The following is a 121,896-nucleotide window of genomic DNA, read 5'->3' on the forward strand; positions in this document are numbered from 1 at the left end:
CTCACTCCAGAAAAACAGCTTTGTCCCAGATTCTGTCTGTGACTCATATTGATAGAGAGATAAGGCAAAATAACCTGCAGCACCAGGAGTATGTCAGCAGGCATGAATTAGAAAGTGAAAAAACACATTGTTAAAGCTGAACCTGTTCTGTGCAAACCACTGTCTCTAATAAGTTCTTCTCAAATTAATATGAATTACTGTAAAGTGCCTCTGATGCTGAATTACGGACTTGTAACCATACGTACCCCCTAGAGGCAAGCAGTCCCTCTGTCTTTTAAAGGAAATCAAGTCAAGGAATCACAGCTGAGACACATAAGTGGATCCTATCTCCTCCTAATGTCTTGTTGTTGTCAGCCAAGCCAGCGGCCTGGCTCTATGGATGACACTGTCAACCCGTTTGGTCCAATCGGAAATATCTCTAACTATTGGATGGTTTGCCAAGAAATTTGGCCCGGACGTTTATGCTCCTCACATCATGAATAGTAATAGCTTTTTTTCATGCACCATCATGAAGTCAAAACATTCATTTGTCCAATGGTTTACGACTACATCCCTGCAAAACTGATGGATTTCTCGCGAGCAAGATTGAGGATTGTCTTTATTATCACTGAGCATAGCATGTCAATGAAATTTGTATTGCAACCCCCATGTTAGAAACAATAGGAAATATAAGAAAGTAATAATAAAATCAGATAAAGATACTAGAATAAACTATAGATTTTTAGTCGTGTGATGAAATTGCAAATTTTTGATGCTTAAACAGTCAGAGGAAGCAACAGTTTCTGTCAAAAATGTTATGATCAGCTCTGAAAGCTGGTAAAAATTAAATGTAGTCATCCAAAATTAAAAACTGACTTGAAAAGGTTAACTACTTTACAACAATAAGACTGTTGAGAAATCCCATGGAAAGCCCAAAGAATGTGAATTAACTTTCTATACTTTCTGACCAGTGACGCTGACAGGCCAGTTGCTCCTATGAGACTCCTTTAAAAAAAGTCACAAACAACATAGTTTTCGTTAAAAAAAAAAAAGCTCAAGAATACCCTAAAACAGCTGTACACTGTAGTTTTTAGCAAACATTATTCTTACAGGAAGAAATGGTGTGTTTGCTGGGGACTATTTTCAGCCATGCATTAATACACATTTGCTGCTCTAGTGAGCATTTTCAGTAGCAGGATGGTGTATGTGGGGCTGAGTCAGAATAAACTACAGCGCCATTGTTAATGATAATGAAGGAACATGCCACCCACTGTGGCTAATTCATGTGTTTTTAATATTCTTTGACAACAATGTATCCCTATGGCACAGAGGAATAAGCTACCTCGCTGTATATCAGGCTCTGGCTACACAGATAGCGTTGTAGCATCATTTTATTGTTGGTGTTGGTCTTTGCACTTGATGTGTTGATATCAGAAACTTTTCAAATATCACAAGCCTTACTCTCTCTTTTTTGAAAATGGATTGCAGACTCACCACGTAACTCAGAGATTTGTGCCCAATAAGGAATTCAGCTGGTGTCTACATTAACTTTTCCCAATCAATGCTGCAGTGCTTCTGCAGAAGCAATGCTCCCACAAACAGTTTCAGTGAACGCTGCTATTTATTCTCAGCACGGTTCAGCATAATTGGCACTGACATCCACTGATTACCAATTGTTCACAAAAGCCATATTCAGCTTTAATTAATCTGGCCAACAAATAAATTGCAGAAATTCGAGTTCACAACACATGTAAATTTGTTGCCAGAGGTGCATTCATCCTCTGTGACCTGAGAGCAATGTGATATGCGCTAAGTTGTTGTTCTTCTTTCTTTGTAATGAGGAAACTAGAACGGCAACAGAAAATATAGGCAGCAGCCTGATCACATGCTACTGCTGTTCTTTGTGATCGCTGCAGTGCCACTCATTAAACATTTCAAATGTGCTGCTCTTATGTAAATTACCTCATGTGTTCTGCTATTTCACCACTTCATACACACAACAATCAAACATGACATCTGCCAGAGATCAGCTTTGCTGCTATTAACTTTTATATGTGTTGTTTTTGCAGATATGGCACTGTTCATTGTCATGCAGATGATGACAAATCCCAGCGATGCACTCAAGGCCCGCAGCTCCCCCATGGGCTAAGTAAACTCTGCCAAGGCAGACATCCTGCTCCCACTGAGCCCAAAACGTAAAAACACATCTCGTATGACACGTCATTTGATGCAGTCGGCAGTGTTGTCCTTTATGATGTCGCTAAACGCCTGCGCCTCACTCTGGATCCACAACTGTCAACAGTGAGAAAAACATTTCCAGTATTTTCTGAGGTTTTATGGAGCAGGAAATCTCAGGAGCTCGACATCGTTTATCCTGCCTGGGGAAAACCCCTCAAGGCTTTTATCCAATCTAAACAGCAGGGTCACGCTGTAATTTTTAGGACCAATTCGGCCTTCATGTCTGGATTTCAAGATTTGTCAAGTGCAGCTGGGGCAGTTTGGTTTTCATGACTCAGATATGAACAAATCAGCCAACCTGTATAATCTGCAACAGGAACTGACACTGATGACTGAAGAAGAAGAAGAAGAAGAAGAAGAAGAAGAAGGAATGAACACTGAAATCAAACTATGGTCTTATGACAAAGGATAGTGTGGGCAGTGATGACGTTAGAATGGCCACAACAAACACACCATGACTGTGACTCCCTCAGTGTGGTCGTGACTGTATTTCTACACAATCACAAAGACAGTTTAGTCTTTGCACAGACAGCGCTGGTATTAGGCAGCACTGGAATCAGAGCCAAATTCTATGATCATACTGCCATCTTTAACTACAATTAATTTAACCTAATAATCTCACCCCTTTAACTTTTGTGCAACTGTGCTGTGATGTGGGAATTTTTGATCCGGCATACAGATCAGGTGGATTGTTTTCTGACCCCCCCCCCCACCTCTCGCTCTGTTGTTGTTAAAATGTTCACGAAACTGAAAATGGTTTTTAATCACTGTCTGTCTGCACTTTAGAGATGTATTAAGGAACAAGGTTCGCTTCTAATAATTGCAGCTGTGTTCAGTTTAACATCTCACTTGCAAATGAAGTACATCACAATTTTCCAATTATTGCAGAATATCTCTTGTACAGGAGGCATCCAGAGATGTCCATCAAGTGAAGCATACGGCAAGCTGCTTTAATAACAACAGAGCAAGGGAGCAGAGAGTGAAACGTCACTCCACAGGGTCATAAGCTGTGAGATAAAAGAGATGGCGTAGTGTGTACGAGCAGGTCTGTAACTGTTGACAACCAACGATCAAGCCAATCAGAACTGAGTTTTCAGCGCCTGGTTTCAGTCCTTCATTACAAGACTGCTGGTCGGGAAATCAACACAAAACAAATTGGTACAAAACAGCGTGCTGAACCAAAACTAAATGAGATAATTGCACAATAAATGTCAGCCATGCACCTAATTGGGATCACTATAAATATAGCTTTTATGTTTTAATCCTTCATCCAGTGATATTTGACATTTCAAAGACCTTTGCCTACTGTGCCTTTTAAACTTGAGAGTGGAAAAGCGGCAGCAGTGTCCCACCACTGCCACTCCTGTCACATGCGGACTCCATTTCTGTGCTGTACCACACTGCACTCGTGCTGTCATGTACCATGTATGAACTACAGCAGCCATGCCTGTGGACACTGCAGCTCTGTCTGCCTGAATAAAAGTCTCAGGTGACAAGAACCTGTTTACTATCCATCAAATATCTCTTCTCACATTTCAGCCTCAAGTGTTGAAGTGATAATGTATGCTTTTAGCCCTAACACAAACCACCCTCTTGAAACATCAGTACATCTTCCTCTCGCACTGTTTATTACATTAGGCACTATGCATAGAAACATCAGCTAAACACCCAAGAATGAAAACATATAGAAGAAATCTGCAGGCTCAGTTATTCAGAGCATCAGTAACAGAGACAGTCTCAACATTTAAATCCAGGCTAAACAGGCACTTGTTAAGTGCTGCCTGCCCCTCCTAATCCTCTGTTTGTTCTTTCCCTCTTACATTTGCATCCATTTGAATCACTCAGACTTATATTTCCCTGTGACATGCCCCAACACCTAATGGAGGAAGCTGGCTTAGCTGTCTGCTGGGACTCGATGCAGTTATGTGTGCTTACTCCATGAATTTTCAGCCGCATAATGAAATTGCCACGAGCAGCATTTATTAGCGCGTCCGTAAAACATCCAAAGCGTGCGGTTTAATCTTGGCACAAAGTGGTCACAGGCAAACCCATATGGAAAACTGTGTGCTTTATGCAACAGGACGCTTGTTGCTGTTAACAGGCAGTTTATATTTCATGCTTAATTTAAGTTAAGCAGTTGCTTAGAGAAACACATCTCACCGCTGCTCATATCAAACGGCGACAGGGTGAACCTGTGATCTGACAGTATTTTGGGTTTGGACCTTTTCCACTCTTACAGCTTTTACATGTGATTTAAGCTGATGAACTAAATACAGTTAGAACATCATATGCATGGCCTCACACACATTTTGCACCTGCCATTATAACACCTTTTAGAATTGGTGTCTCCTCAGTTCAATCCTTTTTTCCATCGCTGCCACCCATCTGCTCTGTCCTGGTTCTGTGTTTCCAGTCCACATCCTGCATGAACTAATGAGCCTGAGAGGCAGACTCCATCATCTGTTCCAATTTTCTTCACCTGTGCGCTCGAGGAAGAAGAAAAAAACCTATGCCACTGTAGACCCAAGAGGAACAATGCAACTTCCTGAGAATGGCGCTGCTAATGTCAGAGTTTCAAGTCTGTTGTGGAACACAGAGAAGTCATTTTGTGAGACCTCTCTCTGCACAATGCAGAGGTGGAGCGGTGTGAGGCATCACCCCCAAACTTGATGGACACACAAACAGCACTTTTTTACCAATCAAAATTGAAATTGAACCCAAACAGTCTCTGTTTCTCATCCTTTCAAATTCAGTGTGTGTGTGCAATTTCCAGAGATAGCAAAAGAGTGGCCCGGAGTTTAGATCTGTTTCCTCTGACCACGTAGTGCTATCAAGACACTGCACTCCCACCAAATCCCAGCCCCGCAACAAAAAGCATCTCAGCGCAAAAACAAACAATGCCTCTCGGCTGATAGCAGCGTGAAAGCAAAATTGAAGAGAAGAGAAAGACGGGAGTGAAAGAGGTCGAGAGAAAGACTGAGCGGCGTGTGTTGTTGTGTTGGTTAAGAGTCGCATTGATTTACAGTAAATCCCCGACTAGTTTGAGGAGACGGTGCTTCAGTGCTGATGGCTGTTTTTTAAAGCCTTATCTCTGTGGTCTCGAGTGTCATGAACAGGAAGTATCAGTCTGGCCTGCAGCTTGAACGTCTGTGAGGAGTGTGTGTGAGTGTGTGTGTGTGTGTGTAGACAGGCCAGGGAATCTGATGAACCGAAGGAACTCTCACACTGGAGGCAGCAAATTTGAGTGAGACCCGGCAGTTTCAGATGAGACCTTGGCCCACCCAACACCTGTGTTTATGTCTCCTGACAGGGGTAAATGAGCCAGATGCTCCCGTCTCCCTTCACTGTCAGTCTGTTCAGGCAGGACAGGTGAGGGGCGGCAGGTGTCTCTGTCGCACAGCTGAAATATTTGCAGGAGAATTTAGTTCTGCCCCTCCAAATGTCCTTTTCCTTCCTGGTTTGCTTTGCAAAAGAAAGGCAAGGGGAGCTTTCAGTGTGGTAAATTACTCTCGTCCTTTCCTCACTCCTTCATCCTGCATCCTGCATCCCCCGCAGGAAAGATTCAGAGACGCTCTTCCAGCATCTTTTATTTTTCTTCTCTTATATTCATGTGCAACATGGCTCATGCGGGAAAATGGAGCTATCAGAGTGTTTGTCCTCCACAGCAGTGGAGGGCTGTTATTAGTCCTCTAATATGTAACCCATCAAGCACATAGACGGACTCAAACACTGGAGACACAACAGGGGCACCATTTATTGTGAACTGAAGCTGGAAATAACATTCTCCCACTCAAGACTGAGGGTGAGATGGGGACTTTGAGAAAGATTCAACATTATACAAATGCCTCCCCAGCATATGAGGCTGCCAACCAATTTGCTCAGGAAACTGATGCACAGAGTTGTTTTCTACTCCACTTCACTATGTAAAGGAACCTCAAACAAAATGGGGAGAAAAAAAGGTGATCGTCACGGTCGACAGGTTTCCAGGTCTCTCTGATAGAATTTAACAAGCAGCTAGGACTAGGATAAAAGGCAACGGGAGAAAAAAAACTGCTAAATCGGAGCTGAGTATTTGAATTACACGCTCAATGCTAAACACACCTGCAAGCTTCAGGCTTAAAAGCAAGGGAAAGCCTGCCAGTTTGAATCCATATGTGAGAGAGGGGCTTTGATGTACCTGTCCTTTGCACGCCTATATATAGATTTTTAGAGCATTTATATTCTCGCGTCCCTTATCTGTTCTGTACTCTCAGTAATAACATTCAAAATTTAAACTCTGTGTACGTCCCTGCATGCAACTCATTTGGATCAATTTGTATTAACGTAACATGGAGCCAGGGATTCATGTTGCACCAAAGACTGAGTTAGCTGCACACTGTAGCTGAATGTAACTGATGAAAACAAAGTATACTATGGTTTTCCTCAAAGACAAAGTATAAACTCATACAAAAATAATCCCTCTCAGTCATCATTTATGAGCCACCTGAAGTGTGTGGCAGTGTATTTTGGATTTTCTGAGTTTACTCTTATTTTGCTGTGGTCAGGATGTTTATGTGCTGCAACCTTTGGGCGCTAGGTGTGCAGCCCCCAGCCACTAACAGCGCGCAGGAAACATCGGGACTTTATTGAAAGGCAGAGACCAGGCCGTCAGTGTAATCTGTGTCGTCTGTGTCTGAAGCTCTGCCGAATTCTCCTGTCCAGACACAAAAACAATGAACTAATGTTGCTGTGGGCCTGTTGACATTTGTCTTTAGACTGAAGCTGACTAAACTTCCTGAATAATTAGAGCCAGTAATCCAACTATTAGCATGCCTGTTCATTCACATACTCAAACAACGCGGTAACCACACATTATTTGTACAAATATTTGCAAGACGCCTCATCAGTCATTTTCCCACAGGTTGTCAGTTACACCGCTCTTGCTGCTGATGCTGCAGGGGGTGCACTGGGTTCTATGTGTTCTGGCCACAGCTGTCTGGAGCAGTGGCTGTGTGCTTCATGGTGCTTCTGGGGCCCCGTTTTGACCTCATCATTTTCACAGATTTTTGTAAATATCTGCTTATTCTCAATTTGATGCAGCAAGGTGTTTCTAACAAATTGTGACAGGAGCAGCTAAAGACTGGGAAAGTTGTGGAACGCTCCAAAAACACCTGTTTGGATCATTCCACAGGTAAACAGGTTGATTGGTAACAGGTGATAGCATCATGATTGGGTATGAAAGGAGCATCCTGGAAAGATTCAGTCGTTCACAAGCGAGGATGGAGGGAGGTTCAACACTTTGTGAACACAGGATTGGATAAAGGAGATTACTACATGGGCTCAGGAACACTTTGTTAAACTGTTGTCTATGAACACAGTTCATCTGTTCACAGTTCATTCTGTTGTTATTGACGTCTTACGCAGCATCACAGTTTCTCTGGAATCAGAGTTGCACAAACAGTAACAATTCCTGCGTAGTATAACAACTGGGAATTTTACATTGTATATTTTTTCTCTAAACAACTTGCTGGAACAGAACCAGATGAGTGTTACTAAATGTCTACACTTGATACAACATTTTCAACATATTCTGGATTTGAAGAAAAAGTCCAGTCTATTGCCGTTGGGAGGAGATGAAAAAAACGTGAGTGAGTTCACTGAAATGGCCCCATAAGAAAAGAAAGAAAACTCATTAAATTGTGACGTTCTGTCTTCACTTTCTCACTTTCTTCTTTAAATGGACTGAATTATTATCCATCACTTCCCCTGACATCAGTACAGTATGCAGAGCTGTTTATTAATCAGCTGTAAAATCGCCAGCTTAAATCTGATGAATGCTCCGCGACCCAGAAACTGGCATCTGTGATTGACACCAGGCTAATGGGGTGAAGTCAACACCAGTGCTGGTGATGGTTTGGGGAGGCAGCTGAAGCGATTCCTATCCGAGAGTACAACATGTGTGCACGCTTGAACATTTGCCTCTCGCTGTGTGTTGGCATGGTGTATACATTCAAATGTTTGTGTTATATCTCACTGCCAAAAAAACAAAGCCACTGTAGCTCAGCTCATTGATTGTCTAGTTACCAGAGGGGTAATAAGGGGGCAAATCATCTTCCCTAATAGTCCAGTATTAGGCAGCTATTTCCCTGTTTGAGCCCTTCAGTGACAGCAATGAGGCCATTGGAGCTATAATCAGTCCATAATATAGTGTGGAGCCCTGGCACATAGAGCAACAGTGGAAAAAGATGGAGGCAGAAGAGAAGGAAAAGGCAGCTGAGAATTCTCCGTTGAGGCCAGATGCCAACATAGGCTTTAGGAGGAAATGAATTCATTCCCTCAGGATGTATCACGTAACATCGGCGTGTATACACACTGCTGCTCAACCACTGATAGCTCAGTGGGAATGATCCCCGACGCTGCCACAGCCACACAATACGCAGCGGATTGCAAGCTTACCACCTGCAGTCCCCCAAGGCGTAAGAGTGATGCCATAATGCTGAGCTGTCCCAGACAATTAAAAGACATTGTAACAGGACAGCGAGCTTGAGCCTGGGCTGAGTCTTTACGGGATTAAGGCAGGAGGCATGGCAAATCGATCAGGTCTTTCACTATACGGAGCTATGAATGGATCACCACGTTTTACATGTAATCCACGAGGCTGGATGGATTAAAATGCCTGCATGTACAGTAAACTTGATCCTCGGCTCTAAGTGCAGGAATCCAACAAAACAATCTGTGAGGCCTCCACGTGCGCATGGGTGTGTGATGAAAATCAAACACAAAGAGGCCAGTGGACTAACGCGACTGTCTGGACGTGAGACACAATATTCCGATAGTGTGTCCAGTGTTCAGATGTTCCATGGTATCTTATTCCAGGAGAGTCTGCTCCAGTTTGGAAGCGTGGGAAAGCAAAGCTCCCGTCTGAATCAGGCCAGGCCAGCCAAAGGGCCTGTGAGCTTTGTTTGTGTGTGTGTGTGTGTGTGTGTATGTGATTGTGTGTGTGTGTGTGTTGCAGCTGCAGCATCACAGTCAGTCCAGCGCATCCAATGATGTAGGCACAAGAGCTGTGTGCATCTGGTGTGTATTATTTGTGTGTGTGTGTGTGTGTGTGTGTGTGTGTGCTCATTACAGAGAGCTCTGTAGATGAGATCATTGTTACACTGTCAGCACAGACTTTTAAAGTCTTAGCGCCTACCGACTGAAGCCTCTCTGTGAGAACAGCTCTCTGATTCCCGCGCCCTGCCTCTCATAAAGCATCAACACTTCATAAGCCAGACGATCCTCTGCCGAGGAAGAGACGAAAACACGACACCTGCTTGATTGCGCTGCAGTATTCATGTTGCGTGTTGTTTTCATCGTCCCGGTGTTCACATGTATACAGCGTAAAACAAGATCTGACCTTTTGCGGGCTACACTTATGAGCTTGTTTGCGAGAACATTGACACCACTCTCACTTCTGTGTGTTGAGCACACGGCTAACGCCAGCAGCCAGCCATCTTTGCTTAGCATAAAGGGGGAAACAGCTAGCCTGGCTTAAAATTTGTCTATAAAAACAAAAATAGAACAGTATTCTTATTATTCATCAAACTTGTTATATTGACCAACTTTTTGATCAGTTGTTTGTTGTTTATTGTAAAAAAAAATAGCAGTAAAGAATGAAAAATGGCCCCCAACAGTTTCCCAATGTCCTGTTTTGTCTGATCAAAGATCCAAAAGGCAAAGATATTCAGTCAAATATATATAAAACTGAGGAAAAGAGCGAATCCTTCCATTACAAACTGGAATGACGATGATGATCTAAAATGTCATTTCACCATAGTTGCCTAATTGTTTTAGCCACAAGTTCGACTAATCTCCCGCAATGAGAGAACAAAGAATATCACTGAGACATTTTTAGGTCAACATTTAACTTTTCGTAAGTCTTATATATTAATAATCTTCATCAGAGCCCCCTGCACCCCTGAGACTGATGCTGACTGTGAATAGGTGACTGGTTCTGCCTCATCTGATCCCCTGCAGGCAACCATTATGACTACAATATCTTTGTGGACTGTGTATGAGAGATTTGCTTGCGCAAACACAAACACACAACTGGGTTTGTTTTGTGCCTGCAGGGACACCCCAGCAGTCTGAGAGGTGAGACCTGGCATGACACACACACTCACACACACACACACACACACACACACACACACACACACACACTCTTTTTCTCTACATCTCTGAGTCAAGAGCATGGATCATTGCATACAAATGAGAGAAAATGATTACGATAGAGACAGCTTCATTTGGTGTGTGAGTTACTCTGTGTGTGTGTGTGTGTGTGTCGGGAGGGGGTGGGGGGGTGGTTAAAACCATGTGCATCCGGCTGTCAGTCACCTGTCGGGCGTAGGCCCTGATAAGATACAATCAATCCACCTGCACTGCGTCGGCCTGGTTAGCTGTTATCTCCCTCTCCTCTCCATCTTTCTGTTTCTTCCCTCATTTCATCGTTTCTCTCGTCTCTGTTTGCCCTTTTATCTCTTTACACGCTCCTTTCCCTTCTGCCTTTCCCCATCACTGCCATCTCTTCCTCATAAAACAGGAGCAGTGGAGTTCAATCAGGAGACCTGGCAGGTGTGAATATCCATGATGAAGGAAAAACTGACAAGAGTGAGGCTTTACTGTATGTTAGAGCATTTGAGTTTTGGAACGTGCATGTCTGCTGCAAATCCATGTCATTAGTGCATGATGTTTCAAGTTTTGAAAAAGATGGAACCTATTTTTGTACATATCTGTAGGAATGCTTTCAACATCTGTCAACAAAAAAAGGGAAAAAAAAAGGAAAGGATTTATTGGACTGTTAAGGCACCTGTTAAGGATACTCTTTGCTTTTATTGGCAAAACTGTAGTTCCAAGGCAGGGTTCAAGGAAAAAAGAAGTCTTAACACTGCTGGTTTGGTCATGCTGTGGCCCTCAGGAGCAGGAAGCATGAGAAAATGCTTCTCTTGTACTACCAGTTGCACTAAAATACATTGCCAGCTGCAATGTTGGTTGTTTGTATTTATCAATATTTGCAAATATTAAAAGTAATAGGAAATATGCTTATTGACTTTGCCACTCTGTCTATACGCTACGTAGCTGGAGCCAGGAGACGGTTAGCCAAAGGTAACAAAATTCACCATATCAGCACCTCTACGCTAATTTGATTAAATTAAATAAAGCGCAAAACCACAATATGTGCTGGAGGTTGTCTCCACACCAGAAGCACTCACTTCCCACCAGCCGCAGCTGCCAGACAACCAGCGAGATGCTGTGACCCAGCCGGAGATTCTGCTCCTTCAGTCTGCCACTGTTTGGAGTACAGATGCACAGAAAAGTTTTATATCCAGGTTCAGACATTTGGAGCGTCTCACATGTTTCAGTGGGCAAAACACGGTGGCTGATCGCCATGTTGGCTTCACCAGGTGGCCCTACAGAGCCAAACCTTTCTGTTTACACAGAAAATGATAGAAGACAGATGTGGCGTGATCACATCACTTTTCAAGGGGTGTGTTATTCTCTTAAGACTAGACACTCAGGCGAAGAGGAGGTTTTCGGTCCATCATTCAGTGGATAATGAATACAGTCCCTTGTGACTGAACATGTCATTATTGAGTCCTTTGGGTCAAAGTCTTCTACTGTGTCCAGACTGTTGGGCCACACCTAACTGTTCAGCAACGAGGAAGAGGATTTAAGCATCAGGGAAGAGGAGAGATGAGCACAGTGGGAGTCACAGTGCTGCTACTTTCTGGCAGAAAGTCTGCATTCAAGGATTTTGTGGCACGACCGTCACTGAACGCATCGTTTCAAGTTTGATCTCGGAGCATTCGCATTCAGCTTTTATTGTTCTTCTCAGAGCAATTAATAAACCAGCCTTCACTAAGATAAAAGCCAGACATCAAACCACGGCGGAGGCTTATCTCTCAGAGAAGCCTTCGTCTCAGAGGACAAACACACACAAGCCGAAAAAAACACATTTCACATTTACTGCCATAAATTTCAACAGTTGTCTTGTCCCAACCGCATGATGTGCCCTGTATTGACATTTATCCCTGTCATATTCAGTCATTATTCTCTGTCTACAAACTGTTTGCTCGTTTAGACCAGCCACAGGGTTTTTTTTCTGAAGACTGGTTCTTGTGCCAGACTTCTTTCCTAATCATTGATCGACGACAATATACGAGTGATTATCAGGTCTGACAAAGGGAAGCAATTTAGTGAATATGAGAGAGAGAGAATGGCTCGTATCAAAGCAGAGACAATCCTGAGATGACAAATGAAAAACCCCTGAGCGCTGTCGGCTCTGCTTTGGCAGTCTTTGATGATGACAAATTGATTCATAAATCGAACCTGGTTTTCAACAATGTCTTCAACGGTCAATCTAACAGAAGCATTTTCATTTGCAGCACAGCTTCAGCATATCTCAGCGGTACGTGTCATTCAGCACAGGTGGATATTATTCATCAAACGGGAGGAAAGATAACGATTTTTTTGTGGCAGGAAAAAAGTCATCATGCAATGCAGTCTGGGCCATGATGTGGAAATAGATAGATCTACTGATAGATCTATAGATCTATCCATCTATCTATGCCAGGCATTTACAGCAATCATGGTTCAAGGCTATAAATGGCTTTGGTAAATAGAGAGCAGGAGCTGTATTGTTTAAGACTGAATTTAACCCTGAACTGACCACTTGCTAAAACACCCACATGTGTGTTGTTTGATGGTTGGTGCCCTTTTTTAGCCATTCTGAAACAAAACATGTAAGGAATGTATTAAAATGTGTGTTCATCTGCTGTAATGTGCTGCAAAGCTGCAAACATTAGCATGTCTGGCTAACTAGTCTACAACCTATTAACCAATCCCAGTGTTACTACCAAGGTCGAGGAGAACTTCATGCTATATTATAAAGGTTGGCCAATAATGGACTTTTAAAGGCAGGTGTAACGATAGTTTGAAGCAGGAAAAAAGCAGTGGCGGTTAATTAGCCAACCTCTGCGATATTATTTCCTGTGGTAACATACAGAATCCACTGTGTGGTGTTTCCACACTGTATTGAGGCCACATCTCGATGCTACCTGAGTTTAAGGCTAACGTTAGAGCTCTGTCTTCCTCTTTATTGGATTTTGGGAAGTTACAGTACACTTCAGTCATTCATTATGTGACATAAAGTTAGCCACATTCGTCAAATACATGTTTCTACTCATCCTAACAGCCTGTTCTCTTGTAATGTTAAATATGAAACACACTACTTAATCTGTGTTGCTTGTCTAAGTCTGTAAGTTAAACATCCAAACAGGTTATGTTAGAATGAGATTTAAATAGCTGACGGTCATCACTTTAACAAGCAAATCGTCGGGCACTTGTTAGAACTTGTCCCGTTTCATCTGTCACAGTTTTTTCTCTGACACATGAAAAGCTGTTCAGGACTGTGCCCGTAAAGCATCTCTTTTGAATCGCTACTAAAAACAGCAGCAGGCATGGCTGCTGCTCTCAACAGTTAAAACCAGTTGAAAGTACAATGAAATGAACTACAATAGCATTTGATGCAAAAATCTCAAACCCACAACGCCTGCAAGAAGCAATGTTAGATGGCAAAGTGTTACTTATCTTTACTGCCTGCAGCACTAAATTGCTTTTCAAGTTTCGGTGTTGCATTCTTACGATTAGTTAGCACTTGGTGGGACTGCACCGCGTTTGACCTTTTGTACCCTACATGGTGGTTTGTTCAAAGGTTCTTCAAACATTCTGGTTTCATCCAGATAAGCACCACACTTATGTCATATTGGCAGAACAGAATACAAGAGCAGCAAACACATTTAAAGGACTATTTGGCACCAGAGCATTACAATAAGATGCGATGACCTAGGTGTTGGGGGAGACTGCGATGCAGTTATATGAGCAGTTCAGTCTGACCGATGGATCATGTGGCTCTCATTAATTATAGGCTAAATGTGTTGCTGATTTAGCTCAGTGGTTTCCAAAGACCCATTGCCCATAATTTAATCAGCCAATGTAATCATAGTTTATGGAACAATGACTCCCCAATGGAGGAATGACCTTCTTCCAGCTTAATCATTACCTCACAGGCAGCCAGTCCCTTTGTGCCATTGTGAACTGAAAACACGTCTCTTTAAGAAAAGCTTCACATCCCATTGCCCATTACTGTCTTATGACCTTAAAATCACATCCGACTCCCCCTCATGCATCCTCTGATTCAAACTATTGAATGTTTCCGCCTGCCAGGTCGCACTCATTGAAATGCTCTTTATCATTTATAATACATGGATTTCATCTGTTGTTAGGACAAGGACATGCCACATTCTCTTGTTAGAAAGCACTGCATAACATGCAGACATGTTTTTATCCTGTGTGTCCAATCTTGTCTCTAACCCTACAAATAGACTCCAATATATGCTATATATTATTATCCATCCATTTTGCACCTTATGCAGGTCTAGGTTGCAGTGACAGTAGACTAAGCAAGGAAGCTCATACCTGGCAACACCTGCATGCACCTCCTGTGAAGAGATTTTAGAGATTCCCAGCACACCAAAGGCCACTCCCTAGCCTGCTGCCTGATTGGCAGTGCACCCACACCTCTAGGCCTGACCTCATGGGTGGTGGGCCCACACCATAGCAGATACATGTTGCTTCTTTTGGCTGAGCACAGCCCCGAGCTATAGATATGGTCTGACCGTATGGTCTGGTGGCTGTAGTCCTGTTGATGTTACTCCAGCCCAAACATTTAGATTTTTAGCATTGCTTTGAACCATTTGTAGTCTGGCCCCCCATCCATGGGACCAGTTTGCATTTGCTTTTGATGCTATTTGAAATTCTGTGGATCAAGGAGAATTAAAAACAAATAATCATCTGATAAATCAGTCATGAAAATTGCTTGGTCCAGCCCTAATTTAATGTGAAATTCAGTTGCAGAGAGACAACAGAGGCTCATTGAGAAGAGGGAGGATAGCAGGACAGAGGAGTGACAGCTTCTCAAGCTCTCATTCGTTGGTTGTTGCTACTTCAACAGTGAGAAGTCGTTTCAGAGGCTAAATGGCTGAGGTTTTTGCAAGTGATGGAATTCCCTGTGGTGCCTCTCATCTCCTGTCATTCCTCTCCCACTTACCTCCCACCCGTCCACAAAACTTCCTCCCTCCCTCCTCCTCTCCCCCGTTCCTCCTCCCTTCCTCTCCTCTCCTGTAATTTCTTCCCATTTTCTATCCACATCCTCCTCTTTCTGCTCTCATCACGTGGAAGGGGTTTCCAAATGTGCTCAATTTGGCCGACTGCGTGGAGAAAGAGCTCTTCGGCAGAGGAGCAGAGATGCAGGAGAGCAGAGACGGCGAATTGTAGTTGTAGATGGACGGATAGAGAGTGAATAATTAAAAGGAAGAGAGGCTGATGGGACTGCTTTTGGGCAATCACACGGCTCTCCTAATATTCATGGTCAATTATAGAAAATGTGGTTCAGAGATTCAGGGCGGTATGATGATATGCAAGTGTGTGCGTGTATATATGGACGTGTGCATTCGTATGTGCACTCAAACATCCACATCTAATGATTGTCCAGGCGCGAGCAGGCAGACAGACTCTGTTTGTTTTGCCCCCTGCCTCCCCGGAGCTAAATCTGATGGACACACAGACAGAACCGCCTGCTTGCTTGATGTATTCAAATGGCTTTGGTGAATAGGATGAATAATAGATGGTGATTGTATGTGTTTTCTGTGCCTTCAGTGTGATAGAGAGCAGTGGCAGGGAATGGGGCTGTCTAAAGCAATAACATCAAAGCCCTCTTTGACTGCACAGTCGTTGTGCAAACAAACAGCAGAAGAGTCGTAACCGTCTGTCAACCCGCTCGCCTGTATGTGTCTCTGACTTACCCGCTGTGTCTGTTTGCCTGTCTGTCTCCACACTTCTTCTGTCTCTAAAAGAATCTGAAGGAAGCAAACTGGTTAAATAGCAGCTATAATGTCCTTTGAAGTGACATCTAAGACTTACGAGACAAGAAGTCAGGATTTTAATGAAAGCTAAAAAGAATTGCATTTCTAAAGGAGTATGCAGATTTGGACAGAGCTGAAGACACGTAGACACGAATAGTGTTCACAGGCTATACTGCAGCTTTAAGGGGTCACACCACAAAGTTCACACAGGTTACTCGAAGTACATATCATTGACTCTTGTCTCATAACTGTCTGCAAACCATTGCTCTGCCGTCTGTCCTCGGTCGGAGGACATGAAATAAATATGGATATATTGTTTAACACAGCTTATAAGCTACGGTAGCTTTGTATATACAGACATACACATACAGACGCTTGGTCAGGACCCCCTGGTGTCACTTTTCAAGGCACTGGGTAACCCTTTAGCATCACTGTTCAATGTGCAGGGCTCTGTGGTCAAATTAGCAACAATAAATATATAACTTCTGATTAGCCACGTCTGGTTACACCTTCAGAATAATGCCTGCTGACGGCAACAATAAACACACGGTTAACATTGTGAAATGGTTCAGAAAAAGATTAGAGTTTGGCTTATATTAAGTATATTAGTTATGTCACTCAAAAAAAAATCAAACTTCTCTTTTGGTTAAAGTCCTGTGCTTGATCTGTCCAACCGAACGGGTTGTCTTATCAGAGTCTATCAGACTGCCCTGAGGCTAAAGGGGCACCCAGTGCTTTAAAAAGTGGCACCAAGGGGTCCTGACCTGAAGTGTCCATATGTAAAAAGTTGGGAGAGAACAGGTTGTTGACACAGATTCATTTCTCCTCCTCAGTGGATCCAGTGATTGCAGCGAGGAGTGGAAGCGTAATAGAAAGAAAATCATTCACAATATTAGGTGTGTCCATAATCCATACTATATACTCCTGCTATGAAGTTCTAACACAAACTAATCTTTAAAGTGTTTCTGCAGATGATATACAAGAAATAAATTGACTTTTCATACCCCGTTTTGTACTAAATCAATGTGTAACTTTGGAAAACTGCTGCTGATTCAAGTTTGGAAAGATGGAAAATAGAAAGTGAAATGTTTGTCCAAAGATTTAATATTTAATGCTTTTGGTGTCCAAGTTATCCCTGGAGCTGTTTCACCTCTGCCCACAAGTAATTTTAAATTATTTCCAGCTGTGAAGGTGCTCCAATTTTGTTTTGGATTCTACTGTGGAACAAAAGCGACCATCAACAGCAAGTCAAGCAAATTTAGTATCCATACTTTCTTATTGCTAGTGTAATTTTGTCACTTTTGCAGGGTAAAATAATGGATTGGCTCATTCCTTTTTAGTTTTTTTAATTTTTTCTATTGAATTATCAATTACTAATTAATTTTACCTCTAAAATTTACTGAAATAAAACAAGGGGTAAAACATGACTCTTTGGTTAGATTGGTCATAAATGGTGGACATGCAACTGCTGATGATTAAACCTCCTAAACACAGAACAGAATAGCATACAACATGAAATAACAATACAGCACATGATGCCACAATTACAGTGAGTGTAGCAATAAAAAAACTTATCTGAAGTGAGGAAGGATCATTGAATGAGATATGACTTCCACTGCAGCCGCTGTAATATACTGTATATACCTGTAATGTATATGGATATATCAGGAAATAATAGGTGATCTGCCAGAGTGAAAGCTCTGTCTCAACCCCAGCTTGTGCAGCGCTTATGCAGCAGGCAGGATAAGTGTCTTGCTAAAGGACACTTGAGATGATGGTTCTTAAGGACTCCAGCCAGAGCACACCTAACCACTAGACTCGCCAACTGTGACATGGAGACACTACAAAGAGCGAGACACAAAGAGAAAAGGTGTGTTCTATGCTCCTGTAAACATCCCAAAGTGGAGACATTGAAGATCTGTGCAGTAATTCAAACAGGACATGGGTGGCACGCCCCACAGTCTGCTAGAAAACAGCTTTTTTCTCCAGTACTGTAAAATGTCCCTGTGAATTACAGAGAAAACAACAGCTTCTTCCCAGCAGGACCTTTACTGAGGTCAGACGTGCAACTTGTACTTTCAACTTGGCCGGGAAAAGTCATCAGGAACTTGCTGCTACTGTGATTTGTGTTTGTGAATGTGAACATGTGTGTGTGTGTGTGTGTGTGTGTGTGTGTGTGTGTGTGTGTGTGTGTGTGTGTTTTGCTCCACCAGATAGAGCAGTGATGATGATAGCGTAATTAGGTTGCCGATGTGGCTGCCTGCTCACAGAATAGGTCAGAGACATCAATCACAGAAGCCTCCACAGCAAAGGCCTGCTGGAAGACTGTCAGCGCTGTGTGTTTATATGTGTGTGAGGCTAAGAGAGCTGAAGGGAGATGTTATGGTGTACACTTCTTCATTTACTCATCCGTGTGTGGGCTCACACTCTGTATATGATTACAGAAACTCGTGTTTGTCCACTCTCAGGACACTTCTTTTCTTTTCCTTTTCTTTCGACATTTTCCTCATCTCATATCATTGTACAAGCCAAACCAAAATATTAGCATCACATCTTTCTACATTTGACTTCAGCATAAAACAAATTTGAATCTACTACCGAATAAAAATGGCTGCTGCACAAAGCTAGCATGTGTTAGCACATCATTTTGCTTCATTTTCACATTTGAATCAATTTTGTTGCCAAATTCTGCATATAGGACTTTTAAGTATTTTTGTGTCCGTGTTCTCTTTTTGTTTTCCTTTTGAAAGCCGTGAACAGCCATTTGGACGTGTTATGCAAACCACCAAAATAGATGCACTGACTTGTTAAGTCTCCAGAGGTGCTCTTGTTTATTGTACACGAGTTGATGCTCTCGCATGTTGACATGGCGCTCTGTAGTCAGCCATTGGCATGACTCATGTTGTGTAGCAAGGGACTGATGAAGAGTCACAGTGCTGTCAGCGGTGAAGACAGAGACGTCAGAATCTCATACATTTATCACACCAGAGACGAAAACAGACCATAGCTGCAAGCAGCAGCTGTACAGGACGAGCAGGGCATGTCCAAAAGCATAGCGTGCAATGTACAGCACATCTCAGATAGCAAGCAAGCAATTTTTGCCTGATGATCAGACAAAGTGTTGTGGATATATCAGTTATTATATATCATTATAATCAATATGTTTCTGAGCCTTTTCTGCCACTTCCGTGTATAATTTAGCTGCTGCTAAAAACCCTGTGAAGGATGAACACTAAAGGAACTAATTAACCACACTTTAGTTGCCATATGCAATTGCAAGTAATTTTACATTCACATTCAAACATCATTCCACTATCAATGATTGTGACATAGAGTACACAGTAGAAATACACAATTCAAAATACAAAGCCATCTAACAGAAAGCTGTTGTCTGTTTTAATGCAGCCGTAATATCGCAGCTTGTACTTCATTGGTGAAGTGGGATTTTAATTGGCTGAAACTGACCAGACTGTTCTTGTGTGTTCTTACCTTCAGCCAAGGAACTGAGGGGAAAGTTTGTTGATGGGATAAGCAACTGAGCCAAATCAACTTTGGTCTGATCAAGAAATGACGAAAAAGTGCACAGTGCTGTACTGTGGAACTGTGTATCCTCTGAGTCATTTCGGACATGATGAAAGAGCTACCCATGAGTATGAATCACTTCCTGCTTTTGTGTCCCTTATCAAGTGATTCAGCAAGCAGCCCAATTTGACAAGTATTTTTTCATTGTTGATCATGCTTTTACATTTACTCTATAAGATGTCCTGAAGTAGACCAAAATAAATGCCTCTCACAAGCTCCCAGAGTCCAGAGTAACGTCTTTAACAAGTGTTTTTTGTCTGAACACCTGAAGGTATTTAGAGTACACGTCTAAATGCATTTGTCTGATATTAGATTCTCTTTGCGCAGTTTCTGATCATCAACTTTTAAAAGTCAGATGGTGAGCTGAGCTCTTCCCTCCACCCTGCAGCTTACCCACCTGCCAAGCTGAGCATGGCCTGTCGATGATGGATCTCCAACACTGAGGACCTCTGTCCTCTCGGACTGGGTCACGCATGACTTTTGCTGAGCTCTGCCTCATATCTTCCAGCTTATTTCAAAGGTTCAGTGCAAGACAAGCTCAAAGGGCCTGCATGCTAAATGAATGCTTATACATCTAGTCACACTGAGGCCAACAGGGAATAAGCAGCCTGTGGTGTCTGCATTTGATTTCCCTCTCATGGCACGTTGCATTTGCAAGCATAACGTAATAATTACTTTATGGTTATTGCACCTCATAAGAAACAGGATGAGCATAGTTTGTCAGTTATACTGGAGCCAAAGCCAGCAGCATTATGCTGAGCTATGCTGTTTGAATCTGTTTTTTCATGGGAATATGGAGGGGTTTCCCTTTCTTCTGAAGTCTCAGAGGGACCACATGTGTTTTTCCTGACCAACAAAAGGGAAATGAGCAGTACATCATGGATTTAATTTTCCTCCCTGTGGGTGATCTGAACAGTTGGGAATTATGACTTAACAGGCATTGTGTGTACTCGGAAGCAAAGGTCTGCAGTACCTACACTATGTGTGGGCAAATAGAAATACAGAAAGGGTTTCATAGACAAACAATATAGTCAGTTATTTAACTACACAACATACGTTTTCCCCATACTCCCTGCGCTGTATTAAGACATTTCACTCTCACTACCACCAGCCTTGATCCACTGACATTCCAGGCTTCCAGGCTTTTAGCTGCTGCCATCTTTAGTTTTCCTGACCCGTGACCTGACGATAATTAAATGTGCTCCTCTCTGAGCGTTACAGGCATCACAAGTCTCACGATACCATAGAATTGTTGCCATTGAAAGTAGGTTTCATTTGGTGTTGCAGTGGCTGTAGGCACAAACAGAGGCTGCTGTAACCACCCCTGGAAGGATAATTAGTGAAGTAAGACCTCCTACAATCATCTGGAGACTTCTTAACATGTCGCTGATATTTCACACTTACTGTAGGCAAAGCAAACCTCTGTGCAGTCTTTTGGTGTCTGATAAACTTTCAATCTATTTCCACTTTCACTTTTCACACCCCACTTCACTTCCTGGATCATATTTAATTGTCTGCCCCTTGCATTATTTATCGCATGCCTGTTTAAGGTCTGAATGCCCACTGCTACATGAGATAATGGTGCTTTGAGCTAAATTCTTCTTGCTAAAAAAGTTATTTTTTAATCCACTGGTGGATTTACATTATCAGTGATTCCTTTTGATTTTTGGATGTTCTTAAGACAAGACAAAGCTGGTGACCTTCTCTAGACCTATATTTGTTTTGGAAAATATTTCACTGTGAGTACTCAGCTACACAGCTCAGAGGATAAATACAGCCTGAAAATAGCAAAACTATGCATTTCTTAAAACCTCAAGGTCAGGCCATGAGGAGTGCTTGGTCTTCATCCTGCTTTCACAGTAAACAAACATCTCTAATTAATTCATGCTTCAACTGCTATTTTCATACAACACTTGGTGACAGTAATCATAAATTTTCCAGTGATAATAATAATTGCCCCTTCTAATCCTTCCATAAATTCATAATTAACTGGTGGATAAGTTTATCTTGGTGAGTTCAGGGATGTCTTGAATTATTCTTGGGGCATAAAAAAACAACATTTTCTGCAGTGTCAAGGATTTGTAGCTCCTTGATGCACGCACGTAGGCACGCATGCATGCACGCACACACACAGCAAGAAGCTGAGCAGTCAGAAAAGAGACAATTGTATAAGCAGGAGGGCAGATTAATTTGTGGGATGCAGTGTGTGTGTGTGTGTGTGCGCGCGTGTGTGTGTAGGTGAGAGAGAGTGTGATGGAGATACAGACAGAATGGAGGTGGCCTGTGCCTGAGGGGGTCATCTATGTGCTGCAGTGGTGTGGTGCTGAGTGGAGAGCTGCACCTCCTCTGCTGGTGCCGTCCTCCAGAGAGTTTGTCACACAAGAAAAACATTGTTGTAAGGCGACAGAGACAAGACAAGAAAGAGAGATGATCGAAACTTCTGCACCAACAGATGCTGACACAGGCCATCCACTTTCTTGTTGTCATTTCTCTTCATTTTGCGCTCCCGTTCTTTGACAGTCTGTTTCAGCCCCTTTGCTGTTCCTGCTTATCAGCTTTCTTCCTCTCTTTCTCAACTTCTCCTCTTTGGCTTGCATTTATATTCCTAACCAAATCACCATTTCTACTAATTTTTTGGGTTATAAAAGAGACTTTGAAACTCATTGCTCCCATAGCAGCACAAGGGCAGACCCACCCACCGCTGAGACTGAGTAGTACTGGAAGGGCAAATGGGCTGCTTGATCTAAAAGGAGGTGACAGCAACCTCCCGAAACAAGAACCAGCCACCCGAAGGCAGACATCCAATGATGAATCTCAGGCATGAAGAGCTGGACAGCACCAGGACTGGACATGATCCACTCCTCATGGCTGAAGAAGCTAACAGCGCACCAAGTTCGTCTGGAACCACGAATGAGTGAGCTGCTAACAACAGCTCACCAGCACCCTGAGACTCTATGAGCAACAGAAAGAGGGTGGGCAAGGATTAGTGAGTGTCAGGACCACAATCCAGGATAGAAAAAGGAGAATCCATGAATACAACAGGAATATGGCTCCCTGGTAAGAACTGACAAGTGAGTGCCTCAGGCAGCAAAAGACAAAGGGTGATGAGGAGGAAGAGAAGATATCATGGAAGACCAAGCCCCACCATGGGATGTGAGGAAGTGGCTAACATCAAGAAATCCTAACACTGGCTGGAAAAGCCCAGCCTGAAGGACGGCAGAGAGGCTCTGATCATGGCAACACAGGAACAGGCCCTAAGCACCTGATCCATAGAGGCTGCTGCTGGCTAACCAACAAGACATTGTGGTGGTTGACAAGGAGCAGTTGTGATAGATGTGGCAATCACATCTTACAGGAACATCAGAAAGAAAGAGCACGAGAAGATCAAGACATACCAGGTGCTGAAGGAACAACTGGAACAGAAGTGGAAGGTGAAGTCCAAAGTGGTCCCAGTCATAATATGCCAGATAGAAATGAGCAGGGCTAATGCAAAATTGAGAAAATTGAGTAAATACCTTTTCAATATAAGGATAGGTTGTTCAACTAATGTAACTCCAATCTGTAACTGCACACTGTGCCACTGATGGCCTCGTTGGAAAGCAGCCTGCACTGCCCTTTCACAAGCCAGCAGAAATACTTTCAGTTAACATTAATGGGGTATATAGTCTATGCAGAACAATTGTAGGCTATGCAATGTACAAACACCTAAGTCAGATGATCACAGGATACATTGAAATATATCAACAGAGTCCACTCTTTGTGCCGAGCATGGCTTTCTTTTCATGGAAATCAGTCCATTTCTTTATAGAAATAGAAACTCCCTGGTGAAACTCATCTTGGCTTTCACTCAACAGGCTACCAGTTCTTATTTATTTGGGAAACAATCATGTTTGAGAAGCATAGGAAGAGAGCAAATACAGCGGGATAAAATAGGCCTGTTGGGCTTTACGCATTGTGCACAGGTCTCCCTCTGTTTATAGGCTTACCCCAGATCATTCAGTAATGGGCTGCTCCCGTGTTATTGCCTCAATGATTCTTTACATTTAGATTATGTTCATAAATGCTTTAGGAATAATCCTATTGTACTGTGCTATTGGAGAAGATGAATCATATGCAGCACCCTTCATTATCAAAGCAAGTGATTTAGTTTGCTACATGTCCATATCAAGATAACAACAGATACAGGCAACAAAAGGTCAGGCAGCTAACAAGTTTGATATTTTAAAGTGATCTTACCTTCATGTAGATAAAAAATAGTAAGTAGAATAATTGTATTAAACAGGAATAGCTAAATTAGAGATAATCAACATGCAAAGCAAAGTGCTTTCCTGAGAAATAACCATAGCGCACAGTGGCTGTTTCAAACCTGATACACAGAGAAAGTGACATTTATTATTCCAAAAAGAGACTTGAGACTTGACTCAGACGCTTGACCAAAGACTTAAGACTTGACTTGGACTACCTTGCAAAGATCTCTGGCCTGCAAACGCTAAGCAATATTAAAACACAAAGTAAGTTATACTTTCAGTAGTTTACTGACCAAGTACTTTTATATTCCTTTGTTTTAATCTTAGTAGTAAATTGTGCAAAGATTTTTAGTACTCTGCCCACCACTGTTTGTAACATAGATCACAATTTTTATGTTGACTAGTTGTTTATATCAACTTTGCATAATTGAGAATATCACTATGGCAGGGAATGACTTTATTTGGAATATGTGATAAATTACACATTTCTTAGAACAAACCTGACACTCATAATGTAGATCACTGTTTGAAACGTTTTGCTTTACTTGACACTTGGTGAATGCGATGCAGAACACACGGACAGAATCGCAGAATTTGATCATAAAAACAAATCAACCATGTTATGTGGAGTACTTGAAGTTGCCAAAATGTGGATAGAAGTAGCGCTTTGTACATCCGGAAATTTCAGTTGACGTCTGTGTCTGCGAAGCCATTAACATCATGACCTCACCACCTCTGGCTCCGACTCCACATCCACACGCACCTCCACACAAAGTAAAGGCCACTGCTCCAGAAAAAGCCATTATTAAAGATTTTGGCTCTCTTTCTCCTCATCCTTCTTATCATCTGCTCACGAATTTGCTGTTTTGTCTGTCCCCACCTGCTGACGCTAACTAGCCAGCTGTCTTCAGATATCGGCCTAATTTCTTGTTTAGAACCAAAATCAGCAGGAGCAGATGATTTAAGCCCGACTAAGGGTGTGCATCCGCTGTCCACATATAAATCAGCAGCTGTCTGTGTATGATCAGGACTTTAGTGTGCAAACTTTCTGTGCTAAAACTGCTTGTTCAAGCTGATTTTTTTTGGTTGTCTCACAGTGTCATGAGAGACAGGAAAGGCTGGGGGGAGAGAGGGGATGACATGCAGCAAAGGGCCTCCGGCTGGAGTTGAACCCTGGCCACTGCTGTGAGGACTCAGCCCTGATACATGCTATGTAATGTACCAGGTGACTTACAGCAGTTTAACAGAAACATTATTTTTCATTTTTATTTTTTTCCCAAAATGCAATATTTTTGAACACGGAATAAATTCAAAAATATGATATGAATGGTTCCAGAAAGGTAAAAATAATTGATCTTTTTCAGTATGAACTGATTACTGTAACACTGGCCAACAATCACTCAATAACACAGGCTTCCTGATATGTTGAACTGCAGCATACTACAGTATATATACATAAAGAGCAGAAATAAAGTGTAGATAGTAACTTACCAGTTCTCATACCTGAATGTACAGATGATAGATGTATAGTGGCCCAGCTTGGGTCCGACTCCCCGCCCAGCCTGCCTCATACCCAATCCATTGTTGAGCACATGGTCAGTCATTGAGGCCCTGATCCCATCAGCTGACCTCCATTTTCCTTCAAAAGAAGAGCTGAGGTCTTTTTACAGTGTTGCATATTTGATGATCAATTAATCAACTGGTGTCGAGGAGTGAGGAGTAACATATGTTACGTGGTTGCTGTGACTTTTCAAAGGAACACAAGAGATTTCAGCGTGAATGTTTTGCTAATGCTGAGAACTGTGTGTAGTGATGAGTGTGAAGCAGAAATTGCGGTTGCAATTTTGCAAACTCGGTTTAGGGATCTGGTACATGACTTTCAAGTTCCAATTTTAGTGTGTAAACAATTGTGAAAAACTGTAATAGTAAAAATCATTTTTAAAGTGCAGATCATATATAAACATACACAGAACATAATAGTGTTAGACCAGGGTGCAGTTACAGGTACCAGGCGATGGTTTTTGGTACTCACCCCATACTTAGCGTGGTCTTATTAAACTCTTCCTCGCTGTCCTCCTCCGTGTCTCCCTCACCGTCCTCCACCTAACCTTCCTGTATGGTGGATGATGAAGATGCTCCTCTCAGGCCCTGGGTGAGCCACAGATTAGCTGTCTTCATCCACAGGTCAACAGCTGGCCTTGGGTCACATGTCTCTGCGGCCATCTTTGACAGGTGAATGTGCATCAGGGCTGAGGGGCTTTTATTATTTTGAGTGTGAGAATCCCCTCTCACATGCTGCACTGCCTAAAGCCAGTGTAAGAGACAATTTAACCACCCTGTTGATGTTGGAGTAACAATCTGCATTGCTTGTAATTACTATTTCCATCGAGTCATACACAGAGTACACTGCCAAGCATTTTCCCGCTTGCATTTCCTGAGGCCAAATTGAGGAATCAAAAATGTAAAAATGATCACATGATGCATAACAAGCTCTTTAAATAAAACGCCCTGAATAAATTTGTCTTGCCCCAGTCTGCATCAGCATCAGAAACAGTGTGTGTCCTGTGGTCCTCACCATCACGCTCAAGAGTGAACTGTCCACTGGCTACCATGAGTTCATCTTTACATTCTTCAGTGGTCGACTTTGCCTTCTGAAACCTAGTTGATATTATCTTCAACACATTGTCAAGCATGTCGGCTAGAAAACACTGAAAACACTATGCAGGTAGCTTGCACGACAGTGTTAATACATTGTCACGTAGTGTATTGACACTACCTTTAATAAAATGCAGTTGTACATACCAATGTTGAGCAGCCTCGTCTGTGCACATGGTGACCAACTTGTCCTCCAGTCATCCAAGCATGCATCATGGAAGAGCTTCAGGATTTCATCCGTTATGGCCAGCACGGTTTGGTCAGCAGCCCAAAGAAGTCTGAGATAAACTCTCCATTGTTCGACATAGACAGAAAACAAACATGCTCACACATGCACGGTATGCAAATACACATTTTGAAACAACTAACGTTGCACATTTCTGATTTTTGTCTTGCAGGCGTGCCAGTTATGTGCATCCCTGCTAATAAATACCACAGGCAGAGCAGAAGCTGACCCACGGGGAGTTTTCTCACTTTTAGTCATGTAAAATGCCTGCTGTCTTTCATACACAATGTTATGACCCGGTGCCCAAAAACTAGTCACATTTCTTAGGTTGACTGGCTAATATTAGCACAGTCTGCTAGGGCCAGAGGCAGACAAGGACCGCCTTGTGGTTAATCAAAATAAAACAGCAATTGAAGAAAGGGCCACTGTCTTTGATAGCATGGTTCATGTTGCCCCCTAAAAAAGACGATAATGACAGTAATAGATGTTGATGGTGTTTTTACCATGAATAACACATTAGACTGAACTGCATCAGTGGGACTTTTGTTCAGTGGCTTTCAATGCACAAACTGAAGCCTCTTTCTCTCCAAAGCTGATTAGATACATAATAAAAGATAAAAGCAAACACAAGTAAAGCTCTGCCTGGTTGTCATGAAAGTTGGCAGAATCAGAACTGTTGGAACACGTCTCAGCAGACTACTGAGATACAAAAGCTTGCTGTATAACTGAGGATAATCTGGCTCTCTCGAGTTATAGCTGTGTGTTGGTGGCCTTTTACTGTTGGAAAAGATTACAGCCCTCCGTCATCAATCTGTCATCATTAATAATCACAGTGATGCTGATTCCACCTCCACACATCCTGCTCCTCCAGCATCATCACGTCAAAGGTTTTCACAACTAACACTCCGGGCGTCGAGGTGTTGGATCAGATTAGTTTCAGGTCCGACAATGTCCAGTCTTTGCTCACAGGGTGTCAGTATCAGAAAGAAACTTGCTGCTAGTGACCTGACAAGAGACAGAGTCCATTCCGTTAGCCTCACAGGGATCAGTAATCTCCGTTATCACGCAGCCTTTCTCGGGACCATGCAACACTATCTTACAGGCCACCGAATACCTTCCTTTTCCCACTGTCTCCAGTGGATGTGGCAGCAGAAAATTGCCACTAAAGCAGAGTCGGCCAGTGACATAAATCATAGGGATGGAGAACCATTGACAAGAGCCATCTGGCTGAAAGTTAAGGAGCAAAAAGCCACACTGACTAGACAATGGGTAAAGTAGGGTTAGGGCTGAAGAAAGGTGATGAACTTAAGTGGGATCTGGAGACTTTGATTACTTCTGTGATGGCCTCAATCGTGCTTTTTTTCTTCTTGCCATTGCTGTACTTTTCTTCAGAAAGAGCTTGAAAGGGTCAGAGGTCATTCCTGAGGAAAAAGGCAGGCCGGTTCAGCTTCAATTTCAGCAGCAGTAGGGAATTGCAGAGGGAGCTGTTGCCTGGTTGTGTCTTTGGGGAATTGTGGGGCAATGAGATTCGTACTAAAATCATTTAGAGCTTTATCAGCAGTAGCCAATCACTGTGGCCACTGTGGAGCACAGAGGACCATCCATCACGGCAGAGAGGGCAGGGCCCGGGACGCCTCTGTCACTCGATAATGCATTGTGAGGAGGAAAGGGGGGGGGGAAATCTCAAGAGGAGGCTGAATGTCCTCCACTGTCCTGAAAGGACCCGTCTTATTTCAGTCTGGTGTAGTCTTTTACTGTGGGTGTGACTTTTATGGTGCTGCCAACACAGACGTGAAGCGAAAAACAGTCCATAACAAACACCAAAAATACAGAACTTACCCAGGAACTTCAAACCCTTCCCACACTCTTAACTACCATGTTTTTCTAGAAGCCTCAGCCAAACGCCAGCAGCACCAGCAAGGCCTGAGCTCTGAGAGCCAGAGGGCTCAGTGTCCACCATCATCACCCGGTCCCAGGCAAAACCCAACACCCAGCCACTGGAATACTGGTCTGACTAATGCCCCGACTCGTCCAGCTCTTAACAAGTGAGGGAAACAGAGAGGCTGAGGATGAAAACAACCTGCGCAAAGAAGAAATAAACGAGCAAAGAATGGGTGTTTAGAAGAACTCTTTTCTCAGGGGGCTTTCCCTCGGTAGCAGCAGCAGCTGTCTTTAGGCTGGAAGAGAGACCTGGCAGCGGGATGCGAGGTTATGTCCCACCTCTGCCAGAAAGAATAGAGTCTCGACAAAAAGAAATCCAACGCAGAGATTACAGTGATAATATTTCATCTGAAATGAAGCTCTGCAGCAGCCAACCTGAGATGAGATAGTTCAGATCTTTTATATTACCTAACAGCCAGAGTGTATTTTTGTATTATTGGCAATAACATTTGCCCCATACAGTATGATGAAAGAAAAAAAAAAGCCCTCTTTAATAAAAGTGGCTATCAGATAGCTGTTCACTCTAATGTGTTTGCAAAGAAACCACGAAGATCAGTGCTTGACACCAGACCCTCTGACACCAACACTCACTGATCTAAATAACACAACAGACATCAGTATCAGTACTTCTATGCATAAAATGAGAGCATTCAAGCTGCATATTCAAACCCACACACTGCCAAGACGAAAGTTAAACATGAAACAGCAAATATGCTTTTTCTGCATCGTGAAACAATAGAGGTGTTCCTATAATATGTGAAATTTTCTCACTCCATGTTGAAAACTTAGTAGAGCTATTGATAAAAAGCATGTTTTATTCTGTACTTGTATGCGACTGCAGCCTGGAATTACTTTGGTACGAGCAGCTTCAGTTTTCTCGTTTCTCATTTAGGGAGATCTGCACATGTTGGCCTGCTGCAAGCGCCTGTGTCCAACTTGGACGATGAAAGTTGGATGTTGCCTTAGTCCACCCTTGAATATTCTTTCAAAGTGATATATCAATCTCAAAAGCATATTGTGCTGTGACTTAGTTTAGATAATGGAAATGGTCTGGTGAAATTTCCCAGCCAAGAAAAATAGGTGGCCAGAACGTGATGCCGCTGTGTGCTGTGCTGCTTTTTCAGATTCCAAAACATGAAGGAAAGGTTTCTTTTCTGTTTGACGCTACAGACCAAAGACCCAAGGAGATGCCATTACACTAAGGTGTATTAAGCTGAGTGTTGGCGGAGATGTTGGTATCGTGATAACTGTCTCTCTGGGGGGTAGGACGGATTTCTCTCTGGCTGTCTTGGCAGATCTTCAGCTCTCAGTCTCAGTGTGTGTGTGCTGGTTTAGCTGCTCTGCACTGACTTTCAGAATTGATGTTGAAGTCCTCCTCCTTGTATACAAAGCCCTTCAAGAGCTAGAAGCAAGCTACATTGTCAAATCCCTTGCTCACTATTTGCCTTGAAGAACACTGCGATCATCTGCTGCTGGTTTGTTGAAGGTTTCCAGCAACAGCTGAAACAAAATCAGGGATGCAGCCTTTGTCAATGACGGCCCAAAGCTCTGGAACAGCACCTATAGATGTCAGGGAAGGGTTAGGGTTATGGGCTAGGAGGCTTAAGGTCAGTTTTAGTGCACTGCTGCTGCACTTCTTTTAAAATGTTTTATTTTAATGATTTCATGCATTTTAACAGTATTTCTATAATTATTATTATTCAATTGCTTTTATTTTCCATCTTTTTTATGCATTCTCTTTCTTCTATTTTAATCTTTATTTTTATCTTCGTTTTTACTGTTAAAGGATTTATGACTCTTGTCTGTTAGGAGTAAAGGCGGAGTCATGACCGGATGGATGGATCAACAACATGTCACGCTTTGACAATGGCAAAGGTGTTCATTCTGAAGTGACCATGACCACCACTGTTTCCTAACCTTAACCAAGTAATTATTTTTACCCCAAACCATAATCCTTCCCTAATCCTAACCGAGTCATTTTTGTGTCTAAACCTAAACAAACCTTAACCATACCGGTGTCAGCCTAGCTGGAACGTCACCCTGCTGATAAGAGGCCGGATCAGAAAATGCTCATGTATGTAAGAAACACATTTGTTGACAACTGGATCACCTGAGACAAAGTACACTGAATTCATATCTATTTGTGGTGTGTGTGTGTGTGTGTGGAGTGAAAACAGTCATTTTCCATTGTCTTGTACCAATAATGTGTCTTTCTACTGATAAAAGCAGCTCTGCTCAGGACTGATGAGAATTTGTCTTCGCACTGGCCAAAGCTGTCTCTCTGAAAAGGACTGTTGTTTCCCAGCATCCACAGTCAGACATCACATTCTACCAGTACGTTACTATGAGTCCACTACTGCAGACAAGCACAGCCCAGGTTTTACGTTTTTAGATCTAACATCGCCCGATTTTACAGTGGTGCAAGACAGTTCAGGCAACGTGAGCTCGCTTTTCATCGCAGTGATTGACATGTTTCCAATGGAAAGCGAAGAAAGTTGGATTCATGATTATTATATATGATTTATTTATTCTACCGTAGCACAGCTTGGTTAATACGTACATCCAACATCGTGCCGGTTTTCTTCTACAAAATCCGACTGTCCAAGTCTAGGTGTAGCTTACAGGTAGGAAAAATAGCCCCTGCCACCCCCTGGTGGTTGGGAGTGTTAATAACTCCTATCACTACAGCGATCATTGGTACAATAATAGATCAAATGTGACAGTTGTCATGTCCCACACTCCCACAGCAACACTAAAATAATGTGTGCACTAATACGAGAGTTGGAGAAGATGTTTAAAAGTACTTTTGAGAGAACAGGTAACTGTAACTAATTTTCAGTAACATGCACAACACTGTGTACTATCATGGGATTCTGGTGACCATGTTGTCACATTTACATTTGGATTTCCCCAACTCCGGGTCTAATTTCACTCGTCCTGAAAGTTCTATTTCTTCCTCTATTTCTCTCTTTCGTTAGGTGACTAAGCTGAGCTGTACTCTGTAATTTTCTATGCCCCAGGCAACTCTCAGCCTCTCTCGTGTTTCACCACCAGACTGGAGGCACTCCATAGGCAATTGTAGGGTGAGGAGTTCATGCACTCGTAATGAACACCGCCGCCACCTCCTTTGGCCTTTTACTCAGCCCTGAAATGACTGCCTAGCTTAGAAAACTGGAATAAAACACAGTATTTCTTGCCTGACAGTAAGCTGTGTAGGATTTCCATGCACCTGACTAGTCCTGAAAGACGCTCTACCTCGGTTGACCCTCAGAGCAGGATGGGAAAGGAAAAGTCATTTAGCATTGTGGCACTCCACAGGATGACTCACTCCTCCTCTGCCAGAACCAGATGAGAGGGAAACTTCCCTTCTTTCCTCCTTCAGCGACTCCCGTCTCCCCACTCCTTTCTCAGTGTTGACGTTTCCACAGCATGATGAGAGCCTGGGTGATATTTATGTCCTGCTTCTTTTTTCCCTCCTAGCACAGTGTCAGACACATTTAAATAAAAAAAGAGAGATGGGAGTAAAATGAAGTAAGGGTGAAAATGATGGGGGGAAAGTAATCTGCAGGGACATTGTATTTCCTGTACTGTACGGCTACAGGAGGGTTTTTATCGCTGGACGGGCCTCGGTGCTACAAAGCTGCTTCCAAGCACCTGTCTCATCTTGGAGAGTGACGCTCTGCCTCTCAGCGTTGTTCGCTCCATCATTCCTGTGGCAGGCAAAGAGCTGGCGCAGACTTTACAGCTATCTGTTCCATCTCCTGGGCCTGCACTGCACCTACACACATCTTCTCCTGCACTAAAACCGTTTTTCTGCTGCTCATAAACCCAGCAAAGACAGCTGCAGATTTGAGTCCCATACAGTTTGCAAGAGCATCATCTACTTATCAGACTAGCTGTGCTGTATATCACTGTCTGAATACATGCTGCAGCCTGTTGGTTTGATTCATTTAGCACACAGCACACATTAGCAGGGCTGAGGCTGAGCAGAGAAAGGGATGGTTAAGGCATTTGCTCCTGAGTAAAGAAACAGTCCCTTCAGAGCCCTGGTATCACTTCTTTGGATGTTTGTATCCTTTATACAATATTTCAGCATACTGCAGCCCCAGTCCCATAGGTGTGTGATTTGTAGGAAAACTAGAGAAGGTCAGAGCTTAGAGGCAAAACAGAGAAGCAGGAAAGATGCATGCATGTAAGGCTCTCAATAAAAGGGCTGTTTCAGTTTCGGCTTTCAGAACAAATAATGCAAATAATCATGTTTAATCTATCTGCCCCACAGAATGATCACCCACCCCAGCTGCCTCTACAGTGTTTTAACTCTGGGTTAGTTTGCATCCTGTGCAGAAGCAGCCTAACTCTCACAACTGCCTTTTCATGGACATTTTTGGCTGTTTTTGGACCATCTGCAGAGAAGTAATATGATCTATTATTTTCTGCGCCATTGTTTTGCCAATTAATGGCCACTGCTGCTTGCTCTTGTGCAGCAGCCCCCTCACACTTTTGGATGTTTGGATGTTGGAATGAAGCAGTCACATCAAGATACTTAATACTATTGTATGCACTTGAAGCAAACTGTCTGTTTTGCGTACTGTTTGTATTTACTGTGATCCCTGCCCTCCGTCCTTCTTGTTAAACATTTGCACACGCTGTTTTCTGTTTTTGGCTTTTTCTTGTTGCTCAGACAAATACGACAACGGAGCTTTGTATCATATTTAACTACGATTAAAGCTTTAGGTAGAACATTTTATGTATGTTAATCCAGCAAATTCACCATTTTCCACACTTTAACCATAAAGTTGCGACAGATTATTTTAAAGGCAAAGTGTCTTTTCCACAGTGTTTCACTCTGGTAAGCTGTAGCCCCCCTCAGCCCACCTGCCCCTCATCCTTCCTAGTGGATCTGGCAAACTCAGCAACTTTGCTTAAAGGTAAAGTGAGTCACTCTGGAAAAAGGTTGTTGATTTTGCCATCTCTCCTTCTTCACAATGCAACTGCAGATTTACCGTCCCTCTCACTCCCCCTCCCTTCGTCCTGTGCACGAGCATGAACGCCACCTCTCGCTAATTGGCTGGAATGGTGTTGTGTGGCTCTGTCCGAGCCACTTTGTTTGTTTCCCATTTACAGAACCAGCGCTGTGCACAAAAAACTGGATTTTTCCCAGCGTGCACACACAGAACAGACAGCTAGCGGACCGTGAGGAGATATTCACTGAATGTCAAATTCCACAAATATCAGCAATCTTTCTCCAGATCGACTCACCCACCTTTAAAGAAAGTCAGACAAGACAAGAAACACAACTGTCAGACAAACAAACTGGTTTTAAACAGTCCCCCAGTTTCACCAAAATAACTAGGAAGAGGAAAGGATGATGGCCCAGTGGGTCTGTTGCAAACATCCATCAGAGTTTACAGGACAACTTTATGGTTTAGTATTGACCTGCCGCTTGTAGTTGTGCATGCATGTGGTTTTCCTGAGCAATGACATTAGGGTGCACCAACTTTGGCTTTTAACCCTCACATAAAGTGCTTCAATACGGCTGAACTGTCAGCTTGTTTACAACTTGTATGATTATCTGACCACGTGTGTCTCTTAAAAGGAAGACCCAAGTTGTATTAGACCAGAATTATTCTTTAAATGCATTACATTACATACCTAAGTGGGGACCGAAGCTCTTGACTCTTTATACAGTGCAGCAACCAGGTTACGCAGGCACATCAATGACCTTAGCTTTTAGACCATATGTCTGATGCCTCAGGTCTTGCCTCATATTGATCACAGCCTCTGGTTCAGAGAACAAACACAGACACAGAGCCAGAGCAGGCTGGCTATCACATTTCCATATCCACTCTAACATGATGGTGCCTATTGATTGCGTTCTTCCCAAAGGCTGCTAATAAATACCTTGTTGCTTCAGCCGCTGCAGTTTTTCCCTGAGCTTGCATCTCTCCAATATGGATCCTCTGTGTTGTTCCAAGTAGGACCACCTGCCATTACTTTCTAATAACCATTAAATATATAATATATAAAGATTTAAGATCTTGGATAATGGTGTCGTCGCAAATAGATGGATAATGGTAATAGATGGCTTTCAGAAGAGCAGAGCCATCAGCTAATGAAGGGAGAAAATCAGGAAATGAATAGCTGCAGTAATTGTGTTTTCTGCGTGTGTTTGTGTAGCATACTTGTCTTTCCAGGCACTGTTTGCAGTGTACAACACAGGGACTGTAAGGCAGGCTTCCATTTGTTGAATTATTTTTTCTTTTCTTACCCACCTGGCAGGTCTTCACTCATTCAGATGGTTGTGACATTTTGTAGCAGCAGCATCCAGACAGCAGAGTGAATGACATTATACTGAGCTGCTCGCCTCTCTGTCCTCTCCGGTAGCCTCTGTGCAGTTCCTTTGCTTAGGCTGCTTATTGTGGGTCACCTCAGGCGTTTAATCACGGTTCTGCTTTATTCACTACTCCACATACTGTGGAGAGTAAAAACAAAAACGAGTTGACAGTCAATGATACGTAATATTCTCCTTTTGCTATGATTGCCTGTTTGATGGACTGCCATGAAACTTTGCAAAGACATTCATGGTCCCTAGATGCTGACTTTGCTGGTCCCCCTGACTTCCCAGGTCACATGATGACACCTGAGCCAGCACCATTCTATGGTGACGACAGCGAGATGTGGTTGACAGCTCAGTAACAACTTTAAATTGAGACCATTTGAGATTATTTTGTCACATATTTTCACAGTATTCTCTTGCTGCAGGATTTTTGTAAACTACAATGATGGGTGTCCTGTTCTCGGGGGCAGCATGGGGCCATAAAATCATGTTTTTGTGGTGGGAAATGGTTTTGGTCAGAAACGATGAGCATAGACAAGACAGTGCCTTGAGTAGGAAAAGTAGGGAAGGGAAACAGGCATTTCTCTCTCTGTATGCACCTACTGGAACAATGCTAGAGTGGTTGGAAAGAGGAAATGGAGCTGGAAAAAGGAGACTGAGGGGGATGGCTGTTTCATAGAGAAACATAAATAGATGAAATCAGAAAGTAAAACAGTGTGAAAGTGCAGACAATGCAGGTTCTTTGCTGGATTCCCGTCTTCCTTCAGAAAACAAGCCATGAGTTCCACTGAGCTCACACATCAAGGGCTCCTGTTCCACTGGCCATTACCCATGAGCACCGGGGCTGGACACCCGTCCCATCCTGTCCCAGAGAGACGCATCGTCCGACCTGGTCAGGGTGGAGGGGCAGGTGCTGCGTCCCTGCAGGATGACAGTGGGGGGCGGGGGGGCAATGTCTGCAATTCCTGTCTGGCACACAGTCAGGCTCTCACGGGAACAAGGCACAGGAAATGTGTGTGTGTGTGTGTGTGTGTGTGTGTGTGTGTGTGTGTGTGTGTGTGTGTGTGTACATGTTACTACTGGGACTCTGCCCCCCACCTCTCTGTAAGTGAAAATCTGGTGAGGCAGCAGGCATAGGTGGAAAAAAACGCAATGCACTTGGAAGTGATATAAGGTCAGCAGTAAATGCATGCACACACACAAACACACACACACACACACACCATAAATGCATTTCAGCAGGTCCGTTGTAAAAGTCAAGCGACCCTTTTGAGCCACATTATACACGAGCAATACCTCTGCCTGCATGAAACAGATTCATCCAAATTCCCACAGACTCACTTATTTGGAGTCAAAACATTCATTAAAAATCAACCCGTCCAGCAGTCAGAGGCATGAGCGTGTACAGTTCCAGCAGGTTGAATTCCAAGAGGTTACCCAGCTGTAAAGCTTACAAAATCTCTGCTGCTGAATGTGTGAAGTCACATATGAAAGCTGCAAAAGGCAGCTCCACGTGGTGGTGAGACCAGCGGGATAGAGATGACAGGATGTCTTCTATATGCCTCGCACCTGATGTGTGCTGGGACAGGCACCAGCTCAAGGACATCTGTGCACCAGGGAGAATGAGGGCAGAAAATTGACTAATGAATGTATATAGTGCGCACATATTGTATGTTGTCTGAAACAAGATAAGAAGACACCACCATTATTTCTGTAATCTCTAATCAGTTTCATATTTAGTACCTTGTACTTTAAAGTGTGTTCAACCAGTCTTAAATTTAGCTGATACAGTCATAGTGCTGCGTTACATTTAACTCTGTTGGAAACTATGCACCACAGTCTTCCACAAAGACACAGCTCTCTGCAGCCCTGCAGGTGCACAGCTCAAACTTTTGGTTACACCACAGTCTCAGTGAATTCCCAGTCTAAACAAATGAGTGGCAGCGTAGCCAAGACAGATTTAGAAATGATCCTCTGCGGCGCTGCGGGCTAAGTGGAAGCCAAAGCGTAGGTGCAGGGTGGAGGAACTGTGCAGCAGTGGGTGAAAGTACAGGTGGAATCAGTGCTGACTGTGAGAGCAGGAGGAGGCTCGGTTAAAGCTCCTGGAGGCGTTGTGGGCCTCATACAATAAGACAGACCCACTTTCTTTACCCCAAAGGATTTAAAATGCATGTTAAAATGTGTGCTTAATTGTTGCTCTGCCAGCTCCACCATCCCAACACAGCAAAGGCTTTTCATAATTCCCAAAATGTCTGTAACCGTTCGGTGAAAAAGGGTCTTTAATTCACAGGGTGGGATGTGTTTATGTCTCTTGTTTGCTTTGGAATAAACAGAAGAAGAACTCTACTGTTGGTTGCCATGAGATTATAGCCACCGAACAGGCAAAAGATAAACCACAACCTACAGAAATGGCAACTGCATCTTAAGAAATTCCCCGAAAAGTCACCAACTACATTGTGATCTCCTGGAATTGTGTTATATAAATGACCAAAAATGAATATAACGAGAGAAGGAACTCACACATGACCACTTTCAAAGGGCAGTGCCAGTGTTTTCCGTCTCTGTTTCCTTTTCTGGTTCGCTGCTGGTGTCTGCACACAGTCGAACAGGTTAAAGAGGTTATAGTAGATCGACTGGGTAAAATATTCTTTTGAACATCTAGTGTTTGGCATCATTAAAATCAAAGGAAATAGAAGCACTGGAGTTTTTGTTCAAATGCACGCACACCTGCTGTCCACAAGCCTCAGAAGTTGCACCGGGACACCTCTATCATAAGCAAAACAGCATTTTATCACTTTGAAAACACCAATAGGAAGCAGAATATGTATCCTTAAGCTGAGGTCAACTTCCCTTTGTTATTGCTACATGGCCGCTTTATCTGGAAGAGATCATTTTCACATAAAAGGCAGCGCTGGTTTCTGTACTTCATGCACACGCTGTCTTACAATAAAAGCCTGTCCTATATTCCTCACAAATATAATACACACACACACAGACCAGACAGATTGTAGTTGGCATCCGTAGCCGAGATATGAAGATAGCTGGTGGTGCAGCTCTTATCCAGAGGAAGTGGAGCTCGACAGGGGAGGCAGCCGGGGGCCAGAATGCAGCCAGGGCTCGGAGAGGAGAGGAAAAGGGAGGGTATTATCAGCGTCTCCATCTGTGGAGGGTGGCGCAAGACAAGATGAGAGACACACCTTTCATTAACCTTCACCTTCCTCCTCTTGTTCTCACGTGTGTTTGTGTTTATGTGGTCAGATGGCAGGAGAAGGCTGGCAGAGCAGTTGTGTGGAAAGTTACTGAGAGTGAGACGGGTGTAAAAGCTGCTGTTCGTCTTAGAGACAGAGTTTTCCAGTTGTTGCTTATGTTCCATCGATGTTTTGTATGTATTCTGATGAAAATCTCATGAAAACTGCATTTAAAAAGATCACTTAAAGACCACTTTGTGCTACAGGCACACTGAAATTCAATCACATGACCTTTGTAGCTTGTAGCCTTGTGATGTAGTGACTATTTTCCATGAATGTACAGGAGAGAAGAGAGTCCTTCAAGTGTCCTCGGGTGTCCATGTTTTTCTGCTTGCATATAACATATGCATCGGCCCTCTGAGCTGGAAGGCTTCCTGCAGGGTGAATATTTATTGGGCCTCACGGATCAAATCAGAGTGTGAAGCTCAGAAAAAATGCATTTACAGGCCATTTCTTTTATGATGATTGTGTGTATGGGGGGAAAGTCTTACTGGACCTGCAATTCCAGCTGTGGCCACTTGGCTAAAACAGCAACCACAGTCCAGCACCCAGCACTGTGAGAGGTTACTACCAGACCTTTTTCACAGCAGACTCTCTGACTTGTCATAGAGGAAAAAGAACAAGCTTCCACCAAGTGTCCCAGTAAACCATGGCAGCGCATGCAATACCACAACGCTGGAACGAGCTGAACTTAATAAAACACAGTCATCTCTAATGTGCTTTTCCTGCTCTGACACGCCAAAACGTCTGCTGTGAAAAAGGTCTGTTTTGTGCATTGGCTACCGTTGGTTGTGGCTAGCTTTTGTTGATGACTAAATGGATTTGAGGAGGAAAGTTGTACTGCGTTGCTTCTCTTGGGTGAAATGGATGGTGTGACACAGCTCATTCAGTGTAGACAGATAATATTTAAATTATCTCTCTCTCTCTCAACATATATATATATATACACACACACACAGAGAGAGAGAGATCATTAAAGTTTCATCTCATCATATGTGCCTCAGTCAGTGTAACTAATTCAGGAAGTGCTGACCCAGGGAGTAATATTTTTCAGCAACAGTTGACCTTTGTCAGAATGAAAGTGTTATGATGAGGAGACCTGTGGCTTAACGCTGGCTGACAGCCTTGTCATGTAAGATTTGATTGGTGCCAAGGGGTGTGTCAGACACTGACATAAAAAAGAGAAAAAAGAAATTGGGCTGTTAACATTCATGAGAAATGATCACCATGTCAAAGGGAGAGCGTCCACTTGTCATTCTCAGACAGCACTGATCTATTTGACTGGCCATCTTTCTTCTATTCAGCCCTGCGATGTGTGGATCTGTCGTATCTGTTCTCTTTCTTTCTTTCTTTCTTTCTTTCTTTCTTTCATCTCTCCATCTCTCCTTTCCTACCTCTTTCCTTCTTTCACCCCCACTTTTCCTTCCTTCCTTCACTCCCTTCATTCCTTTCTCCACTACACCCCTCTTCTTTCTTTCCTTGCTTTCTTCCTTCCTTGAGCCATTCTGTTTCTTTTCCCATTTTCATTTCTTCTCTTCCTGTTCCTTCTCCTTTATTTACTCTCTCTTTCTCTTTCCCTTCCCTTCCATTCCTTTGTTCCTTCACTCCCTCCCTTCCTTCCTTCACTACGTCCCTCTCTCATAACTCTCCTTCCTTCTTATCTTCCCCACTCACTCCCTCCCTTCCTCACTTCACTCCCTCACTTCCTTCCACCCTAAATCTATTCCATTTCCTTTGCTGTTCCTCTCCTTGTCTTCCTTCCATTATTCCTCCCTCCCTCCCTGCCTCACATCCTTCCTTCTTGCCTCACTTCCTTCCTTCTCATCCTTCCTTCCACCTTCACTGCCTTTACTTTCTTTGCCTTCCCTTCCCTTCTCTCATTCCTTCCTTCCTACTTTCCTTCCTTCCTTTCTTTTTCCACTCTGAGCCTTCACTAACTTTTATCAGCCAGTCTGCAGTGTGAGCTGAATCAGGCCACAATGCACATATGAGCAATATAAATAGACAAAGAGGAAAGAATAGTGCAGACATACTGTAGATCTGAATGACTGCAGCCACAAGAGATGTTTAGCATCACGAAGCAGATCTCGAGGCCTGACGTAAAATGCTAAATGTGAGCATATCGCTGCTTATCAGCCACCTGTCCATCCAGCCCCCTGTGCTCAGTGGGCGGCCCAAAGCACCTGAGCTGCCGGCCGATCCTTCCCCACTGTTGTGACTGTGGGAAACATGTGACTGTGAGCTTTAATGGGCAGTCTAAATCACAGGCCTGTCACTTTGTGCCTTCATTCAGATTAATGTGCACACCGACCGGCCAGGCATTAAGCCCCACAGGCCCTCTCAATGACACACCTCAGTGCTCTGTGGCTTTCCGCTGCGCACCTGCCACACAGAAGTACACACTGAAAACCGACACAGAGGCTTGTCAGGCTCACGAAGAAGCACATGGACTCGAAACACAAACACACACACACACATCTTCACCAGGAAAAGCCAATAAACCAGCACTCTGTGACCTTGGGAAGAGATGAAATGGAAAGAGTGAAACAATGGGAATGTCAGGGAATCAGATGTATGTGGAGTTCTCCAACAAAAACACAACTGCAGCCTCCGTTCTTACCTCATCTGACCCTCCTTCAGCCCTCAGTTAGCAGCTGAAACACACCTCAAGAGAGGGGACCAATTCTTCATGATTTGTAGGTTCCAGGGATTTTCAAGTGATTTTTTGACATGAGGCAAAAATATGATGTGAATTTGGTGTTCTGATGACAAGAGAGAGAAGCTGTCCAAGAAAACAAAGAAAGGCATTCACTAATTAGTAGTCAGCATCGAAGAAAACATCTAATTAAAGATAAAAAGATTAAAACCAAGTGTTTTTAATGTTCAGGAATGATTAAGATGGAAATTTTCCTGAAAAGTGTCTCTTCTGTTTAGCTCCTGCACTTACATCATCATTCACTAAAAAATACTTTTTCAAAACCAAGCTTTGACACCCAGAGTATCAACAGTCAGTCACTGCCCCCAAAAGGCCTCCGAATCAGATGTTAAGTATTAATTCTCTTGGATCTCATGATGAATTAGTGAGTCTTTTTATTTTCTTGGGACAAGTTCTGTAGTGGCACCAGATGTTGCTGTCTTTAAAATGCTCATAAGTCACACTGGTGTCTACTCTTTTTCGCTTTCTTGGAGCTCGGAGTAATTTCCAGCAGCATCTGGCTAATTCTAATGAATATCCTTTCAGCATGTGTTGGAGGGGAGAAGAGGGGAGAGATGCGAGAGGATGCTCTGCCCTCATCTGGTCGCACACAGAAATGCAGCCCTCAGCATTCAGGATTGAGAAGGATATGACACCAACACTCAGCCCTTTATATTGTATTCCCTTTCAAGATAGATTTAGCACTACAACACTAAACACTGACGTATCGTGATCTAGATTTGTGTGATCAAACACTTTGCACGTGGGCAGATTATACAGTAAAGGACGCAGAGGATTTCTCCAATAGCCCACTACCATAGAAGAAGAAATGTATGTGCAACTTCTTTTTTAAATATGAGGGCCTAAAACACCACCTCACAAACTTTTTGGTGGACAAGCATGCATTTTTAACTGAGGGTTATGTGGTAAACAGCAGTATATAAAGTAATAGCGGAGAACTATTTAGCATGAGCAGTTTAACGCTTACGCCCATAGATGTCAGACTTTCTCATCATCATCATCTTGCAGCTGCAACCGAAATACACTTCAGCATGCCGTGCCTGGAGTCTTTGTTCATCATGAACACTGGTAGGTTTCATGGTTTGTGTCTCTGCCAATAGCGTCATATATTAGAGTAGTAAGTACAGAAGTCTCCAAAATATAACATCCGATACGACCTGGTGTTCAGCACGATATCAGTGGCCCTTACAGCTGGGTGCAATATCTCTGCAAATCAGTTCTTTGGTTTTGTGCTTGCACCATGAGATGTTCTGCACCCTCATGTGACGCCTGGTGTGTGTACCGTCAAGGCGAACTTGCAGCCTTTTCTTCGTGGTCCAGGTTTTGGCTCCATATGGAACAACACTCTGTACACAAACTCGGAAGGAGGCCAGCTTTGCTGACTTTGAGCTACTTTTTTGCCAGACATTGTTAAGCTTGTTACAGGCACTCCAGGCTTGTCCTTTGCGTGTCAAACTTTCTCAACAGAAATGTACACAAACAGCAAAAATACTACAAAATACCAGAATGCTTAGCAACAACATTGCCAAAACAGCTCCCCAAACACCCCCCACAGGGATTTCAGGGATTATTACTTTAATCCTTGTGGACCTGCTTGGAGGTTTATGATTTAATACTTGTCCAGCACCAGTGGAATAGGTGAATATAATGCATTGTTGATGTTTAATAACTTACAACTCAGCTACATCCCGATTCCAAATATATTCTAACACCCAGAAGGCCAAACTAATTAACGAGCAGTGAAGGTTCACAACTTAGTGTGGACTTGGATCACACAATTGGCGAGCCTTTTTCTTTTGTCCTTCACTGGTGTCTTGAAATGAGGTCATTCTATCGCACAGATTTATTACTTTCATTTGAAGACCTAGAAGTTGCCTGAAATCTAGAGTGATTTTCCTTTTTGTATATTTACATTTTCAGTTTAAAGCTGCTCTAATCAGTGTTTTAATGTATAATGAAAGAGTTTACTGTTAGTGACAAACCCACAGAGAAATATCACCTGACTGTGTGTGTGGGTGTGGGTGTGGGTGTGGGTGTGTGTGCGTGCGTGCGTGTGTATACATTTTAAATAACCATTTCTGCTGAAACATGCCACATGGTTCACAGTAATCTGATTATTGAGTTCCCCACATCCAAAATCACTCAGAGCCAAAACTTGGTTTGAAGGGCTTGTTACACAGTACTTGATAGAAACCAATAACTGACAATTTCTGTCATTATGTGAGGCTGCATACTCAATCATAACCCATTTAACCCTTCAGACGAACCAAAACTAAATGTTTCAGTCAGCTAGCATCAAAGAAACTATACATTCAAGCTCACAGCTGAAAACTGCCTTTCCTCATATATTCTGGACCTTTTCTATATACAACCATGTACTTTAGGTCCATTGATTTCCAATAGTGTTTCCTTTTTGGTGAACAGAAATAGTCCCTTCAATGGCCTTTTTCCTGGAACAGATCACTGCCATTTTTCCTCCTACTTCTCTCTGCTGAAGGGAGACCCCTCACATAGTAACTGAACAGTGCTTGTTTTTTATGGCATTGTTAAAGTGGTAATCATTGTGGCATTTGCCACTATGATTACTGGATGAATTGGCCTCCCTTGGTCAGGCCTTCTTATAATTTCCAGACCCCTGGTTGAGAGCAGCACTGTATTACACCAATTAGAGCGGTGAGTCATATGCCACCGGCCGCCGGAGAATACAGCCTCCTCCACTTTGTGCTATAAATTTACCTCTAGCTGCTCCACGGTCAAGGTCTGTTGTCAGCCTGCTGACCGACAGGTGAAGCTGATATGTTGTCGACATGCTGGGGTCAGCGCAGTGCGGTGGATTGTGTGTGAGGAGGTGAAAGATCAGGGTTCAGTCGAGTATTATATTGCAATTGCAGTCATTTATCTCCTTTTGATGATTTTTTTAGTTTTCATGAGTCATCTCTGGATGATTGACTGAAAATTCTACAACAAAGCACACTGAAGGATGTTCTGCACTCTTCCCTGAGTGCACACGCAGTGAGTAAAACAACGAAAAAGACGAGCTCTTTGCTCTCTTTAATATGTATCAAGCTCTTCCACAGCAACGTCAGGGGCTATAGGCCCAACCCCCAAGGCTTAATTACATTAATGGAGGAGATGGAGAGGATGTAATGACCTACGTCCCTGCATCACTGGACAGCAGAAAGATGGAGAGTCTTAACACTCGCCTCCTTCCTCATGCACTCATCCCCTCCTCTGGCCCAGACAAGTCAATGGTCCTTGAGAATGAAGCCCACGGCTGAGTCAAGCCCCGTCTGGGTCTCTGTGGCATTTCGTTGGTCGTTCCCCACCGTGACGAGAGGAATGGAACAGCCAAAAATGGGCTGAGTGGGTGGGCGATAGTGGGGTAATTTTATTCTTAACGACAGGCGAGCGTATGAGTGTCTCCCTGAGATAAGGGCTAAATAAAACACGGAATATGCACAGATAATGAGCACGACAAAGGAGAGAGATTCAAGAGCAGAAATAGCTGTTCTTGTAGTTTCCCTCTATGTGTATGATGCTGATTATAAAGTCAGCTTAATGTGTTCAACGTTGATCAGTATGGGAAAAATCAAGCACAGAAAAGAAAATAAACATGCATATTTTCTGACCTGCCAGGATCTGACCATTGCTAGTTACTAAGTAAAACACATGTCAGGGAGCCCTGTGATTGGTGGTCCCTCTCTAATTTCGTACAAGGCCTGACGAATAAGTCCAAACCATATCTTGTTAATTATATTGTGCCTCTGAGACTGATGAAATGACACCTCTGCCAAGTAGAAGGCCTATGGTGGCTAACAAGAACAGTGTTATTCCATTGATTGACATCTGGTCGAGTGACGCACTGACATGAATGTGCAGCTAAAAGTTAACCATTAAATAATTGTTAGTTAAGTTTTATTCATATTCAGTTTCAAACAGGCCAGCAGGACTGATCCTGTTCTCATACGCTGCCATTTCTCTTGCAATTACAACTTCAACCCTTCACTGTATGTTGCATCACTGCATGTCAATTATCGTCTCATAATTGCGTGATCAGTGGCACTTCACTGTACCTTCATGCTGATCGTAGCAAAGCTAACCCTTTCAGCCTGACGCCCGAGGGCAGAGGTGAAAAGATGGTAAAGCTGGTCATTCAGCAGCTACCACAGCTGGATGTTGAAGCCAAGGCTGCAGTTCCTCTGAGGCTGGATCCAAGAAAACTCCAACTGCACTGACGGACGGAGGTTGTGGTGGTGGCATTTTTGAAAGTTGCTACTTGCTCCAGCTTTAAGCTCCACCTTCATGCCATGACTGCTATGATAAACACACACACAAACAGAGACACACACAGTACACAGCATTAGCAGACATAAAGCATTTGGCCTTTACTCATATGGCCTTTACTTTGTAAAACGTAGAATCGGCCACAGAAAGTATATTATAGTAAGTATAAGTATATTATACTGTATTTAAGTTTGAGGTACTTGTACTTATTATCTCCATTTTCTGCCACTTTACCTTTTTAACGATGTATTTCTACAATGTGGTATTTCTAACTTTTACTCAACTAAAATATTTAAGTTCTTCTTCAGCCTCAGTTTAAAGTCTTTACACTAGTGGGATTCACTTTGATCTCAAACTTTACTCCTTATTTTTCCTCTGCACAGCATGCATGTCTCCCTAAAGGCACAGGGAAATTGTGTCCATATAACTTGTTAACATAAAAGTGTCTTGTGCGTGGACACACTTACTGCATGCTGTGCAACAAGATGTGGGCCAAATGATTAGTAACTGTATTTCATTGACTATCAGTGCAAAGCAGTCTGTATGGACTGCACACATGTATCCTGCATAGGCAGCCCTCCTGTGTCTCAGGTCTGCTTTAGTGGTAGCCTACACTGTAAGCCTATTGGGATCTTATATGAGAGGGTGATGGGCTTAGATGTGACTGGTGATGGTGGAGGTATTAGTGGTGCTAAAAGCAGTAATACCAGGGGGATCTTTCAGCTCCTTAGGAATCAGTACACTCTGTCATAGTCACTTGGAGACAGCAAAGCAGATGCACCTTTAGGTTTGTAGACATGTTTGCCAAGTTGAAGGGCCTCTTGAGTGGCCCCCAGGTGCCAGCAGCTTCAGGAACCACCGGAGCGGCCCCTGGCCCAGCTCCGGCTCTAGCTCCAGCTCCGGCTCCAGCTCCAGCTCCAGCTCCGGCTCCGGCTCCAGCTCCAGCCGAGGTAAGACTTGTTTGGAGGTAGAAAACAGTGTTTTGTATATTCAGTGAGTAAACAAAAACTGTAAGATACTGTTAATCACATCCAGTGTGTCTGGATTGTTCTGTGATGCTCTTACAAGCGTTCATATTGTTCAGCATGTGCCAGTAACAGCAGCAGCAGCCAAGACTGAAATCAAGCATGACCATAAAAATAAAACAAGCATTGCATCCAGCCTGTTTGGTTACATTTGTTTCTCCTAAGATCACAGCAGTGGCTTCTTATCTGCTCCTCCATCCATTCAGTTTGCTCAGTTCTCTTGCCAACAAAGAATCAAATGAAATTGTTTCATTACACGGACCTCATTGAAAATCACTCATTACCCAAAGGGCACTTTTGAATTCTACTGATCTCAAACACAGCCTGTTTTTAGAAGAGTCTATCAGGCAGGGGAGTCATTTGTCAATTGGCGATTAGCTATTCTTAAAAAAAAATGCTCTTTAAATTAAAACGTCTCTCTAATGACTGTGTTTTGACTAATGAAGCCGAGCGTCTGACTTTGTGTAAAATGTTGATTTGTGGTGTAGGAGGAGAAGCCAACCGATAAGGAGAATGAGGCCAAGAAAGTGGACAAACCACAGGGTAAGTCATCATTCATTTGGGAGGCTGAAATGGCACATTTAGAAACCAAATTACATCCCTGTTTGTTTTGCATTGTGTCAGTGGGCTTTATTTATGATGGCTGTCTTTTACCTCTCAGGCACCAAAGCCTTTAAATATCAGCAGTACTATTCGAGATTATTGAGACACTTTATAGCCATGTGAACTACACAGTATAATTTAGTGGATACTGGTTTCAAGGAACTTTTAATCTCTTAGAAACTAAACTCTGAAGAAACTGCAAGATGCTCCAATTAACCATCTTTTAACAATAATAACTATTTTTAAAGCACTTTTCAAAAGCGAATCATGAATCACAAAAACTATAACAAAATAAATAAGTAAATGAAAAGCAAGACATGAAAGATGAAAAAAAAATAAGACAAAATGATCAAATGCTTTAAGGCTTTAAAAATGAGCAGTAAAATGTAATTAGGATTGTTCCCCTTTCCCAGACTCAGCTCCAGCCCCAGCTCCAGCTCCAGCCCCAGCTCCAGCTCCAGCTCCAACACCAGCCCCGGCCCCCACAGCGGCTCCAGCTAACCCCGATCAAGCTGGACCTGAGGGGTAAGACCCACATTGTTGGTAGTTTCTGCACTCTCCTAATGTTTTAGCAACAAGGCATCAACACGCCCTCACCATCATCACATGTTTTTTCAAGCAAAGTTTTTTGAATTGCAGGCGAGCTCCACTGAGAGTATAACAGGCAGTTAAAGGGAGTAGATACAGTGTATTTATCCCCAGAGTATCTGTCCTGCCTCCAAATTCCACTTTAGCTGAGTAAAACACACGCCTGCCAAGACAGTTACACCACAAACCAGTATCAAATTAATCACCCAATGGACACTAATTAATCAGATTCCCTGGCAAGGAGGCAGAGAGACACAGAGAAAGCCCTCCGAGATGAAAGCAGCATGTGAGATCTTTATCCTCGGGTGCAACATGCATATTAACAGGGGGATGACCTGAAAGTGGATTAAAAGCTTTTCAGCTTTTTGGCTCTAAGAAGCTCACCAAGGCTGCTTCTGGCCCAGCAATCAAAACCGTGAAGGCGACAGGTAAAGACAGATTCTGCAGATCCTCACAGTTGTAAACACACTCTGCTCATGAGGAGACGTGTTGTAACGTTTCATCGCCGGTTAATGAAGGAGTGGTGGTGAGGGCTATATTAGGGGCTCTATGTGGAGCAGTTAGAGGAGTCAGTCATCAGCTTGAGTGGCATGTGGAATAAATAGCTTGTGAGCTCAGAGGTGACGCTCTTCAGCGGGGCTAGACCACTATGGGCTGATCACTGGCATGTAAAAAGAGCTCATTCAGCTCAGACGAACATAGAGAAGTGTCTGACTATACTGACAAATTAAAATTATTTTAAAAAGATAATGTTTTAATGCTGAAAATTTTGCCATTTTTGCTTCAAAAGCAGGTAATAATGCAGTCAGTTGGTGTTTTGCTTTCGGGCATATTCCCTGGAATGTTATCCAGCTGCATAAATGGCTGGTTAAGATGTTAGCATGTACTACAAGCAGCTCTCTGCTTCAGCAGCCATCATGGAGTGATTTGTTTACACATGCTGTAACACTGGGTGTCCACCTGAGGGCATGATAGACGGTGAATCAGACCTTCCTAATGAAAAGATTTGTATTCTCTTGGATTGTAAAACAAACACCTCATACATGTATACATTTATGTTTCTGATGAACATAAAAAATGTGAACATTTGGATGCCTAACTGATGCAGTCTAATGCAACAGTCCTGTAATGAAGGTTATAATGTTCAGCTTTTATTGAAGGAGGCTCCGGTTTGTGTTGCAGTCGAAATTGCATTGCATTATACAGAGAGGTTTTTCTGTTGTTTAGCCTCATTGATACAAACAGGATAGACAAAATAATAGAAACATCACAACGCAAAACAGTTCAGCAGTGCCACAGCCTCCGCAGTGATCATACATGGATTCAATACCTCTATAAGAATGAAAAGTAATGAACAGCCTGTGTGTCTGTCTTGCATTTGGCAAGATAAAGATATGGCTGCTGTCAGGTTAGATTAACTGTCGAGGCTTCCTACTAGTTGTGTGACTCGTCGGCTCCAGAGGGAAGCCTCAGATGCAGTTTTGGCCAAAGGAGCAAGGCATCCCACTGAGCAGTAACAGCTGACCCTCTTAGACTCCACACTGGTGTGGAGCACTAAATTGAGGACACTTCATTATAGTGCATCCCTAACATAACTGTGAGGACCAAATCTTACACTTTGTCAGTGAAAAGGAAGCAGTGCCCCCTGTTTAAGTTGTTGTGCCTTCCTCCTTGGCTTTACATAAACTTTTATAAGAATATTTTACTGCCGTTGATCTGATGAAAGTGCTGACATAAACATATGCAATATAGATTTTTAAGTGGCAGTTATGGTGCAGTGTTGGTTTGTTTGTGATGACTGGACACAAATACGTCCTTCCTCGCTCCTCCTGTCGGTCAGATGTCTTACTGGACTTTGTCCACCAGGAGGCGACATTTGACGACAGATGAGCTGTTCCTCTGTCTGTGCTGTATGTTTGCCAGCTTGACCTTTCCACTGAAAAGTGTCATTTCACAGTTAAAATTCCTACTTGGCATCACAAATCATAATTAGTACGTTAAGTAATGTGTTAAACCAGTTCCCGGAGGCTGTAGATTTAAATAATTCTTTTGTTTAAAGTGTACATTAATCAAACAAGCCACGGTTGTTTGGTTGGTTGCTTGGTGTGAAAAAGCACAGCCCCTCTCACTTCTCCAGCTTTGTATTTATACTTAAATGTAGGTTTTCCTTTTTTTTCTTGTATTTTAATTTAAAGTGCACATAACTGACCTGTTACCATATAGTTAGCTATTTACAAACCCAGCTGATACATTAGCATTGGTCTCTGCAAACCCCTTAGAGAAATTTCCGTTGTTTTATCTGCTAAATGCTCCACCGTTCACCAGCTAATGGCAACAGCTGCCTGTTCTGGCCAAAAACACTATGAGAGAACGTTCCAAAACAATGAGCTAAAAGATCCCAAATCTCAATAGACGTGGCAGGAGCTGTGGGTTCACAGATCATGCGACACATACAAATTTTGATCATAGGCGCTAAGTAAGACATGTTGCACTTTGGCGCATCACCTCAGACTAGTTTTACTACTACTACTACTACTACTACTACTATATACTTGAAGAGTATCAGAGGAATTTTTCCAGGATATCTTCAGCAAATACAAACGTTGTAGGAAACTGTCTTGATGTTTGCAAATGATTGTGTGGCTAATTTCCATCTTCAGACAAGAGGCAGCCCCTCCTCCACCTCCACCCATCGTCATCAACAAGTACTCAGACGAGCAACTCAGATCCATCATCAAACGGATGAGAGAGAGACTGCAGCTCTACGAGGAGAAAGTGGCTGATAAGTATGCTTCATCCCCAGAGATCAGCCCTCCTGTCAGTGAGTATTTACAGACGCAGAATTATTCATCTGTGGGCACATTAGAGCATCACTCTTGGTGACTGGCTGTTATTGGTGCTTTACGGGGAAATTATGTCCTTTCAGCACCTCTGCTACGCAAAGACCACTACACAAAAGTCATAGAGGAGAGGAAAAGGCAAGCAGAGGAGGAGCGGATAAAGAAAGAGGAGGCTGAGAAGAAGAAGAAAGAGGAGCAGGAGAAGAAAAAGAAGGAGGACGAGCAGAAGAAGAAAGAGGAGGAGGAGAAGAAGAAGGCAGAGAATAAAGATGAGAAAAAGGAGGACAAGAAGGACATTAAGGCCCAGCTTATAGAAGCCGCTTGGATTTCAGTGGACATGGTCCTGAAGCCAATCGAGGACCAGATGGATCATGTGCTGGGGAAGACCATCGACCCTTTTACAGACCGTCGCTACATTGCCTGGCTGAGCTTGGTGACTCTGGCCTTCAACTACAACACCTGGTTCATCACCGCCCGCCTTTGTTTCCCGTACCACACTGACAACGCCATCCCTTATTGGTTCGCTCTGGACTTGCTGGCCGACCTAATCTACATCACAGACTTCATCATCTTCCAGCCCCGCAAACAGTTCGTCAAAGGAGGAGACATCATAGTAAGTCTTAGATCTGGGGTGGGGAACCTTTTTTGTATCATATCACACTAAACTCTGGAATGGTTGGAGCTGCTTCTCTTTGGCCAGGAGTCTGTTGTCAGGTGGTAGTGAGGATGATGATGATGATGCTTGCAGCTGGTTTTCCAAATCTGGGTCAGCTCTGAGAGGAGGTAATTGGTACGTTCTCCATGAAGGCCAAATCACACAGCCACCTGCTATCACTGAGTTCTATTAAAGGTTTTCCTTCATCTCCATGAATTACTCCAGACAAACACACACTTTGGAACAGTTTTACTTAGTCTGGTGCTAGCAGCTCAGCAACAGCAACAAGGCTCTCCTTCAGAAAGTCTCCTTCTGAGGTTTCAGCTTCTTAGCTATCAGCTCGCTCACCACAAAACTTGCCTGCACAACACTGTCTCTGTCAGAATGTGGTCTTGTGAAAGCTGCTTGTTGGACTCCCACACTCCACCGAAAGTGTGAACTTTTTACAGGTGCATTTGTCCTCGCAGCCCATCCAGTTTAACATGTTTCAAGCTGAAAGGACTCTTGAGATTGGTCGTTTTCATCACTGCGAGCTCGTCCCCACAAACTAACTTAGACACACTGGGTTGCCTTTAATTTCAAAAACAACTGTTTGTCAATTTCTCTTGGAAAGTGCAAGACCCTGCATCTACTTTTCTTTTCTTGACAGTCGCCATGATGCATTGACATGACATCAGGACTTGTTAGTCTACTATTTTTTTGTTGTTGTTTTTTATCGCATAAAAAATATGCTGCGTAGAGAAGTTCTGGTATTTCTGAGTTGCTGAGCTTTTGTATTCATGCATTGCCCTACAGTCCAGATCAAACCATCCAGATCATTGCTGGCCACATACAGCCCAGAAGCCAGGCGTTCCACACCCCTGTCTTTGTCCTGGCTAATGGTGCCTGTTACTGAGATTGACATGGACTTATGTGTGGACTTACGTAGCAAGATGATGATTATTATTTTCTTCCTTTCAGAAAGACAGAGTGATGACAAAGAAGAACTACAGAGAATCAGAGAGATTCATGGTAGCGTAACTTGAATTCTTTGAACCTGGAACATTAAGACAAACTCATACCAGTGACCTCACACATCTGTCTCTCCTCACCAGATGGACATGTTGTCCTTCATGCCGTTCGACTTGCTGTACTTCCAGTTCGGATTCAAATCCATTTTCAGAGCCAATCGTCTGCTGAAGGTGAATTTACTCATGTGTAATGTAGACCAAGTGATGATCAAAACATACCAAAGTTAGTTTACCAGAGTGACGTTTTCATGCTTATTCTCAAGGCAGAAACATTTTTCGAGTTCAGCGATCGCCTGGAGAGCATCATGGCCAAGGCTTACATCTGGAGGTAAGTCACATGAAATGAATTACCCTGACCCTGCCTTGCCCTATGACATTTGATTAGCTTAAGGCAAAGACACCTTTTACTACATTAAGGCACATAATCAAGACATAGACAGACAGAGGAAGGGAAGCTTACTCACGTCTTTACTTTTCTGTTAGAGTAATTCGAACCATCGGCTATCTTCTCTTCATGCTCCACATCAACGCCTGCTTTTACTATGTGGCGTCGGACTACCAGGGCATTGGGAAAACGAAATGGGTCTACTCCGGTATTGGCAGCCCGTAAGTACAGGACCTTTAATTTCTTGCATGTGCTTAAATGTATGGCATTCTGGGGTAATGTTTTATCCATATTGAACACTTCTGAAGTTAATCTATCGCTAATTGTTACCACTACTAATAGGTTACCATATTCCAACTATCAAAGCTTATTTTATCTATTAAGTTACAAAAAGCAAAGACTGAAGTTTTCAACTGCAATGCTTGCTGCACTGACCTAGAGCTGCAGTTTTCTCCATGCTTGAGAAACCCAAAGACAATCCCACGTTGAAAATGTATTGTATGTTCCATCTGTGCCGCCGCCGCTGCAGCTACCTCAGCTGCTTCTTCTATGCGGAGAAGTCCCTGCTGATGATCGCTGAGTTGCCGTTTCCAGACACCATGTACGCACAGATCTTTCAGATGACAAACTACCTTTTTGGGGCTTTCTTTATGTCCGTCATTCTTGGCCAGGTAGTTTATTTGAAATATTTTTTCATCTTTTTTTTTTTTTTTTGCTTTAATATTTTGCTTTGTTATAATTTTTCTTTTTTTCCGATTTAAATGATGATTTAGTGAGCCTGTGTTTGGATGGTTTTTATGGCATTTCTGTCTTTCAATTTGCAACTGGAGCTTCTTTTTTTTTAAGTTGCAGACATCAAGGGAATCAAACTTGGAAAAGGAAACAACAATGACTCAAAGATCGCCACACTCTATCTTAAACATATGCACACACACACTTACTCTAACCAAACTATTCAAGTCTATCTGTCCAAAAATGAAGCCTTTGAGATTCAGTGCAGTTTGTGGCAGCCACTCTGACGCCCCCACCCTCTCCACAGGTACCTGCGTTGTTACTACTTTGCTGTCCGCAGTCTGATCAACATCGGGGGTCTTAACGAACCCCATACCGTCTTTGAGATTACCTTTCAGATGACTAACTTTTTCACGGGCGTCTTTGTGTTCTCCAGTTTGATTGGACAGGTAACACAGAGACTCATTCTGCCCGTAGCATCGTCTGGAAACCTGATAGAAATTAGCATTTCCAGATTAGCATGTCATCACCTGTTTTTCCACTTGTCTCATTGTAGTAATGTAGCGATAGATGAATGAAACCTGTCGTATTAGAAATGATACTGGCAATCATCAGTCATCTTAGCGTACTAGCTTCACTAAAACCTCATCATCCATCACTCCAGCTCTCACTGGTTCCCTGTGGAGTCATTACTGTCAAAAAACTTGTTAAATGTGATAAATGTAGCATTATTTACAACAACGAGTCATTAAATCCACTGTAAGGTTTCCTCATTCATGTATTTGTACTCACCGTCATCTTGCCTCAGATGAGGGATGTCATTGGTGCAGCCACAGCAGGACAAACCTACTTTCGATCCTCCATGGACAACACCGTGGCCTACATGGTGACCAACCGCATCCCCTCTATGGTGCAGAACCGAGTCCGCACCTGGTACACCTACACTTGGGATGCTCAGGGCATGCTGGGTTAGTAATAGTGCACATTTCAGTTTGTACGGTTCAGTTTGTACACATATATGATAATATAATATAATTTATTCATCAATTCATAATGATCTTTATAGATGAGTCAGAGCTGCTGGATAAGATGCCTCTGGTGATGAGAACTGCCATCGCTGTTGACATCAACCTGGCAACCTTTCAGAAGATTGATCTTTTCAAGGTGCCTTTTCAAGACCCCTGAACACACAGTGAATGAGGTCAAATGCAGCCTGGACATGAAGTCAAGGAGAAATCTTTCTTTTTGTTCCACAGGGCTGTGACCAGCAGATGTTGGTGGACATGTTACTAAGGCTCAAGTCTATCATCTATCTACCTGGAGACTTTGTCGTGAAGAAAGTGAGTTAAGATTCAAGATTCAAGATTACCTTTATTGTCATTGAGCATGGACAAAATTTGCTTTGCATTATCATCATATCATCATATTGTCATTATCCTGGATTTCAAATGTAAACTTTTATATTTGAATCTGTGTCATCACCCAGAACCCTGTAAGTAAAACCTCCCTGTAAATATCTGCTGTCTATTATTCTGTGTGTAGCAATCTAGAGAGCAGGGCTGCCCAAAGTGGGGCAAATGAGCCAAAGATGGCCCGCCATAAGGTATAATTTGGCCTACTCATTGTTTCCAGTGGAAAAAAAAATTCTAATAATTTTGAACCTCAGATCTATAAATGGCTGTTTCTGCTGTTTTATCTTTTGTGAGGTAAAAATGCTTTTTAAATATGAAAGTTATCCAGTTTCCACACTTTGTGCAGGAGCTCTTAAGGGAACGAGGTGTTTCAGTTTTTGTCCTCTAAAGAAAAAAGTTTGAGCAACCCTGCTTCAGTGCATTTGTTATTTTTCTGCATGAATGACTTTGCCCTCCCTGCAGGGCGACATCGGTAAAGAGATGTACATCATTAAAAGCGGAGCGGTGCAGGTGGTGGGAGGCCCTGACAACAGCATTGTGTTTGTCACACTGAAGGCTGGCTGCGTGTTCGGAGAAATCAGGTAAGATGAAGTTAATGCTTCGTCTTTGTTAGACCCAATACACAGTCTGAGGAAAAAATCTGAAAGAGCTTTAAATTCCAATTTTCACACAGTGATAAACATCAGCACAGATGCTAAACGTGCACAACAATGTAATGTTTCTAATCAGAAAAGGAATTTGCAGTCATTGAACTTGAATTTTTTTCTAAGTCTCTTGCAGTCATCCAAAGATGGAGGGAACAGGCGGACGGCTAATGTCAAGGCTTACGGCTTCGCTAACCTCTTTGTCCTGGAGAAGAAGGACCTGTTCGACATCCTGGTGCACTACCCGGAGTCTCAGAAAGTGTTGGCCAGGAAGGGCAGGTGAGTCAGACACACAAAGACAAACAGCATTTACTCTTTCTAACTGATAAATGAGCTATGTCAGTCCAGAACGATCATCAGCTCATACATGCAGTGCCCATTGACAGTTGTTAACTACATGCATTCAACTCCATTGTTCCATCTTTCTGCAGCTTATGTTTGGAAAAACACCTTTTTGGACCAGTTTTAAAACTTAAAATGGCTTTTGATTAACTAAGGTTTCGTTTTTATGATGCTCTTATTCACTTTTTACTCATCGTCTTTTATCTTTGCTTTTATTTCTTGCCTGCATTGAACATGTAATTGCATTGTACATTTTCCAGTTTTATGCACTTTTTAAACTTGTTTTTGAAAATTTCAATATAAATTGAGTTAATTGTTTTATTGTTATTATGTTTTTTGTCTCAGCTAGAATTCTACTATTTGGGCCTCACAGGCTGCTTAAATATTTCTAACAGTTGCTTTTTTGAGAGAATTCTTGACTCGCAGCCAACCGCTCTCAGAATCAACACATCGTCGTTTCTTCATGGTGTTTAAGCAGCCTCTCTGTTTCTGTGTGTGCAGGAAGCTCATGAAGGCGAAGGGTCCAGCAGCAGCTAAAGCAGAAGAGGAGAAGAAGAAGGGGCTGGCGCTGTTCGGACCCAAACCGCCCACACCCAAAATGCTGCGCGCTCTTGGCGGAACCATCAACAGAACAATTATTGATAAAATGAAGGTAACGGCACTTACATTTCTCTCTGCATGTGCTCATGTCAAAGCCACTGTTACGCTGACTGCTGAATAAACCCTATTTTATATTTCTCTCCCCAGGCTAATGCTGGAGGCCAGTGAGGATCGTGCTGAGCTTATTTTTTATGACTCCTTTTTGGGAGTGACTGTACAGTTTTATTTTCGACCTCTTCCTACTCTTTTGTACCGAGTGTGTATGTCCTGTCGTTTTGAGATGCTGTTCCAAGTGGATGCTACTGTTACTCCCCAGACGATTGGATTGACGAGCGTGGGGGAGAAGACGAGCATGTTAAGACATTTCTGCAAAGCTAGATGTAACCATGTAAAGTCTCATGTGACAAACTCCAGCTAGCTTAAATCAAAATGGAGATAAAGACTGATTTCCACACCATTTTGATGAGATGTGCAATATTTGACTCTGTCTATAAAGCGCCCAGTGGACACTACTTGTTGTATATTACACATGCAGACTGAGTATAACTGCCTATTCACCTTTTTTTGTTGTTTGTCTGCTTATAATGGCTATATCATCCAGTAGTTGTGAAAGCCGACAGAGATTATCTACCATATCAATTTGCAACAGTTATTCTCACCATCTAATATTTGATTGATTTGATCTCTGTGGATGTCTGCTTAAATAAATATTCCCTGACTAAACCACAGTTTACTCCCAGCCCCATCCTGTGCTGTTTGCTGTGCTTGTTGTGTATCTGTCTGTCAGCTTTGCGTTTGTACAGCAGGAGTTACTGCTCAGAGAAAGAGGCCTAACTAATCCTGTTAGCCAGACAGGGACAATTAACTTACGTGAACTCTCTGTTTGTGAAGCCAGAGGGGACTGAAATAGCCCCACCAGTCTAATTTTACAGCAGCCACTTTCATCCCATACTGACACGAGGTGTCACCATGTAATTCATATCTTCTCCCATGATTAAAATATATGGAAATATACACCCAGTTCTGTGTGAAACTTTCATTTGATTAATAAACATAATTGATAATCAAGAAGACACACTTACATTCATTATTATGATGCTTATTCACCAACAGATGATAAAGTATTGAGGCCCAGTAAGTGGTCCTTGTTCTGGACTGGAGTCAGCACTTCCTGGAAGTGCTTGGCAGCTGTGACGGCTGATCTGGTGTTGACTCCAGCAGAGAGGGGAGTTGCCCCAAGGGAATTAATGGCTCTAAGAAATTTAATTGCCCCAGCCTGTTGTTTGGATGTGACTCGAGGACTGCAGAGGATCCCGAGACTCTTTTAAGATCTGAGAGCCACGCAGGAAAGGCTCTTCAGGAAGAGACGTGGATGGGCAGGCCTGTTCGCTGTAGCCCGTAGCAAGCCCCACCATGTTCAGCAGGTTCAAGAAGTTGATGGGGGCACCTGAGCCTCCCCCTGCCCAAGCTGCTACCCCACCTCCACCCGCTAAGGTAAGGCTTGGCCTCCTTCTAATACCTTAAATATAAAAGATTTGAACCACAAAGGTATTCTGACAACATTTCTTTACCTTTTTGCTTTATGGAATCAGAGCATTTCACTTGCTCAGCTTCGTATGCAATTGTGACAATTTTTGTTGGCTGTTCCCTGAACAGCAATCCAACAGTTTTAATATGTGCATCTAAACTAAACTTTAAGTTAATTTATTAATGATAATGGTTTTGTGGTTGCTTGGTAAGCTAAGCACATATGAGTTGTTTTAAGGTAAACTACGGCAGGTGACTGAGATCAGGGAAAGCCTCTGAAGCAGCTTAGCACTGAAGAAGAGCAGTGACTGCGGCTTCAGCAGGGAGGGTGGATTTACTGTGACTGCACCTGCAGTACCTGTCCTAAAACTGAGGAAGGGCAAGGATGAATGACAAGGGTGGAGGGGTGCACTTTTAATCCTCCCTGAGCACTTGTTGGATCCTCAGTATTCCACGTGCACAACACAATAGTTTTTGTCTCAAGAGGCTGTTTGCCCACTTTTGTCTGCAAGCTGGAAGAGTCCTGTGTGCTTACAGGAAGAGAAGCCCCCGGAAAAGAAGGATGAAAAAGAGCAGCCAAAGAAAGAGGAGGAAAAGAAAGAAGAGGAAAAGAAAGAGGAAATAAAACAGGAGGAAAAGAAGGAGGACAAAAAAGATGAGGAAAAGAAAGAAGAAGTGAAGAAAGAAGAAGAGCCCAAGAAGGAAGAGCCAGCACCAGGTGAGACGTCATTTGGTCTGAACTCCATATTCAGATCACAAATTCAGAGATGCAGAGATAAAAGGAATTATGTTATCTGGCACAGGGAGGACAGGAGACTGTGACGATCGGCCATGTTAAGACTAGCAAACGCAGAATATCTATGTCCATGCAGATCTTGATTTGATTTTAGAAACAAAAAGACTTCTACTATTCACATCACCATCACTGTCCTCACCAACTGTCATTGACAGGTGACATTTCCAGTTGCAGTGGTTTAAAATAAGAACTGCAGGGTGAGCTTCCAGGTGTTTTTGGCCAGTTTCCTCATTCACCTCTAGAAATCCTTGCAAAATCACTGCACTTTTCTCTGATTGAATTTTACACTTTAATGTGAATCTGATTTTATTTTGACAGATTAAAATCTGCATGAAGGAGGGTCTGTTGCAGCTACACAGACAATTAAGTGGAAATTTTTGTCGTGTTCCTCCTTTTTGTCCAGGGCACGATCGCCCTTTGATATCAGTGTTGTAACAGTATTTGTGTTCAGGTGTTAGAAAGTGACTAATAAACGGTCTTCCAGCTCCAGCTCCTGCTCCAGCTCCTGCCCCGGCTGCTCCTGCTGCTGCTGCTCCTGCCAATGAAGAGGGGGCTGATGGGTAAGAATGCATCATATACTGCACTCACGGCTCACGCAGTGCGAGGCAGGATATTCTCCAGTTCCCTGCAACCCTTGTGGTTATTACAGGACTTAAATTAACTTAAATTAGTAATGGGGTGCCCTGTTGGTCTCTGGGTTTAAGCGCTGACCATAAACTGCGCCATCTCTGGTCGGAGTCAATGCATTTTGGAAATTAATGTCATTAAATGATGCAGTGTTCATCTTCAGGACTGGCTGTTGTGGAGACAAGGTGGCAGATGGTCAGCTGGTAAACTGATCGAGGGTCAGATCAGACGTCTGAGGGGACAGCTCAGTTGCTGTACATGTAGCAGGAGCACATGTGGTGGATAAATCCAACGTGGTGAACAAAACGCCTTCACATGCAGAAATGTGAGCACAGATGTTGCACACTAAGTTGCGATACCCACTGCAGCAAATGAAACACTGGGTGTGATGGTCTTTGAGCTCTATTGTGTCATCTGAGGCCTGAGAAAAAATCAGATTAAATTCACTTTTAACTGTGTTCGTGTTGAGAGAATATTCAAAAGATCCATCAAGCGATTACTTTTTTTAATTATTAATTTACTACAGTAACTAGTGAGGTTAGTTGAGACTCAAACAGTGATTAGCGGCGATATAAATAAACTTGACTAAGAGTACTTGGGCTTGAGCTCCGTCTCTTTCAGGAATTCCTCTGGTCTCCAGGTATCAGTGCATCATCAGGCGCAGCACAGCACCGTAAACAGCAAGAGCTGCCGCAGTTTAATGGTTCATTTGACTTTGTATCATGCATCAATTAAATAAGTATAGAACTCAAGACATAGCTGCACCTAATATCTAAACCTAGAACTAAACTTGTTATGTTTCCTCTCCAAACTCTGCATTTACCCCTTAACTGATTGGACAGATGGACTCTTCCCCCTCAGCTCTGTTTGTTCCACCTTTCCCTACAGTACTCACAGTGTCTGGACATGTTGTGTGTTAGCTGCAGTAACGGCAGCCGCGACCACACTGTGACTCGCAGCCTTCGACTCCTAAAGCAGGAGAGGAGATTAGGAGATTAGTGGTATTTGTGACTGAGGACAATCACAAATAACATGATAAGAGGGAAGTCACTTTTTCTTTTGATTTTACTCTTTGCAGATGATTTATACACACCCTCCTTTCTTTTTCGCTTTTCAGTGAAGAAGCCCCTCCTCCACCTGTCGTCTACTTCCGCAACACAGATGACATGCTCAGAAGTTTGGCCAAGAAGCTACGAGAGCGGACGCAGGAGCTCAAAGAGAAATCCATAGACCCTTACGCCACTTCCCCAGAGATCACCCCACCCGTCAGTAAGTGTGCACACATGCAACCAACACGCCTGCAGAAAGCAAACACACAAACACAATCAAAGAGGTATCAAACTCACCGCCACCCCGCCGCTCTCTCTGCCTGCTCAGCACCTGTCTTCAAGAAGGAGGACTACATCAGGCTGAAGGAAGAGGAGCGGATAGCCAAGGAGGAGGCGGATAAAAAGAAGGCGGAGGAGGCAGCCAAAAAGGCAGAGGAGAAGAAGAAAAAGGACGAGGAGAAGAGGCTGGAGGCCGAGAAGAAGGCAGAGGAGGAGAGGCTGGCAGAGGAGGCCCGGAAGAAAGCCAAGATCCTCCCAGACATCAGCTGCTCCTGCTTCGATGTCCTATTTCACCCAATTGAGAAAATGATGGACGGCTACCTGGGAAAAACCATCGATCCTTTAGGTGAGGTGCTCACTGGGAACACGTCAGCTGAGGTTAAATGAACGTCAAAACACTTGAATTACTTTAAACCTGTATGTCTCTCTCTCTCCAGATCATCGGTATATTGCCTGGATGGCCGTGGTAGCATTGATATACAACTACAATGTTTGGTTTTGCACTGCCCGGATGTCCTTCCCTTACCACAATGAAAATGTCAACATCTACTGGATCGTTTGTGACGTTCTGGCTGACATAGTGAACGTTATCGACATCATAATCTGGCAGCCTCGGCTTCAGTTTATCAAAGCGGGAGACATTATCGTAAGTCACGAAGCATTATGAAGCATCAGAATGAATGACCTCAGCGGCTTTAGATGCTTTTAAACCCACCTGAACTGTGATACTGTGTGTAACTCACAAAAACCATCTATGTCCTGCAGAAAGACGGAGCTCTGACTAAAGTACACTATCGGAAATCCCAACGATTTAAGGTGAGTATGTAATAATATGTCCCATAGTGGAAAGTAAACTGTACTTAAAAGCAGTTTTGAGGAATTTGTATGTCCACTGTTTGCCTCTCTATCCTCCTGTTCCACTACATTTTGCAGGGTAATTTTGGACTTTTCGCTCCACTCCTTTTATCTAACAGCTGCAGTTACCAAAGATTTTACATAAATAAACATATGATAACAGCAAAAGACTAAAGCGGCCAGTTGCCAGCTTCTGAAGACGTTTTATTCCTCTCATTTTAGACTGATATATTTAGCATCCTCCCCTTTGACCTTCTCTGCCTGTACTTTGAATTCTCCTCCGTCTTCCGGATCAACCGCTTCATCAGGGTAGGCAGCCGGCTGATGATTACTTACTTACTTACTGCTGATGTCAATGTGGAAAAACAGAAATACATTTTGGTTTAAACAGACCTCACATGTCCTGTTTGTTCCCGTGCGTGTTCCAGATTGAGTCCTTCTTCGAGTTCAGCGACAGACTGGAGAATGTCATGTCCAAGGCCTACATCTGGAGGTAAATGCTCCTGGAACGATGACAAGAGCAGATGAACGCTGTGTTTTATCCAGTGTTTAGTACGTAATTGTTTGTCATTGAGACTTGGTATCATATTGTTTGTATGAGCCTTACTCCACACACAGATCAGCTCCCTTACATCTGATCCTTCTCTTCCTAACGCAGAGTGGCTCGGACCACAGGTTACCTGCTCTTCATGCTCCATCTCAACGCCTGCGCCTATTTCGTTGCCTCAGTGCACCAGGGGCTTGCATCGACCACGTGGGTGTATGACGGACAGGGCACAGCGTACGTAACTCTGTGCTGTGTCTTGCTGTTTGAGGGTGTGGGCGAGCTCTCCGTCAGGCTGAAACACTGAAAGCCAGTCCCTGTTTGTGTCTCTGTCCACAGTGCTGAACATTTCATGCACAGTGTCTGTGGTAAATCACTCCCTATTTATTTCATAATCTGCTGTGTTTATTTTGGTATGTCTGAGGGAAAATTGTATGCTCTATGTTGGGCCTTCAAGAACGACATACACTAAGGGTGGGCGATGCATCCCTAACATAGTATCAGGATAGTTCAGGGTGTTTCTGTCATAATGATATTCCTGACAAAATACTGAGCACATCTGGTCAAAGATTTGGTAGCTGTTTGAGCTCTCTTTGTGGGAATTTTGGCTTTCCTCGTACCTGACTGGTTGCCTCTGCTCGAGGTGGTATAAGCTCCCCTTTTGTTCTTCCAGTCTTCTTGCACTTCTCACATATGACCATGTTTTATTTTACATCTGATCCCACTTCCACACAACTGAAGTCATTCCCCGTTTTGGTACTAACTCCTCCAGCTTAACCACCCGAAACCTCCCAAAAGCATCCAGCAACACCCGAAGACCCATGTAGCAAGCTCCAAGCAACACCATACCAACTGTTTAGCAACAGCCCAGCAAAAAATCTGATCAGGCCTAGTTTGGTTAAAAAAGGAGACGGAGAGAGTCTTCAGAAAATGTAGCCTAAAGCGAGTGTGTGACAGGATGTCATTTTGGGTCTATGAATGCATTGAGACACTCCCCAGTCAGCAGGGTGTGTCAGCACTGTGCAGCATAAAGGCATTATGGAACGTTTTTATGATCTGCCCTGTTCTTCTGCAGGTACCTGCGCTGTTACTATTTTGCGGTCCGCAGTCTGATCAACATCGGGGGTCTTCCAGAGCCTGTAACCACCTTTGAGATCACCTTTCAGATGCTGAACTTTTTCATTGGCGTCTTTGTGTTCTCCAGTCTGATTGGACAGGTAGGTCACATTCTGCAGTGTTTTCCATCTCTGTTCATGTTGCACCTATCCCTAAAAGCTTTTCTTCACAACGTTTTATACTTGAATCCCCTTCTTTCAGATGAGAGACGTCATAGGTGCAGCAACAGCAGGTCAGGCTTATTTTCAAGCATCAATGGACGGCTGTGTTTCCTACATGAACACCTATATGATCCCCAAGTATGTCCAGAACAGAGTGCGGACCTGGTACAACTATACCTGGGCCGCTCAGGGCATGCTGGGTGAGTCTCAGGAAACTTAATGCCAGAGATGCCAGAGACACTGAAACTCTCTAGTTAAAACCAAAACAATAAAACTTTTTACATGAGTCAGGATACATGAGCAGACCTACAACTGAGAGATGTTTAGATGACCCATGTTAAGATTTCCCATGTCCACGTCCTCTACAGATGAGTCAGAGCTGCTGGACAAGCTGCCTCTGGTGATGAAAACTGCCATCGCCGTGGACATCAACCTGGCAACCTTCCAGAAGATCGCACTCTTTCAGGTGGCTCAGCGTCCACTGTGTCCTCTGGCGCGGGCATCTGTTTTCATTTCTAATTAATGTAGATTGTGAGCTGAAGAATATTGGGATCACGCATGTGCACGGATACAGAGCAACAAATGTTTGCAGTATTGTTAAACTGAGTAAAAATATTTCTAAATTACAAGAGGATAATGAATCTGTTTTTTTCATACATAGACACTAAAGAAGGCCCATCTGCACATCTGTACAAAGCACTGAAACTAACCTGCTGCTGTCTCCTCCAGGGCTGTGACCAGCAGATGTTGGTGGACATGTTGCTGAGGCTCAAGTCCACCATCTATCTACCTGGAGACTTTGTTGTGAAGAAAGTGGGTACATGTGTGTCAGTGTGTGTTTAAAAAAAGAACAATAGTCTATCCCAGGTTTCCTGACCCGGGTGTGATGCTGACCTCTGCGCTCCTCCCTGCAGGGCGACATCGGCAAAGAGATGTACATCATTAAAAGCGGAGCGGTGCAGGTGGTGGGAGGCCCTGACAACAGCATTGTGTTTGTCACACTGAAGGCTGGCTGCGTGTTCGGAGAAATCAGGTTTGTTTGCAGGAGCATTTCATGATCTGTGACAAATACAATTCAAAATAACAGATCACACATTTAGCCTTCATTTCCGTTATATCTGGTGCAGTTTTCTTCTCTTAAAGCACCAGTGTGCAGGATTTAGGGGGTTCTATTGCCAGAAATGGAATTTAATATTCATAATTGTGTTTTAATTAGTGCATAATCACCTGAAAATAAGAATCACTGTGTTTTTGTTACCTTAGAAGGAGCTCTATATATCCACAGAGGAAGTGGGTCTTCGTCCAAGGAGTCCACCATGTTGCAGCACCATGTTTCTACAGTAGCCCAGCATGGATAAACCAAACACTGACTCTAGAGATCGCCTTTTACATTTTTACTATCCGCTCTATAGATTCTACTACATACTTGTTAAGGGAGCGGTGAGACTAGGGTAATTCAGTTGGTTGCAATCTGTAAATTGACCACTAGATGCCACTAAATTCTGAATACTGGACCTTTAAACAAAGCTAAATAAAACTAAAAATCAAAATTAAATAAATACATTTTAAAATCTAATTTCTACATTGACAAGTCAGTTTTAAGTTAGAGCACGTTACAGTTAAGAACTTGCCAGCTAAAGTGCTACGACGGGTATATGATATAGATACACATTGACAACATACACTACTGTTTCATGTTACAAAAAAGTTTCATCTTGTATTGATGTTTTTCTGCTTTTTTGCCTTCGATTTTGAATTTGTTACCCAGTCTAGAAAAGCGTCAGTGATAGTGCAACTGGGCTCTAAATACTTGGGGATCTTTCTTTGGGCTCTCTGCAGTTTATCCAGTGGTTAGACTGAGCAAGTTTTAAACTGTTTTAAATCAGTCCATGGTATGTTCAGCTGATATTCCATCAATTACAACAGCACTAACCCTTGCCTAACCCCCTCTTTCTATTTTGAATAGCTTTGCTAAAGCAACACGCCTGTCAATTCTGGCATGTTATAGGCATTATTGTGCACTGGACACTGGAACAGAGCACAGATTCTGATGCTAAGCTTCACATTTCTGAAATTGGTGAAATCTTTCACCAAACGACTGGTGCTTTCTTATATTCATTTAAGTGTCGCTCAGAGGCATCTTCATCTCGTTCTGTCCTTCCTTTTTTAAAGAGGACTTTCTACAACCTGAAAGCATAAACGAGCTTTCAAAAATACAGAGTAGTCCTCTGAGCCACCTGACTGTGCTGAATCCGGCCTTTGTGGCAGGTGATTCCAAACTTTTCAACAACAGTGTTCCTCCTGCAAGCTAAATGATGTTTTCTGAAAAGTGTCAGCTTCACAAAGGTAGTGTACATCACATGGACGCTGCATTATGGTCTGTTTATTGTCTGTGCCTGCATTTCCCTGGTGTAACTCAAATGTTCCCATCATTCCATACAATAGACACATGGCACATTTTTGCCTTTGTCCCATCACAGTTTACTACAGTCTGCCAAAGATGGAGGAAACAGGCGCACCGCTAACGTGCGAGCGCACGGCTTTGCTAACCTCTCTGTCCTGGAGAAGAAGGACTTGTTTGATATCCTCATCCACTACCCGGAGTCTCAGAAAGTTCTAGCCAAGAAGGGAAGGTGAGTCATTTACAAAGTATCAGAGCAGCAATGCAAAAGTTTTAAACTAACTGTCTGAGAATTTTAAGAATGAATTTATCAGCACCAACCTCCAAAAACCTCCATCAAACCCTACAGAAAATGCAAATGTACAACTGCAAATTCTGAAAAAGCAGCTCATGAAGGATTGCATGTGTGTGTGTGTGTGTGTGTGTGTGTGTGTGAAGGAAACTGACCAAAGCCAAAGCACCTGCAGGTGCTAAAACCAATGAGGACAAGCCCAAAGGTCTGAATCTGTTTGGACAAAAACCACCAACACCCAAGTTGCTCAAAGCGTTTGCCAATTTTCGCAAAGCCGGCCTCCTGGAAAAACAGACGGTAAAGTCTTAACACTCGTGCACCATTCTCCACACAGAGACAGCTGGGCTACTTTAGCTGACATCCATTTTTCATGAGCATTGTTAACTATTTGTAATGAGAGCAGTGGTAGCAAACGCACAGCAGACACACTGCGCAGCTTCTACAAAGACACCCGGGTCCAGTCACCACATCATATCACGTCGAGGGTGAGCGAGCAGTGATGTGAGTAACATGCTTTTCTTGACTTCTGTCCACAGAAACCCAATCAGTAATGAGACTGGCATGTGTGACGCTGCTGGGCATCACCGCATCAACTCATTTGGTGTGTTCCACTTTTCATCTGCGGCTGAAAGATTCACAAGACAGACGTGTGAGATGTTAGAAAATGTTGCAGAGGCAGGATGGAAAGGGAGCATCAGTAATTATACTCTAATAATAATCACATTGTAACCGTAGATTCCTTAATAGAGACAGAAAGTCTGTTAAATTGAACCAGATCAGTGCCAGGTTAACATTATGTTTAAAGTGTGTATAATGTAAATAATGTATAATTTTTCATATAAAACAATAAAAGTTGAGACATTTACTGGAATGTTCGTCCTGTATTTTATTACTGAAGGATGAGCATTTGTTTTAGGGTGGAAGAACTGGAAAGTTCTTCTGAGCGGTGATGGCCGAACAGGTGAAGAGCACCACCTGCTGTCTGACATTAGAATTTCCACGTGGTCAAAGCAGAATGAAAGGAAAGCAGTGCCGGCTCGAGCTGTGCAGCTGACAGACGATCTGTGGGAAGCACGTGAAAGACGTGACTGCGGCCTCACTCTTCACTGTGCTACGAAGTTAAAATAATGACTCGATAATGTTGTTCAAACCTGAAAAAAATGAGCTGCTGCCTGTGCGCAAACATCAGGGCGCTGACGCAGTGTGTTCAGCCATTTCATGCAGAATTCAGAGTGTGAGAGTTTACTGAGGCTGTGAAGTGATGTCAGAGAAATGCTTTAGGCTTCTGTGTTTGTTGAGATGTTTTGGTTTTGACACTTTTAATACTTTTTCTTACAATGTGAAAACCATTGAAATCCAAGCTGTCCACAGTCTGTGTTCTCCACAAAGAAGCAAAAGGTTGTACAAGCATCTTGAAAGTCTACGTAGAGAGAATGTTTCATTCTCAACAGACAGCTTGGACAGACTACGGTCACACATTAAAATCTTAGGACTTCTTTCCATCTGCTCTAATTAATACACACATTTTTGGATAAAAAATGGATATATATTCACCTGGCAAAGTAGCTACTTTGGTGTTCTGTGGTCACTAGATCTCCCAGCTCTGAAGCTTTTCCACGCAGTAGAAATAGATCAGTCTGTATTATAAACACTATGAATTTATGCCTTGCTGTCTACCTTGTGCAGCTCAGCATAACCAGCTTTCTAGAAATCTAAACAGCAACAAAGAGGAGACAGAGAGAGATGACTCTTGGAGATCTATTATTTGGTACTGGTAACACCTGAGCAGCCTGAAGCTTTTGACAGACACTGTGAGTCCACTTCACATGATAAAATGCACATAAAGCTACAGAAACACGGTCGCTAATTTAAAAAATGTAATATGATGCATAACAAATAATACACAAGCAAAGAAAATCCACATAAATGTAGAACAGGCTGAAAACAGAAGTTAAAAGATAAGGCGTGAACACTGTTTTAGCTTCCTGCTCTCATGCACAAAACTGCAATTGGACATTTTCTCTCAATATGCAGACAGATATGAGCTAACATGGCTGTATATGACCTTTTGTTTGCTTTAGAGTTGAGAGAGATTTAAGTCACTGTGCCCCTGTGAGCGGTCTGTGATACTACAGTTACAGCACACGAGTGTGTTCTGAGTCCGACAGCTGGGTCAAGACGTCTGCAGGATACTTGGCCAGTGTAGTCCAGTATAGTGCAGTATATTGAACTGGAAGTCTTTCATCTCCCCCAGCGGATGGTTTGTGCAAACACTTGTTTAACTCTGGAGCTTCCAGAAGATGGTCTGTCTGTCCTCTGCGCCTGTGATCACTGCGGTGCACAGCTCATTCATCCACATGGCTGTGACAGCACCTGCACAGAGACACCACATTTTACAATGTGCATAATAATCATCTGTTAAAAGACAAAAAAAATCAACAACATAAAAACCTTATTTTTTGTACTTTACCATGTGGAAATATTTAAAACAGATGTGTACAGGTTGCACTAGCAGAGAAATTAGCCTAAAGCTTCATTTAAAAAGCTAAATGTAACACTTTTCAAAGCTGTAATATTGCTTTTACTCAATATAAGAAACCAGGTGAGCTGCTGTACCTGAGTGTGCAGGGATCCTCTTGGTGACGGTGTTGCTGAGCAGGTCCCACAGCAGGAGGTCACCAGACTGCCCCCCACATAGAACTGAGTTCCCGTCCCAGCAGAAACACCTGGACCCACACAGACGGTAAATTCCTTTTTGCAGTATCAGCCAGCAAGAAGACTGCGAATCAGCTTTTCTTTTTACAGGCCGAGACTCGTTGAGAGATGAGTTCTCCCGGCTCATGCGCAAACCAAGTTAAAGGTTGTGGGTTGGAGGAATAAAAATGCTACCAGCTGGTCAGCAGAGAGCCAGTCTCAGATCAATGTGTTTCCCACTGCGCTTAACTTATGTATGTACTTACATCCAAGCATGCACAAGTCTATTTAGGAATGCAGAAACTAAGAGACCATTTTTAACTAAATACCTATTTCAGTGCAGTAGTAGTCCTAGTACAGAGCCTAGTACATTATGTAGGACTTTGAGGCTTTAACCAGTAATGTGCCTCTGTCACTCTGTGTGGATCGTACCTCTGCTCCTCCTCTGCTTTCACTGATGAGATCATCATTCCCGTCTGGACGTCAATAACCTTCATACAGGAGTCAGCGCCGACACTGAGAACGTGTCGGCTGTCTGAGGATGCAAAAATCATTGGTTTAAAGCAGTCTGTCTATAGTCAATGCTTCACTGTCCTGCCTGGATTTGACATGTATCAGAGCCACTTTCAACACAGGATCACTTTACTTATTTGCTCAAGTCTTTCAAATTTTCTAGTTTCTCAAATACAACTATGAAACCGGCTGATTCTGCTTACTGTGCAATGCAGTACAGTATTCCTGTTGGTGTTTATAAGCCTTATAGACATAAAGCTACAAAATACAGCCAGATGCTTCCTGGACAATAAAGTTTATGAGGTATAATGGAGCAAACAGTATCGGCAGAAAATACCCAAAGTACTTCTGTGATGTTGGTATTCATAAAGTTTCCCTCTGCTCTATACTAAAGGCAGCAGAACGATTACAGCAGCTGCCCCTTCAATGTGTGTTCAAATTAAAGTGGTTTGAAGCTGCAAAATAATAACGCAGAACCAATTACTGTGCTCTGGATGGGCCCCTGAAGGCGCCAGCTGAAAGGCAGATAAACCAGTCAAGAAGCTTCTTAACAGGATTGGTAACCTTTAAGAAGAATGTCCAGCAGGGCAGTTTGTCAAGTACCTAACTATGCATTGTGCTTGTAGATTATATTATATATAAGCACTTTCATGTAAGGTTGGATTCCATCAAGGCTTTTCTGCAGCGTTTTCTTCACCAGCTGGTACTGAGAGTGTCATGTTGGCTGGTCTGACTCGTACCAGGACTAAAGGCCATGTGGTGGATGGTTCCAGTGTGGCAGTGGACTTGCTGCAGGGTTGTGTAGCTGCTGGTGTCCCAGATGGTGACGGTCCCATCTTTGCAGCCAGACACCAGCAGAGTCCCCGCTGGATTCAGGCCGATGGTGTTCACCTGTGCGCAGGTGTCACAGAGGTAATATTACAGAAGGAAAACAAGTGGGCTGCTACATTAAAACATGCACAGTCTTACAATCTACACAGAATATGAGTAAATGAACTCTTTCCAGTCTGATGATAAGATATTTTTAGTTTTTGATTGATGAAAGAAGCCAAACGTGCCTCCTGCTGGCTGGACTCAGATCTGTCTGGGTACCCTTTCCTCTGAGAGTTAAGTCAATTAAAGACAGGCCACACATGCAACATACAGTCAGCCTCCTCACTCACCCCAGCATCATGTTCCAACTCGGCCAGTAAGTGAAACTGGGATCTCTTGTGACTGGATGAGCTGTGAGAAGCGCACTGCCAGACCTGTGGAATAAACAACATCATCTGCAACTCTCACCTCTTGATCAGGACAACAAAATACCCCATAAAAACAGAAACATGCACCAACATCACCCTCAACCTGAAGATCACAGCAGAGCAACCCCTCATTATCAAAGTCTTTAGTTTTTACCTTGACAGTGGAATCCCAGGACGCCGTGTACAGACGCTCATCAAACCAACACATTCCACTGACGGCGTCATCGTGACCCATCAGCGTGTCCTGCCGCCTGCCGTACGGGATGGAGTAGAAATAACTGAGGGGAGAGAAACGTCAGTCAGTGTGAACTCGTGAACGTCTGTCTGGTGTTTGTACTGCGTGTTCCATACATACACGTTGTTGTCCCACGAAGAACACACCACGGTTTTGCCATCAGCCAGCATCAGACATGACGACAGCGCCTGAAACACAGCCGAGCAGTTTCTTGTTTAGAGAGAGCTGGACGCGAGGAACACAGCCAAAGATGGCGACATGGAAAGCAAATACAGCTGCGTACCATGTTAGAGAAGGACATGCTTCTCTGGAAGTCCTTCAGCTCTTTGGAAAACATTTTGAGTGTTGAGTCTGGAGTAAAAAGCGATACAGTTGAGTAATGGCAGTAGAGTGAAGAACAGTGGTCATTTCAGCTTCAACTCAACTGTAACCTGCGTCTGGTAATAGAGGAAACCCAGAGGGCCACTGCAGGCAGAAGTGGCCATACTGTTGATACATACTGGGCCATACACACAGCCCTGTGATAGATGCTGCTGCTTAATAATGATGATTACATGTTAACATTACCCAAATGGGACTATTGGTATTCTGGATGAAATCTGTAACCATAATGGATTACAGTATCTCAGATAACACTGTGCTGCAGTTCTAAAATCCACTTACATTTTCTATACATTTTACTGCACAAAGCAGCCTGTTTTTAATCCTTTTTTCACCTCTAAGATGATCGCTATTTGTCTCTGCTTCGAGATATTTTCCAGACCTTGGGATGTGGAGAAAACAGCTGCTCCATCTCGAGTCACAGCGATGCCGGTCACAGCCCTGCACAGTCAACAGAAAGACTTAAAAACATAACAAATGCAGCAATAGCTAAAAAGTAACGTCCTAGGGAGGATGCACTTGAGTTAATGTAGCAGTCATAGTATTACAGTTTGCAAAGACAAACCTGAGATGGAAACAGAGTTGCAAGGGAACTTCGAAATGTGAGAAAACACTTTAATGGATGGTTTAATAGATTGCTCTGCAGATTTATGTCTCTAAAGTGGAGGAAGTGGTTTTACAGCAGCCACCTGCCCACAGCTGTTCCCCCTTCTATAAGTGTCCCCACCATACCATCTACTAAGCTACTGTTCTGAAAACTCAGCTGCTGGCCGCCTTCCAGCTTCGCATGCACTTCCTCACATTTGAACCTGAGCTTTCGTTTCAGTCCACACAGTTTGTATGTGGTCTAACAAAGCAATTATACTTTGTGGTTGCTGTAGCCAGCTCGATGCCACTCGACTTACTCTTTGTGGATCTTGTGGCTGGAGACGGGTTTCAGATTTCCCATGTGCGCCCAGGCCAACTTCCTGCTCTCCTCAGTCAGGTCCTCAAAGGACGAGTCCTCGCTTGGAGAGGCTGCAAAACAGCACAGGGATAACTGCTGCAGGGACATATAGATACATGGGGGTGGAGGCTGCTTATGCCAATGAACTATTATGCAATTAATCACTAGAAATCATTTTGTGTTAGTAAGGAATTCATTTAGGACACAGTATAATACCTGGACACTCATTGGGCTATAAATTCAGTCCTGGATGAAGTATGTCATAGACTTCATTTAAACACTACACCACTCTAACAGGGATTAGTAGATTCAGCAAAATACAACCTGCCTCCAAAAGTACACAAAGTAAGTGCTGCATTCAAGGACAACTCCTGTCTTCTCCCCTTAGAGGTATGGGTGATCATCAGCGCTCCCGGTCAGCATGACTGTGCCGAGTGCAGCTGACTAATACTACAACAGTAAGAGCAGCCTTTCACCACTGCCAGCACACAAAGCTGCTGTGATAGCTTTTAACTGTGTGTGTGTTTCTACCTGGGGACAGTTCGCTGAGTGGTGAGTTGACGCTGGAGCTCTGGGTCATGTTGTGAAACCTCGGCGTGATCCTCTGAGGGTGGGGGCTGGTGAACAGCTGTTTGGGCGTCTGGCCGAACTCCAGAATCTGTGTCAGCATGGCGATTCTCTCGTCAGGGTCCTCAATGCTTCCCAGACAAACAGGAAGTTAGTTGCACAGCGTGATGTTAAATATCTTTAATAACCTTTTGCGGGGGATTTTCTTTGATACCTGTCACAGTCAATGCCACCTTCGTATGTCAGCGGGTGAAACACTGAAAGGCAATGAGATTAATATGAGTCTTTGCCCAGCTTTGAGGGGGTTTGATGTTGAAAAGAGCTGCTGGAAGTTTTACCATTATGGGCTGCGATAGCCTCACTGCCTCTCTGTTTAAAGCCAAACACCAGGTCAATCCACTCATGAAGGTGCTCCGACACATACTGACTCTCCAGTGCCGCCTTGTGCTTCTGAAGAAAATCACTTCTATCTGGAGCCGGGACAGACAGGATACAGGAAACGTGCACTTAGACTGAAAGCATTACGCATTATGTTCAGAAGGATGTGACACCTGGGTGCATGCACACCATGATCAGCTGATCAGGAAGTTACCTGAGGCCCACGGTGGGAGAACGACATCGCCAACCAAGCTTCCATTCTGCTTTCTGCCCAAATCAAGACTCAGTTTGTTTTCCAGAAAGCTGCAATCGTTCCCATAAAACTCTGGAATCAACTGCATCATGGGAGAGGCAGACACACACACACACACGCACGCACGCACGCACGCACGCACGCACGTGTACACAGGCAGACAATGTCATGAAACACATTCTTCTACGGACACCAGGTCGAGACCACGGAATACTGCTTTGCCAGACAGACAGTGTGTTGTACGGTCCCTTCATCAACAACCGAGTGGATTAACTGCTCATTTCACAGCTGTGCCAACAAACAACGCGTAGATCCATGACAAGTCATCAGCATATATGATGTGATTTTACATCAATCACCATTAACAGCAGAAACTCTTCACTACTTGGAGGATACATGCTGAAATTGGCCCTCAGTGTCTAACTAACATAATATAGAGAAGATTCATATCTTACCTCTTTGAAGTCAGTGGCCCCCTCTAAGCAGTTTTTCCATGTTTCACCTATGCTGTAAGAAATCAATACAGGTCAGTGAATACAAACATGCAAAATCATACTTTCAATATTTGAAAGCTCAAAATCCTACATTTAATTAATTAAGTGCAAGCAAGTGTTAGAAATTACACATTAAGTATTGTGTGTGCGTTGTAATTTGTTTTTTTTCGTCAGTCACTATTCTAGCACCACTAAACGAGGGGTAAAATCGTTGTTGCACCACTGATTTGTGACTGATGGTATCCTCCAGTGCATAGTTATAATGTACCTATTGAACATGCGATCTGCATGGTCATAGCGGCCATTCTGGAGACACAGCATGTGCTCTGGAGCTGCAGGGGAGAACATAATGAGAATAAACAAAACATTAAACGCAACCTCAAAACAAAGATGGCAGCTACATATCAACAGACCCAAAATGCATTTGCAGTAGAAATCACCTCACTTCCTGTTTGTGCGATTGGTCTCAAGCTGCTGTAGCATCACACGTTAACAGCTGCTATTAAAAGCCCAAAGCATCTTTCACATCTAAATCTAAAACATGTCATTTTTGAAGCCAAGTCTTCAAAATCGTTACAATATTTCTGTCGAAATCTTCATTTACTGGCTTTTTTTTTTTTTTGGAGAAACCTCTGGTTGGCTTGAACAACCTTTTCCGCCAAATTTGAAAGTGTCTTGGATGTACCATGAAGAATCTGTTGTGTCAGACCTGCCTATTGATGACCTGATCAGCCTCAGGCTCCTGCACACAGTGACAGTGCTTCCACAGTGCAGATTAAAACAGGTCGAGCAGAGGCCGACCGAGTGTAAACACACTGAACGCAGGCCGTGTGCTGTGGTTCCATGCGGGCTGCAGCTTTAAGGAGGAAGTGTGACACGTACCGACTCTGACCAGGTAAAACAGGACATAGCCCGGAGAGGAGTAGTGGCTGCCGTACATGAAGGAAGGTTCCGGCATGCCTCTGTAGCGAGCCTGTGGACGGGAGAACTCTGAGTTATCGAGGACGTACAGTAAATTCATAGCTGGGTTTACTCTAAAACACTGAGGCAGGTCTGTCTGTTCTTCATTTTCAGCCTGATTGTTAAACAGATGCAGCAGAGTCTCACCAGCAGTCTGTCTAGTCGCTCTTTGTTCAGGGCTCCCACAGGTTTGCTCAAGTCTCTGAACGTGGCAGCGTTCGTCATGTCTGGGAAAACACAAACACACATTATCAGTTCTGAGAACATGTGGATGGAAAAGTCCAGCTGCTGGATCTCAGAAGCTGCACGGATGCAGATCCTGATCACCTCAGGCCTTAGTTATGTTATGTAATCTGTGTGTGTTCCTTTGCTGTGGACCCACCCAGCTGCCCACTGCTGTAGTCGGCGAGGACCCAGGGGAAGACGGGGTACTGGGAGAGGTCGTTGCAGCTGCGGTCGGCCAGGTTGTTGAGGTGAAGGAGATACTGGTAGTTGCTGAGGTGGCCGCGCTGCCACTGCAGCATGTAGCTCTCGGCTGTGTGCTCCGTCATGTGGTTCTCTGAGCAACACGGAGAAAAACAGCAAGTTCTAACCGATGTGTGTTTTGGGGTTTCACCAATACTGGTTTCCAAATAAACCATAAAACCCTTGTTTTTTTCTGTGTTTCTGAGTTTACCAACTCAAGACGCTTTTAGCAACAGATTGCCTTCGAGTTTTCTCACCCAAGAAAGTGGCGATGTAGTAGTAGATCTCATCTCTGTCAGCTGTGTTGTAAAACTTCAGGTAGATGTCAGAGCAGAAATCATTCTCAGTGCAGAACACCTCAAGACCCTGGACGAGGACAGACATGCACCAAAAGACATGCAGTTATTCTACTTGTATAGTAAACGCATGGAGAGTTCACGCTGTTACAAACTGAAGGAGCATCACAATGCTACTTATTGACTTGCTCACCAGTGGTCTGAGCCCGTGCCGTCTTTTGTAGATTCTCCTGACTCTGTGGAGCTTGATTTGAATCACTTGTTCCTGAGAAGACATGCAGAATTTATAGAATTACTTCAGCTGAATAACAGAGCGTCCCTGACTGAGGGGTCTGAGCATGTCCACGCAGGTTTGGCAGTTCACCGGATATCCGTTGAGGGGCTGGAAGTAGAGGGTTTCATCCGTTATGCAGACGTGGCCCGGATTGGACACCAGAGGCAGGACCATCTCCACCGCACACTCCATGTGGGGCTTCTCAGCTACACTCTGAAAGCTTTGCAGCAGATTTAAAACACTGTCAAACACATAATTCATATAACGACACTTGTTTTCATTATTGTACTTCATTAAAATGTGTAACAGACAGCGCCTCTGTTTGATGTTAACATACCAGTTCTTGTCAAAAGACGACCTCGCCAGGCGGGACTGTAAATTGGCTGCAATCTAGAAACACACAAGAAGGAATATAGGTTGGATCACAGATTATTGTGATCCAACAACAGTAAGCAGTGGTCGTGCATTGAAGGAAGCAAGATTATGTGGCATGAAGTACAGGAAGCAGAGCGGATCATCCACGCTCCTCATCCTGTCTCAGGCTTCAGAGTCCTGCTGTGTGCTCACACTTCAAATACTGGTCGACTCACCATTGCAGTCTGATCTCCAAGCTTTTCCAGACAGGACGCCCTGTGGAGCTGCAAAATTCACCACAGTCAAAATGAGCCGAGCAACACTAACACATAGCAGAGCAGTTAAACAAATACAGCGATGCCAGAGTAAAACAGTTCATGAAAACAAACACACTCCTGTGACCCTGAGACAGCGGAGGACGTAAACCTTCCTCCCCGTCCCGGAGGCAGCTACGTACCTGAAGTAACGTTTGAACGACATCTTCTGTCTTATTCCAGACTTCCAACTGAAAAGTCATTTTCTTTGCCCCCTGCCAAAGCAGAGACAACTTTAAGTGTTCTGTCTGAATAAATTAGCAAATCATGAAGCCTCTTCTGCACTCGCTACTCGCCAAATCATTACAGTTCATAATGTTGGTGTAATTATGTAACAGCTGCAGTGTTGCTGTTTTAGAGGGAGAATTAGCGCGACAGCAGGACTTCGGCACAGGCGACCCACCCTGGTAGCCAAATGTGATGCCTGGAAGACGCTGCAGAAAAGCTGCAGAACGGCTCAAATGCACATTTTTATTCAAGGCCTCAAGTGTGAGTGATTGTATTTGACATTTTCCAGCAGAGAAAATTACAAACATATTACTAATAATAAATGCACAGACTTGAGAGCCCAGAGCCAAGCCAGAGGAGACCCCCTGTCCAGCTTCAGATGACTCACCCTTTCATTTCTGTACGGTGCTATGACGTTGCTTTCTTTGATGTAAATGACCTGAAATCAAAGTGAAAACCACATTTGTGCATTTACTTTGGGAACCTGTCATGATTTCATTTAATAAAAGTGAGGGGCGAGATCAATATGTCACAAATAATTCCATCTGTATGGAAATGATAACTCACCTGTTCACATGAGATGGAGATGGCTGATGGACGAGGCCTACGAGGGAAACACAAATGAGTTAAAATAATACAAACTGAAACTACTGAAATTAAACACAGACAACTGAGAAAGTACTCGTCATCATACAAAGCAGCACCAGAGTTTGTTTTGTAAAGAAGCAGAATGCTACGTCATTAGTAAATGGTTGCTTCAGAAGTACGGCTAATATCTGCGTGCCATTTTGAAGTCACCAAACCAGTTTGACAGAGTAATTAAACATGAGCGTGTGAACTGAATATGCAACAGCAGGGATGAACTCATGCTCACTCGTTGAAAGGGTTGTTCTCTTTCTCCACAAACTCAATCTTCCTACAGTCTCGAAGAGCAATCTGCAGAAACACAGACAGCATTACCGTGTGAAAGCAGACACACAATATACAACATCAATGCAAAACATGCTGAACAGAGACACTATGCCAGCAAATAATGATTCTTGACACTGTTGATTATTTTCTCGTTTAGTTGTTCGGTCTATAAAATGTCAGAAAACGGTAAAAAAAATGTTGATTAGTGTTTCCCAAAGCCAAAGCTGACATCCACGTACGTCTTCTTTTGTCAACAGCCTGAAGATACTGACTGTACTGTCATAGAGGAGTGAAGAAACCAGAAAATGCACACAATTAACGAGCTGGAATCAGAGAAGTTTGAGTTTTTGTTCTTAAAATTCTACTCAAGCCAAGCCATTAACCAATTATCAAAATTGTCAGCGATCAATTTAATAGTTGACAGCTAATCAATTAATTGTTGCAGCTCTAGTTGACAATAAAGGTTTTAATATGAATAGATCTTGACTTTCTGTATGTCAGCTTTCCTAAAAAAAGACAACCGTCATGATTCTAAGTGAAGGTTTCTATATTATTATTTCCAGCAACTTAAAAAAAAAGGTTTTCTCTTTATACCTCATTTCCTAATAGATTAAAAAACATTACATTGTGTCTGGCAGCATACTACACATTAAACTGTCACTCAAACAAACCTTTAAAATGGGCTCTTCAAGATCATCTGGATCAAATATGACAGATCTGGAACAGACCTTGAATGAGCCTCTGACTTTTCTGGAAGGAAAATCGGTAACGTTAGCTTGTTAGCATTCTTAACCACTCGCCCCTTTAGTTAAATAAACCCACACTGATACTGAGAAAGCAATAACGAATAGTCCTTTGGAAAACTTAGAAAGAAGAAAAATGTATAAATTAAATGCTAATTAAATGCTAGGAAGGAATGCAGATTGATTCAAACAACAGTTTATAGAACCAGAATTTATGAAGCGCATTAAATGTGCAAGCACTCGTGTTTTGTATGGCCCTCGCATGGTTTTGTGCTGGACAGAAATCCTGCAGCTCTCAAGGCTGATCTGACACTGTGGCAAACAGCGTGAAACACTGAGCTGACTGCTAAAAACAGAATTCTACTAATGACACAAAATGAAGAGGCACAAGATGCCGATTATCTCTGCCAAGTTCATATCGCACGTCAGTGTGAAAACTCTGACTCAGGGTCAGCATTAATCTGTCCCTTCTCCTTGTTGGACACTTGTCCCCCTCGCTTTGATACGACAATAAAACAAATTCGCCTCAATGATCTTGTTCTGAGAGGCTTGTGAATTCTTTTTAGTTTGCTCAAGCCTCCATAACAGGATAAGATGATGTTTGAACAGCTGCTTCTTACAGGAGAACACGACTGCCACAAGCCTTTGAGCAAACACCTGATCATTACAATAGAGGTGCTGCAGGCTTTTCTACCAGTTCTTACACCATTTAGGGTTTAAAAACCAACATGGTGGTCAGGATTATCACAGATTATGACAGGAAGAAACAAAAGAAACTGGTAAAGTGACGCAACAACTTGAAAGCGAGTCTCACAGTGAAGTGATGCATGATGGCGGCAGACGAAGCATCGATGCCAACAATCTGAATTACCTCTCCTTTTCTGAAGCGCTCGTCACGTGGTGCGCGGTGTGCTGTTCAAAATAATATTCCTCCAAATCCAGCAGCAAGAGAGAAAATCTGGAGGAGAAACAGCGACAGAGAGGAGCGTGAGATGACAGGAGACAGCTGCAAAATGCCAAACTGCGTAAAAACAGCAGCGTCGACCCACCGCTGGAATGAAACACGCTGGATTACAACCTGCTGTCACTCCTACAGCGGCAAATAACTGGACAACAACTCAATATAAGGCATTGAGGGGGAATACCAACAAGTGTGTGTACAGGTTTTGGGAGCAGTACTGCATATGTATATCCAGCATGTCTGCGACGCTGTCAGAGGTTTGTTTCCATTAGTAATGCTGGTACACACATACAGCAGTAAAACAGGGTTATAACTGAAAAACACACTAAATTACTTTTCATTAACACAAACTCTTCAATTACAGGTGAATTTAGCTAAAATGAAGGTAATTCAGAAATCAGTAATGTGCCTTTAAATGTGCGTTCAGTGTTGAAAGTACAGTATGATGAAAAATACTGTCAGAAAATAGAACAAGGCAAAGAGCAATATCCAAATGGCGGGGTAATGATAAAATCATGCCACACTATTAGAAATCATAATAAATGAGTGTGGTAAGGGACACACCTCAGCAAGAACCTTCTGAATCTGGGTCAAGTCCAAGAAGCCAAAGGACGATTTCCCAAAGTGTTGGGAAGTGATTTTGCAGAGACTGTACATGTTAGTGTTCTTACACCCTAAAACAATGTAGTTGCTCACTGTAAACCCACAGGAGATCACACTGTTGCAGCTCACGCTTCTAAAGACTTACACTACGTTTTCCATAAACTTAAATCTGCCTCACCCCTATTGGACATGGGTTTCCCTGAAGCCTATCATCAGTTACACCATCCTCAATTTCCCAAAATCCTCAATGTTTTCATTGTTTACACTGAACAAACAGTGGCCTTCAAATACTGACTGTCCCAGTGCCGACTAATTACACACAACAAATATGGTGACAATTTGTTGGTATTATCATGCTACATAAGTAGGGCACATAGGGCATATACTGTGTCACACCTACATAAAAGCGCATATAAAATGATTAATGTGGTGAAGCGGAAACTAAGTCAACAGCAGAAATACCACAATACCACAATACCAGCTGTATGACACTGACGACGTGTGGAGAATTGAGAGTGATTTCAGGATCGGGTACCTTTACTAGTACTGCTGCTTTGAAGCCACATTACTGCTTAATAGCAATATGGTTATAAGTGTGTGACATGCTCTCTTCCTTCCTTTACAGAACAGTAAACTCCTCTGGAAACAGCCTGAACTTTCTCAACAATAGCATAATAAGCACATTAAGTAGATGTGAACGCCTGACATATTTAGAAAATATACATTGTGCCAGAGTGTTCAGCTAATGGAAAGTTTAATATTTGAAGCTCACATGGAGAAAAAAAACATTCAAATCAGTGTTTTAAAATAGTAGTGAAACCCTTATTTTGCCACAGCAAAGACAGCTGTGTGTATTTCCTTCATTCTAAATACTCAACGCAGTAAACTGAGCTGATCCTGGTGCAGTTCATCCTCATAATGAATGTACTAAATTGGATTTAAATTCAAAACTCTTCTGTAAAATAACCAAGCTTAGACTGCATTGAAGTAAGTCTAATAAAGATGGTCTCACCTAATTCTGGCTGATCTCGTCATACTGAGCTGAGTGGGTGCTGGCCAGGATGTAACCACTGACTCAAATTTAAGGATAAATCCAGAATCTATGAATATACAAACATTTTTCATTTCCAAAGTTATGCTGGTACTAGAACTCTTCGTCCGGTTTCTTTGTCAGCGTCACTCTGAAGTGCAGCGTCTTCACTATCAGCTGCGTTCCTTAAGTCCAGTCAGTTTTTACTGCCACAACAAACCCTGACCTCATACCCTCTATAAAAACTACTCTCATGAGCTCCACACGGCGAGGTTTTAAACTGAGTAAAAAGAGGTGGTGTCAGAGTCAGCATCAGGACAGGAGGAGAAGCCTGGAATAAACCCTGGTACATCACAGAGGAGGAATCAGTGGAGAACTGATGACTGAAGCGAGAGTGCAATCGATCTATGAATCTAATTTTTCCTTATATGCACCCCTGAGCACTCTACTAAGAAAGGCGATGGAGGCGGCTGCTCTGGGAACAGCACTTCACAGCTGATGCTGAAGTGGTTCACCCTCCACTGTCTGAGCTGAGCAGTTCTTCTTCCTGCCTCAGGAGGCCCCGGGCCAAGCTGCCCTGAGCACTGTGGAAACCCAATGCCTCAGCTCGGGTCAGAGCCACACTGAACAGCATCTAAAAGCCTCTCATGATGGCTCCTGTGGTCAATTGTAGCATGTATAATTCAGCAAGAACTCATTTAATAGGATGCTACTTTTCCATTTGTTCACAATGGCTGTATGGCTGATACATGATGCTCATATCTGTTGTACAAGACTATTGCTGCTCGCGCCAGGTCAGTAAAAGTCATACCAGGGTTTTAAATAGGTTTTATATGTTGAGGTTATTGAAATATACAAGGTATGAGAGGACATTTTACAACAGCTGGCAATGAACAGAGTGTATTTCGCAGTCCATATTCCTCACAGCGCCCTCGATAAGCGGAGTGCATCACCGGGCTGACGGCGCAGCTCTCATTAGCTGAGTGGCCCCGCCGGACGCTGTAATGCGATTCAACCCGAGCCGAGGAAAAACACACCGCCCCAAACCCCCCCAGACTGACCCCCTCTGTCCGCCTCAGCGCGGGTGGATGCGTCAACAACAGGCGAGGCAGCACTAACCTTTCTTTAGTTCGTTCCTGCGTCCTCAGAAAGGCCATGACTGCACACCATCCTCTGTGGAAACCGAGCAGCGAGCGGCCACAGCCTGAGCGCCGTAAACACGGAAACTTGCTGGACACCACGTGACTGACCCGCAGACACACGAGCCCTTGACAGAGGAAAGCGAAGAGGTGTCACTCTGACGCTGTTTCGGGATACCACAACTGCGGAACAGATTTCAGCTCAGGCTGAGGCACCTTACATCCATCACTAACAAAGTGACACCCTGGTATTTCCGGTTTTCATTTTGCAATGTGAAAAAGCTCGTTTTGACACACACACACACAAAAAACGGCCATTTTTTAATGGTGCCCATGTTGTGTCTCACCAGATACATCATGGATGGTAATAATGAAGATGTTTGAAACGTGTTTCAGTGTATTCAGTAACAAGTAGAAATATCTACAACACTGACGTTTTTCCTTAAGGGACCCCTTTTCTTGTATGAGTAAACAGACGACCCCTGACTAAAATACATATTTTATGGACGTTTCATATCATATAATATTTAATGTAAATAACAGTACAGACAAACTGATAAACTGTACAATTAACTGAAACAGTGACAAGTTTGTGTAAAATGACAATTATTTTCTAATTGTGAGAAGATTATTACCAGAGAATATTGCATCAGACATGAGTTTGCCTGAAATCTTTGGGAAACTTTTTCCACCATTCTTTCTCTGTGTTAAGTATTTCCAGTCATACTCAGCAGGTTTCTCTTTTTGACAAATACAGTGTTTTTCTTTACTTTTATATTGCAGGATAGGGCTGTTTAGCAGAGAGTCAAGATTTAGACAGTGTTCAAGTCTTTACTTGTCCCTACCTGTTATAATTTTTTTTTTCGAATTTGTAAACCAGTTTGAGCTGCATTTTGTGCATGAAATTTGCTCTACAAAAAAGGTTATAATTATTATTGTTATTCTTGAATTCAATTTGATATAGAGATGGTAAATAACAAATTCTGACTTTTTTTTTTTTTTTTTTTTTTTGATTTTTACTTGAAAAACTACCAAAGCAATTCATTGATTATCAAAATACCTGGTAACTTTTTCTCTCGTTCCACTACCAGAAGAATGACTAATCATTTCATCACTACTCTGAATCCATACATCTTGGGGTTTACCGAAACGTTTGATAATAGGGGACTTGCTTTGTTTATATTTCCTGCATATTTGAAGCTTTCCAATCATAGATGAGCGACATTCCATAATAAATACTGATTAGTGTTTAAAACCACAATGTCTTGGGGCAAATGAGAAAACCGGCCAGAGAGGTGATCCTCTCAAACAGAGACGATCTTTGTCACAACGTCTTGACGTGTCGTCGGGGACAGTGAGGGAAGTTTCCGAGTCTGAAATGTCTCTAGTTTGAAACAGGCTAAATGTGTTGCATGTGCGGTTGTTTTTCGTGAGGAACCATGTCCCCGCTGCAGTGTGTCGGCAGGTCATCATGCAGTGGAGAAGACATATCACTGGCCTCGCTTTCAGCTTCGTTTTCGTTGTATCATATTTCACGAATAAGGTGAGAGTTGACGCGTCTGGAACCGGAATAACACTAAGTTTTAAGACAAGGTGTTTTGGAACAAACACACATTATTTCTCAGTCATATGAACAAACACTGTGTGACTTTTATCCAGCAATTTAACACAGAACCAGAGCTCTGTATGTCCTTGCATTTTATTTTGCAACATCCAATCGATGCAAGACTCCATCTCAATTCTTGCACATAAAACCCGCGTAGAGAACCTGACTTAAAATTGCAATGCAACCCTCATAATCAGTAAGAACCATTAAGTGAACATGACTCAAGACCCGTTTCCAATTGCTGTTACGAATCAGGCGTGAACGGGACCCATCAAAGCAGCACTGTCAACTACCTCGACTCTTATTTTGGTAGAAAGCAGTTGCAGGAAATGAATGCGATCAAGTTGTAAAAACGACATGTTGTTGGATGTATAGTGCGCCGAATCAATGAGTGAATCCCACCTATAAAAGTGCATTCAGAGTTGTCTTATTCTAGATAAGTGCTGTTGCAGATATTTAGGGACACATTAAATTAGTAGAATTTTGAAATTGGTTTGGTGACAGTGGTGGAGCGTCCCCAGATGTCAGACTGTTCAAAGTTTGCTTTTGATAAACCCATAACCTGAATTATATGTTTTGTTTTTCTTTCTTCAGTTTGTCCTGTCAGTGTTGAAATTCACCTATCCGACTTTATTTCAAGGGTGAGTAGATATTTATGCGAACCTCTTCATGTTTTATCATTTCATGGTCATTACAGAGAGTGTGTAGGCCCTTCACAGATCAAACAACTGATGTAAATTCGAGAGTAGGAATGATCTTAAAGGTCAAATGTTGTTCTTGAGAGAAATGCATGTACAGTTCATGAATCTTAAAAATCTGAGCTAAGTAAATCGTTTTAAATCTGCATCTTGACTGTTATGCCTCTGACAAATGACCTCTTGCGTTTGCACTACAAATGAGTGATGAAATGAACCTGCCTGTTGTGTTCACTAACATGACAAAATGATGTTTCCAGATGGCAGACATTTATCGGGGCTGTCCTGCTCCTACTCTCTGGGAAGCTGGGATGGGTGGAAATGAGCCGCATCACCAGGTACGTATTATGCGCTACTGGAGGACACATGCTTAACTGTTCTCAGGGGCTGTAGTAAGGAGGTGCATTAAAGGCCAAATGTTATGCTCACTTTCATGGGTGTCTACTAGAACATGTTTACATGCTTTAATGATCAAAAACACATTATTTTCTCATACTGTCCATTGCTGCAGTGCCTCTATTCACCCTCTGTCTGAAACACCCACCCCCCCTTCTGAAAAGCCCAGCCTCCTCTGATTGGTCAGCTCTCACAGGCCTGAGCAGGCACCACATACTTTCCACATCGGCTCTGCTGATGTTTTTGGGAATCTCACTTTCTACATGGTGGGACCTTCAAGTGCTTTTATTTGCTGTGTTTAATGCTGTGTTACAGATCTGCAGCTCTTTCCTGGCTTCCGGGCTCCCTCCTGTTCGTAGGAAACATATACGCTGGTTCCAGGGCCTTATCACGCACAGTAAGTCATATAGTCTACCACCTTTAGACGTAGTATCTTTTCAGTTACACTAACTATATTCTAAATAATAATAATAACTGTTGCCTTGCTCAGTATATACAGGCCGGCGGTGGGTTCTTGTACTTCGACAACACTGATAAAATCTTTGTTTTTCTTTGTCTCTGTCCAGGACATTCCTTTTTTCTTCACTCTGCAAAATTCTTCTCATGTTGTTAGTTACATAATCTTGAAGGTCGTCCAGAGAGAGGTAAGAGCCTGCACTGGCTGCTTTATGTGAGTATCCACAATTATGTTCAGTACACTCCCTCCTTTCGTGCTCCTTAATCTTGTTCACTGGAGGCAAATGGAGGAATATGAAGTACAAAGGAGGCACCCCAGCTTTATGACCTTGAACAGCCTGTACAGCCACATCCTCCATCTTACACAAGCTTTAGCCACCACTTTGATATGTTTCACTCTGTAAAATGTGCTCTGTCTTCATCAGCAGAAGGCACAATGGCTGAAATTCATCAGGTTTGTTACCTTTTTTCCTTCACCTGAGCAGTAGTACAGTATGTTATATCATGGACCAGTGGAAGCTGTAAAATCTGTTAAATATCTTGTAAACCAAGGAAACACACTAATTGTCTCCCATGTAAGGAGCATAATTACTTAATAATAATCATAATAATGGTGATGATCAAGGTAATAAATAAACCTGTGAATCAACATTATATTGATGAAGATGAAAGATGAAATATTCCCCTTTGCATCACTACATCTTCAAATGTGCTTCTTGTAGCTTATGCCTCATGCTGCTCTCAGCCATCAACCTCCCTTTCTATGATCCTCAGGTAACAATTCATTATCATCAAATAGTGAATTTCTTATTTCATTGCTATAATTTCACTAACTATGCTCTTGAGGAAGAATACACGTTTTGGGGTCATTTGCCACAAAAAATCTACTGTTTACGTTTGCCTCCTCTGCAGTTTGATCACACCGGTTACTTGTGGGCTGTCGGCCATCTGTTCTGTGTCGGTAAGTCTAAGAATATGCAGAGATGCTACGCTTAACTTAGCATAACAGTTACATAAAGACAAGAACAGCAGTCTGAGGTTTGAACCCTGAGGGACGCCTCAGATAACAAAGAAACATCGGTCAAGGTTTAGAATGTGAAGTGAGGCAGCACAGTCCAACTTAAAAGGACGAACTGTGAGAAAGGTTGCATTTACAATGATCACCATCAAATCAGCATTAACAAGGACTCATCAGAGTCAGCGCTCACCCTGAAAATGACAGATTTACTGCAAGATGTTCCAATAGAAAACGTGAGAATATCATTAAATCTTTCAGGTGCATACCGGGTGTTTCAAGTTCGCTACAAACCGAGTAATTTGAGGTATGTCTGAACACAATTTCGCACTGTTAAAAGTAGAAAACATACAAACACTTGGCTTGAAGCAAACATAAAGTGCCATTATTCATCTTTCAGTTGTTAAAACCACTCTGCTGATCGAACCAAATGAAGAATTACTGTACTTCTTCCATTTCCTTGACTCTTATTGTGATGTTTCATTGCAGTGACCTTGAGCAACAGTGCATTAACTACCTGTTCAGGTAAGAATAAGTAATTCTAATTAACTGGATCTGTCTGTTTTTAAAAGGTTTTGAACAGAAGTACCTGTAGACCTATAATCATTTCATTCTTTTTCATTTGAGAAATTAAAGGTTGACAGAACTGTCACCTCAGAACAGCTTGTTACAACGTGCAGATGGTCCATGTATGATTGTTGCCTTCCCTGGAGCTCCAGAAGAAGCACAATGAGTCAGAGTTAGCAAGAAAATTCAGATCCTTTTTTCTATTAAGTCACACAGCTAAATTCTAATATGGCAACAGAACAGCTGGAGGAAGAACCGGTCATTCGAGTTAGGAGTGGAGGTGAAGCTCCTTTCTAGGTTAATGTGCAGAAAACAGGAACCACATATAAATAGTAGCTTACTTTCTGACAGTATTCTGTGTAAACTTCAATACTTAGAGCCTCTTTTAATTAAGCGAGTGTGAAAGTGATTTGCTTGTGCATCCAGAAACCCTAGACTGATATTTGTAAGATCTATTGAACTGCTTCAGGTATGACCAGTGACCAATTTCAGCTTCTCCTGTCTTTGCACAACAGCGTGCTGCTGCTGGCCATTGCTGCTCACCCAACAGGTATGGACGGGCCTGTGCAGATGTTGCATATTCCCGAAGTCGGTTAATGCTAAGACAATAAGAGTTGCAACAATCCAATGCAGACTTGTCTCCAAGCATTTATCTTTTAAGTGATCTGCTGTGTTGTAACTCTGCTTAAGAAGTTTAGAGATTATGACATCTGTACCTTGCAAACAGATCTCTGTATGTCTACAGGTGACCTCATGGGTGCCTTGGAGTTCCCCTCCCTTCAATCCCACACGTTTCACTGTGGCTGCTGTGCTAGGTGAAAGCCTTCAGACTCTTTCTATCTTATTTCTGTCAGCTCTGTATATTGAGCAGAGCTACCTACATAGTTCTTCAGCTAAATAATCTACCTGGTTAATGAGAGAAGCAGCACTAGCATAGAGTACATTCTGTAATAAATCAAAGTAGAACATGCTTTAGCTGCCTGTTGTCATTTAACAGAGTGAATATTAATGTAACACTGTGGGATATCAGTGAAGTGAGCAGTTAGCAATAATATGTGCAGTCCTGCAGACAGTGTTATCTGTACAGTGAGGCAAAAAAGTATTTAGTCAGCCACCAATTGTGCAAGTTCCCCCACTTAAAAAGATGAGAGAGGCCTGTAATTGTCATCATAGGTATACCTCAACTATGAGACGAAATGAGAAAAAAAAAGAAAAATAGAGTCTGATTGTCTGATTTTTAAAGAATTGATTTGCAAATTATGGTGGAAAATAAGTATTTGAAATAAGTATTATTCATGTCAATACTTTGTTATATACCCTTTGTTGGCAATTACAGAGCTTTTCTGTAAGTCTTCACAAGGTTTTCACACACTGTTGCTGGTATTTAGGCCCATTCCTCCATGCAGATCTCTTCTAGAGCAGTGATGTTTTGGGCTGTTGATGGGCAACACAGACTTTCAACTCTATCCAAAGATTTTCTCTGGGGTTGAGATCTGGAGACTGGCTAGGCCACTCCAGGACCTTGAAATGCTCATTATGAGGCCACTCCTTCGTTGCCTGGGCGGTGTGTTTGGGATCATTGTCATGTTGACAGATCCAGCCACGTTTCATCTGCCCTTGCTGATGGAAGGTTTTCACTCAAAATCTCACGATACATGGCCCCATTCATTCTTTCCTTTACACAGATCAGTCATCCTGGTCCCTTTGCAGAAAAAACAGCCCCAAAGCATGATTTTTTTAACCCCCATGCTTCACAGTGGGTATGGTGTTCTTTGGATGCTACTCAGCATTCTTTCTCATCCAAACACGACAAGTTGAGTTTTTTTAAAAAGTTCTATTTTGGTTTCATCTGACCACATGACCATATTCTCCCAGTCCTCTTCTGGATCATCCAAATGCTCTCAAGCAAACTTCGGACAGGCCTGGACGTGTACTGGCTTAAGCAGGGGGGCACGTCTGTCACTGCAGGATTTGAGTCCGTGGCGGTGTAGTGTGTTGCTGTGATGGTAGCCTTTGTTACTTTGGTCCCAGCTCTCTGCAGGTCATTCACTAGGTCCCCCCGTGTGGTTCTGGGATTTTTGCTCCCCATTCTTGTGATCATTTTGACCCCACAGTGAGAGATCTTGCGTGGAGCCCCAGATCGAGGGAGATTATCAGTGGTCTTGTATGTCTTCCATTTTCTAATAATTGCTCCCACAGTTAATTTCTTCACACCGAGCTGCTTACCTATTGCAGATTCAGTCTTCCCAGCCTGGTGCAGGTCTACACCAGGTTTCTGGTGTCCTTTGACAGCTCTTTGGTCTTGGCCATAGTGGAGTTTGGAGTGTGACTGTTAGAGGTTGTGGACAGGCGTCTTTTATACTGATAACGAGCTCAAACAGGTGCCATTAATACAGGTAACGAGTGGAGGACAGAGGAGCCTCTTAAAGAAGTTAGAGGTCTGTGAGAGCCAGAAATCTTGCTTGTTTGTAGGTGACCAAATACTTATTTTACCAAGGAATTATCCAATGAATTCATTTAAAATCATACAATGTGATTTCCTGGATTATTTCCCCCCATCCTGTCTCTCATAGTTGAAGTGTAGCTATGATGAAAATTACAGGCCTCTCTCATCTTTTTAAGTGAGAGAACGTGCAAATACTATTTTGCCCCACTGTACACTGTTAGAAGTAGATCTGTTAGAATGTCACAGTAACTTGTTTCAGTATCAACCAGGCTTGAATTGATCAAGCCTGCAAATTATTTTCAGCCATTATCCTTTAAAAGGTTACATTTTCATGCTAGAAATAAGCTGTTATTGTCTGTGTTGGGCAGGAGAACTCATTCATTGTGTGTGATTTCACAGTGCACTGCTGGGGTTTTTGTTGCTGTTGGCCACAGTCAAACTGAAAAGTGGGTTTTCGCTCGAGCACCTCGAGGCCTGGATTTTTTTGTCGAAGGTAGTAGATCATATTTTTACATCCTTTTCCAAATTTATGCTTAAAAGTATTTTATCACAATTCACACAATGAAAATCATGAATTACAAATCAGTAAAATGAGTTTGACTCATCTTAAGGAGAAGTAATTATTTCTACTGCTCTTTTTCCAGGTTACTGCCATGTCCCTCTCCCCATTTATTTTCTACATGGACATTAATGCTCCAGCTCTCGTCTGGTAAGTCCCTCACCTAAAAATAACTGAGAAATGTTTTTCATGTTAACTGTCAGTTTGTCCTCTTACAGTGGACTCAAACCATCAGTGATTGCTATGATTTCTTGTCTTCTGTTTGGCTACAGCGTGGTCGTCAGTCATGCTGCAGAGGCCCTGCTGGTGTATTCTGAGAGAGAATCTCAGTCGTGATGAGATTAATCCACAACTTGCACTTCCTGAAGAGATTTTTTTTAAAGAAAAAACTGTTTTATTTTTTTCACATTGTTTTTGTAATTTCTCATCATAAATTTGCTGACCAAATAAAATGATCTTTGCGAACATGTTGTGCTGTGCAGTGAGCTCTCAGTAATTCAGTGACTGTAGTCACAGCGACGTTAGTGATCCTGTTCAATCACAGTGAACAATGAACTGCAGCATTTACTGGATGACGAAAAGCACAGTGGAATTCTTGGTGATGGTATAACCTGGATCATATACAGTACATCTCTCCATAGATAGAGTACAGAGTTAACATTTACCTATCCAAACATATCCAGATCATATTCACTATCTACAAAAACAGCTAAACACAAACCAGTCATACAGTCCATGCACACAGGAACACAAATTCAAGTTATAGACTTCAAACTGAAAACAACATTCTCAACAAGGTCGCAGTAGAGAACAGAGCTTCATTGTTCTCTCAGTGTAATTTTAACACAGTGACAGGCTTGTTCTTCACATACTTAATTGTTTTCTGTAAATGGGCCAATCCCGACACTTCTTCCACAGAGACAAACAGACCCCTTTTAGCTCTGCTGCTGGTTTTGCTTTGGGGAGAATAAAGCATTGAATGGTTGTCTTCTGCGAGAACGTGCTTGTGGATTTTTCTCTTCCTTGATATAACCTAGAAGGAAGATTATATGTATTTATATGTACATTTATATATACATTTTCATGTCATTGCGAGGTGACACTGAAGACATCGTATTTTTCCTCTCATCTGCAGTGCTGTTTCTCCATCTGGATCGTTTTGGTGTGAGTTGCAGATTTATCGGCAGTAGAGATGTCTGCCTTCTTTCAAATATAATGGGACTAGATGGCACTCACTTCAGCGCAGTGATACAGTTGGCAGGTGTAGTTCGGCAAACAGAAAATAGTTCCTACATAAAACAACAAGGTCTGTGGATTATCTTGAGTAACCAGGTCATGATTTCTGGAAAGCGTTATAGCTGTTGAGTTGACAAGCCAAGTGCCATCTAGCTCCATTATATTTGAGAGAAGGCAGAAGTCTCCATGGCCAAAATCTCTAGAAGTCAGCACCAAAGTGTCTAAATGGAGAGACAGCACTACAGGCAAGAGGAAAAAATATGACTGATTTTGGGGACAACTGTCCCTTTAAAATGTTCTGCTAATGCTTTACCTACATGGTTTAATGGAGCGTTTAACTAAAAAGTCGTTGAATTACCTCTTTCAATGCATGTCTGAGTTGATGGGAATCCAACTTCCCAGAAGTTTTCAGGAGTAGAAGGAGGAATATACAGAAATCTGTGTCTGGAGCACGCAGACAGCTTTTTCTGTTTTTCCTCCTCTGGGAGATGGGCGTAATACTGTGGGAAATTCAGCATCCTTAACATGGGATCAGTGATGAAACATGTCAGCTTCGTGATCAGAATACTTACGACTTCACATTCCTTGCACGTGGTGCCTTTCAGTTTTCTTCTCTCGTCCTTCTTGCGAATCACAGCCACGTGTGCGAACGCTGGGTGTCTAATCCAAAAAGAGAGAATGCAGAGGGAGGGAAATTGAAAATGTCGGAAAGACGAGAATCTATTAATGTTAAAGTTGATGAGAGAAAAACACTTGTGTTTCTTACCGTGCTTTTTTTCTACCTTGGCTCATAGTGTTTTCATGAGGATCTTCATCTACTTTGGGAGATTCAAACACGGACATGAACATGAGTGAAATTTAAGACCTGACATCGAATGTCAAACACAGAAATACAGTTTCTCTGAATCTAAAAGCCAACCATCGTCATCATCGTCATCCTCTTCCTCTTTGTCATCATCATCTTCATCACAGGGCTGGCTCTGGCCTAAGTGTGAACTGTTCTCTTGAGACTTGTACTCCCCGTAAGCTGTTGTGTCAAACATCATATCCAAACTGTCATTCGCTTTCTCGCCAAGACCTGAAAAAGAGCACATGCACAAATATGATATGCTATCAGCTGCTGCAGGTAAAACCAGCCATCCTGTGTTAATCTCAGTGTCAAATCATGCCAGTAAGCAATTATTGTATAGGTTGTGGTTTATATTCACCAGACACACTGTCCCTTCTGTCAGGAGTGTTTTCTCCCCGACGCTGCAGTAAGCTGTGACTGACCCAGGTGCAGTCGGAATCTACCAGTTCTCCTCGACACTCTTGTTCTTCCTTGTGGGAAAACATAAACATGAGCAGCCTGGCGTAAGCGTCTCCATCTATGCAATATATCCAGCTGAATTTATCCAAACAAACATCGCTGACAAGATTATCATTTATCCACAAGACAGATTTCCTGTCTTTTCATGTGCATTCATGTTCATATTCTGTCCATCACAGAGAAACTACACTCGCAAACAGTGGCCACAGGCTCACACTCTCCGACTGGCCCGGTGTTGTGACTGTACCTCGTCTCCTCTCCACTCGCTGTCATACATGGACATGGCGAGCGCAGGGTCGATGCTCCACATGGGCTCCACTCTGCACTTCCTTTCAGCTGGGACAGCAGAGTTAGCATCGTCACATTAACTTTAACTGTTAATTCTAAAGGAATATTTGGTAGTGTGGCATTGCAAAGGCCATGAGACACAACACCCTGCCAGAGACAGCGCAGACAACTCACCATCTTCTCCTTCATGCTGGTCATGTGAGGCATTCGGCTCCTTCAGGGGGCTTCGTCTCTTCCCGCCACCACCCTTGTTTGCTTCCCCTGTAACACTTGGCTTCTTGAAGGTGGGACTTGGACAGGAAACATCTGCCCTTTGGTTGGAGGTCCCATGTTGTGCTGACTGGAACTGTTAAATGTTACAGGAATCACATTTCACAGCTATAAGGAGGAATTATTCAGCTGAAATGTAACTTCTATAGACATAAGAAGGGTCGTGGGGAATAAAATGTTGGACTTAAGTGTGGATTTATGGAAACTACACTAGATTTGGTCTGGAAAAAGTGCTGCAATTCATCTTGCGATGTGGCATGCTTGTTTCCCCAACACACATCCATACAAGCCTTCTGGACATATCTCTAACCTTGGTGTCCAATGGATCCTCCTCGAAGCTTTGACTGCTTAACGGTGCTGATGTTCGTTTGATCAGTTCAGGTTGTATGTGATTGCCTCCCTTCTGTTTTTCCTGGATTCCTTGTCGGTTCTCCTTGTGCACCTCCGGCTCACATTCCTCCTTCTTCCGTTTTGCTTGGTTAATGGAGGCGTCCTCTGAGAAGCGTTTGACACGTGGGAGAATTGATGGGGATCTCTCTGTGGTCGAGTCTGGACTGTGGATCAGTGAGGATAAAGGGGAGCATTGGTAAAGCCTGAAGCCAGGGAAGCAAATAGGGTTGTGTTATTGGAGTGGTTTTTGCTTGACTGCATGAATAAAGAACAAAATTCAGTCTAAAGAACGAGGAAAAAGCTAAGTGAACCCATAACAGGGTGGAATTATTTTCATTGTCTATTAAACTGTCGATTGTTTTCTTGATTAATCAGTTAGTTGTTTTGTCTATAAAATATCAAAAAAACCAAAAGCCCAAGATGGTGTCTTCAAATTTTAGCCTCAGTTTTTTTTTTTTTACTCACACCGATTAATATCAAAACTGCCGCAGAATAATTTAATAAATGACAAGTAATCAGTTAATCGTTGCAGCTCTACAACATAGGAATTTGGACATTTCTGAATCATGATACTGCCATGATAGTCAGCAGATGAATATCAAATTGATATCACCCTTACTTCATACGAACGCCATTCTTCCAGGGATGTTTTGAGCTGCTTTGCTGGCCTGCAGTTGACTGAGTTTTCTGAGAAAGGAGGATGAGAAAAACAGTTAAAAGACATAATCCAAAGAGCTACATGAGTTTGAACGCCTGTGCTTAGACACAATTTTTCAGTTCACAACGAATTTTCAGCAGAACTTTAAAAATATGGCAATAGAGGTGAAAGATGAGTAGCATGCTCAGGAATTGTTTGAGCGGCTCGTTTTGGGTATAAGAGTGTATAAGCTACAGTTGCTGAAAGTGCATATGGGTTCAGTCTTCCTGTGAAAACATTTCAGTGCCAGGCACCTGCTTTTAGACAGAATCTCTCTTGAAAAAGCCTAAAAATTGTCAAATACTTCTTGTCTCTGATGATTATACACTACCAGGTGACGCTTGTCAAGAAGTTCAAGGACACATGTTTCTGCTACCGCTTCTTCCAGACGTAGATTCACATCATCTGCAATGAGAACAGTCACTACACCTTAACACATCTCACAATCTCCATCAGCAACTTATGAGTATTAAATTCACCAGAATCTAGTGTGAGATTATAGAATGAATTTACAGCTAAGTCTCTTCCTGTGCAGCCCCACTGTGATTAAGGCTGAAATTACTGGTGGAGGTAAATGTTGCCCAGTGCTCATCTATGATTTCAAGTAACAGACGCCTTCTAATGAAAGGAAATAATAATGAAAATCCTGTTCTCTCAAACCGGAAGTAGTCTTCCTGTTTTTACATTCAATTCTATAATAATGATGAAATATAATAGGAATACAGTGGATGATGTCATACTTGAGGCTTGGGGCGCGTCCAGTTCACAGGTGTTGGGTACAAGCACTTCTGCTCTTTCAGGATTCTTTACAGCATCAACATACCCCTTGTTCAGTTCTTTAAAAAAAAGAACACGTTTGATATCTTCAGATTGATGATCAGATAAGAGAAATGAGCATTAAAAATCTGGCTATATTAATGCAGACTGACCGTTGAAAAGCGAGTTGTTAGACTGCGATAGAGGTATCTCCGCATAGCGAACGTGTCTTATTTTGTCAATATTTCTGCGTTTCTTCAGTTTGTTTGCCAAGGGCAGTGAGCTCGGCAGGACCGGCGAGTCTGGAATGATGCCTTCCTCTTGCTCCGGGGATGAGGTCTGCTGGAGCTCTGAGCTGATAAAAACAACACCTGCAATGCTTAACTTGGAACTGAAACTTTACAGTTAATGCTCGTTCCTCCACAATTTCAAAACACACTGAACTTGGAGCCACAAACCTGCCCTCCCGTAGAGATGTATGGAGACCTGACTTGCAATCAAAGCAGAAGTGAAACCACTATGGTTTCTGTTTCAGCTGCAAGTCCTACAGTATTTGTAGCTGTCTTGGGTAGTTTTACTATGCATTTCATTTTTTACAAAGTCAAACAACATGTTGACAAAATACGACCAACACACTGAACAATCTTACCGAGACATCTTTAATTTTTGCAGTTCAGTATGCAGTTTTCGGTTTTCATCCTCAAGGCCGGTTCTTTCATTCTCTGGGGAACAAATGACACAACAGTGTTTTTCACACACACACTAAAATCACAATTAATAACATTGTGCTCTTTAACATGGCAGGAGTCATGTCTTGTGGTAAACTGGTATAGCTAATAATAAAACATATCATGGATTCTAATCAACACAGGCTTTTCTATATTTAAACAAGCAGAACATAAATTCTTTCTCTCTTTTCGATTGTGCTGAGATGCAGTTAGTCACCGCTCTATCTGACAGTGGAATAATAAGAAGAACGAGTAAACTCACTCAGTTTGGTGATGAGGCGCAAATTCTGATCCTGATTAACTTTCAGGCTGTCCCCCAAGATGGCACATCTATCACACTCCCCTGCACGGAGTCTGGAAACAGCGTACATAGTTGTTGGTCTTTGTCACACATTGTTGCAACAAAATCAACCTTTGTGGAGGAGGAAGTTACCTTTCTTCCAGGAGACTGATGGCATCCTGCAGGGTTTTGTTTTGTTCCTTCAGCTGCTGGTTGCGATTGTAAAACACCTCAAGTCTCTGAGCATCTCTGTAGAAAACAAATGCAATGGCAGGTTACGAATGGAGACATGGCTATAGTTTATTCACAAATCTAAAGCCAGGCTAACAAAATATTCATGTTATTATCATGCTATCCTAATTAAAAGGTTGTGACAGTATACTCACAAACAGCGCTCCTTTTTCAACTTGCTCACTTTTGCCTCCAGTTCTAAAAAACAACAAATGCCTGTTGATGAGTGTGAAACTCAGTACAAAAAAATCACTCATTTTAGTGTCTGACTTCAGTATAACCTACATGAACCATTTAAGAAATTCACTTTATGTCTACATACAGTATTATCATGGGGGGTCCATTACCTTGCAGTGCATTCTGGTGGCACTCTCTAAGCTGCCTCCATAAACCTTCAAAGAGGTCAGGCTGTTGGGGAGTCCCGCTGCTCAGGCCAGGGCTGCTCATCCTCCAGTCACTGCTCAGACAGCCAGGCCTCCTGCTACCTGCCAACACTACCAGTGCAGCAGAAAGAAAAGTGTTTGAACTAATGCAGTAATGTTAATGAAGCTCACAGCTAACTTTAACTACTTAGCTTTAAAATTAGCACTCAAAGACTCGCTAACGTTACAGTTAAACGCACACTTACTACTAATAACTGAATTATTATTTTTCTGCTTTAAACGAAACCATCAATTGAGATTTTACTCCTTCTTCATGCAGATTTAACAGCTTTTCCTGGCTGTAAACAAATTAGCATTAAGGTTAAGTTACTGCAACAAATGCTAACGTTACACAACAATTACGGCCGCTGCCTTTCTGCCTTTAAAAATGACCGAGACTTACACGAACGACTCCAAACAGAGGTTTAGAAGTCAAACATGTCAGTGCAGCTTCATAGTCTTACGTTGACAACTTCATAACAAGATCCAAATTCCCGCGCCGCATTGCATGTTGGGAGTTCAAATTCTTCTTCTTCTCCTTCTTTGAGGTACGGCAGCTGGCATCCACGATGTTGCATTACTACCACCTTGAGGTTTTACTCTCCATCTTTATCCATTTTTTAAAGGGGGATACTATAGCTTGCGCTAAGAGCCTACCCGGCCCATTTTCCGTAACTGTGTCATCATTTCTCGTCTGTCATGTATAAATAACTGTCTCAGCCTCATGACATTGATTGCAAAGGCCTGTTGGGTGTGTTCTACTGTTAAGGTTGTTGTGGCCAATTCTCAGCCTGCTTGGTATACTAATATATATTTTTAATATACCCCACTGTTTTGGATTGAATGTAAATAACTCCCTTTAATTGCATTATCCCAACGCTGCTGCCACTGTTGAGTCATCTTCCTGCACATGCCTTTCCCCTCTAATTTGATAATTTAATATTGTCTTTCTTCTTCTTCTTCCAGGTTTATTGGTAGTTGGGAAAGAACGAAATGTTGACTGACTACCGATCAAGGAATGTATTAGCTGTCCCTCTAGTCTACAGTTGCGTTCATGTTACAAGTTGAGTCCATATCCCCCCTCTAGCTAACAGCAGGCACAGCTGTGAGAATGAGGTTGTGTAATAAATGTTCCCAATCACCAAGTCTTTTGAGGTGGTCACACTCTTCATGCTTTCTAACTTTCTGCCATGTTCTGTTCAAAGCTAAAAAGCACAAGTTGACGCAATGAGGTGAACCAAAGATTTATATTTGTTTTTATTTTTGGTCTTTCTTAAGAATACAAAACAAGAACCAAAATCACAAAAATAACATTTACAAAACAGATTATTTAACTGAGGTGACTGAGGCAACATAGAAAAGCATGTTTAAAACAGTGATATTGGTGTGTTAGCCTGGAACCTTGAGGTAAAACAGCCAGCAATGTAAAAGGTCAGATATCTTTACAAACTGTTTTGAATAAGTGCCTTGCTTCAGTAGTGCTATTCACAAATGGAGTTTAACAACATCATGTTTTCCTAACATATCCACAGTTAGCAGTGATGTAATGATGTAGTGCTTCAGACCTTCCTATGAACAAATTGAGTATTGTGAGATACAGGTCGAATATTCTAGGCATGTTGCACTATATGGCACCATTTTTAATGGTTTCTATTTTAATCCTCTTGGATACACACACACACATACACTCACACACAACACTGTTCCTACGCATTCACTCTATTAACTCCTAAATGGGTGCAAATGATTTCTCAACAACTTCCTCTAACTACTCGTTCCCCTCCCAGAATACTTCCTGATAAAATAACTGAATAGTTTTAACACCCAAAAATGTCTCAAGCGGTAAACAAAAGTTGCTCCACACTTTTGGAAAAGTTGATACCCTTTTCCTAAAAAGTCTGACAGGGCAGGAAAAATAAAACAGAGCGATAAAGTGTTGGAATGGCCGTCAGTCAGAGGCAAAACTCAAAGTCCCGTCGTTTTCCTAAAACACAAAAATGGTAAGACGAAATGCATACACTGCATGACTGAGAGAAAGAATAAAAAACTAGCGTCAACTTACCAAAACACAAAGCAGTGGAAATAGTACAGTTTGCTCTGCACTTGTTTGTGCAGGTATGTTTTTGCATGAACAAACGTGTCTCGTCTTTTCTTCTTTCACATGTAAGACATGGTCACTGGTGATTCAGCATTGCAGATTATTACTTTTTTAGTTCCTTTGGATGTGTGCCTTTTGTTGATTTTGCATCTGTCACAGCAGGTAGATTGAGCTAGCATTACTTCATATATCGATATATACACATGCATTCAACATCATATGTATCCCCCAAATCAAAAAACAAACAAAAAAAAACCAAAAACAATTCCAAACTCCCTTTTCACCACTTAAGCTAGAAAAACCCGCATGACAGTCCACAAAATAAGTTTGCATGGAGGCTTTGCTGTTTGATGTGAGATATGCAGCAGGCTGTAGAGGTGCTGGCGCTGGGGGGTGACATGGAATGCAGCCGTATTCCATTGAGAGGGGTCATGGGGATGGGCCTATTCTTCACCCCCTCCTATCCAAATGGGCCTCTTTCTATGTAGTTGGGTTTTAGATTCACATTATGCTGGAAGAAGAGTAACTGGTTGCAGACACTGACAGCGCAGGTCTTTACCAATAGCAAAAAACACTGGAGTAGAGTGTGAATGCATATCTACCATCTTCTGACCTGCAGAGAGAACAACGCAGAGAAATGTGACCTTGAAATCTGTGTGTGCTTCAAGTAAAGGTAGAATAGAAAGCAGGAAGTGTGACATGTTCATATAAAACACATATTAACAGCATGCAGACCACATCAGACAGATATGTAGTGGACAAATACTTAAACATCATACTCACTTCGCTCCCTTCACCACTGCGGGGGCACATAGCTGTAGCTGGGTGTGCCAGGAGGCCGATACGTGGGCATCGTGACTTGGTGGGGGGCAACAGGCGCTGGTGATGGGGTTGTCAACAAAGTTCCTGAGAAGCAAAGTGGCAACAGGGTGAACACTAAGTGCACAAGTATGGTACAATGTATGACATAATATAAACTTTAACAAAGAAAGGGGTCCAGATTTCTTTAGATTGCACGCAAAAGTTTGGACGCTGTGTGAAGCATAAATAAAACAGCATGTATCAACTTGCCAATCCTTCTCCAAAAACACCTGTTTGGAACATTCCACAGGTAAACAGGTTGATTGGTAACAGGTGATAGTATCATGATTGGGTATGAAAGGAGCATCCTGGAAAGATTCAGTCGTTCACAAGCGAGGATGGAGGGAGGTTCACCACTTTGTGAAACAGTTGTTGCATTGCTGTTTTAGCTGCAACTCTACAAAACTGCAAAATACGCTGTAAACCCTGACAGAGAGCGCAACACACGCAGGCGTAACTTCTACAAAATACAGAAACTGCTAACTAATAAAACAGAAACCGATGCTCACCAGCTGACATGGCCATCGTGGTGCCGGCTACCATCCCCATGGCAACACCGTTGGGGCGGGGAGGAGGAATGGGTGGAGCATACATAGCTGCAGGCATCCCATTTGGCTGGACCACTGTTGTGTGATGGATAACATGAGGCGGTGCAGCATACAGCGGCTGTGTGTAATAAGTGCCTTGTTGTTGTGAAGGTATTAATGCCTGCGTGACAGAGGAACAAAACATGGTATAGCTCTAAACGTGATTTTACTAAAATGAAGTTAAATTTGACAGATCAACACAGAGCTGCTGGATCACTGCAGCAGTGACCGGGTAAAAAGAAGAGAAACTGAAACAGATATCAAAGAAACCGCTTCAGCATCAAAGTTTGAAAAGTTGCTCCTTGATTCCCAGGCCCCTCAGGATAAGATTTTAAGACCAGAACCAAGAGCCAAGAACCAGCAGTGTACTGACCTGTGCGTATGGACTCTGTTGGGGGTAGGTGCTCCTGACCGGGTAAACGGCAGCAGGATAGGGGTTGGGTGAGGAGGAGTATGGTGGGACAGTCCCCGTGTTGGGAGAGCAGGACATTTTAAAAGGAGTGCCTGGAGCATAACCTAATGTAAGGGGGACACTTCAAGTTAGTGCTGCTGATTATTAAATGAACAGTCATGATCAGTCAGTGGGCGTGGACTTGATTCTCACCACTGGGGAAGGCTGCGTTTGCCCCTGCGTAGACATTGGGAGTGTACGCTGGAGCGGCTGCTGCGTAGCCAACAGGAAATCCAGCTAGGATGACCAAAAAGAGGGAAAAAAAATCAATACATTCTACTTTCCTTGATTTCAGGCCATATTTCTTGTAATTAAGCTATTTAAAACATTACATATAAACACATAAAATTACCTGGGTAGCCTATACCCTTGGTGTTGGTAAAGGGGACCCCTGTTGACGCAGGGCTGTACACTGGATTCATTATGGCCTCCTACTCACAGATGCTGCAAAGAAAGAAGCATAGACCATGTGAATTTCAGGGCATTTTGAAATGAGTGCAAAGTTCGCATCCAGCACAGATCCATGAGCCAACTGACAGCTGTCCACCAAACAGACTGTTTCAAGTGCATCTTATTATGCAGAAATGGAACGTGGACGATCCCCTGAGGCTGCTGATGGATACTGGATGGATGGTAGATAGATAAGGACACTGACTGGGAAAAGATTCCCTAATATCTTTACACAACATCATAACACTTCACATATCAGAAATCTTCATGGTGCAGTTTCACTCGTGTGCATCATTTATCCCTATTTCACTGCTAAAATCCATGTGGTCCAGGAGCATCGTGGCAGCACTTACCAAAGACAAGGCTTGACGTTTCAGTTGTTAGAATGGTTAAAGGCAACAAAAATGCTATATTGGGGATATGAGATCATTATCTGTTGAGGGCAACAGGGAGGATATGAGATGACCTTGCTAGGTCACCATCACAACAGACTCACTTTTGTTTCTTTGCAATGTATTAAATTTGTAAGTGCTGTCCACACACACATAGCTGGAATTCCAGCATTTTGTGGGAACTGGCTGTGAGTTTTACATAACATGCATAATTTAACATGGTGCAGTCCTAGAAGTGTCAATGTGAGCCTGAGTAAAAATTTATCTCTTCCATGTCCTCACTAAATATGAGCACTTCCATCCCATAAACACGTAACAGTTTTGCGCTCCTGCACTTAACTTTCACCTTCATGTATCATTGTGTATGATGCATTGTAAAGAAAAGCCAAAATCTAACCCTTATACTGGACACATGCATTTTGAAACATTTCGTTCAGCACACTCTGATACAGCTACTCGTTTATATTTCAGATCAGCATGTTTTCCAGATTGCAGTAGCAGAGGAGCCTCGACCTGTGCTCCATACGAGGCTCATTAACGCTGAGGTACAGCTATGCCTCCGTGCTGCCCTCTAGCGGTGGTCCAAGCACCATTACATCACTTTACAAGTCTGCTTATTCAAGGGAAATTCAAACAAGAGAATGAAACGCACACCATCCATACTTTATTTCACATCGGGGTCAAGCTAAAGCAGTGAAAACACGACATGATTTTCCAGTGAATATAAAAATCACAAAATGTAGGAGGGAGAACTACGAACCCACATCTTGTGACTTCTTATGGAAGCCGCAGGGCAGAACATAACCTCACCATCTTAAACAAATCTCATTTTCAAATTGCAAATAGACCAAAAAAAAAAGTGAGCACCAATAATTCAGCTATGTTAAGGATTTAGTATTGATGCTTCTCGTTAGCTTCTTCCACCGACCGGCGCGAATAGCAATTCAATAAGCTTTTTAATAATATTTTTTAACAAAGTGCTGCTCTGCGGTTTGCTTGTAAGCTTGTTTCCAGCAGGTCTTGATAATTACAAGGTTTTCAAGTAATTTCTTAAAGGTGACATTAGTCATGTTGCCTGCAAAAAAAAAAAAAAAAAAAATGGCAACCTTTTAAGTGGAAGAATTTTGAAAGGTGAACGTGAACGCAGCGGGGCATTGTTATCATGAGCTAGCTTAGCTCACAAGCCTCGTGAGCTGCACAACCTGCCGGTTAGCTGCGCGTGTTTGTCGCTGCAGGTTGGTTTCGATGTACAGACTGACCCGCTAATCACCTGTCTGACCGCGGAAAACCACTGGACCGTCCCCGGACAGCAGCCAGATGGGGACAGCTTGTCAACAGGCCGCATAGCATCGGAGACAGGCAGCCAGACAGCTGTGTTCTGCAGTGGCGTCTGCCCCAACGCTACGAGAACATACAAATCGTCCAATCAGACAATAATTAACAAAAAAACTTACTGTTAACTGTTGTGACCGTCTTTTAGTCCCCCTCCTTTGGTGTTCTGGTGTAAAATGAGATTAAGCTAGCTGGTGTTTTGCTCCCAGATGCTTTGCTGAACTCTTTTGGGCACCCCGCGTCACTTCCGCGTAGTGTCACGTGGTCTGCAAACATAAAACATGACACTTTGCGTTATCGGGTAACCAGATTTCTTTATCACACTACACGCAGCAGAAATCGTAATGGTGCGTTTTGAATACGTGCAGATTTTTCCACACAGTTCTATACTCTGCCAGCTATAACTATATTCACTGACGTAGCCGTCTCTTGTAGACCAAAGTGTATTACATCTCCATCATTTATCATTAAAAACGACTAAAGTCCACGGAACAAATAATGCATCGTGATAGCCCTTACCACAAGCAAGTGTTAATGCCCCAAAAAGTAGAATGTTTAATGGCAACAAAAATATTGTACTGGGGATGTGATATAATTATCTGGTGAGGACAAAGGTGACGGTATGAGCTGAACCAAACATGAACAAAAACTTACTGTTAGCTGCTTGGACCGTCTGTTGCTTCCCTTCTCTGGTGTAAAATGAAAGTAGGTTAGCTGGTGTTTTGCTCCCAGATGTTTTGCAGAACTCTTTATGAGCACTTCGCATGCGTCACTTCCGTGTACCGTCACGTGGTCTGCAAGTGTAAAAACTGACAGTTTGTTAGGTAACAAAAATCCTTCTCAAGACTTTAGACATTTTACATCTTTGCTTTACCAGGTTAAAAAAATATTCTTGAATCCAACTAAAAGGACGTAACAGGCCAGAATCAGTTATTTATTAGGAAATAATCGCGTTATTTACTAGTAGTAGTTAGTTTCCATTTCCTGTTTTTTTTAATTTTTTTTATTTAATTGTTATTATATTTTTTGGCACACAGTCGCTACACTTTGACATATAACGATTAACATCGTAACACTGCAACATTTAAGCTCCTCTGTGAGCTCATTATTATGTTGCGGGGCTGTGTGGTCCTTGCAGGCAATAAAACTTAATTTAACGTAGCAAAGGCTTCTCTTTATATGACAACCTATCAACACTGGATTTAGGAGATTTTGATTCATATATAATGTAAGCAGCACTTCTGCGAATTTAATTTTCAAGTTTCTGTGACGGCGGTACAACAAATGTATTTGCTCTTCGAGGACCTTGACGCATCGGTTCCATTCAGCCATTGAACTGGGAAGCATATAGGGTCCATACTGTTGTGATTTTAATGCGACCTACGTGAGATTTCATAGGTAAAATGTTGATATTTAAGTCATATTAGGAATCATTCTGCGGTGTAAGGTGAAACTATTCGGTCGGTTGGTGTCGTCGGTGAAGAGCAGGGGTATAATGTCTGGAGCGGCCGGTGGAGGAGGAGGCTCCTCCTGTCTGGGCGCAGCAGCGGCAGCCAGTTGCAGCTCCGCCGGCTCTCCCTACGCTGCCGCAGCCGGAGGAGGCGCAGGGGTGGCCGGGAGGTTACCAGCTCGGGTCCTGGAGCATGTTTTCTCCTATTTGGAGCTCTCCGACTTGATGTGTTGCTCGCTGGTCTGCTGGCACTGGAACAACATACTAGCGGATGAAAACAGCGAGGTGTGGCGCAGCCTCTGCAGCCGGAGTCTGAGCGATGAAGCTTTGCGATCTGACATCCTGTGCAACCTGCCCACCTACAAGGGGAAAGTAGGTCTACCAATGTACCGCTGCTATCTCGGGTTGTCAGAACCGTGATTAATGACAAACTCCATTCTAAAAGCTGCCCGTTTAGCTCCCCCCTTTGTTCTTCAAACACCTTCGCGGAACGTGTGTGGTTATGTCGTAAACTGCACACAGTCTTTAGGATGAATGTATAAGATACACTGTTGTATGCCAAAAGAACATGGTGATTCATACCCAGTCCTTTATAAACAAAAAAAGTCACGTACAAAATAAATTCATATGCTTGCTGTAAACCTGTTTTAAATTGGCAGATTCTTAAATGGGGTTTGGTGTAAGGTTGTTTTGAGCCACTAAAATACTGGAAATAGATTTTAACAGACTAGGCTAGACGTTGTTTTGTTGTCATAAGCCAACATTAGACCATGGGTCCCTTTTTCAGTACAGGGCCCAGTAGCGAGGTTGCTGTTATCGTTTCTTATTGCATAACTGTATGCACCTCATGCAAGGAAATAATAGACCCACTGGAAGTGAAACCTATTTTTAGAGCAGTCCCTGAATGTGGCTGTCTGCAGGAAAATGAGTGTCACGAAATTATTCTTCCATCTTCCATGGGACCCTGTCGAAGTTCCTTCCCTCGTTTTGAGAAGGTGAACATGTCATTCAAATTGAGTGAACAATGTCACCCCTGCCAAACAGCAGTAGATTGAGTCTTTCATTATAAGACAGTGGGTGACTTATCTGAAATTATGACAGCAGCCATAATCGTTTACTTACCAAACCTGTGCTCGGAGCTTTGTGCTCCAAACCCTTGATTGGTGCAACACATTCTGTCCTGCATGGTGGAAAAGCCAGAGTCAGTGACCATGTCTCACCATGTTTATGCAAGCATCTATATGTATGTAGAAGGACGTGTTTCCCCAACAGATCCAACAATAGGGCTTTTCTTTTAACTGCAGCATCCAACACTTCTTAAATGATGTTATGAAATATGCTGTTTTAATATTTTACACCATATTCAAAGACTTTTGGGGAGACCACTGAAGGTTTAAACCTGTTGTCCCTGTCCTTTCGTCCACAACAGCTCAAGGCCTTTCAACATGGTCTGAGCTCCCACGACTGCTCCCGCAATGTTTATGTGAAGAAGAACGGCTTCACCCTGCACCGCAACCCCATCGCCCAGAGCACGGATGGTGCGCGTGGCAAGATCGGCTTTTCAGAAGGGAGGCACGCCTGGGAGATCTGGTGGGAAGGCCCTCTCGGGACTGTGGCGGTGATAGGCATCGCCACCAAGCGGGCGTCCATGCAGTGCCAGGGCTACGTGGCCCTGCTGGGCAGTGATGACCAGAGCTGGGGCTGGAACCTGGTGGACAACAACCTGCTTCACAACGGAGAGGTCAATGGAAATTTTCCACAGTGTAACAATGCACCAAAATATCAGGTAGGAGCTGGAGCCACATCCGTATGCTACTTGTATTGTCCTCAGATTTTAAAATCATCAAAAAATATTGCTTAAATGTACGAAATGGGTGTGTGTGTTTGTCCATAGATCGGAGAGAGAATACGAGTGATTCTAGACATGGATGACAAGACGTTAGCCTTCGAGAGGGGCTTTGAGTTTCTTGGAGTAGCATTTCGCGGACTGCCCAAGGCCTGCCTGTACCCCGCTGTCTCTGCAGTATACGGCAACACTGAAGTCACCATGGTGTACCTGGGAAAACCCCTGGACGGCTAGAAGCAGAGTAACCTGTGCCACCATTAAAACTAACAGGCCACCGACGGGCGCGGGACTTTTTCTGTCAACAGACTGGCGACCCTGCTTGTTGCACCGTTTCAAAAGGTTTCGAGACGAAGTGGTCTGCAAAGCAGAATAACTCTAATCACACACACAAAAAGAACTGTCGGCATTTCTACCACAGCTCGGCACGAGGAGTCAGGTCTGGACTGGACAAACTACAGGGAAAAGGAGTGTGTGGGAAGTGTCATAAACATGTTTCTGTATCACCGTGGAAGAGTCCACTCTTACAGTTTAGCTGCTGGACTGTTTTATTTACAGGATAGGGGAACTTTATTTAATTTCATTCAGGCTAACAGTGCTGAACATTTACTTGAGATTTTATGCCTGCTTGAATGAGGCCAAAACTGTCCTAAACGGTGGCAAATACTTTAAGATTTTAACAAGTGGTAAACAGTAGTTGTTATCAATAGCTATCTGTTGTATGAGTTCATGGAAACAGCTCTTCATGGATTAACACAGTTTAACTATAATTGCTGACTGGATTATAATGGTTATATGCCAAATCAATGTGACCTGATGTTATATTTTGCTATGGGCAGCAGACGACATGCGGACCAACTGTCATGCATGTGCATGGAGACCGGCGTATGGACTACAACATCTGCCATTTTTAAATACCTGTCCAGTAATGGTGGAAACTATACCTGTATCATGTTAATGTGTGTCCTTTTTAATGTGCTACCGTAGTATTACACACTATTTATTTCTTGATTTTATCTATGGTACTATATACTGTATGGTTATAAGGCCTGAAAATAAAGTCTACATGGTGCCACTCTTAGAATAAAGATGGTCTGATGCTTGCGTTCGTGTGTGCACAGCACACCAGTTATATGCAATATGTTATATTTTTTGACGATGTGACCACAAGGCTGCAGGATGATTGGTATGTCTAAATACAGCTCTGGATCATGTTGATTGAACCCAAGTCTAGATGCTGCATATTGTTGCTGTCTAGTGAAAAGTATCAGATAAACTTAACTATTAACTGTCCCTAAAGCTGAAAACTGGGCTGTTTTTCTTAGCTTCTGAAAAGTTGAGTTTTAGAGATACAGTACATGTCACATGACAGCAGTTTGATTTGCATGTATAGTAACTGCAGTAGATTTCTGGTCTGTGTATGAAGTAAATGACGCAAAGACAGATGAACCATTTTACAGACTGTTATTGCTAATGTGGTATAAGTGAATTGCACAATAACACAGGCAGTTCATGGTGCACACCACCCAAAGTGACCATGCATGACAAGAATATCAGAACAAGTTTCCCATCAGCTCTCGGGTTGTGCATTCACCAGCCTATGTGTGGATCAGCACTTAACTGGAAGTGTCTGCGCCTGCAGTCATCTTTTCCCTGAATCAATGGAAGTGCAGAAATGGAAATATATATTCAGTTATGGCTTGAAGGCGGGTCAATAAGACCATCTGAGTCTGATGGTGTTTCTGTTTTAGAGACAGAATTTACATATTAAGTTTATCGAACTTTACAGTTAAACAACATTTTGCATCAGAAGAGTTTAGACCTGACCTACCACCAAGCAGTCTCTAAGGGTTTAGGGTCTGTTTACACCAGGTAATGTCAGTGTATTCTAATGCATGTGTATTTACAATGTAGGCCAGACCTACAGGCCAGTGTATGCACAAAGTTGTCTTTAGCGACATTAGCAGCGTGGCCTACCATTTAATGGTCGGTTGGACCACCAATTTTTCCAGACTGAAATATCTCAACAAATACTGGATGTGTTGCCATGCCATCAATGGTTGCATGTTAGCAATAGTCTTGTTTATCAAGACAAAATAACGTAAGGCCAAACTGAATGATGTAATGTAATATTTTTGGCAGAAATCTGACAATCACCGTTTGAATTAATGAGTTTTCAAGGCAACATAAAAGGATGGATTGTGGCTCCCTTAACTGCTGCTGGAGGATCAAACTACAAAACTGTGCACAGTTACAGAAAACTGTTCCATAAATTAGAATAATATACGGCAAAAACAGAAGCAGTAGCTGAAATACATTTTTGAAATACAGATCAGCATGACTCATAAAGGCGCATAAACAGATCAAAACAAAATGCACCTTTTACAGAGCCTGCATCAACAAGAAATAAAAGGAAAAGACATCACAGCTCTGGACACACTGTTCTGCTGCCGTGTGATCTCAGCAGTGCGGGAGAGGATTACCACTTCAATAAATGATGAGTGAAATATGTGCTGCCAATGCTAAGAGCTTGGCTGCCTGTTTGTGCCCTTTCTCTTTGAACTGAGTTCCTCCTGATGCAGGGCAGCACTCTCTAGCTCCCTTCCCTTCTGTCCTGTTCTGACCCTGAACGTCTGTCTAGACCAGGCATGTCCAAACTATTCCATAAAGGGCCGTGTGGCTGCAGGTTTTCGTTCCAACCAAGGAGGAGCACACCAGGCCAACCAATCAACATCAAGGGATCTCTTAGTTATCAGCTGAAAAGTGAGATCAGCTGATTAAATGAGTCCAGTCTGGTGTGCTCCTCCTTGGTTGGAACGAAAACCTGCAGCCACACGGCCCTTTATGGAATAGTTTGGACATGGCTGGTCTAGACGGTCTGTCTATCAATGTCAGTCGCTCCATCCTTGATCGTTTTAACTGCCTGTGAGTGAGACGCTCGAACTGCAGTATCTGTCCATCAGCCTGGAGTAGCATCAAAAATGCAAGAGCTGTTGAATTTATAGAAATGACCAGTGTGGCTCTTTCCCCTCGCATCAGTGCAATACAGCCGTATGTTCACATGAAGCAAGCAGGGCTGCTGGTGCCTCCCAAAGCTGTGATGACACTATTATACAGGCAGTGCACACTGTGTCAGCGTCACAACAGTGTATGTTGTAAACATGGAGGTTAGCATGACAGCTAATTACAGACTCCTATGGCTGGGTATTATTATTATTATTAAAACATCTGACGATGACAATGTTCAGACAAACTACAGCAGCTCTCCATACCAGATAATAGTTGTGTTCACACCGGTGGTAATTGTATTTTAACAAATAGTAAGTGAAATTATCAGAATTTCAACACCATCTCCTGAAATAACTAAGATCCCATTGGCTGGACCTGCAGGCCTACTTTCATTATTTCCTGGGGCTAAAACAAAGGCTCGAATGCATCATTCTCAAATGAATATTAAGAGCTCCCCCATACAAACATTCACACAAACAGAGCCGATCTTCACATGACTGTGGTTTTTGTTTTTACAACATTTCTAGGATAAATCAGACAGTGTTGGTCCTTTGTCGTGTGTCCAAGATGAGCCATCGATGTGTACACAGTGCATCTGTGTTTCTTGCAGTTTCTGCATGTCATGATGAATAATACCTTTTTACTATTGTTGTCACAGATATGTCTGAATGCAATTGTGAATAACTGGACATTAATGAACTCAAAATCTTCCAGAATCCAAAAGACTGGATTGTTGATTTTTAACCAGACCACGTAAAGATGCAGGTCTCAAAGAAATGTGCAATAAATCCTTTGTCCACGAGAGGGCAGCAATCATCTTGAGCTTGTTATGCAAATAGACTTCCAGGACAGAAAGTCCTGGTCATGTGAAGTATGAAATCTCAAGAGGATGGTTCTCCACCTTACTTTTTACAAGCCTCCAGCGGCAGAGTGAAATTTAACAGAGAAAACAGGTGAGGAAGAAACCTTAAAAACTGCTAAACCTGAATGCTGAGAATCCACAATATTCTAGTATTTATCTTAATCTTTGGTCGTGTTAGTCCTCATTGCTGTGGTGTTTTTATGTTGCAGGGTATGAGCTACCCACATTTACCCTCACCCATGGGATTTACAGCCCCATTGCCCACCCACTCAGATCTCTAAAATAGAATGCAAATTTCTGATAGAAGAAATACTGCTGCCCAGAATTCACATTCGAGCAGCTTTCCATCTGAATAGAACAAGTGACAGTTGTCTCACATTACATGCTGAGCTACAAATGGAAAACTTGCTTGTTGCTACCACCAAAGGTGACCTCGCTGCGGTAACACAGTATAAAGCACTGTATGTACTGTGAGGGTATTTGTGTTTTTAACGAGTCAGAAGCCAACCAAAGGTAAAGAGTTGGGGAATCACAGTAATTCAACTGCTGAATACGTTTTTAAATTCCATCATTTATTCAGTGTGTGTCCTTGAGGTCAAACTTGTTTGCTTTCCAGTAAAACATTTGAAAAGTCGATTTTTTCTGAAAAAGGTGACTATGAAATAATGCACAAAACAAAAACCTATATTTATGACACCAGTGTTTACATGGCAGCAGTCAAATTTGATTTGCAGCTTTTCTTGGCGTGCTACCACCACCTGTCAATCAGCAGAATAGTGTGAAAGCATTTCCAAGACTGTATATCATGTCACGCATGTGTTTTGAGAATATGATGAATAAAGTGACATTAATGTCCTTCCCTTAGCAATGCCTGAACACCCTGTACTCATGAATGAGGTTTATGATGAGGTTTAGCCTTTTGGTGGTCTATCCAGACCCTGTTCACAAGCCTTTTTTCCCTCTTTGATCGGTTACTCGCTCAGTTGAACGTTCCTGTGTGGGTGCCTTACTGTCTACACACACTATTTCTAACAGAAAATTCCTCCCCTTCCACTAAAAGAGCTGAATATTTGCAACAACAATTTAAGTTGATTGATTTCTACCATGGCGTTATTGAGGAAACGGTTGTTAACAATTTAATAACGATAACCTCACTTTGAAGACAGCGGACCTCGAGAGATACAGCCGGACAACATGATTGTTATGGGCCCACATTTACTGGAATTGCTCAGGTATTATACTGGGTTTAGTCACACATCAGCGCCATGTAAATTCAGTAACAGTTGCTCAGTGAAACCTGCCTTTTTTGTGGGTTTATCAGTTCACACATTCAAGGCCCATAACTTCACCTCCACCTTTACCTGTACCTTCTGTGTACTTAACTTTTAAGTGCACACATGCTTAACTAAATGGTCAGCCATTTTGCACTATATACATTTTAGTATATTTTTTATATAATGTTTTTTTTTATATTATTATATTATTTTATGCTGTTGGTATATTTTATGCTGCTGGTATATTCTATGCTGTGGTATATTTTACTGTTTATTGTTCTAGTATATTCTTATTGCCTTAGTATATTTTCATTTCTGGTATATTTTTATTTCATTTACACATATTTTTATCTGCATGTTAGTCTAGTTTATTCTAATATTTATTATTACTTTCTTATTGTTTCTAACATGGGGGTTGCAATACAAATTTCATTGACATGCTATGCTCAGTGATAATAAAGACGATCTTAAAACAAAATAACATAGGCAAAAGGTAAGAGTCTCATTTGCCTTTAATCCGAATTTTAATTACTCACATCATCACCAAGTATGAAGTTTATTAAGACACTTGAAGAGGGAACATGAGAGGTCTGTGTGTCAGCCGCCTCTGCAGAGTGCAGGGAGGATGTTTGGTGAAGATAAGAGCAAGGTGTTACAGAAGCAGCACAAGTGTGGTTTTAAGAGTGCACACCAGAATTTCATCTGGCGTGCACTGTTATCACAACGTGCATCCTTGACCATGAGCACAAGAGAAAACAAAACGGGGACTCACATAACGTGCAATATTACATATCATTTGCTGTTTTGTATATTTTACTCTTCTGTGCAATAGTAGTAACACTATTTATTTTATTTATTTTTAATCTGAAGGCAGCTTACATTGTTTGTTTTTTTCCACAGCTATTGGGACAATATGTATTTTTTACGCATCTTTTATATATTTTTTTATTTTATATAGTTAAATTTCATTTTGCTTGTATAATATGTACATATATATAGTCTATTTTTTATTTTGTATTTCTTTTTTTTTTTTCCCGAAGTTCTTTATCCCTGCTGCTATTTTTCTTCCCACTGCTATCACATGCTGCTGTAATGCCCAAATTTCCACGGCTGGGGATAAATAAAGTTTTATCTTATCTTATTTTATCTTTAAAACATTAATAAAACATTACATACAAACATTGCTTCATAGCACTACTAGTGGTGAAAAACTCATCAGGAAGGACCAGTTTGTAAGATTTAGGTGAATCACCATATGTTCTCCCACACACTTGAAAGAGAACGATGAGGCCAAGTGGTAACCTCCAGGGCCTGGAAGATGAAGCCAAAGTTCATTGAATGCCACTTGAGGCTGGCTCCAAAAGCGAGTCAACACTCATAGACTCCCATAATAAATACCTAAATTCACAGCAGAAATAAATACGTTTGCAGCCTGGTACTGAAGTCCACTGCCAAGCAGTGGTGTGATGATGATGTAGGAAGAACTCCGCTGATACAAGCTTGAGTTGAAGAGACCTTTATTAACAAGCAGTATCAGATCAGATGCCGGCCATCCGAGAGAGCTTCAGGGTCAGATCAGAAGACTCTGCCCTTAACATACAGACAACACAATATATAGCATGACTGTTTATCTAACTCCACCCATACCTTTCCCATCTTACAGACCAGATCATGCTCTGGGCTTTGTCCCACTGAGGAATGTTCTCCTTTGTGTCTATCTATGTCTACATCTATAGTAAATTTGGTCCTAATAGCCCCCCGAACATTACCACCTCTGGTTTATCTTTTCCTGATCTGACCCTACATGGCCTCAGATACCACAACTAAAAGTGGTCTACATTTTCAGTTTACCCCTGATCATGCTTGATCTGACATATATTTGATATTTGATTGATCTGATCATATACCTCAGTACAAAAAACTGTTTGGTCTCAGCTAATTTCCCCATTCATGACAAGTGTACAGGGATGAACTTTTCGATAACTCACTCATTTGAATTACATTTAGGCTTAAAGTTATGCATACTTGCGGGCATGGTCGTTAGCTATTTGCTAGGTTTCAGCTCCACTGGGAGTTTGGTGGAGTCAGGCAGTGCCAAGATGCCAACGTCCAGAACCGCTGTCACTGAGCTTCACAGTGGCTCACGTGGGCCCACGGTGGACCTTATGTTTGCGACACTCTTTTCACACATCTACCAGACTAAGATTTGTTGGATATGAACATACAGAGAGTCAAGAGCATGATGCTGAAACAAGGCCACACACACACACACACTTACAGCAGAGTCCAAAATGAGAGTTAGAGATTTCCTGTGTGAAAACAGGAAGGACTCAGTAACAAATCAACTCTTGACGGACAGCACCATCACTTCCTGATTCCTGACTTTCTAATTCCCCATTCTTGCACCCATGGGTGACAACTAAGGAGAAACGAGTGAACAACTTGAGTTTAACAAAAGACTAAAGAGAGCTGATGTATTTTGTGGCTGGACACTGACAACGAGAGAAGGAAACACATGCAGGGTTTGTGGACGTTGCCTGGTTACTTTAAGTAGCCATGGTGTAAACCCTCTAGTATTGAAAGTACAACTTTAGAGGACTCCTCCTTTACTCGGAGTATGTTGCAGTGATATGGTTTGTATGCTAGCAGCAATCATCTTCCTGACTCCCTTACTTATGTAATGTGCTCTCTGGCCCAGAAGGACTCTGCTACAGGCCGAAAATCAGGCAGGAAGGGTGTGTGTGTTGAGCGGTTTCCTCTGTAGTAGGTTGGCTGATCAGAACGAGCTGAGGGTGTGAAGGGTGTGTTCTCACTGGGTTTTTGTGGTGGCAGCTGTGCTACCAACCTTAGTTGCCTGTATAACAATATTACTGTCGTGATGTTGTGAAGAGAGAAAAAAAAACAACTTCTGCTGTGCTGGTGAGAACTGTTCAGCCTGCACTCGCCTTCCTGTGGCCCCAGGCTTGAGAACCTCTTTCTGATTGCAGCTTGTCCATGTGACTTGGTTTCCGTTGCCTGCCTGCTTCCGTGAATAGTAAAAAAGGCATCAGTGCTTCAGTCAGAGCAGAGGAAGGCAGCCGTACTTCACACATGAGAACACACTCTGCAACAGCGAGCCAACCAGCGATATGGTCAGGGGATCAACCGTCAGTGGCTTGGGAATTCCACACCTAACCACCAGTGTAAGTAAATGCACTGTGCACGAGTCTAATACTGCAGCGTGCAGTAAAATTCTGACTACTAAAAGAAGCAAACTGCATGCTGTGTCTAAAATAAGAAAGCTGAGTTTGAACGTATTTGGTCTTTGGAGTGTTTGATCTTATTGATCACAGTGCTGTACGGGCACATGTCATCAGGCATCTTGTTAAAAGAAAAGTCAGCATAAAACAATCGTTTTCAGAATATGTTTATGGCAGTTTTTGCACAGCATTTTCTTGCATGTAAATCTAGTTCATCAGCATCAGTATTACAGACTATTGAACAAATGTTGCATAAATAAATTATTGGTTTTGTTACCAAATTTCTTGCCCTTGGATTACGGGTTGCCTGCTATCAAGTTTGAAAAAGCAAATGGCACAATGTTTCTTCAATGTCATAATGCTCACATGTTCATATTTCTCACCGTTATATAAGCATAGCGCATATATACCGTTATTCTGACAAATGGAAGCATACGCTGTACGTTAGTGCAATTCTTATGCAAGGTTTATATTATTAATACACACTGGGTGGTTTTCTCACAAACCGGCTGTACCCAGTAACACTCAGAGAAGAGAATGTACTATTTGGTAAAAGGTCTTTTCTTCTATGGCCAATTCTACACCAGAACACACGTTACGGCCTTAGTCTTACCCCAGAACACATGATAGGAATTGGGTAGTGTTGTTGCCTGGGTTGTACAAAACGATGTAGTTAATAACTGTCCCATGCTGATTGGTTAGGATACAGCATTTATTTGGACAACTGTAAAGTGATAAAAAAAAAGAGTAACTCGTTCATATGACTGAACCCCAAAACAATATATTTCCTAAGGCCACTGAAATAGACAGATTACAGCTACGTGCAAGCCAAAAAGGTACACAAGGCCTCCACACTCAGCAGATACGCATCGCACAGTGGTTTGCATCAAAATTAGGGAAATTTTTACAAAGATGTCCAGGGAGGACATTCACACATTCACATCAGGCTAAAACATGAACCAAAATATGAAACATTTCACACTACTTATCTCCAGCGTTACTGTAACTTCTTTTATTGAACAGGATCAATCACATAGAACCGAAAATCAAATGCAGAAAACATGTTGTGGACGTGAATAGCGTGAAGATGACATTTCTTTGTTGTCAAGTCATATTCATGTGGAACATAAGATCCATTGGGTAGAATAATTAATAATAAGATGAAATGTTCACTTGCAGTATGAAGGTTTATGGCACTGAACCCAGGCTGTCACTTGACCTCCACACTTCTGCAGCACTCTAATGTCAAGCTGCTGTCTCCTTCTGCCCGTTTGATAATCCATTTATGGTGGAGAAGCGCATTGCTTCGGTATTTCATGCACAGAGGGCATATTTGCATTTTAAGACATGCCACTCAATTGTCAAACTTTCATGGTACCTGGCTGGCCATCACATGGAAATCATGATAACTCTGGTTTTAAACTGCACAAGAGCAAAGCTAACGCGGGTATTTGTGGATCGCCTATTGTCAGCACGCGCCTGTGCTGATCAATCACCATCCTCCCTCTCTCCCTCTGTCACTTTGTCAACAGTGAGGATGTTAAAATGCCAGTCCACGGACTCACTCCCATCCTGCTTTGCTTGTTGCCCATGTGGAGAATACTGACGCCAGTCTCAAGTCATCCACAGCACAGCCGATGCCAGCTGGTGAGATGTGTCTCTTTTGCTAAATAAAAAGCACATGTTGAAATGAAGTGAGTAAGATCTCAGGGACGTACGTGTACAGTGTATGTGATGTTATTAAAGGCATAACAATTTAGGAGTGTGTTAATGAATGCTTGGTTTGGTAAACACTGTACTTATACTGTTAGAAGAAAAAGAAAAGTGCCGACTGGTAGACAAACTCAGATTTTTATATTTATCTATATCTACATATATGTGTGTGTGTGTGTATGTGTGTGTGTGTGTGTGTGTGTGTGTGTATATATATATACATATCACTACAGCACTCATGTACTTTGATGCAGCACTCAGATGTTCATCATCAACATCATTCAGTAACAGATAAAAAATGTTCAAACAGTTAATGTATACACACACATGTTAATATACATATATATACACACACATATATACGTATGTATATATGTGTATACACACACACGTGTGTGTGTGTGTGTATATGTATATATATGTTTGTTTTGTTGTCTGTACTCATTACAACACTCGTACACTCAGATTCTGTCAGTGTGTTTCAGTAACTGAGGCTAAAAATGTTCATATAAACATCCTGCAGGAAATTACATATTTTGTGGGGACTTGCTCAGATATTTCCCACTTTGTCATATCGGGGAGGAAAAGTGGGAAGTGATTAATCTATTATGTTATCCATCAAAGTTAATAATCCATTGTATTAAATACTGGAATTATTAATCATTTTCAACATAACACTATTCTATTAAGCCATACTGTGTACACACCGTCTTCTTTATCTTCAGGTTACATCTCTAATTTATCATGAAGACTCAAATCATCCAGACCAAATTCATTTAATAACAGATCATTATAGTGGAAGTACTCTTTGCTAATGACGAGCTCACTTTAAAAAGCCATGATGTCTGCATTTATGAAGGTTAATAAGTTCTTAATAGTTAGGGTTTGGTTTTGCTGTTTTTCCAGAAGGTAGCTGGTTGTAAGTGGTCGACAGTCTTCCTGCATGTAGCTGGCTAAAAAGATGAAGCAAAATAATAAACCTCACAACCTGACTGTCCCAACATTGTTTTTTTGAATTATTTATTCCTTATATTTTTTCCTGATATATTGTCATTAGTGTTTAGTAAGTGATTTGCTAACAGTGACGATGCTAACATGCTTAGCAAGTAATATTTACCAGGTTCACTATCCGAGTTTAGCCTACAAGAGAACTAACATTTCTAATTAGCACTGAAAACTAAGGACAGCTGAGCTGATGGGCAGTGTCAGCACAAGAACAGATATCCAAGGGGGGCAGGAGGCTTGTAGCAGGGGGGCACCACACTACTGGCAAGCGGTAACTTAGTCATGCACAGTAAAAGTAAAACCATTCGGTCGTATGCTCCCCAGGAGAACATTGTTCAGAAAAAAATCACAAAAATAGTGCAGTCTCGTCGTTTTCCTTACAATCTGACTCAAAACACGAGAAGAAATGACTCATGTAAGGACAAGCACACTTTACATTGAGCAAAATGTTTCACTCAACACCAAATTGGGGTGCTGGGGGGCTGCAGAGCGCCATAAACCCAGGCATCATGAAAACCATTTGTAAACAAGTGTGATGGAGAGAGAGAGAGCGAGAGAGAGAGAATATGGAAGAAGTGTTCACGTGATAAAAAAGCTCTCTTTGATCACAAAGCCTGATGTAACTCTTCAGTTCTGTGGTTTGCTGGTGAAGTGTATGAGTCTCTCTCGAGGCTTCATCGTCTCCTCTATGAACCGTCTGTATCCTCGCTGCTGAATTATTTGAAACTACGATGAACCGGTCATGGGTCACACCGCATCGTACATTTCACAGCAATCCATCCGACGGTTGTTGAAATATTTCACTCTGGACCGAAGTGGTGAAGCAACTGACCGCCAGGCTGACCCTGCCATCCCTAAAGCCACGCTGCTAGCATTGCTAAAAACTGAAGACTAAAAGTCTGATGATGCTAGTTACGGTGATATGAGAGGATTAAGGCATGTGCTCTCCTTCTCTCTGCAGATCCAAAGAACAGCTCTCTGCAACAGCGGCAAGCTCACCTCCGTGCCTGCAGGGCTGCCAGACCACATCGAGGAGCTGCAGCTCAACTACAATCATATTCAAACACTACAGGACAACTCTCTCACTTACCCCTCATTAAACACCCTGAGCTTAGCTTGTAACACTTTGGAGAAATTAGAATCAAACACTTTTCAAGACTCAAAATGGTTAGAAAGCCTCAATTTGGCAAATAACAATCTCTACATTGGCTACCAACAAGCAAGTCACGCATTAAAGACTCTACCCAGACTTAGAGTTCTGGATCTCTCTGAGAATAATCTTGATGAAGAAATGGCCACCACTCTTCTTCAAAACCTGACATCCCTGGAGTATCTCAATCTTTCTGGAAACCTCTTGCAGAGACTGGATGAGACCTCGTTCAGGGATCTTCACCAGCTCAGGGAACTGGACCTGCAGCGAAACATCATGTTTGAGATTGACAGCGCCTTCAGCGACAATCCCAAGCTCCAGCGGCTCAACTTGGCCTTCAACTATCTGCCTTGCCTGACAGACTTCCACATGACCCAGCTGGTGGTCCTCAACGCCAGCCACAACTTCATCGAGTGGTTCATCTCCAGACCAGACCTTAACGACACTTTCCAGCTGGAGACACTTGATCTATCAGACAACAGACTGCTCTTCTTTCCTTTCTTGCCCAACCAGAGCCACTTAAAAAATCTTTACCTGTCACATAACAGCGTTAAGTTTTACGAACACTTTGCAGGCAACGCCACCGTCCTGAAGTCGTCGACAACTGTTGAGTTCTACAACATGAAGCAGTACAAGAGCAACGTGACGGCTCAGCTGTGGGACGAGAGCCTTCACGGTGACATCTCCTCCGTAGAGATTTTGGATCTAAGAGGAAACCAGGTGGATTACTTCCCTGACGGATTCATGGAGAAAATGCCTGCCCTGTCCAGACTTCGTATGTGCACCAACTGTCTGGAAACACTGAATCTAACATCAGAACAGCTCTCTGCTAGCTTGTATGAGTTGGACGTTAGCAACAACAGGCTGAACCAGATTGTGGCAGATGAAGGTACAATGGCCGCTCTTGGAAATCTGACGTACCTTAACCTGAGCTTCAACGATCTTGAGCGGTTACCCTCTGGATTATTTTCCTCATTGCCAAGCCTCAGGTCAGTGGATCTCAGTCATAACAACATTGACATTTGCCTTCCTGAGGAAGCTGAGACCAGCACAGATGGTAACTCATCTTGTGTGGATTGGAAAAATATTGCATCCCTAAGGCAGCTTTACCTGAAGGGATGCAACCTTGGAATAGTTCCATCATCTGCGTTTACTGGGTTGTCTCTAACGCACCTGGAACTGTCCGACAACCCTGGACTCATTGTCCAAGAATCAATTGAAAGCCTTAGCAGAACGTTGCGACACCTAGGCTTAGGAAACACTCACATACAAGACTTTGACTTCTCCCATTTCCAAAGTCTGGTGTCTTTAAACATTTCCAGGAACTTTCTAGCCCATCTTCCCCCTTCACTTCTGAATCTTGACCTGAAAGTGCTCGATCTGAGGGACAACCGACTGTCCACGATTCCCTCAGGTCAGGCTAACGCATTAGCTCCAAAACTGCACACCGTTTTCCTCGCGGGAAATCCATTCAACTGCTGCCAAACAGAATGGTTCAGGACATTTGAAACAACAGAGACAATCAATGTGGTCGGGCAATCGGACATTGAATGTGAGGATCTCTTCCAAACGACACACAGGCTGGAGAACTTCCAGTCATTTCTGTGTTGGGAGGAAGGCGGGGAATCTATATTCTGGTACATTCTGCTTTTTGTGCCCGTCTGCCTTTCTTTTATAGGCATTTCGATTATTGTTCTCCTCTCTTTCAAGCCCAAAATGCTACAAAAATCAATCAAAAAGAAGTGTTTGAAGCCTACATCTTACTGATACTTTATAAACCCTAAACAAAACTGCATTTCGTACAGTACGTTATTGAGAAATGTAACTGAATGTATGTTGGAAATAAATTCAATTAATTTTCTACAATAATGACAGTGTGCATGTATGTAATGAACGACTCTATCGAACAGGATTTTCACTTTCTACGTTGCTATACTGTTGAAGTGTGGTTCAAAACCACACCCTAATCCCTGATGTACCCTGATGTAAAACTGTGGCTGCGTTCTTGTGGCACTTGGTGTGTGTGTGCGTGAGTGTGTGTGGGTGTATGTGTGTGTGTGAACATATGCAGAAGTAGTGTGATGCAAGCTGTTGCTATAAGCAGCAGAGGAAACATGAAATTTCCTGTTTTGCAGCAACTGTGCAGCAACTGCCCAGTTCTGTCTCTCAGAGAGGAGGGGTTTGAGGTTTCCTTCCCATCAGCGAGACACAGATGCGACGCTCACATGAAATTCCAGTGTGTCAGTGCTCACGAGGGGTTGGTTTGGACCCATATCTTGACACATATTGATTCTGCAGTGCACTCAGTAGCAATGCAGTGACGGCCACTGAATTTAATCACATTTGCACACATATTATCAGAAACATTATATTATTTCCCTGGCGTGGGATTAATAGGAAGTTATATCCTATCTTATCTTATCTTAAAGGACAGTATCTGCATTGCATATGATGAAGGGGAGGTGCACGAGCTTAGTTGCTCGGGAGTGGGAAGGCTGGTAGATCAGCGTGCAGCTGTGCAGAGAACCGGAGGCCTAACCAGAAAGTAACCAAAATACCACTGTGGTGATGCTCAGGGTCATAGTGGTTGGAACACAGAGAGAGCGACGCCTTGTCAAAGCCTCTAAACACCATCATTTTTACATGCCTTTTACGACATAAAGTCGTTGCTCGCTCGCTCATCTGCAGGGCAGGACGATTAACTTCTAAGCGTGCAAATTGGTCACAAAAGGTGTGATGGAGATATGAAGCCAACTCAGGGCAGCAGGTGACTAGAAACTGGCTTGGGATTTGAAGACTACTGATTTGAATATCTTAACCACCATTAAGTAATTAACAAAATGCATGAAGGACGGCACAACCCGCACTTAATTGATCTGCAACTTGAAACCACTTTGAAGCACGCTGTTCACACACTCGAAACTTGGCTAACTCAGCACGGTGTAGAAATGCTGCACGAGCCATGTTCAGTGGTGTTCAGAGATACAAGCGAGCAGGACAGCCAAGGCAAATTTGTAGCGGTCACATTGCACGCGTCAATCCAGCTGATTCATTGCTGCTGACAGCCCAGCAGCACTTGTGAAGTCCTTACTTGAGGTGAGTTTATTAACATTAATGATACACCATCATAATCTTTACGAGTGGTGTGGCTGAGTGAAGCAAGTTTTGTTTTCTTTTGTTTTCCTGTCAAGCAGCGGTCACAGTTTCTCACAAATAAATGCAAATAAGAATGGAGAAGTGAAATTTGACTTCAAGTGGTCAAATTGAGATTCATTTGAGTTGAATTCTGACAGCAGGTCTGTACTGTGGTACATCTAAGCTTGACATATAGGCAATTTAGATATTGCATATCTGTAAACATTATAGAAGAAGCTGTCAGGGTCACATGTGAATGTGAAACCAAATTACATACAATTTTAATTAATTTCAGGCTGAAGATACATTTTGCTTTCATTTGCAAATCCCTGTCTCAAGTGAACTTTACGGAAGCCCAAAATGGCAGATGTCAACAAGTATTTTCTGTTTTCCGTGCAACATATGAGAGAAACTACGGACTGATGAAAGAGGAAGTGTTTTTCCTCAGGCATGCTCTCGCTCTTCTGATGTTTGAATGTCTTCAGGCTAACTGGTTTGGGTTGTTTATAGAGAGATAAAGATGTGAGAGAAAGTGTCAGCTTTCAGACCGCCTGATACTGAGCGCTGAAAAGTTCAGCTCTCAGCTGTGGTTTCAGGAGGACAGTGCTGGCCTCAGATACTAGGATCCTCAGTCAGCTCTGTGGTGATGCTTTAGTCATTTGTATCAAAAATCTTCTGTCCGTTAGGTCTGACATTTTTATATTAGAAGACAACTAATTCTTTTAATTCTTTTTAAATTATTAGTTATTTAGAGGAGAAATGTCGACCAGACCTGATCCATAGTATTTAGTCATTTAAACTAGCCATGTTCTGTCTGCCGATGAAGAAATATGTATAA

The 121,896-nt window shown here is 42.6% G+C and overlaps 8 protein-coding genes across 14 annotated transcripts; 5 read left to right on the forward strand and 3 right to left on the reverse strand.

Annotated features, from left to right (window-relative positions):
- Window positions 1–46,193: 46,193 nt before the first annotated feature.
- LOC121624295 (cyclic nucleotide-gated cation channel beta-3) lies at window positions 46,194–56,400 on the forward strand. The gene is made up of 16 exons (XM_041961949.1): window positions 46,194–46,346; window positions 47,419–47,549; window positions 50,273–50,433; window positions 50,539–51,065; window positions 52,068–52,118; window positions 52,202–52,288; window positions 52,381–52,445; window positions 52,601–52,723; window positions 53,542–53,683; window positions 54,043–54,202; window positions 54,301–54,398; window positions 54,491–54,574; window positions 55,109–55,227; window positions 55,417–55,569; window positions 56,134–56,284; window positions 56,380–56,400. The coding sequence occupies exons 1-16, from the start codon at window positions 46,194–46,196 to the stop codon at window positions 56,398–56,400; spliced, it is 2,226 nt and encodes a 741-aa protein (XP_041817883.1).
- Window positions 56,401–57,645: 1,245 nt separating this feature from the next.
- On the forward strand, window positions 57,646–66,520 carry LOC121624304 (cyclic nucleotide-gated cation channel beta-3-like). The gene is made up of 18 exons (XM_041961965.1): window positions 57,646–57,726; window positions 58,297–58,477; window positions 59,040–59,115; window positions 60,300–60,451; window positions 60,560–60,856; window positions 60,948–61,156; window positions 61,276–61,326; window positions 61,588–61,674; window positions 61,794–61,858; window positions 62,024–62,146; window positions 62,985–63,126; window positions 63,227–63,386; window positions 63,555–63,652; window positions 63,916–63,999; window positions 64,101–64,219; window positions 65,667–65,819; window positions 66,026–66,176; window positions 66,416–66,520. Exons 1-18 carry the CDS (start codon window positions 57,646–57,648, stop codon window positions 66,428–66,430), a joined length of 2,244 nt encoding a protein of 747 aa, XP_041817899.1. The 3' UTR covers window positions 66,431–66,520.
- A 340-nt stretch (window positions 66,521–66,860) lies between these two features.
- On the reverse strand, window positions 66,861–81,929 carry nsmaf (neutral sphingomyelinase (N-SMase) activation associated factor). Of its 2 annotated transcripts, XM_041961957.1 has the most exons (31): window positions 81,841–81,929; window positions 78,999–79,085; window positions 78,056–78,134; window positions 77,347–77,408; window positions 77,040–77,076; window positions 76,861–76,911; window positions 76,388–76,459; window positions 76,167–76,214; window positions 75,914–75,966; window positions 75,667–75,796; window positions 75,496–75,567; window positions 75,264–75,372; window positions 74,924–75,100; window positions 74,689–74,768; window positions 74,464–74,554; window positions 73,850–73,913; window positions 73,543–73,594; window positions 73,049–73,169; window positions 72,795–72,926; window positions 72,671–72,713; window positions 72,421–72,587; window positions 71,849–71,960; window positions 71,326–71,384; window positions 70,846–70,913; window positions 70,683–70,750; window positions 70,482–70,605; window positions 70,250–70,333; window positions 69,827–69,977; window positions 69,006–69,108; window positions 68,496–68,605; window positions 66,861–68,252 (listed from the first exon to the last, which is right to left on the reverse strand). In XM_041961957.1, the coding sequence occupies exons 1-31, from the start codon at window positions 81,876–81,878 to the stop codon at window positions 68,158–68,160; spliced, it is 2,739 nt and encodes a 912-aa protein (XP_041817891.1). In that variant the 5' UTR covers window positions 81,879–81,929; the 3' UTR covers window positions 66,861–68,157. The 2 variants fall into 2 exon arrangements, with proteins under 2 accessions (XP_041817891.1, XP_041817892.1); XM_041961958.1 differs by lacking the exons at window positions 78,999–79,085; window positions 81,841–81,929 and adding an exon at window positions 78,942–78,992.
- Window positions 81,930–83,204: 1,275 nt separating this feature from the next.
- On the forward strand, window positions 83,205–90,064 carry LOC121624311 (transmembrane protein 241). 3 transcript variants are annotated; one of them, XM_041961977.1, is made up of 15 exons: window positions 83,205–83,403; window positions 84,061–84,107; window positions 84,422–84,499; window positions 84,873–84,954; window positions 85,124–85,201; window positions 85,439–85,467; window positions 85,736–85,787; window positions 85,926–85,974; window positions 86,290–86,335; window positions 86,518–86,553; window positions 87,111–87,145; window positions 87,341–87,410; window positions 89,441–89,534; window positions 89,686–89,750; window positions 89,873–90,064. In XM_041961977.1, the coding sequence occupies exons 1-15, from the start codon at window positions 83,332–83,334 to the stop codon at window positions 89,934–89,936; spliced, it is 897 nt and encodes a 298-aa protein (XP_041817911.1). In that variant the 5' UTR covers window positions 83,205–83,331; the 3' UTR covers window positions 89,937–90,064. The 3 variants fall into 3 exon arrangements, with proteins under 3 accessions (XP_041817911.1, XP_041817912.1, XP_041817913.1); XM_041961978.1 differs by having other exon boundaries at window positions 85,442–85,467; XM_041961979.1 differs by lacking the exons at window positions 85,439–85,467; window positions 85,736–85,787.
- rbbp8 (retinoblastoma binding protein 8) lies at window positions 89,981–96,709 on the reverse strand. Of its 4 annotated transcripts, XM_041961964.1 has the most exons (19): window positions 96,611–96,709; window positions 96,133–96,279; window positions 95,941–95,983; window positions 95,708–95,803; window positions 95,537–95,628; window positions 95,196–95,268; window positions 94,720–94,901; window positions 94,531–94,626; window positions 94,122–94,195; window positions 93,713–93,780; window positions 93,014–93,296; window positions 92,608–92,779; window positions 92,393–92,481; window positions 92,045–92,156; window positions 91,756–91,914; window positions 91,603–91,654; window positions 91,409–91,496; window positions 91,195–91,336; window positions 89,981–90,633 (listed from the first exon to the last, which is right to left on the reverse strand). In XM_041961964.1, exons 2-19 carry the CDS (start codon window positions 96,230–96,232, stop codon window positions 90,536–90,538), a joined length of 2,019 nt encoding a protein of 672 aa, XP_041817898.1. In that variant the 5' UTR covers window positions 96,233–96,279; window positions 96,611–96,709; the 3' UTR covers window positions 89,981–90,535. The 4 variants fall into 4 exon arrangements, with proteins under 4 accessions (XP_041817898.1, XP_041817897.1, XP_041817896.1 ...); XM_041961963.1 differs by having other exon boundaries at window positions 91,195–91,496; window positions 93,014–93,257; XM_041961962.1 differs by having other exon boundaries at window positions 91,195–91,496; window positions 91,603–91,651.
- A 737-nt stretch (window positions 96,710–97,446) lies between these two features.
- fam168b (family with sequence similarity 168 member B) lies at window positions 97,447–103,156 on the reverse strand. Its single transcript, XM_041961982.1, has 8 exons — window positions 103,033–103,156; window positions 102,501–102,644; window positions 100,557–100,648; window positions 100,358–100,441; window positions 100,127–100,269; window positions 99,676–99,874; window positions 99,089–99,211; window positions 97,447–98,918 (listed from the first exon to the last, which is right to left on the reverse strand). The coding sequence occupies exons 3-7, from the start codon at window positions 100,624–100,626 to the stop codon at window positions 99,099–99,101; spliced, it is 609 nt and encodes a 202-aa protein (XP_041817916.1). The 5' UTR covers window positions 100,627–100,648; window positions 102,501–102,644; window positions 103,033–103,156; the 3' UTR covers window positions 97,447–98,918; window positions 99,089–99,098.
- A 558-nt stretch (window positions 103,157–103,714) lies between these two features.
- fbxo45 (F-box protein 45) lies at window positions 103,715–106,753 on the forward strand. Its single transcript, XM_041961981.1, has 3 exons — window positions 103,715–104,200; window positions 105,258–105,614; window positions 105,723–106,753. Exons 1-3 carry the CDS (start codon window positions 103,874–103,876, stop codon window positions 105,906–105,908), a joined length of 870 nt encoding a protein of 289 aa, XP_041817915.1. The 5' UTR covers window positions 103,715–103,873; the 3' UTR covers window positions 105,909–106,753.
- A 6,925-nt stretch (window positions 106,754–113,678) lies between these two features.
- nrros (negative regulator of reactive oxygen species) lies at window positions 113,679–119,781 on the forward strand. The gene is made up of 3 exons (XM_041961966.1): window positions 113,679–113,998; window positions 115,588–115,702; window positions 117,735–119,781. The coding sequence occupies exons 2-3, from the start codon at window positions 115,601–115,603 to the stop codon at window positions 119,688–119,690; spliced, it is 2,058 nt and encodes a 685-aa protein (XP_041817900.1). The 5' UTR covers window positions 113,679–113,998; window positions 115,588–115,600; the 3' UTR covers window positions 119,691–119,781.
- The last annotated feature ends 2,115 nt before the right edge of the window (window positions 119,782–121,896 follow it).

The sequence above is a fragment of the Chelmon rostratus genome, chromosome 20 (genome assembly GCF_017976325.1).
Source record: "Chelmon rostratus isolate fCheRos1 chromosome 20, fCheRos1.pri, whole genome shotgun sequence".
Lineage (NCBI taxonomy): Eukaryota > Metazoa > Chordata > Actinopteri > Chaetodontiformes > Chaetodontidae > Chelmon > Chelmon rostratus.

What these genes read in the sequence shown, in the direction of transcription:
- LOC121624295 (XM_041961949.1), top strand. Translation starts at nt 46,194, where the DNA reads ATGTTTGCCAAGTTGAAGGGCCTCTTGAGTGGCCCCCAGGTGCCAGCA. An exon ending in CGGCTCCAGCTCCAGCCGAG is followed by an intron (nt 46,347 to 47,418) that starts GTAAGACTTGTT and finishes AAATGTAATTAG; the next exon opens with GATTGTTCCCCTTTCCCAGA. An exon ending in CAATTATTGATAAAATGAAG is followed by an intron (nt 56,285 to 56,379) that starts GTAACGGCACTT and finishes TTCTCTCCCCAG; the next exon opens with GCTAATGCTGGAGGCCAGTG.
- LOC121624304 (XM_041961965.1), top strand. Translation starts at nt 57,646, where the DNA reads ATGTTCAGCAGGTTCAAGAAGTTGATGGGGGCACCTGAGCCTCCCCCT. An exon ending in GAAGGAAGAGCCAGCACCAG is followed by an intron (nt 58,478 to 59,039) that starts GTGAGACGTCAT and finishes ACGGTCTTCCAG; the next exon opens with CTCCAGCTCCTGCTCCAGCT. An exon ending in GTTCTAGCCAAGAAGGGAAG is followed by an intron (nt 65,820 to 66,025) that starts GTGAGTCATTTA and finishes GTGTGTGTGAAG; the next exon opens with GAAACTGACCAAAGCCAAAG.
- nsmaf (XM_041961957.1), bottom strand. Translation starts at nt 81,878, where the DNA reads ATGGCCTTTCTGAGGACGCAGGAACGAACTAAAGAAAG. An exon ending in TCGTTCAAACGTTACTTCAG is followed by an intron (nt 76,215 to 76,387) that starts GTACGTAGCTGC and finishes TGAATTTTGCAG; the next exon opens with CTCCACAGGGCGTCCTGTCT. An exon ending in GTTTTACCTGGTCAGAGTCG is followed by an intron (nt 73,914 to 74,463) that starts GTACGTGTCACA and finishes TCTCCCCTGCAG; the next exon opens with CTCCAGAGCACATGCTGTGT.
- LOC121624311 (XM_041961977.1), top strand. Translation starts at nt 83,332, where the DNA reads ATGCAGTGGAGAAGACATATCACTGGCCTCGCTTTCAGCTTCGTTTTC. An exon ending in TATCCGACTTTATTTCAAGG is followed by an intron (nt 84,108 to 84,421) that starts GTGAGTAGATAT and finishes TGATGTTTCCAG; the next exon opens with ATGGCAGACATTTATCGGGG. An exon ending in AATGCTCCAGCTCTCGTCTG is followed by an intron (nt 89,751 to 89,872) that starts GTAAGTCCCTCA and finishes GTTTGGCTACAG; the next exon opens with CGTGGTCGTCAGTCATGCTG.
- rbbp8 (XM_041961960.1), bottom strand. Translation starts at nt 96,232, where the DNA reads ATGAGCAGCCCTGGCCTGAGCAGCGGGACTCCCCAACAGCCTGACCTC. An exon ending in CAAAAATTAAAGATGTCTCG is followed by an intron (nt 94,902 to 95,195) that starts GTAAGATTGTTC and finishes TGTTTTTATCAG; the next exon opens with CTCAGAGCTCCAGCAGACCT. An exon ending in GGACGCGCCCCAAGCCTCAA is followed by an intron (nt 94,196 to 94,530) that starts GTATGACATCAT and finishes TTCTCATTGCAG; the next exon opens with ATGATGTGAATCTACGTCTG.
- fam168b (XM_041961982.1), bottom strand. Translation starts at nt 100,626, where the DNA reads ATGAATCCAGTGTACAGCCCTGCGTCAACAGGGGTCCCCTTTACCAAC. An exon ending in CAAGGGTATAGGCTACCCAG is followed by an intron (nt 100,442 to 100,556) that starts GTAATTTTATGT and finishes TGGTCATCCTAG; the next exon opens with CTGGATTTCCTGTTGGCTAC. An exon ending in AAACGCAGCCTTCCCCAGTG is followed by an intron (nt 100,270 to 100,357) that starts GTGAGAATCAAG and finishes CCCTTACATTAG; the next exon opens with GTTATGCTCCAGGCACTCCT.
- fbxo45 (XM_041961981.1), top strand. Translation starts at nt 103,874, where the DNA reads ATGTCTGGAGCGGCCGGTGGAGGAGGAGGCTCCTCCTGTCTGGGCGCA. An exon ending in TGCCCACCTACAAGGGGAAA is followed by an intron (nt 104,201 to 105,257) that starts GTAGGTCTACCA and finishes CGTCCACAACAG; the next exon opens with CTCAAGGCCTTTCAACATGG. An exon ending in ACAATGCACCAAAATATCAG is followed by an intron (nt 105,615 to 105,722) that starts GTAGGAGCTGGA and finishes GTTTGTCCATAG; the next exon opens with ATCGGAGAGAGAATACGAGT.
- nrros (XM_041961966.1), top strand. Translation starts at nt 115,601, where the DNA reads ATGCCAGTCCACGGACTCACTCCCATCCTGCTTTGCTTGTTGCCCATG. An exon ending in AGCACAGCCGATGCCAGCTG is followed by an intron (nt 115,703 to 117,734) that starts GTGAGATGTGTC and finishes TTCTCTCTGCAG; the next exon opens with ATCCAAAGAACAGCTCTCTG.